The following is a 138,300-nucleotide window of genomic DNA, read 5'->3' on the forward strand; positions in this document are numbered from 1 at the left end:
GGCAGCTGGGCCCCTGCCTTGGGGATGTGGGGGGACGGGAGGCTGTCTTCAGTCGTCCCCCTCCCGAGTTGTCCCCCCCAAGCAGAAGGAACGAATGGGAGGCCGTGACTTTGAGCGCTCACTGGAGTCAGAGCTGGCTGGGGTCAGCCAGAGTCCAGTCCCTTCCATCAGATGATTCCAGCAGAGGGTTCTGCCCCCTGAGCAAGTGGGGGCTCCTCTGACAAGGAGAGCTTGTGGGCAGGCTGTGTCCTGCCATGCTGTGCGTGCTCCCGGCCAGGAGGCTGACTGGCCGAGCCTCGGGCGCCTTGTCTGCACTGGGCGCTTTGTAAAGCCTCTGCCCAACCCTAGGCATCTTTACTGGCATCATTGCATGGTGGCCATGGGTAGTTCTGCCACGGGCCACGGTCCCACCCAGCCCCGCCTGTCAGTGGGGCGCGGGCGGCGCCCATGCGGGGCGGGGACAGGGCTGCCCGGGCACTCACAGGGCCTGCACCCCGTGGCAGGCAATGTGGGAAATTCCCGCGCAGAGCAGCATGCTGCCCCCGCCACTCCACAACCTGCAGCTGGTGAAGGGTGCAGGGGGGATTTCTGGTTCTGATGCTGGCACCCTCCTCACGGGACCCCCCAGGAGAAGGGCCTGTGAGAGGCAGAGTGAAAGACCCCCACCAGGGCCGTGGCCAGAGGCGATGTGATGTAGGGACACCCTGGCTGCCAGTAGAGGTACGGTGAGAGGGGGCTTCCTGGAGGAGGTGGCACCCAAATCAGTGGAGGGCAAGTTGGAGCACATCTCTGCGCAGAGGGGCACAGTGCGACCTTGGATGACCAGGGCAGGCAGAGTCGCGGGCCAGGCTGGCCACTTGACCTCCCAGTTCCTGCCGCTGCTTCTGCGTTGTCTAGTTTCATCTGCCCTGCTTCCCAGCGGGGAGGAGCACTGAGCATTCTCACGTCTGCCCCTTCCTCCCCGGCCCAGCAGTGGCCAGACCGCAGCTTCCTGTCTTTCTTCATTCAGAGGAGGGCAAGGGCGCAGACTCTGACCCCGGGGCCGAGCCGTCTGCCTGGTGTGGGCGGCCAGCCGGGTCTGTTAGCTCCATCCTCAGCCACTGCCTGACCAGACTGCATGGAGGTGGGACCCTTGTGGGTGCAGTGGACACAGCCCCAAGGTCCCTGGGCCCTGGGCCCACCCAGGGATGGGAAAGCACCTTGCCCTCTAGTCAGCCTTGCCCTTGGTCCTTAGTCAGCTTCTTACCAGATGTAGCCCAGCTGCTGGGGCCCCGTGCCTGGGAGCTGCTTAGCCCTGGAGTTAGCGAGGAACCGGGCCGTTTTGTACAAGGAATAATCCAGAAATAGAGGAGACTGCTATGTTGTTCTTTCTGATGGAAGATTTCCTATTTACCAAGAAATGTCTAGGGGCCAGTGCTATGGCTGAGTGGGCAAAGGGGCTCGTGCCAGCATCCCATGTGGGTGCTGGTTCATGTCCCAGTTGATCCACTTCTGATCCGTGCCCTGATAATGTGCCTGGGAAGGCAGGAGAGGACAGGTTGAATTCTGGGGTCCCTACCACCTACACGGAGACCCAGATGGAGCTCCTGGCCCTTGGATACTGTGGCCATTGGCGAGTGAACCAGGTCATGCAAGAACCCCCACCCACACTGTAACTCTGCTTTTCAAACAAATTTTTACATTAAAATTATATAGTTTCCAGGCACTCCTTTCTTTGTGCTGATGTCCACAGAACGTGTGCAATGGGCCAGCATGGCATCACTGCATCCATTCCAGTGCGGGTCCCATGTCCCTGCCGTGGGCTCAGCCACACTGCCTGCCAACACTGCCAAGCCCTGGGTGCCTGGCACGCGGTCCATGTCCTGTCAGTGCCTGGTGAGCAGGCTGGCCCGTCAGTCCCACTCAGCGAGGAAGTGCCATTCCTACTGTTTCACTAGCAGTGGCCAATGGGGACACCTGCCTGCCAGTTAGATTCCCTGGGGTGCTGTGAGCACCATGACACCCGGCTGGCCCAGGAGACGGCGCCTGGTGGCCGGCCCTGGGGAGCTGTCAGAACCTCCGCAGGAGTGTGATCTGTGCCCAGCCGTGTTGGCACCTGCTTCCTCGCAAAGCCTGGTGGCTGCTGAGCGCCAAGGTGGCAGCTGAACCCAGGCCACTTACCAGGCATTGCCTGTACAGAGCAAACGGGCTCATGAAGGGCAGGCCACAGGCCTTTTAAAAAAAAAAATTACATATTTGAAAGGCAGGTGGGAAGGGAGAAAGTGAGGAGAGAGACAGAGAGAGAGAGAGAGAAAGAGAGAGAGACTCTTGCATCCACTGGTTCACTCCCCACACAGCTGTGACAGCTAGAGCAGAGCAAAGGCAGAAACCAGGAGCTGTCCCCAGGTCGCGCACGAGGGAGCAGGCCACGGATTCGGGCCACCCTCTGCAGCTCTCCCAGGGCACTAACAGGGAGCTGGGTCAAAGAGAGGCCAGGACTTGAACTGGAGCCAGTATGGGATACTGACATTGGAGCTTGAAGCTTAATGTGCTAGGCTACAGCTCTGACCCCCAGGCCCCAGATGTGGCTTGTCAGCTGCCCAGATGGTTGTGATGGTCAAACAGTGGTGCCACTTGCAGGACTCTGTCACATGACCAACCTCTCCTGGTGCTGACCTTGTGCCCCACTCCCTGGCCCCTCCCTCCCAGGCATGGGCCACCCCCTCTGGATAGAAGGACAGCTCGGCTCTCCTGCTTCAGGGCAGTGGATGCCCGGAGGACACAGCAGACGTGTCTGCTGCCTGTGGGAGGACACTGTGGGGAGCACGGAACTGGGGCTTTGGGAGGAGAAAGAGGCTGGGCACCCCATCAGCACCCCACCCCTGCACCCCTGCCTCTGCCCTCCAGTCCAGGTTACTCCCCAGTGCCAGTCTGACCCCTTCCTTCACAGCCTGGCAAGCACAGTGCCTGTCTGGGCAGCCGCCTGCACTCCTGCCCGCCGTGCCTGGGAGCCCCTGACACAGGGTGGGCGCCGCCCCTGAGCATGGGCAAAGCGCCCATCATGAGCTCGCATCACGCAGGGATCCTGCCCGCCCTAACGCTCTGTTTTGTGCAGGCAGCTGCAGTGGCCCTGCCAGTGCCTCCCTGTCCCCAGGGCCTGTCCACTCCTCAGCCCCCTTCCTGGGTGTGGCTTCTTGTTGTAGATAAAGGGAACCCAGGCTCATCCAGAAGGAGCTTGGGGCACCAAGGTCACCCTTCATCCCCCGCCCCATCGTGTCACCTGGTGGGCGGCTGCTGCCCTGGGTGCCACATCCATCCTGGAATTCCATGTGGGTCTCCCAGGTGGCAGCAGGCCTCCAGGCCCCTGGCCGTTCTCCACTGTTTCCCAGGTGTGTGAGCAGGGAGCTGGAAGGGAAGGGGAGCAGTTAGGATTCCGTGTGGGGCTTCCGGTATGGGAATGTCCATATTGTAAAGCTGTGGTTTCATCTGCTGTGCCACAACACTGGACCCCCGCCCCCCATGGTGAGGTTTTTAACAGAAACAACCAGACCACTTTCTCTCCCATCTCCTCCACCAAGTCCTCAGTCACATGGTTACCGCATGCTGTGCTACCAGACTCTAACAAATGGGAACTATTCCTGCGAGCTGTGGTCAGTACAGTACATCCCTTCCACCTGCACGAACTCCCCACCGGTCTGCTGCCAGCTGGGTTGAAGCCTGCACACTCAGAGTTAGGTCACAGCACCCGGTCACTGCGTCCACTGTGCTGAACCGTTGATACATCCCACACCCCGCTGCTGGTGGGTCTCAGGACGGGGCATCTCATGCCTGGATCCCAGACGACAGCCACCATGTGCATGTGGTGAGCTGTCCCCGGGCAGCCAGTGTGCCATGTGGTGCCAGGCTCTGCTTGCTGGCCGCCCGGCCAGGGAGCTCTGGGGTTTTGGTTCTTTGAGTCGCTGCTTAGGTAGCTCGAGGTTGAACCCACTGAGCTTCTAGGACGTGAAGCAATCGTAAAGATTCCCATTGGCAGTAACTCTTCCTTTGTAAAACTTGTAAACACTGAACAATGCTGACCACCAAACACCAGTCCATGCAGAAGCTATGGCTTGGGGCTTGTCCTGCAGAATTATATCATGTTACCTGACATGATGATGGATCAGGAGAAGGGTCACATTAAGCAAGCCATTACATTAACTAGCACTCAAAAACCATAACCGGGGGTAAATTCTGAGGGATGTGTGGGCCACATCCTGTGATAATTCTAGCCCCACTGGTTATCTCAAGAGTTGGTGTGGTGATGGACTAAGCTATGTGTGACCAAGGAGCCTGCCATCAATTACAGGTAAAGGAATGTGCATCCTGAATAGGGTGTGGGGTGGGCCGGGCTGCAAAGTTCACCAACTCATACAAGGCCAAATGGAAGGACAGACTGCGCCGGGCACTGGCCTAAACCCAATGGCATGTATGAGAACTGGGTCTGGAGTGGATCAAGTGGAGGAACTTGGGAAACTCCCCTGGCGACTCAGACCTCCCGCTGGTGAACATGTGGTCCAGACCTGGGGGTCGGACAAGCTGGGCAAAGTAGCTCCAACAGCTGGCCAATGTGTCAATTGGTAATGGAACAGGGTAGATCAGGCAGGAGTGAGCAAACCTTAGCCCACAAGCAAAACTAGAGACCAGGACAGAGCACAGGTCATGCCGAGCTAGGCTCTTGCACCTACTGGTCTGCATGAGCCAGGAACGCTAAGCCAGTGTCTAAGGCAGAGGTCAGGACAGGTGAGGGGCTGTGCCAAGCTGAGTCAGAGCAACCACTGGCATGCATGTGATCTATGGCTGGGAACAGGCCCGGTTGGGGAGCTAAGGGGACAGCCCTAGCTGGGTTGAGGTTCCCACCAAGGGGCATGTGACCTGGAATGGGGGCTGTGTTCTAATCTGGAAATGGTTGTAGTCTCCCTAGGCACAAGTGTGGACTGGGATTGGCTGCACCGAACTGGGCCAGACCCCAACACCCTTTGGTGTCCTGGAAGACTGGGATAGATGTGCGATGAACTAGGCAAGGTCGCAAACCCCTACTGAGCCATGTGTGAGCCATATGTGGGTATGGACAAACCATGGCTGCGCTGAAACATCCAACAGCAAGGACCAGTTTGGGTTGAAGGCCAGTCAGGAAAAGCCACAGTTCCTGCTAGGACAGGAGGTGGACTGATTAGGGCTGGCTCATGGACCCACTGGTAAGCGTGAAACCTAGCATTGGGAGAGGTTCTGATGGAGGATCCTGGCAGGTAAGCGCAAGAAACATGATAGGAAACAGCCCAGAACAGGCCATGGAAAGTTACCTACTGGCATACAATTGGCAGGGGTCAGGGGAAGACCAGGCTAAATCTGTCCACGTCATCCACTGGCAAATCCAAACACCAGAACAGTGTGGGTTGAGCCAGGTTTGGTTGCAACAAAGACTAGTCCACAATACGGAATGCCAAGGTGAGGTTGCCTGTACGGGAAGGGACCGCAGTGCCCAACCAGCAAGCGCGAGAACAAGGAAGGGAGGGGGCAGAGCCGGTAGGGGAATAAGGGAGGTTCCTTTGCTGGACAGCTACTCCCACTGGAGAGCGTGGGCTGGGATGGGGGCAGACCAGACTAGGCAGGGCTGCAACACCTGTGGGCCTCATGTGGACTAGATCAGGGAAAAGCCAAGCTGGGCTGATTTTTCCTACTGGTGCAAACAAAATTAGAGTGGGTGAGGGTTGTTTGGGCTTAGCCACAGCATCAGCTGGCAGAAGCTGGCACTGGGGGCCGTTCTGTCAAGTCAAACCATAGATCTGGAGAGTGCATAATCTGGGAGTGTGAGAGGCCTGGGAGGGAAATAGTGGGCTCATCCCTCTTGGGTTACCACTTCCACGGGAGGGCATAAAACTAGGACAGGGGCTGGGGTAGAATGGGGTGTGGGACAGACTGGACTACTGCTACACATACTGGCAAACCAGGGTAGGGGGCAGGCCTGGTGGGGGTTATTGTGGGTCGCTCCGACTAGGCTGCAGCTCTCACTGGTTTATGCAAGGGCCGAGTATGTGCTGGGCAGAACCAGGCTGGACTGCAACACCCATTGGTTCCAGTGGAAGTCGGGGCTGAAAACAGAACCAACCCAGCAATTGCAGCCACCAGCTGATTGGGGCGATGGACTGAGTCGGGCCCTGTACTTGCTAGCACATACAAGAATCTGGTTTGAGAACACCTGAGACAAAGTTTCTTTGAAGATTTCCCCAATCAAAATGCCAGACTCAGAACCCTAACCAAGAAAAGAGAAAAGACAGAACAGGTCAACCAACCATCCCAGCTATATGTTGGCAGCAAAATACGGGGCAAACAGAGACTCTATGATGGACTATGTCAATCAGTGGAATCCTCAAGGACCTCGTCGTGCTTGGAGTGGCAAGATTGGCAGCGATTCATAACTGTTGAAATATCAAAACCACTTGAGCAAGAACCTCAGAGCATACCCTACATCTGGGACCTGGGGAGGGTGGGAAATTGGGTGGGCCTTCTCCATTAATACCCCCCTTTAAACATGAAGGAAACAATTTGGAAAAAATAATAGTCTTGGGCCCGGCGCGGTGGCGCAAGTGGTTAAGTCCTCGCCTTGCACGCCCGGGATCCCATATGGGCGCCGGTTCTAATCCCGGCAGCCCCGCTTCCCTTCCAGCTCCCTGCCTGTGGCCTGGGAAAGCAGTTGAGGACGGCCCAAAGCTTTGGGACCCTGCACCCGCGTGGGAGACCCAGAAGAGGCTCCTGGCTTCGGATCGGCATAGTATCGGCCCGTTGCGGCTCACTTGGGGAGTGAATCATCGGATGGAAGATCTTCCTCTCTGTCTCTCCTCTCTGTATATCCGCCTTTCCAATAAAAAATAATAAAAATAAATCTTTAAAAAAAAATAATAGTCTTACCCACTTTCCTGTAGCCCTTGACCCTTTTTATCCTAATTAACTATGTAGATTGCCTATATATATGTATATATATATAAATACATCACACACACACATTCAGGTACTTATTCGAAAGGCTAGCTCACTCTCCAAGTGGCCGCAGTGACCAGCAGCAGGACAGGCTGAGGCCAAGAGCTTCATGTGGGACTCCCATGTGGGTTCAGGGGCCCCAGCACTTGGGCCGTCCTCTGCTGCTCTCCCAGGCGCATTAGCAGGGAGCTGCATGGGAAGAGGAGCAGCCGGCTCTGGAACTGATGCATCCACGCCACACGGGTGTCAGATAGCGGCTTAACCCCCAACACTGTACTGTCCTGACTTCAGGGGGCACTGCCCCTTTATAAAAACATCACCCTGGGCAGGTGCCATGCCCCACAGCAGCGGCCTCTCTGTTTCACATCTTCCAACCTGCCCCATCCTGCCTCCTAGGAAGCACTCCACAAGGCCACCCTCCCTCAGGTGTCCCTTGGCCAGAATCAAACCCTGGGGAGCAGTGCCAGTCCTGGGCCAATGTAGGACAAGGAGCGGCCCCACCATCCCTTGGGCACCTGCTGGCTGGCAGCAGGACGAGGAATATCCCTTGAGCCATTTCTGGTCCCATGGGCTCTGTCCAGCTCCAGCTCCCACTGCTGACTCCGGGGTGCTCACACCTGTGCTAGTCCGAGAGGGCCAGCTGGGCCACACGGTAGCTGCGTGCTTTGCTGGGGCGACAACTTCGATTTCTTTATGCTGACACTTCCTATTTCCTGTTGTTCTTGTTGTGTTTTAAAAATAGTCGATGCCAAGTGTGTGAGATGGACGGGAGGAGCTTCTCCTGCTCGCTGGCCTGGGCTCTCTGCTGATTCTGGGTGCTGCGTCTGTGGGCGTGGTGGGGGGCTGGGGAGCTGCGCATGGGTCTGGGCATGGCGGGCAGCTGTCTGGGGCAGCTGTGCATGGGTCTGTGGGCGAGGTGGGTGTCTGGGGCAGCTGTGCATGGGTCTGTGGGCGAGGTGGGTGTCTGGGGCAGCTGTGCATGGGTCTGTGGGCGAGGTGGGTGTCTGGGGCAGCTGTGCATGGGTCTGTGGGCGAGGTGGGTGTCTGGGGGAGCTGTGCGTGGGTCTGGGCGTGGCGGGTGTCTGGGGGAGCTGTGCGTGGGTCTGGGCGTGGCGGGTGGCTGGGGGAGCTGTGCGTGGGTCTGTGGGCGGGTGGCTGTCTGGGGGAGCTGTGCGTGGGTCTGTGGGTGAGGTGGCTGTCTGGGGGAGCTGTGTGTGGGTCTGGGCGTGGCGGGTGGCTGTCTGGGGGAGTTGTGTCGATCCCTCACCGTTACACGGTTTGCAGAACCCCCCCCCCCGACACGTGGTCTCCGCACGCCTTCGATGATTCTCGGTTACTCATTCCTAGTACTTTCCATGACAGTTTGTAGTGTCTGGGACCCCCACTGCTCCTCCATCCCCCGTATTATTACTAGTATAGTCCTTCAGTAAGGAAAGTCTAACCTGCTCTTTAGATGTATCATAGCACTGCAGGAACAGACAAAGGCAGAAAAGCCAGTGTCTCACTGTCTGGCCACGCGGGGCGCCCTCCTTTCATCCGGAAGCAGGGCATCTTGCGTCCCGTATTCTGCTCAGCAGTCATGCCAGTGCCACCAAGCCTTTCCTCTCAGCCCCTTTTCAAAAAAGATTTTATTTCACAGCTAAAGTCCTCTTCCATTTCTTTTTTTTAAGATTTATTTTTATAGGTGAATCAGATATACAGAGAGGAAGATCTTCCATTCGCTGATACACTCAGCAATGGCCGGAGCTGAGCTGATCTGAAGCCAGGAGCCTGGAGCCAGGAGCCTCTTCTGGGTCTCCCATGCAGGTACAGGGATCCAAGGCTTTGGGTTGTCCTTGATTCTTTCCCAGGCCACAGGCAGGGAGCTGGATGGAAAATAGAGCAGCCAAGACACGAACCAGTGCCCATATGGGATCCTGACGCCTCCAAGGTGAAAACTTTAGCCACTAGGCTATTGAGCTGGGCTTTAAAGTCCCCTTTTCAATAAAGATTTGTTTGAAGTTGGAGTAACACAGACGGGGGTGGGGGGAGAGAGAGATCTTCCATCTGCTGGTTTACCTCACAAATGGTACATGGCTGAGGCTGGGCCAGGCTGGGTCTCCCTTGTGGGTGCGGGGACCCAAGGACCTGAGCCATCCTCCGCTGCTCTCCCAGTCCGTAAGCAGGGAGCTGGTAGGAAGTGGAGCAGCCGGGACACAGGATGTTGGCAATGCAGGCGGTGCCTTGTGATTCTACAATGCTGGTCCCATCTAAAGCCCCTGACGAGGCTCCACTGATGCACTGGAGCCGCATAAACTTCCCTCTCGAATCCACACACCTGGGGCCGAGCCATCTCAGCATCACTGGACCAGCACTAGCTGCCGTGCAAGCTCTGCTTGTGTCATTTCCTCTTTGTCTGGCCATGGCCATCCCGAGAGCTGGACGGAGCAGCTGGATGGTTAGGGCCGGAGCACCTGCGCCCTGGGCCCCTGGCCGGTGGGCACTCTGTCTACAGGGCTGCGGAGAGCGGGCTCTGCCCCCGACTCCACTCCGGCCACAAGCGTGGGGCACTTGTTGCTATGTTGGCCTGCATTGTCCAAGCAGGTGGTACAGCTTCCCCTAAGGACATCCGGGCAGCCCGAGTCGTCACAGCCCAGAGCTCCTAGGAGGTCCGTGGGCCCGGTTCTCTGGGTCTGTGATGAGGAAAGGGAGGCCTGCCTGGGGAAGTGTCAACGTGGGGCCCTGCACACAGCTGAGGCCTGGCCCGCTGCCCTCTGCCTCGGAGGAGGCGGCCTGCTCTGGCTGGTGCCTCACCGCTCCGCTGCACAGGCGCTGCCAAGCTCTGACACCCCTGCTCGGTCCCCGTGCGGCCAGGGCAAACAGGAAGCTGTGGCTTGGGGCTGAGAGCTTGCCTGTCACACGGCTAGCACAGGGGAGCCACACACCAGCCCTGGGGTCTCCTGCTCGCTTGGGCTTCCCGGGCCACTGATCAGGGCCTGCCCTCAGGCAGTGGGAAGCCCAGTGCGCCCCATCTCAGTGCCATACAGGTGGCCTGGTCACTCAGCAGCAGCAGCTGTGGAGGCCGAGGCAGCCCCAGGGGGCGAGAGGCAGCCGGGACCCAGCACACAGCAGCCAGGGCCAAGGCGGCCTCACCGGCTCCACCTGGGGATGTGGGACCCTCCTCACCCCCTTGGACTCCCTTGGAATCCCGGCTCCGGCTTCCCGGGTGGCCTGCAGGCAAGTGTCTGACGTCACTGCAGTCGGCATTTCCGGCAATCGGCTGTGAGGCCTACGACAGTCCCTCTGCTTTCTCCAGCTTGTCTTAGGGCAGGGACCTCAGCTGGGAGGCAGGGCTGGGTCCACTCCAGACGGCCGGCCAAGCTTCCAGGACGAGCCCCGGTCCCCCAGGCTGCAGGGCAGGCCCTGCGGCACCCGCCTCTTCCCCGCCGCTTACGTACTCCACCTCTAACTCGACGCAGCCAGCTTTGGGTCTCGCAGGCCTGGCACAGGAGGGCTTCCTGGAGACGGTGGCTTTTGCTCCTCCTCCCCGCAGGAAACGGCTAGGGCTAACAACCTTTGCGACCCGGAGCCCCGGCGAATGCGTGACGTCGCCGGGCACTTGGGGACCCCGCCCATTCCTTCCTCTGCTCTCCAGGAGGGGGGCCAGCGCGCTGGACCCCGCGCCGCGCACGAAGCCCGCCCGCCCGGCCGCTTCGGAAATGACGCCCACCCGCGCCCCGCCCCGGCTCCGCCCCGCGAGCGCCGGCCCCCGCCCCCGGGGCCGAACCCGCCACTTCCAGGTGCCTGCCGGCCGGGCCGAGGGCAGCGGCGCGGCGGGCGCGGCGGGCGCGGGCGGGCGCCGGCAGGTGGCACGGCTCGGGCGCCGGGTCGGGGTCGGGCGACCCGAGGCTCCCGAGCGCGCGGCGCCCAGCGTGCTGCGGGGTCGCCATGGCGGAGGCCGCGCCGCAGCACCTGTCGCTGCCCTCGGGGCTGCTGGAGCTGTGCGCGCTGCTGGGCGCCCCCCGGGAAGGCCTCCGCGGCCTGGAGCAGGTGAGGGGCCGGCTGGGAAACGGTCCCCGGGCGCTGCCTGGGCGGGGGCGTCCCGGTGGGGGCCGGGGGCCGGCGGGGCAGACGCGGGCGGTCCGCGCCCTGGGGCTCCCCGGAGGGCCTCCTGCGCGCGCCCGGGGTCCCGGCCTGCTGGGTCGGGGCGGCGCGCTCCGGGTCTAGGCAGGTCTCCTCGGCCCGACGGGGGCCGAGGCCAGCAGCTGTTTCCCCAAACGTCGTCCCAAGGGGCTTCTTCCTATGGTCCCCGGGCGCCTTTCAGCGGGCAACGCTTCTGGGTTTGAGCCTAGCGATGCCAAAAGCGCTGGGGTCCCAGGGGCCTTACTGTGCGCTCCCTGCGGCCGTTCTGGTGCTGGGACCGAGGTGCGAGCAAGCGCCGTCACCGGAACCCGTCGACCAGAGCTAGGCGATGAGCGGTAGTGGATCGCGTTTCGTGGCGTGCAGGTTTGCTGTCGCCCAGCCGCTGGGCTCGGGGCTGGCGCGGGGTGAAGTTCGGAGTTCCTGGGCTTCCCCCCGCCTCCGGGCGTGTGGCCGGGAACCCGCGTTGTTTGTGTGCCTTCAGTCCCCACCTCCACTCGCAGCCGGCGTGACAAGTTCATCCGCGGGGCTCGGGGACAGTAGCAGCCTTGTGTGGGTCTCATGTCTGTTGACCTTGGGTGGGGTTCGTGTCCGTTGAGTTTCCCCTCCTTCCCCCGGGGTGGTCTGGCCAGGTCCTTTCCTCTCTTTACAACTGACGGCATTGGAGACAAGCCAGTGCGTGGAAATCACCACCAACCGTTCCAAGTCGCTAAAATTAGCCCGGTGGATGTGTGCCCGGGCTGGCTAGCTGGGCTTTGGCGCGAAGCCGGCGCTGACGCCAGTCGGACAAGCAGCACCCGGTTTGCCTGCCACCTCTCTGTCTCACACCCTCTGCCAGCCCGTCCTGGGCGGCCGCTTCCATCTCCAGGATTCCCGGCCTGGGTTTGCTGGCCGCCTCCCTCTGCCCGGTGCTGAGGCCGCGCAGGAAATGCTCTGGTTGGGTTGTGGTCCTCCTGCTGCCGAGCTCGGCGCTGCCCCGGCCATTACAACACTGCCTGAGCAGCGGCTGGCAGAGTGGCAGAGGCGTCTGGGGCTGGTGAATCAGTTGAGTGTGGCTGGTGGTGCTTTCTGGAGCCGGTGGGTGCCTGCTGCCTGCTCTGCTCTGATTGGGGGGTTGGCAGAAGCAGAGCCGTCAAGGATTAGGGGATCAGGGGTGCAGGGCTGCTCAGAGGGAGGTGCCTCCATTACCAGCAATGACTTTGGTCTCCTGACTTTGGGGTGTTGGGGTGAGCCCAACAGTGGGGTGACACCGAGATCTTCCATCTGCTGGTCCTCACAACGGGAGCTGGACTGGTGTGAAGCCAGAGGCCAGGAGCTTCCTCTGGGTCTTCCGTGTGGGTGCAGGGGCCCAAGCACTTGGGCCTGCTTTCCCAGGCACATTAGCAGAAACTGGATGGGAAGTGGAAGAGCAGCTGGGACTTGAACCAGTGACCTGGATGGGATGCTGGCATTGCAGGCGGGAGCTTTACCTACTACACCACAGCGCCAGCCTCCTGTAAGCCGTCTTTGAGAGTCAACACTGAGGTTGCAGCCAGCCAAACAGGATCTTCTTTACGGGGTTTTGTGTTTGGAATGGCCAAGGCTGTTTGCAGTGTCCTCAATGTGCTGCTTGAACCATTCCCCCCTTCGTTCAGGCAAGCCTCCTGGGGGGATTTGAGAGGGAAAAGCCCTGGCAGCAGGCAAGAACTACAGTGCCACACTGCCGTCCTGCCATAGCCCGTGCTCTATTTTTAAAGATTTATTTGTCCAAAGCCGGGAGTGTCTTCTTGGTCTCCCAACCACGTGCAGGGTCCTGAGGCTTTCAGCCATCCCCTGCTGCTTTCCCAGGCCACAAGCAGGGAGCTGGAAGCAAAGTGGAGTTGCTGGGACATGAACCAGTGTCCATATGGGATGCCAGCACTTGCAACGGGAGGATTAGCCAGCTGAGTTATCATGCTAGGGTCAGGGCCTCTGTTTCATTTCTTAGGTGGGCTTGACATTGGCTTTGTTGAGAATGTCCACCAAAAAGGCCATGCTATGGAGTACCTGGGGAGGGTCCGTTGTGATTGGGAGTTGTGGGGACCCAGCCTGGGCCTGCACTGTGGCCTGGTGGGAAGTGCTGGAGGCCTGGTTGCTGGGGCGGGTGACGCATACTGTGCATCTGTGGGTTTTGGTGGAGAGCATCCGGGCTTTCAGATTCCAGGGCAGTACCACACCGCACAACTTCCTGGACAGTGTCAGTCCATGTCCCCTGGGGGCTCTGGCCACTCCCGGCTGCTGAGTGTGTGCAGGACGGTTTGGGTGGTTGAGGAGTCAGTTTCATGTTTTAAGAACTTAGATTCTGGGCTTGTTGTGATTGCTTAATGGCTAAACCCTTCCCTTGCAAGCTCTGGGCTCCTGTAGGGCTGCCAGCTGCTCCACTTCCCATCTAGCTCCCTGCCTGTGGCCTGGGAAAGCAGTTGAGGATGGCTGAAAGCCTTGGGACCCTGCACCCGTGTAAGAGACCAGGCAGAGGCTCCTGGCTCCTGGTTCAGGATCAGCTCAGTTCTGGCTGTTGTGGCCACTTGGGGAGTGAACCGGTGAATTGGAGGTATTTGTCTCGTTTTCTTTCTAAATCTGCCTTCCCAATAGAAATGAAAAGCACTTAAATTCTACCGGTGACAGGTGCCTAGTGGCCCAAAACAAAACAGAAGCATCTTCTCTGGTTTATTTCCTCAGCGTTGCCAGTCAGAGTGAAGGTGTAAGATTCCGGGGGAAACAAACGGACAGACCTCTGGCTCCTGGGACCTGTGCTGGGTGGAGATTTTACGTTCAAGTTAACTCTTGGGGAAAACACGAGTGATGGTTGTTGGGTGGAGGTTAATAAGTCAGCGTTTAGGAGAGGCATGCAGGAGCTGACTCAGTCACTGGCCCAGGATGGCCGCCGTAGTGTCCATGTTGGCAGAGCCCGGGGCTGCGCCTCATGGAGGTGACCCCCCAGGGCGCCCCTCTCTGGGAACTTCTGCTCCTTAAGGAACGGTTGTTGCGAGCAGGTGTACCCCAGCTGGTGTTGGCCACTTCCTGCTGGGAGACTTTCAGAAGGGGAGCGTGCACGGGTTCCTGGAGGGACACAGAGTCGGCCCCGCCCTCCAGGTCTGGAGGTTCATAGGGGCTGCCAGTTACATGTGCTGGAAGTAGGCTGTTGCCCACATGTCAAAGGGTGTGACCCTTGAGTCATGGGACCGTGGGAGGGCCTGCCCTTCCTACCGTTTCCTCTTTTATTTCTATTGAAACGAGTCTGCATCGATCGGTCTGGGCAACAGGGGTTTCCAAGCTAAAGCCCAGGTGTCGCGGGACTACAGGAAGGCAGGGATGACCGAGCCTGCCTCTGGCCACTCATGGACTCGCTAGGGTCACAGGGATCCCAGCACTGCCTGTGCCATCCCTGCCGGGACCCCCCATCCCTTCTCTGCTGTGTCAGGGAGGGGGCCTGGCAGGTGTAGGCAGGCAGAGGCCCACCCGGCGGGCTTGTGGCTCTGTGGGGTGTGGGTGTCTCCTCCAGGCTCAGTCCTGCTCACAGAGCTTTCTTCATGGTGCTGCTTGTTACTGAGGTGTTTCAGGGCTAGCACTTGCACTTCCTTTTTTTTTTTTTTAATCTTTTTTTATTTATTTGAAAGGCATAATTAGAGAGAGAGAGAGAGTGAGCAAGCTTCCATCTGCTTGTTCATGCTCCAAATAGCCAGGGCTGAACCAGGCTGAAGCCAGGAGCCAGGCTTTTCCCAGGTCTCCCACATAGGTGCAGGGGACCAAGGACTTGGGCCGTCCTCTGCTGCTTTGCAGGGAGCTGGGTCGGAAGTGGAGCAGCTGGGACTTGAACCAGCGTCCACAGGGGCTGCTGGCTGAACCTGCTATACCCTAGCGCCAGCCCCCAATGCTTCCTAATTGCTTAGGTCTCCTTCTTCTTGGTGGCAGTGCCATCCTTGCTGGGGAAGTTCCCTCAGGGACACTCGGCCATCCCTCCTGCCCAGCTGCACACCATCTTCTGGACTGCAAGTCCTAGAGAGCCTGCTTTGGTTTTCCCTGCCCACCTCTCTCCCTCGGGCACTTGTCAGCCTGGATGGGCCAGGCGTGCTCAGCCCAGTCCCACGGCATCACAGACTCAAGCGGGGACGGGGTGGACATCGGTGGCCCCTTGTGGTGACATTCGTCTTCCTCTCTTTCAGGCTGCCCAGAGAAAGGGTGTCACAAGGCAGTCTCCCCTCAGCCCCGAGGTCCTGTCCGTCTTTGTGCCGCCCTTCGTCAGCAAGGAGGAGAGCACCACGGCAACGGGTGCCAGCTGTGCCAGCCTGGGCAGAGGCAGGAGGCGCTCCTTCAGGAAGCGGCGCGAGAAGCCCCGGGCAGAGCCTGGCAGAGGCCCCGTGGTTGAGCCCGGAGCTCCCACCGAGCCCGAGGACGTGAGCATCCCCGGGGGCGTGGACCTGCTCGCCCTGCCCCAGCTCTGCTTCCCAGGTGCGTCCGTCCGTGCACGTGGGGCTCAGCTGGCCCACCCTGGGCCCTCCAGGTCCGCCTGGCTCCGTGGTCCTTAGCTCGATGCCTCAGAGAGGGAGCGGGTGGAGAGATGCTGGCGAGAGCAGGGCTCTGGGCGGGGAGCTGGGACGCAGAGATGGCCTGGACGCCCCATGGCCGCTGCTGACCACAGGCTGTGGGCTTGTTCCTTCCTGAGGAGTTGGCGAGGCCGGCAGGGAGCCTTCGGGGACCTGGTGCAGATGGAGTAAGCTGCTACCTTGTGTCCCCCGCAGGGGGTCTGTGCGTGGCCACGGAGCCGCAGGAGGACGCAGTGCACTTCCTGGTGCTGACCGACGTGGGCGGGAATCGGAGCTACGGTGTGGTCGCCCAGTACTACCGGCCGCTGCACGTGCGTGCCTCCGCCTCTCTGTGCTTTAGCTGTGGGGTAGCGCATGCGTCCACTCGGGTCCAGGCGAGAAGGGACCGTACCTGCTCATGGAGGTGCAGTCACCGCGAGCGTGGGAGAGCACGCACAACCCATCCCAAGCACCACTGGTGGCTGTTCCAATTGCTGTGGGTCCCTGCCTTGCCTCCCGGTGGCTGGGTGGGCTTGGCAGTTCCTGGCCTTCTCCCCCCACGCCCCCGCATGCCACTGGCTGTCATGTCTGTGTAGCTACTTCAGCCCTCGCTGTCGCCATGGCGTGTGTTGGTGACCCCAGCCCCTACCTGGTACCAGCTGGGCTCCTGAGCCCTTGCTGTGTGTTATGGGTTAAATCCTCCCGCAGCGAGCTAGTGGGGGAACCACTGGTGTGGTTCTGGGAGCCGCAGCCAGAATTAGACCTCCCGTGAATGGCCGTAAAGCAGGCATGGGGTGGAGGTGGGGGGTGCTCAGGCTGGGGCCACTAGGCATCTGGGCTTCTTTCTGCACCTTATTCCTGTGAGAACCCCCACCCAAGTAGACCCATTGCATGCCCCCCAAGCCTCTCCCAACAACCCAGCCCCTGAGCCGTTGGAGCCCCACAGCCCAAGCTGGGTGTGAGCCCTGGGGCGGGCCGTGCCTCTGGAACCTGTTGCTGTGTCTGGGCCCGGCCCACTGCTCCCTTGGGGCCTCGTGGTTTCCTTGGTTCCCAGAGGCCCTGGTCTGTCTCGGGTCCCGTGGGTTCTGACTGTGGCCACTTCTCACCCCAGTGGCCGGCTCCTGTCACCTTTGCAGGCACTGCTGGAGGCCGTGTGTGTGTGTGTGTGTGTGTGTGTGTGTGTGCATGTCCAGTGTGATCGTGTGTGCATGCATGTGGCTTCTGCAGCCCCAGGTCTCCCCAGCGCACGCCCGTGTGGGGGCTGGGGCAGGAGCTGACTGCTACCCCGCTTTCCTTCCAGGACGAGTACTGCTTCTATAACGGCAAGGCGCATTGGGAGCCATCGGGGCCAACCGGGGGCGCCAGCTGCTTCGTGCCTTTTGCCGTATGTGTGGTATCCAGGTTTCCCTATTACAACGCCTTCAAGGACTGCCTGTCCTGGTGAGCTGCGGTGGCCAGAGCGGGGCTGGCAGTATTAGGCTTCTGGGAAAATCCAGATCTTCTAGAGATGGGCATGTGGGGCGGGTGGAGCCAGAATGGCAAGGAAGGTGAATGGGGGCTGCCTGTGTTTGCTCAGTGAGACAGAGCACTCACTAGACGCCTGCGGAGGCTGGCTTGGGGCAGCCTGAAGCCACCCTTTACCGTCCCAGCTCTTCCTGGGCGTGTCGGCAGGAGACAGTGGCAGGGGCTGCAGCCGGAAACCCTGCCCAGACCTCCGATAGGGACCCTGCCCGTGCCTCGGCCCAAGGCTGACTGCCCCCTTCCGGGGAATTAGTGGGAGTGAGTGTTTGCATTCAGCAGTGAGGCACCAACATTCTCCCTTGGAATATCTGGGTTCAAGTCCCAGCTCTGCTTCTGAGTTTGGCTTTCTGTGGTGTGTACCCTGAGGGGCCGTGGTGCTCCTGGCACTTGGTGCCTGCCCCAGGCTGTGGCGCCCTGGTCCCAGCCCCGGCTGGCATTTTGGGAGTGAGCCAGCGGGTGAGAGCTCCCTGTCTTGGTCTGTCTCTGCCTTTGGAATGGAAAAGAAAAAAATAAATAATTTATATAGACAGAAAACCAAGAAGCTGCTGGGCCTTCTAGTGAATTGTAATGACATTTAAAGAATGACCATTTTGGGGTGGAATCTGCAATCATGTCACTGCTGGTACTGAGTACAAAGAATCCTGGACAAAGCCAGAAAGTGTCATAGAGCGAGTCCTGGAATCCGAGGATGCCCTGTGGCGTGGGAGGCTGCACCCCTGGGCGTGCGTGGCCCGAGCCATTTCCTGCTGTATCTCATAAAGTTACGGCCCTGGCACCTGTCCTTGGTTTTGGACAACTGGGAGTGGGGTGGTACACCGAGATGGTCCTGGAGACCAAGCTGTGGTTGGGCATGGCCGCAGGGACCGACCTGTGTGTTCCCCGCCCGATGGCCAGGTGACCCATGGAGGCCTGAAGTTAACACTGGCAATGAACGTGACTCAAGTCCTGGCACTTCAGTGCGTTGCTTTCTGGAAGGGGGCCGGTGGGGGGCCCAGCGCAGGTGTGGGCTGCGTTCAGCTGCTAAGCTCTCACTTGTACTTGGTGAGGCGTCCCCAGGTTCAGGTACCCGGATATGTTCCCAGAAGCCAGGATGAAAGAAAGGCAAGGTAGGGCGCCTCCTTGGTTCTGGTTGCTAATCTGGCTTCAAGGGAGGCGGCTCTGGTCTGCACCTCCAGGGGCCACTGCAGGGGGCCGTCCTCTCCTGCCCCCGCCTCGTCAGGTTTGGTCAGCTGTGGGCCTGGTGTGGTGCGGCTCATGACAGGTGCCCTCCAGGTGGACAGCAGTGCGTCAGTGTGGACAGAGGCGGCTGTTAGGGGCTTCGCACCTGCTCTCCCGTTTTCCCATGTGACCGGAACTAGAAAACATGGCTCAGGAGGAGCACCTGTAAGATTCCAAACAAGGGCGACATCTGCATCAACATGAAAGAGCCCCGCCTGGATCCAGTGTCAGATGCCTGCAGTGCAGGGCCGGGCTGGGCCAGAGCTGGCGGTGGGTGCAGCTGCCCCGTCTGGGTGTTGGAGCTGGGATCTACCTTAGTTACCGTGTCAAGTGCCTGTTGCCCATCTTGGCATCCCTCCCTCTGGTTGCTCACTCATAGGTGGCTTCTTTCTTCTACCTGCGGTGGTTCACAGCTGGGCTCATTCGCAGTCACGCCCTCAGCCCGGGGTCAGCGCAGGGCCTGGCACTTCGTCCCCCACGGAGTTCATAGGGTTAGGTGTTGGTAGTGCTGTGATGCTGCTTACGACACACATATCACATATATCAGAATTCCTGGTTCAAGTCTTGCCTCCTCTGCTTCCAATCCAGTGTCCTGCCCAGTGGGCAGTGTGGCTCAGGTGGCTGGTCCCTGGGGGCCATGGGGAGAGTTCCTTGCTCCTAGGCACTTGGAGGATGGACCAGCAGGTGGGTGGTCTCGCTCTCTGCCATGTATATGCCTAGATGAAGTTGGTGGCTTGCCGGACAGGCTTGTTTCAGGTCATTTGGCGGGCTGCCCGCTCCTCTGAGCAGTCCTTGGCGTGTTGTTGATGTCCTGTGATGAAGGTTGAGATGTGGGCATGGCTGGATTAGCCCCAGGTGGTATAGGTGCCCCCTCCTGCCACTATCTTGCTGCTGCGAGCTTGTGGGAGCCGTGGGGGACCCCAGTGAGAGCGGGAATGCTCGGGGCAGCCATGGGGTCCCCGTCAGGAGTCGGAATGCTTGGGGCAGCTGTGGGACTTCCCACGGTCATGGTACGGACTCCGCTTTCTGCTTCCAGCTTGCTGGCGCACCTGAAACTCTGTAAGGACTTCGAGGTGGACAACCACATCAAGGACTTCGCCGCGAGGCTGTCCCTGATCCCTGGCCCCCCTCCGGGGCCGCTGCACCTGGTGAGTGTGTCTGATTGATGTAGCATGCACGGAAGCCCTTTGGTTACTCTTTTTAAAAGTTATTTGAGAGGCAGAGAGAGGATCTTCGTCCACTGGTTCCCGCTCCAGATGGCTGCAAAGCCAGGTTTGACCCGGTGCCTGTATGGGACGCTGGCATTGCAGGGAGGAGGCTTGGCCTCCTGGGTCCCACGCACTTGAGCGTCGGCCGAGTGGAGTTAAGAGGCCCCTGCAGCCCCAGCGCCTTCTTAGCTATGCAGAGAATTCACAGCGATGCCACTCCTCGTCTCGAGCACCATGTGCTTGCCTGGGAGTGATTTCTCGCCCGCCGTGTGTACTGTTGGTGACCCCGGCCGGCGCCAGCGTGTCCTTTAACGGGCAGTTCCCAGCCTGCCTCTGGTTCGAGGGGCGTGCGCCGTTGGCTGCCTCGAGGTTTCGGGGTTGAGAAAGCTCTCAGGGGTTGGGTAACTCCTGACATGGCCGAGTGAGGCCTCTGGGCTCAACATCTCTGCATTCATGCTGCCATGCACGAGGCACTTCCTTTTTTTTTTTCTAATAGGCACCCAGTAAACATTTTGAAGTGTTTATAAACTGTCAAGTCAGTTTTACTTTGCTTGTCTTTTCTGGAAGGTTATACAGATGAATCTGAATCCTTCATATTAAAACAATTTACCTGTGCATTTAGAGCCAGAGATTAATATAGATGACCTGGTATGGTGGCTTAATTGGCTAATCCTCTGCCTTCAAGCATCGGGATCCTGTATGGGCACTGGTTCTAATCCTGGCAGCCCCACTTCCTATCCAGTCCCTGCCTGTGGCCTGGGAAAGCAGTCAAGGAGGGCCCGAAGTTTTGGGACCCTGCACTTGCATGGGGGACCTGGAAGAGGCTTCTGGCTTCGGATTGGCCCAACTCCAGCCATTGTGGTCACTTGGGGAGGGAATCATCGGACGGAAGATCTTCCTCTCTGTCCCTCCTCCTCTCTGTATATCTTCTTTTCCAATAAAAATAAATAAATCTTTAAAAAAAAAATGAGGCCACTTCCAGAAGTTAACAGCAAAGTGCAGCCAAGTGCTAAGCTCGTCCTGGTGCACCAGGCTTTCCCAACCCAGGCATAAGAGGGTTCTCCACGGAGAGTCCCAGCTCTGTGCCCACAGATGAGCTGCTGTGTCGGCTGTTTCCACGGGACGAGGGTCTGGGTTGTTGTTGGCTGGGTGAGCTGTGCAGAAGGGAGCTGTTGGACTACCCATGAGCGGTGATGTGCTGGGCGAAGGGCCCTGGCCCGTTCCGCGCGAGGCCTGGGGTGTGGGAGCCCGCCCTGTGCCACTGGTGACCCCTGCCCTCCGCAGGTGCTGCACGCAAAGCCGCTGCAGGTCGTGTTTCCTGCGCGTGCCGACCCTGACAGCCCCGTCATTGACCTCGACCTCCACCTGCCCTTGTTGTGCTTCCGGCCGGAGAAGGTCCTGCAGGTGGGTTTGTCCCTGGGAGGTGAGGAAATGAGCATTGGCCCGTGGCCCTGAGCCGTCCGTGCTCACTGCGGGAGGGACACACGGAGAGCTCTTACGGGAGATTCGTTCACCTGCACCCAGCTGTCCTTGTGGCAGGCAGTGACACAGAGGGAGGGCAAGTCAGAGAGAAGTCTTCCGTTGTGGATTCATTCCCCACATGGCTGCAATGGCTGGGGCTGGGCCTGACCTGGGACTCTCCCCTGCATCTCCCAGGCACGTGGGCCACCTTCCACAGCGTTCCCAAAGTGCCTGAGCGGGGAGCTGGATGGGAAGCAGAGCGACCTGACTCAAGCTGGCGCTTGCATATGGGGCGGCCCCGCCTGCGGGCCGGGGTGCCGTGTGGGGACCCCTGGCAGAGGGAGTGCCCACGGCCTCCGGCCTCTCTCGCAGATCCTCACGGGCATCCTGACGGAGCAGCGGATAGTGTTCTTCTCGTCCGACTGGGCGCTGCTGACGCTGCTGGCCGAGTGCTTCATGGTCTACCTGCACCCGCTGCAGTGGCAGCACACCTTCGTGCCCATCCTGTCGGGCCAGATGCTGGACTTCATCATGGCGCCCACCTCCTTCCTCATGGGCTGTCACCTTGACCACTTCGAGGAAGTCAGCAAGGTGAGGGGGCCGAGCAGAGGTGTGGGGCCTGGGCTGCGCGGGCGCCGTGCGCTCGGTGGAAAGCTGTCCCCCCGGCGGATCTGTGCAGGAGCGCCCCGCTCCCCCACACCTGCGCCATATCCCGCAGTCACCTCTGGGTGCCGCACATGTGCAGACACACACACGTTGACACACATACACACACTGTGTACTGTCCTCTGGGCGCTGACACACACCCCGTTGTTCTCACCCCCCACCACAGACCACAGGATGTGTCCGAGGCCAAGGCCGGTGCTGCCTGCCAGCCCACCTCGGTTCTGAGCAGCGCCAAGTGTCTGTCGCTGACTTTCCAAGGGCAGGCCCCGGAGCAGGTGGGCTCGGCCTCCTCTGCTGCCCGCCTGCCTGCTCGGCCTGGCACCAGGGCCTTCCCTGTGGGCATGGTGGGGGCCAGGGCTTGGGGTGCAGGGAGTGTGGCTCCTGGGGCAAGGCTGGGCTGCGCAGCCCCAAAGTGATCACCACATTTCTTGCTGTCTCTGATTCGGTTCCCTTGGAAATGCGCATCCATACGGGCTGCAAGTCAGGCGACACTCCCATGAGTTCCTGCAGTTCTGCGAGCACGGGCAGCTACACCCACCCTGGCCCCTGGGGTCTGGAATGTCTCCATGCACCTGAGTGTCACCCGGGAAGCCTGATCTGCAACCAAACACCAAGTCTGCTTCCTGTCTGGCTGTGTGCTTGCTCTGAACACCTTCCTGTATGGGGAGGAAGGGACCATCTGGCCACGGCTGCAGGAGGCCCTGGGTTGGAATCCCTTGATGGGGCCCTGCCAAGGCAGCGGCCAGTGGGACTCGAGACCCCAGCAGTATCCTTCAGGCTGATGTGTAGGTCCTTGATTGTATATGGCCTGTGAATGTCATGAACATGCAGATGGACCTTGCAGAAGTGGGGTCCTTAGCCCGGGCTCAGCTGGGGGCAGCCAGCCTGTTCACAAAGGGTGCAGCTGGCACTGGGCAGGAAGGTCATGTGGTGGCTGTGTCCCGCAGGTGTCTGCAGGCTGGGTGCTGGCAGGCCTTCAAGGCCTGTGTGTCCATATCAGGGGCCCTGAGTGGGAGGACGGGAGGCAGGGGCAGATGGCCCCCGGACCTTGTCCGGCCGGCTGTGTCTGGGGCTCTGGCATGTTCCTGGTGTGTGGCGTTTGGTTGCAGATCAGGCTTCCCGGGTGACCCTCAGGTGCATGGCAGACATTCCAGGGGCGTGTGGTCACCTTGTCTGACCTTCTGCCCAAGTGCAGGCCCCTGGGCTGGGCATGGGCTGTGGGGTTCTGGAATGTTCCCCCGGGACTTTGTGAAGTGGCACTTGGGGTGTTTGTGCCAAGGTGGGTAAAAATTTAACAGCCGTTCTGGAGTCTGATGCCCACAGGAAGGCTGGCGGGCGACCCAGGGAGATCTCCGTGCTGTGGGCCTTGCTGCCCGGCCACTAGAGGGAGTGGAGTCCCAGACTCACAGTGACCGATCCTCATGGCAGTATCCGGAGCAGAGCCAGCCAGGCAAGGGAGACAGGGCCATTCCAGCAGGTCCTCAGAGCAGCCTAGTCCTGAAAAGGAGAGGTGACCACCAGGGGCTGGGGTGGAGGGTGTGGGCCTGAGTCTGGTGCTGTGCAGCCTCTTGTGGGAGGTGAGAAGGTTCTGGAGATGATGGTGAACGTGGCCACACAATACTGCCTAGTGCTTGGGGACACTGCCCTGTGCCTGGTGACACTGCCCTGTGCCTGGTGACACTGCCCTGTGCCTGGTGACACTGCCCTGTGCCTGGGGACAGTGTCCCATGCCTGGTGACACTGCCCAATGCTTGGTGACACTGCCCAGTGCATGAGGACACTGCCCAATGCCTGGTGACACTGCCCAGTGCCTGGTGACACTGCCCAGTGCATGAGGACACTGCCCAATGCCTGGTGACACTGCCCAGTGCATGAGGACACTGCCCAGTGCTTGGTGACACTGCCCAATGCCTGGTGACACTGCCCAGTGCCTGGTAACACTGCCCAGTGCATGAGGACACTGCCCCGTGCCTGGTAACACTGCCCAGTGCTTGGTGACACTGCCCAGTGCCTGGTGACACTGCCCCGTGGCTGGTAACACTGCCCATGCTGGGAACAGGACCCTGTGCCTGGTGACAGCACCTGGAGCTTAGTGCTGGGGGACAAGGCTCAGTCAGTTGTAACGTGTTCCATTTGTGATCAAGAAAACCCCCACTTTGGCGTATGTACCCCGACTCTTGAGGCGCACTGACTTGTGGAGACAGCAGGAATGCACGACTTGTGTGAAGGGCTGATTCTCTGGGGAGCTGCTGCTGTGGGGGTGGCCCGGATCCAGTGGCTGCTTTCCGCAGTGTCCCAGGCCTGCAGGGCCTCACGCTGCTCTTCGCATTTGCCTCCTAGGAAGCCGACGGCCTGCTCCTCGTCAACATCGACCAGGGCAGCGTCACCTACTCAGGGTCCCCCGGCCAGGGCACGGCTCTTCCCGATGTTCCGCTGCTCGCGGCCCAGGCCTTCATCCAGAGGTAACGGGGCGGGCGTGTCTGCGTCACCCACACCTTCTCCCTGGCTGCTGAGTCCTCCTCCGGGTCTGAGGTGACTCAGAGGTGTTTTGTGTGTTTCTGGGCTGCAAGTTACCTGGCAGCGTGCAGCTGACAGTGCTTTGTCACTGTCCTTTGCTGTCCATGGCCGCGGGTCCCTCCCATGCCCCGGTCGGTCATTCACGGGGTGTGTGCCCGACACCTGCTATAGGCCTGCAGCACGCAGGGGTCTCTGCTGGTGGCAGAGCAGGGGTGGGACTTGGCCCGCAGGGCCCCCAGTGGCTGAGACGTGCCACCCCGAGCATGATGCCACCTGCTTCTTGTCTGCCTCTCCTGGATTTGCTCTCATCCTTTCCACTGGCAGTCACTGCCCACGTCAGGTGCCCACAGGGCTTCAGTGGCACGCATTTGAGCGTGGGGCCCGACCAGGACCCGCCTTCCATTAGCTGTCTTGGGCGGCTGGCAGGACACTGGGGCGAGGCGTGGGTGGCCTCCTTGGGGTGACCTGCTGAGCAGGGTGCCAGGGGTGATCCTGAACTTGGCCCTCATGTGATTTAGCACTCGTTGGACTACCAGGGGTGAGGGAGCTGACAGCTGGGCCGTGCAGATTCCTGGTTCCTGGCTTTGCCTGTGGTGATCACCAGGCTTCCCCTTCCCATGATTTCTGCAAAAGCAGAGCTCAAGATACCCTAATCTGAAACATGAAAGGCTGAGAAATCTAGAATGCCACACCTGACCGCAGGTGCTGGGTGAAGTCAAAATGCAAGTGCGCCACCTGCAGGCACACAAGAAAAGTGTGTGGAACATCCCTGCAGTGCTGTCCCTGTGGCTGTGGGTCCTGCGCCCCAGACGCATTACAGCCACGTAGGTACTCCTGGCTCCCCATCACCTCCCGCTTTTTTTTCTTAAAGATTTTGTTTATTTTTATTGGATAGTCAGATATACAGAGAGAAGGAGATATATATAGAGAAAGATCTTCATCTGCTGGTTGACCGGTGCTGAGCCGATCTGAAGTGAGGAACCAGGAGCTTTTTCTGGGTCTCCCTCACGGGTGCAGGGTCCCAAGGCTTTGGGCCGTCCTCCACTGTTTTCCCAGGTCACAAGCAGGGAGCTGGATGGGAAGTGGGTCTGCCGGGATTAGAACCAGTGCCCATATGGGATCCCAGTTTGGGCAAGGCAAGGACTTTAGCCACTTTTTTATGTAAAGATTTATTTATTGTTACTTGAAAGGCAAAGTTACAGAGAAGGAGCAAAGAGGGAGCATGCATTGGTTCACTCCCCGTTTGGTCACAGAGGAGCTGAGCTGAAGCCAGGATCTCCCAGGTCTTCCACGTGCGTACAGAGGCCCAAGGTCTTGGTCCATCCTCTGCTGCTTTTTAAAGCCACTCTCAGAGAGCTGGATGGACAGTAGAGCAGTCGGGATGCGAACTGCGGCCCATACGAGATGCCGGCCCCATAGGCAGAGGCATAGCTTGTATGCCGTGGCACCAGCCTGCTCCTTCCTTGTAAAAACAAAGCTGAAAGGCCCCGGAGTGAGACCGTGTCCAGGGCTGGCCAAGTGACTACTCCCTGGGTCACTGTGGTGGTATGGAGACACGTGGGGACCAGAGCCGTTTCCCTGTGGCATGGGCACTCTGGGCCACCCTGTTCCTCCTGGGAGTGACAGCTGCTTCTCCCGAGCTTGGAGCACCACGGTGGCGGAGGGGTGGATCCTGTGTGCCCGGGGGGCTGGCTGCACAAGGCTCAGCCTGCAACCCAAGCTGTAGAGCAGCTCTCAGGACCCCAGCTCGGCAAGGGACTGGCTGAGAAGGGGGCTGCCTTGCTGTGGTACCCAGGCTCCGAGCTGTTCTCTCTGCTGTACCACCTGTCACTTTAATGGGCAGTGTGCATCTGCTGCTGGTCCACTGCCACAGCCCCACACTCAGGGCTCAGCGAGTACTGGGACAGGGTGTGGTGTGAGCTGGCAGCATGGTCCTTCAGCTTTGTCACCGCATTTCTACCCTGCGTCTTTGCTCTGGGTTCTGCCCATGCCAGGCCAGTCTGGTGCAACCCAGCCCAATCTGGTCGGCTGTTCCCCTGAGCCTGGCCAGTCAGGGCTCGGGCCGCTACCATTCAGCTGCATTTGTGGCAAGCCAGGGTCCCCCGTTGCCCACACGGGCCTGGGCTGGAGCACGTGGGATGCACAAAGCAAGTGCACGCCTTCCTGCACTCAGCCGTGCGCCTCTTGGTTTCCTGTCCCGACTTGGAGGCTCTCTCCTGCCCCATCGTGGCTCTAGCTGGTGGTTCTGTCTCCTGCTGTTCTCTGCTGGGCTCAGGGCAGTGGTGCCCGGTGTACAGTGGGTGCTCGAGGTGCTCGGGGAGGGACGTTATGTGCGTGTCCTGGCTATGCGTGTCGTGGTGTGCTCAGAGGTCACAGCCTGGGTCACGCCGGGAGGCTGGTGGTGTGACTGATGGCAATTCAGTTCTGCCAGAGGCAGCTATGGGTCCTGGCCCTGAGGGAGACCCTTCCCGCTGCTCGCCTGGCTGTCCCAGCAGCTTCGAGACGGAACACCTGCGGTGTCTAGTGCCTGATTCCACGGCCCTCCGACTCTGTGGTGAGAAGCTGGGTGGGTCAGGAGGCAGCCTGCTGTCAGTACCCGGCCATCGTGGAGGGAGCGCACGCTGCCCAGGGCTGGCAGCAGGCATGAACGATCCTAGGGTTATGCCTGAGGTAGCCCCCCACCGACTTCTAGCCAAGGTACCATGGGCGTGTGCTTTTGTGTGGTGACAGCAAGCCCACCCTGTCTGCTTCCTTGCAGGGTGCAGGGCCTCCAGCTGCATCATGAGCTGCACCTGGCTCACCTGGCCTCCCCCACAGACCTGAACGCCGGCCGTGCGTGCAGAAGGAGCTGGCAGCAGGCGCTCAACTGCCAGATCCAGCACATCGCCTTGCAGTTGCTCGTGGCCATCTTCAGGTACCTTCTGGAATGTTCTGGCACCTGTGGGGAAGGTGCTCAGTCACATAGTGCCGGCGGGGCCCTGCAGCTCAGGCTGGCGGGCTGAGCTGACGGATGGTCCCAGCCCGCGGGCTCGCTGGGGGTGGTCACTCCGGAGCCTGTGCACGCCTCCTGGGGGACCACGACCTTGTCTGTGCTGGCCTGTGCCGGGGCGGGGGGCAACGCACGCCCTCCAGCCCCGCTGGCCTCAGCCCTGTCTGTGCTTCTCTTGCAGCTGTCCGTTTCTGCTTCTGCTTCTTTCTGCCCGGCCTGCTAGCTGAGAAAGGTGCCCGGTGCCAGCCTCCTGGGAGGGGGTGGCACAGCCGACCTGCCAGCGTGGTGTGGTTCTCAGATTTCATTGCTTTCTTTTGATGTGTTTATTTATTTAAAGCCGATGTTTTCTTAGAACAGAAACAGTGTGGCCCTGGTCCCCTCATCTCTTCTGTAAGCAGAACGATGGGTGTGATCCCGAATAGCTCGTCTTCCTGGTCTTTTCTATTTTTAAGCTTTATTTATTTGACAGGCAGAGCTGGGCAGGCATGAGAGGGAGAGCCGGAGAGCTGCCCTGCGCTGATTCACTCCCCAAGGGGCTCGGGGACAGGCTGAAGCAGGAAAGCAGGCGGTGCTGCAGGGGCCAGCATCCGGGCCATGTTCTGCTGCTTTCCCACGCCATTAACAGGAGCTGGGTCAGAGTGGGGCAGCTGGGACCTGAATCAGTGCCTGTATGGGGCAGGGGACAGCTTAGCATGCCATGCCACACAGTGGGCTCTTTCCTTTTGTTCTTTAAAGAGATCTTTCATGAGCAATGGATTTTTAAAAAAGACTTATTATTATTATATTTGAAAGGCAGAGAGAAAGGGAGAGACATCGTCCAGCCACCACTGCCCAAATGGCCACAGCAGCTAGCGCTGGGTCAGACCGCAGCCAGGCCCCGGGATCTGCCACGCGGGTGCAGGGACCCAGCCCTCGAGCCATGCGCTGCTGCTTTCCCAGGCCATTAGCAGGGAATTGGATTGGAAGTGGAGCATCTGGGACTTGAACAGACACCCACATGGGATGCCAGCGCTGCAGGCGGAGGCACAGCACACTATGCCACAGTGCTGGCCCCAGGCTGGATTTTTGAAAATGGTTGGGGAGTTGAGATAGCAGCGGAAAGTATGGTTCCCGGGGGAAGCACGTTACTTCTGAGACGAAGCAGTGCAGGGCCCTGGGCCTAGCCCGTAGCGAGGCAGCCGCGTGCCCTGCCAGGCTGTGGGTTCTCTCCGGGGGACGACCACTGGCTGAGCCCCTCGGCCCTCAGACCATCTTCCTCCTCACTAGGGAAGTGAAGAATCACCTCAACTATGAACACAGGGTGTTCAACAGCGAAGAGTTCCTCAAAACCCGAGCGCCCGGAGACCAGCACTTCTATAAGCAGGTGGGCGTGGTGGGCACGTGCCGCACACCCACAGTCCTCACGGGGTTGCCCCAGCACCTGTCTGGCCTGCAGCGTCCCAGGGCCCTGCTATTCCTCATTTGCTTGCTGGCAGGGTGCTGTGGCTGGGGCGGTGCTGTGGCTGGGGCAGTGCTGTGGCTGGCAGGATGCTGTGGTGGACAGGGTGCTGTGGCTGGGGCGGTTCTGTGGCTGACAGGGTGTTGTGGTTGGGGCGGTGTCGTGGCTGGGGCAATGCTGTGTCTGGCAGGGTGCTGTGGCTGGGGTGGTTCTGCGGCTGACAGGGTGCTGTGGCTGGGGCAGTGCTGTGTCTGGCAGGGTGCTGTGGCTGGGGTGGTTCTGCGGCTGACAGGGTGCTGTGGCTGGGGTGGTTCTGTGGCTGACAGGGTGCTGTGGCTGGGGTGGACCTTGCAGCTTTCCCGTGCACCTGTTGCTGAGCCCTCGCTTTGTTTCAGGTTTGGCTTTCAGGTTTGTTCTGGCCTGCCGGGTCCCCTGGCCTGTTGAGTGTTGGCTTTTGCATTCTCCAGTGATTCCAGGGCAGCCTTGGACAGGCATCTGCTGGGTGTCCCCCGGCCTCTGGAGGTGGCTCGCTGGGTCTGGCTTCCGGCCAGGATGCTCCACCTGCGGCACGTGGATGCCCCACCGTGTGTGAGCTGAGATCGGCTCCTGGCTTCCCCAGGCCCTCCGCCCCATCTTGGCAGTTTCATGCCCGTATGGGCCCTCGGGGCTTAGCAAGGTGTTTGGGGGCTGTCTGTCAGCCTGCTCCTGCCCCTGGCTGCTCCACTTCTCATCCAGGCTGTCTGTTGGTGTATCCTGTGTTCCTGCGCCCGCAGGGACGTGCCGGGCTCCTGGATTCGGCTTGGCTCAGCTCTGGCTGATTGGGGTGTGGACCAGCAGATCTCTCTTTTCACATAAATAAGTAAATCCTGGAAGTGCTGCTGAGAATGGCAGGGCCATCTTAGGGGACGGAGGACTCTGGGCAAGCGTTGTGCAGGAGGAGCTCGTCTGGAGGGGCTTTAAAGGCCTGGTGTGCCCCCTCTGTCTGCCCCCGCAGGTCCTGGACACCTACATGTTCCATTCCTTCCTGAAGGCCCGGCTCAGCAGGAAGATGGATGCCTTCACGCAGCTGGACCTCAGCACCCAGTCGGAGGAGGACAGGTGCTCGGCCTGCAGGGTGGCGAGCGCTGGGAGGAGGCAGGTCCCTGGGCGGCACCCCAGCCACGCTTGACCATGCACATCCATGCCCCGCCCTTCCCCACGGCTCAGACACCACTGCCCTCCCCCCCCACCGTCTCCGTGACCTCTCGGCCTCTCCTGCCCAGGATTAACGGGATGCTGGCGAGTCCCAGGAGGCCGACGGTGGAGAAGATGGCCTCGCGCAGGGTGTCGCCCCTGCAGGCCGCCCACAGGCGCATGGTGGTCAGCATGCCCAACCTCCAGGACATCACACTCCCCGAGCTGCCGCCCAGGAACTCCTCACTGCGCATTGTGGATAGTGCCTCTGCCAGCTGCAGGAGTGGCGTGGGCAGTGGGGCGGGGGCAGGTGCGTGACTGTCCACGGAGGGAGAGGAAGCTTGGGCGTGGGCAGTGGGGCGGGGGCAGGTGCGTGACTGTCCACGGAGGGAGAGGAAGCTTGGGGGTGGGCACACCGCGTTTCCCACACAGGGCCTGTGCTTGGCAAGCTTGTCTGCTGAATTTGTATTGTTGGAGAGGCATAGAGCAGAGAGAGGAAGAGAGAGGGAGAGAAGCTCTCCCAGCAGCTGGCTCACTTCCCAGGTGGCTGCCAGAGGCTGGGAGCGGGGGGCAGCTACCCGGGCTAGGCTGGGGCCCTGGCCTGCTGCCTCCTCCTCTCAGGGCACACGACCAGGACTGGAGCCCAGGTGCTGTGGCATGGGATGTGGGTGGGCATTCTGAGTGGTGGCTTAGTTGCCATGCCCATGCCTACTCTTCATTTCATTGGTGTAATTTTGTTGAATTATTTAAAACATTTGTTTTTTGTTTTTGTTTTAAATTTCTTTGTTTGAACATCAGAGTTACAGAGAGAACATGAGAGAGTGAGCTTGGATGACTGGTGGCAGGGCTGAGCCCAGCTGGAGCCAGGTGTCTCTGGGGCTGTCACACAGGTGCAGGGGCCCAGCACCTGGACCGTCCTCTGCTGCCTTCCTGGGCCGTTAGCGGGGAGCTGGACGTGGAGTAGGCAGGGCTAGAAAAGCACTGCCCACCTGGGATGCTGGTGCCACAGGTGGGCCATGGTGCCTTCCTGGGCCATGATGTGGGTCCCACAGGGTGGTCTCCAGTCTATTTCCCATCGCGACTGGTGCTCGCAGCTGTGCAGTTCTGGTGTCATGTGTGTGTCCCGAGTGGGATTGTGGCAGACACACAGGGCTCCCCGGCCCTGGGTCTCCATCTTTGCAAAGTGGGCACGGTGGCATGCCCAGTTGCCCAGAATTGTGAAAGTAAAGGGAACGCCTTAACGCTGCCCGGCACGCGTGCCCTGGCTCAACTTATTAGCTGAATCCTGTGAGAAACCTCAGAAACAAATGCGTCCACCTGTGTTGAATTTTTTTTTAAATGTATTATTTCTGTTTTATTTACAAGACAGAGATTTACAGAAAGAAGGGGAGAGAGGGAGAAGAGAGGGAGTGTTTGCATCTGTTGGTCCAACAGGCAGAGATGGGGTGATGCAGAGCCAGGAGCCGGGAGATTCTTCCTGGCCCCGAGGACTGGGACTCTCCCCCCAGGCAGGGAGCTGGATCGGAAATGAGGCAGCCGGGACACGAAGCAGAACCTATATGGGCTGCTGTTGCTGCAGGTGGAGGCTTAGCACCCTGCACCATGGCACAGGCCCTGCGGGTTCCCTTGGAGTGCTAACCCTGCCCGTGTTGGCCATTTAGCTCTCAGCGTGATGCCCAAGCCGACGTACACGTTCAAGATCCCGGAAATCCACTTCCCACTGGTGGGCCAGTGCGTGCAGGCCTATTACGCTGACTTTGTGGCCCTGCTGAGCAAGGCCGTGAGCTTCTTGGCCCCCGAGAACTCGCTGCTCTCGGCCAGGTATTTCTACCTGCGTGGCCTGGTGCATCTGATGCAGGGACAGCTGCTGAGTGCGCTGCTGGACTTTCAGAACCTGTACAAGACGGACATCCGTATCTTCCCCGCCGAGCTGGTCCGGGGCGTGCTGGAGTCCATGTCGGCCCCGCAGCGCGCCCAGGCTGAGCGCACGCCCGAGCTCAGGAGGCTCATCGGCGAGGTGCTGGCCAAGCCCGGCGACGGGCCCAAGGCCGACGATGCCGTGAAGAACTTCGAGCTGCCCCGCACGCACCTGCAGCTGGACGAGTTCGTGAAGCGGGTCCAGGAGTCTGGCATCGTGAAGGACGCCAGCGTCATCCACCGGCTCTTCGAGGCGCTGACCGTGGGTGAGCGTGCGACAGGGTCATGTGGCAGGACAGGAGGGGACAGCTGCGTAGCAGGTGTTCCCGTGCCCGTGGGACCGTCCCTTTGGCCGGGGCCTTTTCCTGGCCAAGGGCTGCAGGGGGATAGATTTCAGGTCCCACTTGCCGAAGCCTTGGCCAGGCCAGATGAGGTGATTTTGTAGGCTTCATGCGGCTGGGACGGGTGGGGGGGCTAGATGTTGCCCACCCCAGTGGAGCTGTGATGGGGGTCAGTGTTTCAATATCAGTGACCTGCCCGCGGCAGCTGAATGTTATAAAGCAGCAGGGCCCGTCCTGCCACACGATTCCTGCGGTTCGCTGTCTGAGATGGAGGCCTCAGGGTGTCAGGGAATCGCATGGCCGATCCACGCAGGATGCCTGGCCTGTCCCCTGTAGGTACCTGTGAGGACGGGGGCAGAGTCTCTCCCTGAGCTGTAGGCTGCAGAGTGCACCTGTGCCTCTGGGGACAGGCGTGGGCGCCTGTGTGCCCTGCACAGCAGTGTGGGGCCTGGGGCTGGGCCCTGGGTATTCGCGGTTCTGCATCATGGATTCCACGGTCTCTGGCGAGGGTCGCTGGGCAGGGACTCTTCCCTGACCCGACACAGTGTGACAGTGTCAGGCCAAGCGGTTCCCAAAGTTCATGAGAAAGTGGGGTCCAGAGGTGACGCAGGGGCCAGCTCCGTGGCACGGCAAGCTAAGCTGCTGCTTGCAGTGTGAATCCCGTTTCACAGAGCTGCTTTAACTCCTGGCTGTTCTGATTCCAACTTGGTTTCCTTGTGATTCGAGCACTTGAGTCCCTGCCACCCACGTGGGAGACCCAGTGGATTCCTGGCTGCTGGCTTCAGCCTGGCCCAGATGTGCCTGCTGCATCTGGGGACTGAGCCAGAGTAGATCTCTCTCTCTGCCTTTAAAGTAAACAAATACATGAAGCTGTGAACACTCAGAAAGTGGAAGGAGGTGCACCTGCTCCGTGCAGGCACCACCCTTCCTCCTGGCAGGGGCTCGAGTATGCCTGGCTCTGGTGGCCACAGGGGTCCCTGGCCCGTGGGCTTGGCAGTCCCAGGTGGGCAGAGCCAAACTGCTGAGGAGTCACAGGGTAGGTGGGACAGTGCGCGGGGCGGACAAGAAGGCCATCGCAGGTGTGTATGTGGCCTCAGCTGCCCCTCGGGACACTTGGGTCCGTCCCTTCTGTGCAGCCTTCCCAGGAGGCTAAGCCCGGCCCCGTGGTTCAGCAGTGAGGTTGCAACACTGCGACTGGCAGGCCCAGAGGTGCCTGCTGTCAGCCAGCCAGTGCCCGCCCCAGTGCACCTCTGGCATAAGGGAGCCCCGCCTCTCTGCAGCTGCATGCTTGAGGGGCAGGGCCATGTGCTTGGGAGGGACGGAGGATGATCCCCCGGTGTAGGGCCGGGGCTGGGCCATCCCCCAGGGAGAGGCTGTCCAGGGGCTGCAGTGAGCTGACGCTGATGGGAACCCCCCGTGGCTCTGGTGTGATGTCTTCTTTCATTGCGGGCTGTGGTCTTGAGTCCGGGAACGGGTAGGCCTGAAGTCGTGGAAAGCAGCGTCAAGACGCGTTAGCCGCAGGGCCTTGGCCAGGGCTGAATGTGGCCATCTTTCTTTTCAAGATTTGTTTTCATTTGAAAGGCAGAGTTACACAACAGGAGGAGAGCGCTAGCAAGACAGAGGTCTTCCGTCTGCTGCTGGTTCACTGCCCAAGTGACCGTAATGGCTGGAGCTGGGCCAATCCAAAGCCAGGAGCCAGGAGCTTCTTCTCGGCCTCCCGTGTGGGTACTTGTGCCATCTTCTGCCACTTTTCCAGGCCGTAAGCTGCAAACTGGTTGGGAAGAAGAACAGCCTGGATTTGAACTGGCACCCAATTGGGATGCTGGCTTCAGAGGCAGAGGATTAGTGTGCTGTGCCATTGTGCTGGCCCCTGAATGTCACTAAATTAAGATTAATCTATGTGCTTGTACGAACGCACCTGAAGTTTGATTCAGAAGCTTAGTTCCCACCTTGTCATACGTTGTTGTAAGAACTGTCAAGGCTGCTGGGTGTGCTGTGAGCACAGCTGGCAGGCATTGGGGCTGTGCTGTCCTAGGACTGGCACCGATGCGGAGTCCTGCCTGCAGCCGAGCCAAGCTAGGGCATGGTGGGCTGGAGGTGTGTAGGCGGATGGGAGCAGTGGACATTTCTGTTGGGAACTGGAGGCAGCTCAGGCTGGCATTGTGTCTGCGGGGCAGCCGTGTGGGCGTCAGGTGTGCACAGGGAGGCTGTGCGTGGTGTCTACCCTGGCCCGCTGGGACCCTGCAGTGGTTACCATGCATGCTGCTTCCTGCCTGAGGGGGCGCCCTTGGTCTTGCTGTCCCTCTGCAGTGGGGGCTGGCTGGTGTCCACAGTCCGGGTCCCAGAGCTCTCAGCTCCTCCTGTTCCAGGTCAGTGCCCGCAGGCTGTCAGGCAAAGCCATTCTTTTGGCTCTAGGTGGCCAGGCAACATTGCCATGAGCCTGGTGCCTGGGGGCTGTGTCTGCAGAGTGGCTCCTGGCTCTGCCCCAGCACTTTGCCCCCTGCTCTCCTGTCTCCTCCCTCGTTGCCCTGTCTCAGAACTTCCTGAGCCCAAAGCTTGTGGTGTCTGTGTCAGCTCCCAAGTGGGCAGCTGCACCGAGGGAGGGTCTCCAGCCACCTCTGCCGTTGCACGTGACCACCCTCACAGTCCACCTGGTTGTGCCCCACTCTGCCCCATCCTCATTCTTTGATGGCTCTTGCCTATCCAGACGTAGGGAGAACTCTTACCATTGTGCCTTTTTTTTTCTGTTTGGATCTTTCGTCTTTGAAACATAAGTCTGTATTTAATAGCCACTGTGACATATTGGTCACAAGGAAAGAGCTCAGAGCAGCGCCTCCTGCTGGTGGCTCTTACAGCCTGGTGCAGTGCCCCCTGTTGGCAGCTCTCACAGCTTAGTGCAGCGCCCCCTGCTGGCGGCTCTCACAGCTTGGAGCAGCGCCCCCTGGTGACAGCTCTCATAGCCTGGTGCAGCGCCCCCTGCTGGCGGCTCTCACAGCTTGGAGCAGCGCCCCCTGGTGACAGCTCTCATAGCCTGGTGCAGCACCCCCTGCTGGCAGCTGTCAAGCTTGCAGCAGTGCCCCCTGCTGGTGGCTCTCACAGCCTGGTGCAGCGCCCCCTGGTGATGGCTCTCACAGCTTAGCACAGTGCCCCTGGTGGCAGCTTTCATAGTGTCCTGGTGCTGACACATAGGCCAGGGATGGGGACTGACTCACCATGTGGAGTGAAGGACTCATCATGTGGCGTGAAGGGCAGGGCACTGCCTTCCAAACTCAGCATGCCCTTGGTTGTCCTCATGTTGACCCCTGGTGACAGCAGAGGTGTGTCTGCACCGCCTGCTATCTGAGATCCTAGATTCTCACCAGGCAGAGGGTAAGGATTTGGGTTCCCTTCTGCCTGGCCCTGGCCCTGCTTCCAGGGAGTTTTCCTTGCTGTGTGCCTCCATTTCCTGATGGATGGCACCTACCTTGTGAGGTGCCCGTGCAGGGTTAGGAACATACTGAACACAGGGAATGCTCACAGACGCCACCCCTGGGGGTTCACCCAGCTGCTGGGGAAAAGCACAGGGGCTTGGGGCTTGAGGAGTGTGTGCAGAGCTGTCAGATAACTTATTGTGGCTGCAATGGAAGTGGAGAGCCAGTGGGCAGGTGGCCAGGCAGGGAATGGGTGACAGGTGAGTCCCTCCAGGCAGGGCAGGGCTTAGTTGAGTGGGAGTTGAGGGCTGAGCCCCCTGCCCAGAGCAGGGGCAGGGCAGGTACATCCACTGCCGACAGCATCAGCCTCACTCTGACACCAGAGCCTGGGACAATCAGGCAGCTGGGAAGGTAGCTGCCTCCACTGTGTTGGTTTAGGTTGCAAACAATCAGCAAATTCCTTGTTCATGTCAACTGAGTGGTTGTCTTGAGCAAAGACAAGTGGGCTGGTTTTAAGAAGGATGGGCTTGGGGGCAAATAGGGGCACCAACTGGGGTTTTCAGGTTAGCTTCATGCTGGGATCGGATCCCCTCATGGCCCCAAGCTTCAGCAGTGACAAAGAACTTTGGTGCTGTGGGACGAGTATGCTCGTCCCCACTTCTGAGAGCTTCTGGGAATGACCTGGTGTAGCCAGGACCATGCCGGGAACGTGGGTGCAGGCAGGGCGCCTGCACAGGGGAGGTGGCCGTGGGTCTCTCATCCAAGAGCCTGGGAGGCAGCGCCACCTGCTGGTGTGGTCGGGTGGTGCCCACATTCTCCACGGCTGTAAGCAGTCCCTCTCCTGCCCTGTGCCATCAAGGACACCAGAAACAAATCGACCCCGACACGTTCAGGGACTTCTACAACTGCTGGAAGGAGACGGAGGCCGAGGCGCAGGAGGTGAGCCTGCCTGCTGTGGTCATGCAGCACCTGGACAAGAGTGAGTGCGTCTACAAGCTGTCGAGTGCCGTCAAGACCAGCCGTGGTGTGGGCAAGATTGCCATGACGCAGAAGCGCCTGTTCCTGCTGACAGAGGGCCGGCCAGGCTACGTGGAGATCTCCACCTTCAGGGACATAGAGGTGAACTGTCCCTTGCCCCACAGCACCTCAGGGGTCTCAGCGCTGAGACTGGAGGGTGCCCACCTCGTGGCGTGGGTGAGGGCTCAGAGGGTGAAGTAGGGCACAAGCTCACACTGCCCCTGTTCATCCACAGCCGATCTTCCTCTTCCTCCTCTTCCTCATTCTTCAAGATTTATTTCTGTAAGAGGCAGATTTTATAAAGAGATCTTCCATCTACTGGTTCACTCTCCAAATGGCTGCATTGGCCACAGCTGAGCTGAACTGAAGCCAGGAGCTTCTTCCGGGTCTCCCACGGAGGTGCAGAGTCCCAAGGCTTTGGGTTGTCCTCCACTGCTCTCCTAGGCCCCAGGCAGGGAGCTGGATGGGAAGCAGAGCAGCCAGGACACGAACTGACACCCATGTGGGATGGCAGGGCCACAGCGCAGAGGATCCACTTGCAGCACCAGCCCCTGTGCCAGCCTCTGTGCCAGCCCTGATAGTGTTTGAATAATCACAGAACGTTTCTCTTGCCCCCTGAGCACATGTGCTTTGGGATCGCAAGTCCTCACATGCCATCCTGTGCTGCTCTGGCGGCTGTGTGTCCCGGGGCTAGGGAGGGACCCACAGGGGTGCTGGTTTGAGTCCCGGCTGCTCCGCTCTCAGTCTAGCTCCCTGCTGCTGGCCCTGGCATGGCAGCTTGGACCCGTGTCCCGTGTGGGAGACCCTGCAGAACCTCCTGGTTCCTGATTTGGCCTGACCATTGTGCCCATCTGTGGAGAAAACCAGCAGGTGGAAGAGCTCGTTGTCTCGCTCGGTAACTGGCTTTCAAATGAATCAGTACATAGATGATAACAGGTGAGCCCACAGCGGTGGCCTTGGCCAGCATCAGGTCAGTTTTTCCTCCCAATTCTTTTTCTTTTTACAAAGAGACTTATTGATGTATAAGGCAGTGTGACACAGTGAGAATGAGGGAGGAATACTTCCATCCGGGGGTTCACTCCGCACGTGTTCATGTGGGCAGGGCTGGGCTGGGCTGAAGCTCTGGCCTTGGAGCTCTGCCTGGGGCTGCCGCCTGGGGCGCAGGGGCTAGGCACCTGGCGTTGGGTGCTGGATGAGAAACGGGGTAGCTGGGATGCAAGCTGGCGCCCCTCCAGCACTGCCGGCCGGCCTCCCAGGCGGCTGCGTCCCCGGCCGCCCCTCCAGCACTGCCGGCTGGCGTTTATTCTCCTGCGCTGTTTGCCAGGTTTCCTTCTAGAACTGTAGCACCAGCGACACCCAGCCCGTGCCCGGCACCGTGGGCACCTCGGCTCAGGGCAGCCTTGAGCTGCGGCTGCCCCTCTCGGGCGCTGGCGGGAGCTCGCAGGCGTCGGCTCTCGGGCGCTGGGAGGCTGTGCGCTCACCGCCGTCTCCCTCTGCCTCGTGACGCGCTCACCGCCGTCTCCCTCTGCCTCGTGGCGCAGGACGTGCGCAGCACCACTGTGATGTTCCTGCTTCTGAAGATCCCGACGCTGAAGATCAAGACGCTGTCCAGGAAGGAGGTCTTCGAGGCGAACCTCAAGACAGAGTGTGACCTGTGGCACCTGCTGGTGAAGGAGATGTGGGCAGGGAAAAGGCTGGCAGACGCACACAAGGTGGGCGCTGCGGGCGGGGCTGCGCGTCCTGCCCCTTTCAGCAGAGGCGGGCGCGTGCTGACCCCGGGGGCCCTGTCCCTTCCCTTGTAGGACCCTCAGTACATCCAGCAAGCGCTGACCAATGTCCTGCTGATGGATGCTGTGGTGGGCACGCTGCAGTCCCCAGGGGCCATTTATGCCGCCTCCAAGCTGGCATACTTTGACAAGATGAAGAATGAAGGTACGGCTTGGAGTGGGCGAGGGGGCCGACCCACAGTGCTGCCAGGGGTACACACGCTAAGTGACTTTGTGTCACTGTGGGTCTCTAATGTGACTGTGGGTGTCACGTGGTCTCAGTGCAGGGACATCTGTGGAGTCAGAGCCAATGGCAGATGCAAGCCCTGATTTTTGATCCTGCGCTACCAGCTTGTGACTGGACCCCAGCCTTGTTGTCTTCCCTCCTCCAGCCTGGTGGCATGCTCTGGAGCCCTGCCTGTCCTGGCCCATGGGAGCTAGTGGGCATGGGAGCTGTGGGTGGCTGCTGCCTTGCCCTGCAGAGGGTTGGCCATGACCCTCAGCTGCACTCAAGGTAGCGGAGGATAAGTCAGTGGAAAGGACGTCCTGACAGGGTTGGGTAAGGTCAGGGCAGCTGGCTAAGCCCTGGGTGCCAGCGTCCTTCCCTGCCCCATATGGACAGTGTCCCGGGTGGACTGTCCAGGCTCCTTCTGGGTGGTGGCCACCAGGTGGCAGCAGTGGGCTCCTGGGACGAAAGTGACTTTCCTGTCAGTGCAGCTTCATCTCCTTGGTTTCCACTTTTCAGTCATCTCCTGAAACTAATTGATTATGTAAAAAATGTGGAGGCCACAGAGGGCTATGTATCGGTGTCCGCACGACAGGCCACCAGTGGCGCTATACCTATTGCATAGTGGGAAATACATAGTTCGTCTCAGTACCACAGGTTGGAGTGGAGATGTGTTACTTAATGTGTGTGTGTGTGTGCGCGTCCCTGTGTGTGCATCCCTGTGTGTGCATCCCTGTGTGTGTGCATCCCTGTGTGTGTGTGTGTGTGCATCCCTGTGTGTGCATCCCTGTGTGTGCATCCCTGTGTGTGTGCATCCCTGTGTGTGCATCCCTGTGTGCATCCCGTGTGTGCATCCCTGTGTGTGCATCCCTGTTGTGTGCATCGCACCTGTGTGTGCATCCCTGTGTGTGCATCCCTGTTGTCCTGTGTGCATCCCTGTGTGTGTGCATCCCTGTGGTGTGCATCCCTGTGTGTGCCCCTGTTGCATCCCTGTGTGCATCCCTGTTGTGCATCCCTGTGTGTGTGTGCATCCCTGTGTTGTGTGCATCCCTGTGTGTGGTGCATCCCTGTGTCATCCTGTGTGTGTGCATCCCCGTGTGTGTGTATCCCTGTGTGTGTGCATCCCTGTGTGTGCATCCCTGTGTGTGTGCATCCCTGTGTGTGTGCATCCCTGTGTGTGCATCCCCGTGTGTGTGCATCCCTGTGTGTGCATCCCTGTATGTGTGCATCCCTGTGTGTGTGTGTGTGCATCCCTGTATGTGTGCATCCCTGTGTGTGTGCATCCCTGTGTGTGTGCATCCCTGTGTGTGTGCATCCCTGTGTGTGCATCCCTGTGTGTGTGCATCCCTGTGTGTGCATCCCTGTATGTGTGCATCCCTGTGTGTGTGTGTGTGCATCCCTGTATGTGTGCATCCCTGTGTGTGTGCATCCCTGTGTGTGCATCCCTGTGTGTGTGCATCCCTGTGTGTGCATCCCTGTGTGTGTGTGCATCCCTGTGTGTGTGCATCCCTGTGTGTGCATCCCTGTGTGTGTGTGTGTGTGTGCATCCCTGTGTGTGTGTGCATCCCTGTGTGTGTGCATCCCTGTGTGTGTGCATCCCTGTGTGTGTGCATCCCTGTGTGTGTGTGCATCCCTGTGTGTGTGCATCCCTGTGTGTGTGCATCCCTGTGTGTGTGTGTGCATCCCTGTGTGTGTGTGTGCATCCCTGTGTGTGTGTGTGTGCATCCCTGTGTGTGTGTGTGTGCATTCCTGTGTGTGTGCATCCCTGTGTGTGTGCATCCCTGTGTGTGTGTGTGTGTGTGCATCCCTGTGTGTGTGCATCCCTGTGTGTGTGCATTCCTGTGTGTGTGCATCCCTGTGTGTGCATCCCCGTGTGTGTGTGCATCCCTGTGTGTGTGTGTGCATCCCTGTGTGTGTGCATTCCTGTGTGTGTGCATCCCCGTGTGTGCATCCTCGTGTGTGTGTGCATCGGTGTGTGTGTGCATCGGTGTGTGTGTGCATCGGTGTGTGTGTGCATCCCTGTGTGTGTGCATCCCTGTGTGTGTGCATCCCTGTGTGTGTGCATCCCTGTGTGTGTGCATCCCTGTGTGTGTGTGCATCCCTGTGTGTGTGTGCATCCCCGTGTGTGTGCATCCCTGTGTGTGTGCATCCCTGTGTGTGTGCATTCCTGTGTGTGTGCATCCCTGTGTGTGTGCATCCCTGTGTGTGTGCATCCCTGTGTGTGTGCATTCCTGTGTGTGTGCATCCCTGTGTGTGTGCATCCCTGTGTATGTGCATCCCTGTGTGTGTGCATCCCTGTGTGTGTGTGTGTGCATCCCCGTGTGTGTGTGCATCCCTGTGTGTGTGCATCCCTGTGTGTGTGCATCCCTGTGTGTGTGCATCCCTGTGTGTGTGCATCCCTGTGTGTGTGCATCCCTGTGTGTGTGCATCCCTGTGTGTGCATCCCTGTGTGTGTGCATCCCTGTGTGTGTGTGCATCCCTGTGTGTGTGCATCCCTGTGTGTGTGCATCCCTGTGTGTGTGTGCATCCCTGTGTGTGCATCCCTGTGTGTGTGCATCCCTGTGTGTGTGTGCATCCCTGTGTGTGCATCCCTGTGTGTGCATCCCTGTGTGTGTGCATCCCTGTGTGTGTGCATCCCTGTGTGTGTGCATCCCTGTGTGTGTGCATCCCCGTGTGTGTGTGCATCCCTGTGTGTGTGCATTCCTGTGTGTGTGCATCCCTGTGTGTGTGCATCCCTGTGTGTGTGCATCCCTGTGTGTGCATCCCTGTGTGTGCATCCCTGTGTGTGTGCATCCCCGTGTGTGTGCATCCCTGTGTGTGTGCATCCCTGTGTGTGTGCATCCCTGTGTGTGTGCATTCCTGTGTGTGTGCATCCCTGTTTGTGCATCCCCGTGTGTGTGTGCATCCCTGTGTGTGTGCATTCCTGTGTGTGTGCATCCCTGTGTGTGTGCATCCCTGTGTGTGTGCATCCCTGTGTGTGTGCATCCCCGTGTGTGTGTGCATCCCTGTGTGTGTGCATCCCTGTGTGTGTGTGCATCCCTGTGTGTGTGTGCATCCCTGTGTGTGTGCATCCCTGTGTGTGTGCATTCCTGTGTGTGTGCATCCCTGTTTGTGCATCCCCGTGTGTGTGTGCATCCCTGTGTGTTTGCATCCCTGTGTGTGTGTGCATCGGTGTGTGTTTGCATCCCTGTGTGTGTGCATTCCTGTGTGTGTGCATCCCTGTGTGTGCATCCTCGTGTGTGTGTGCATCGGTGTGTGTTTGCATCCCTGTGTGTGTGCATCCCCGTGTGTGTGTGCATCGGTGTGTGTTTGCATCCCTGTGTGTGTGCATCGGTGTGTGTGTGCATCCCCGTGTGTGTGTGCATCGGTGTGTGTGTGCATCCCTGTGTGTGTGCATCCCCGTGTGTGTGCATCCCCGTGTGTGTGCATCCCCGTGTGTGTGTGCATCCCTGTGTGTGTGTGCATCCCCGTGTGTGTGCATCCCCGTGTGTGTGCATCCTCGTGTGTGTGCATCCCCGTGTGTGTGTGTGTGCATCCCTGTGTGTGTGCATCCCCGTGTGTGTGTATCCCCATGTCTTTGTGCATCCCTGTCTGTGTACATGCATGCATTTCTGCTTGTATTTCTGTGTGTGTGTGCATGTGTGCATGCCTGTGCATTCATCTGTGACTGCATCTTGTTCACTACTTGGTGGAGACCTGACTCCTGTAGCAGACCGTTTCAGAGTTGCCACCTACCACTGATTACCACGTACGTGGGGTGGTAAGACCCCCGGCCTGTGGAAGACCCAAGGACAGCCTCATCACCCCAGGAGCACACATGGACCTCAGAGTACCCACCTGCCTACCCTGCCCTGCACCACTGACCCACTCTGTCTGGGACTGGCACATTCCAGGCATGTCACAACAGGTGCTGTGCTGTGCGTCCCGCCGTGGCATGGTCCCACCATGTTGGGCCTTGCCGTGGCCCAGCAGCAGAGCCTTGCTGGGTGTGGTCCAATTTGCTCATCTGCCAGTTTGAAGACTGCCTCCTAGCTTGCTGCTGTGTGCACACGTTCCTGGTTGGACGTCCGTTTTCTGGCCTCTTGGTGTGCACAGGCTGCTGGTCCCCGAGTGGGCAAAGCCCCACTCTTGCTCATCCATCTCACTGGACTTGTGAGCCGTGGGACAGTGACATAGGGGGTGGCCGGCATGCTGCAGGATGGCCTGTGAGGCTGAGGTGGCCGAGGCCTGGGTGGCGTGCCCCAGGGACCAGATGGTGCAGTTGGGGATCTGTCTGGAAATGCTTTGTCCCGGCACCTTGGCCACTTCCCCCAAGAGGCAGAGGTATGCGAGGTCCCTGAGTGGCAGCCGTGTCCTCAGGGTGCTCTTTGCTTTGCAGTGCCCATGGCAGTCCCCAAGACCACCGCGGAGACACTGAAACACAAGATCAACCCCTCGGCAGGCGAGACCTCCCCCCACGCCGTGGATGTGCTGCTGTACACGCCAGGTCAGCCGGTGCCCAGGAGCCACGCTCAGGCCACCTGCCGCGATCCCCAGGCGTGTTAGCGGGGAGCTGGCTCCCAAGGGCAGCTCGTGCTGGGCAGCCATAGGAGGCGGCCAGGGCACTGCCCAGTGGGGACACAGGCTGAGCCCGGTGGGGCCACCGGGTCTCCCTGTGGTCGGTAGACAGCTGCAGGGCGGGCAGCCCCCGGGGTATGTGAAGTGGGTACTGATGACCCCGTGGCTGCCTCTGCTGGCTCCTGGTGCAGCAGCGGCCCCAGCAGGGCAGCATGGGCCGTGCTCGCCCCCTCCCTCCCTGTACCCTGTCCCCAGCAGGGCAGCATGGGCCGTGCTCGCCCCCTCCCTCCCTGTCCCCTGTCCCCAGCAGGGCAGCATGGGCCGTGCTCGCCCCCTCCCTCCCTGTCCCCTGTCCCCAGCAGGGCAGCATGGGCCGTGCTCGCTCCAGTGTCCGGCAGGTCACTGTGGCCAGGTCTCCTACACGCTTCCCAGGGTCGCTTTCCCTCTGCAGGACACCTTGACCCAGCCGAGAAGGTGGAGGACGCCCACCCCAAGCTGTGGTGTGCCCTGAACGAGGGCCAGGTGATCGTGTTTGACGCCTCCTCGTGGACCATCCACCAACACTGCTTCCGAGTGGGCTCTGCCAAGCTGGTGAGCGGCAGAGTGGGGGTGGAGGGGAGCGAGTGAGGAGCCAGCCAGCCCCCGCTTTATCCCTGGATGGCCAGGGCTCCCACCCCAGGGACTTCAGAAATGGAGCAGCTAGGACTCGAGCCAGCTCCCTGATAAGCAATGCCAGAATGGAGTCTTAACATGCTGCCCCAGGAAGGCTCTCCTACCCTTGGGGTGGTTTTTCTGTTATTTGGTTTGGAGCATTTCAAAGATGTTGTCATAACAGGCCACTGTCTAGTGTGGGCACGGTGAAGCCCAGGGCTGCCTGTGGCCCAGTGTCCACCGCCCCGGCCAGGCTGAGCTGCTAGTGGGGCCCCATGCCAGCCCAGAGAGCAGAGGTGCCACCTGCCAGTCTCGGGCAATTCCACAGCTGCAGGAAGGCAGGCTGGACGGCGCCTCCAGGAAATGCTGCCTCCTGGTGGAGACCCCCGGGCACCTGTTCCTGTCGCACACGTTCTGTGTGAAGACAGGAGACGCCACGAGGCAGAGTGGTGTTCCCTGGAGCCCCAGGTTCAAGTCCCGACCCTGCTTGCTGTGAACGCACAGCTGGGAAAGCAGTGGTGCCGGCCTGGAGGGAGCTCCTGGCTCCTGGCTGCAGAGTGACCAGCAGGTGGCAGCCATCTCTCTGCCTTTCAGATAATGTGGAGAAAGGGGAAAAAAGCAAAGGCACGGGTGGGTGTGGGGGGTGCGGCTCTGGGGGTGCCGGGGGGCTGTCACTTCTCTGTGGTGGGGGTGCGGCTCTGGGGGTGAAGGGGGGGCTGTCCTCGCCTCTCTGTGGTGGGGGGTGAGGCTCTGGGGATTAGAAACTAAAAATAGGGACCAGCCTGTGATGCAGTGAGTTAAACATCAGCCGAGTCACGTCCCAACTGCTCTCCTTTTTAAAAACTTATTTGAGAGGCAGAGTACACACGCCACACACAGACGCACGCCGAGAGAGAGATCTCCTGTCCGCTGGGTTGCTCTTCAGATGGCTGCCATGGCTGGGGCTTGTCCAGCACAAAACCAGACCCCAAGAGCTTCTCCCAGCTCCCCACATGGGGCATGTGCTGCGTTCCCGGGCCACAAGCGGGGAGCTGGGTGGGAAGTGGAGTGGCTGGGTCTTGAACCAGCGCCTGTGTGGAATGCTGGCATTACAGGCAGCAGCTTTACCTGTTACACCACAACACCGGGCCGCTCCACTTCTGATCCAGCTCCGGGCTGACACACCTGGGCAGCCAACCAAGGGTCCCACGTGGGACCCCAGATGGAGTTTCTGACTTGAGGCTTCCCAGTGGTCCAGCCGTTCGGGAGGGGGTCAGCCTGTGGCTGCAGGCTGCTCTCTCGCCATCATGCTGTCTTTCCAAAATAAACAGATGCTTCTGGAAGTTAGCCACTGACTGTCCTGCTAAGCCAGCAGCTGTCGCTGCAGGTGCCTCCTGGCCTGGGCAGATCCAGCCGCTGCTGAGGCTTACTGCTGATCACTTCCCCTCAGATACAGTGCCGTCTTGGGGCACACACAGACATGCGTGGCAAGAGACACTGAATGCGTGTTCCCCACAGTGCGTGTTCCCAGCTGAGCCTGTTCAAGGCCTTGTCATGTTGGCTTCTGCCACACTCAGCATGGTGGCCCAGGCCTGGTGCCCAAGTGCTGTCCAGGGCCAGGGAGAGGAAGTGTGCACTATAGACCTGCCCGGTGCAGAGCTGCCGCTGCATGCCCGGCTGGGAGTTGGGGTGCAGTGCCGCTGCGTGCCCGGCTGGGAGTTGGGGTGCAGTGCCTATCTGCTCAGTGACCCTTCAGCCAGGAAATCCGTCTGGAGCCCCGCCGGAACGCCCCGGCCACGCACATCTCACGCCCCGCCTTGTCCTTGCCAGAACTGCATGGTGATGGCAGAGCAGAGCCAGGTGTGGATCGGCTCGGATGATGCCGTCATTTACATCATCAACGGGCACAGCATGTCCTGCAACAAGCAGCTCACGGACCACCGCGCTGGGGTCACGGCCCTCGTCACGCCCGAGGGCAAGGAAGCACCCAGGTGCGAGGCGTGCGGGGAGTGGGGAGCAGGGCAGGCGGCCTGGTGCTGGCTGGGCTGCGTGGCACCGGCTTTTCCTGCTGGGGAGGACAGGGGGCCTCATTCATTTCCTGTCCTGGTGACATCAGAGGGCAGTGTTTGTGTTGGCATTGGCTTGGCCCTGCACCTGATGTCACTGGACGACAAGTTGTCCCGAGCGGCACACCATTGCTGGCCCGGTCCGCATGAGGCAGCCTGCAGTGTGCTAACGGGAGGGAGCAGACCCCGTCCCGACGTGCCCGCTTGGCGTCCCTGATGACAGGGCCACCGGGGCTGGCGCTAATGTGCGTGTCTGCCCCACAGTGGGGTCTTCTCCTGCAGCAGGGACGGGATGGTCCTGGCCTGGGACGTGAGCACGCTGCGGGTGACCAGCCGCTTCCAGCTGCCGTGTGGCGGCCTCACATCCATGCGACTGCACGGCGGCCGTCTGTGGTGCTGTAAGTCCTGGGCGCCCCCGTCCCCCTCTCTGGGGGAACCCTGCCGGCTGTGCTGTCCTTGCCAGAGCCGCTCCCAGCTCCGCAGGCAGCCTGCGTGCTCTCCTGGTGTGATTGCCTGTGCCAGCTGGCACGCACGATGGCTGTGGACACGCCCTCGGCATGGAAGTGCATTTTACACACACTGCGGTGTGCAGCATCTCCCTGGCGGCTGGGACCCCCGGCAGGACCCCTTGGGGTGACTCCGTTCCTGGGTGGGCTTCCGGAGTGCTTGGGGGACACCCTCTGCGCCCAGCATCCAAGGCCGTCCCTCCCCTGTCCCCGCGAGCGGCTCAAGGAGGCGTCTGATGCGTGGGGCAGTGCGACGCCTGTGTGTGGTGGCGGTGCGGGCGGCCATGCTGTGCTGTCGGGCTCCTCATGCAGGCCCCGTGTCCTGCAGGCACGGCTGGCAGCATCATGGTGATGACGACAAGCGGCTTCCTGCAGCAGGAGCTGAGGATTGGTGAGAACTTTCAGGAGATGAACACTTCCTTCCTGGACTTTGAGCTGCTCCCCGAGGTACCCCGCGGGGCGTGAGCGGGCATGTGGGCGTGCTGGCGCCTCAGCCACCTGCAGCGTGCCCTCCTTTCAGCAGGAGCAGCTGTGGGTCGCCTGCACGGGGTACAGCGAGGTTTACATCTGGAGCCTCAAGGACCTGGCCCGGCCGCCCGAGAGAATCCCGCTGCAGGACTGCTCCGAGGTCAGCTGCATGATCCGGGTGAAGAGGCAGGTAAGCTGACGGCTGCGTGCCCTGCCTTGCCCGTGCTGGCTCCCCTGCCGTCCTCCCCCTCGAGGCCACGGTCATCATGGCATCTGCACCGGGCTTTCCCCGGGAAGCTGACGGCTGTGTGCCCTGCCTTGCCCGTGCTGGCTCCCCTGCCGTCCTCCCCCTCGAGGCCACGGTCATCATGGCATCTGCACCGGGCTTTCCCCGGGAAGCTGACGGCTGTGTGCCCTGCCTTGCCCGTGCTGGCTCCCCTGCCGTCCTCCCCCTCGAGGCCACGGTCATCATGGCATCTGTGCACCGGGCTTTCCCCGGGAAGCTGACGGCTGTGTGCCCTGCCTTGCCCGTGCTGGCTCCCCTGCCGTCCTCCCCCTCAAGGCCATGGTCATCATGGCATCTGTGCACCGGGCTTTCCCCGGGAAGCTGACGGCTGTGTGCCCTGCCTTGCCCGTGCTGGCTCCCCTGCCGTCCTCCCCCTCAAGGCCATGGTCATCATGGCATCTGTGCACCGGGCTTTCCCCGGGAAGCTGCGTGTGTCTTGTGCTGGAGGCTGGAGGCACTGGCGGGGCTGGCTCCGCTCGGGGGCTTGGCGGGAGGCTGTCCCTGCTCCTTCGCTCCGGGGCTTGCCCCTGTGTCGCTCTGAGCAGCGTCTGTCTCTCTGTGTTGCCTCTGTTTCTGAGGTTCTGGGAGAAACCTGCATCTGGGGGACACTCCACATCCAGTGGCTGTAGGTCTGTCCCCTGCGAAACACCCACTCCAGGCCAGGGCCTCCCAGGGCTCAGGTGCTGCCAGGACGACCAGCTCCTGTGGACAGATGGGGTGGGTGTGGCCTGTCCTGGCAGGGGCCCTGGTACACCCAGCGCTCGGAGGCTGGTTCCCTGTGGAGCTCGAAGGGAAAGCCCCCGGCTCAAGCAGGCAGGAGCCCTGGCTGGGGACCTCCCTGACTCCCGCTGTGCTACCTCTGCCAGGTGTGGGTGGGCGGCAGAGGCCTGTCACAAGGGAAGACCAAGGGCAAGATCTACGTGCTGGATGGTGAGAAGAGGACGGTGGAGAAGGAGCTGGTGGCCCACGCAGATGCCGTGAGGACCTTGTGCTCGGCCGAGGACAGGTACGTGCTGAGCGGCTCGGGCCCCGAGGAGGGCAAGATCGCCATCTGGACGGTGGACTAGGCGTCAGCATGACGACGTGTGCACAGACCGGCGCCAGGCGAGCGCCCTGCGCGTCCAGCACCTTGACCAAACACCCACCTGTGCTGTGTAGAAGGTTCTGGAATCCACTACCAGAGGACAAGTACAGGGGCCAGCAGCTGGGCTGCCCAGGACTTCTAGGTCTCCGTCTTGGCCTTTCTTCTGCTCGTCTAAGAAACACTCCTCGTCATTCATTGGCGCTCTCGGGCCCCTGGGCTCGGACCCGGCCCGGAGCAGGTGGGCTGCGGCGGCCTCACGCCCTCTTCCTGGGCCCAGGGAAGGTGTTGGATGATGGCCACTTCCTGGTCTTGAAGGTGTGTCTGTGTCTGGACTGTGACCAGGGCCAGTGACCGCGGCCTGCGTGGGGAGGGACCGTGCTCTGTGTGGACGGGGCTGTGCCGGCCCGGGCAAGCACTGTCCACTTTCTTGGTTTAGTTTTTGGTGAGTGTGAATGGGTATTTGCCACGATCAGCCTGGGCTGGCGAGCCTGTGTGCCGGGCTACCCGCTGGGCGCTCACGGGTGTGGGTGGACTCTGCCTGTGCACGCTGCGAGTGTGTGTGTGTGTGTTGCTTCCTTATTTAACTGAAAGAACTATCCACTAAAATAACTAAATATTTGCCACTGCCCCCCACAACTCCCTGAACCTTTTTTTATTAAACTGAAAATTCCAGTCCTGAATGTGTTTCAAACATGATTTTGGCTGGGACTGTGGGGCAGTGTGTGTGGCCAGCACGTGTGGCCTGCCCTGGATCACAGCTTCAGGGCTGGGGCCCCCTGCCACGGCCCTGCTCGCAGCGACGCTCTGGGCAGCAGGGTCCTCAGCCGGGGCTGGGCTCCAGAGCAGTGTGGCCCCACCAGGGGAATGTGGGGGCTGGCCCCGGCCAGGCCTGCGTGCCGGACGAGCCCGTCACAAGCCAGGGCCTTCCCTGCACCAGGCTCCCTGGGCATCCTGGGAGTGTCCTTCAGGAGGGAGGAGGTTGCTTCTGTGTTAGCAGCACACGCGAGCTCAAGCCCACAGTTGCCACAGAACCGCGTGCGGGAGGGTAGCCTCTGCGTGTGATGACGACGCCAGCTGCTGTTGCACACTCTACCCAGGGGACGAGGTCTTCAGAGAGCCCAGAGCCACCGTGCACCTGCGTCCGTGCACCTGCGTCCGTGCACCTGCGTCCGTGCACCTACGTCCGTGCACCTGCGTCCGTGCACCTGCGTCCGTGCACCTGTCCGCTTTTCTTCCCTCTCGTTTGTGGTCAGAGCTTCCAGATCCTCCTTCACGAGACAGCAGCCGAGCCAGAGCAGGAGAGCCACGCTTCTGGGGGGATGGTTCTTTACAGCCAGGTTGAGGCAGGCGTGCGCTGGGCAGGCGTGCGCTGGGCAGGCGAGTGCGCTGGGCAGGCGTGCGCTGGGCAGGCGAGCGAGTGCTGGGCAGGCGTGCGTGCGCTGGGCAGGCGTGTGCTGGGCAGGCCAGCGAGCGCTGGGCAGGTGTGCGTGCGCTGGGCAGGCGAGCGCTGGGCAGGCGAGCGAGCGCTGGGCAGGCGAGCGCTGGGCAGGCGAGCGCTGGGCAGGTGTGCGTGCGCTGGGCAGGCGAGCGCTGGGCAGGCGAGCATGTTGAGCCCACAGCTCCTCTGCTTTGGCGGGACCATGTTGTTGATCTGTTGCGGGGAGCGCTGGCACAACCTGGATCTCGGCAAAGGGGCAGTGATGCCCTCCCTTCTGCTGTAGGCAACGTGTCATCCAGAAGAGAACGTGAGCAGACCAGGCCCGGAACCCATCTCTGCTCACGTGATTGTGGACCTGCTGCTGCGTCCCACAATGAAGAGCTTGCACTGGGGGCGCCGACGGTGCCAGGTGACACTCCAGAGCTCCCGAGGACTCCTCAAGCCGGGATGCTCACAGCTGCCTGGTACTGCTGTGTCCACGTGCTCTTGGAAGACACTCGGAGGGCAGCCCGCGGGCTGGAGTGGAGATGAGCGCGTCCACTGCCGGGCTGGGCCTAGGCGAAGGGGCGCAGGAGGGGTGCACTCGCCTCCCCGCAGCCGTCCATGGAGAAGCCTCGATGGCGAGTGCCCGCGTGTGAGGCACCAGAGCTGCGACAGGGTGTGGCGGCATGGTGGCTGCATCGGACGTGCTAGTCGGGGGACTGGCAGCCCGACGACAGACTGAACTGGTAGTTACATGAGAGTTTTATACTTTCAAGCGGCCGCCTCAGTAACAGACTAAGGATACAGGACGATGCGCTGACGTGCGGGATGACTGTAAATGGGCTAAATAACCAACGAAAAGGCACAGGCCAAGTGGGGTCTGCCAAAACATTCATCAAAAAAAGCCTATTTGGAGAAACTTCATGGATTTCAGATAGTTTTGGACCAAAATATGTTTAATTGCACTTTTCCAAAAACCGCTGACGTGTTTGTATGTCAGATACACCTTACATATGAAAGCGCAAAGGGATGGGAAGGACAAGGCGGGCAAGCACATCAACACCACCGATGAATAGTCCAGCTGTAAACACAGCGGAGATGGGAAACATGGCCAACTGCTAGGGATGCAGGTGCACCTGGCGGGGGCGGGGCTGTCAGCTCGCAGCTTTAACCTTTAACTCCCTGACGGACGCCTGGAAAAAGCAAGTGGAAAATTGGTGAGGCTACGCAGGACACCACTCGGCCCTCCACGCCCAGCAACGGCAGAACGTGGTTCCTGCCAGGTGCCCGTGGGGTGCTCACCACAGTGGGCCCTCTGCAGGGCCACAGGACGCCTGTACGTGACCGCCAACATTCCCATCCCCCCCAATCAACATAAAAACCACCAGGTTTAAGTGACTCACGAGTCCGGGAGGACAGACAGTGGTGTGGGAAGTGAGGACATTCCTGAGGGTGCCAAAACCTGGGGGTGCAGCTGCGGCAGAGTCACCCCTATAGCGCCGAGTGTCTGTCAGAAGGCTTAGTGGGACAATTGGCTGGGGGCTGGCACCGTGGGCAGCAGGCTGAGCCGCTGTTGCAACCAGGGCCTTTCCCACTGGCTGCTCTGGTTCTCAGCCAGGTGCCTGGACGGCCATGTGGGAAGTCCCCGAGGCAGGCCCAGGCTCCTGCCTTCAGCCTGGCCGTCGGGGGTGGGGGACCCGTGAGTGAAAGGATTCTACCTCTTTGTCATTCTCCCTTTCAAATAAAGTCATCTTCAAATCAGTCTTTCCCTTGTAAGGGACAGGGCAGGAATTGATGGGGAGAGGGACTGCGGACCCGACAGACCAGAGGGTGGTTCCGTGAGGGGTCCAGGCAGCACGGGTGCATTGGGAGCCAAAGGGAGCCCACGGAGTGAAGCCAGGTTTCAGAAAGAACTCTGAGACCAGTACGGGCAGGAATGGGGGCCTCCCAACAGAAACTTGCCCCAGAAGCTTCCAGAACCAGGTGGTTCCCAAGCACACAGGGACTGTCAGACAGGGAGTGTGTTCCAGCCGACCTGGAGGGCCCAGGGGGAGCCTGTCACACCTGACAGAGATAAACGGGCCTGTGAATTCTCACCACGAATGCTCGCAATGCGGGTCAAGTTCCTATGCCAAATGCCAGCACACGTCACGAGCAACGGGCTGGAGGAATTGAACATAGCAAAGTGAGCAGTGGGTGGCTCGCAGGTCGGAGTGCTGGGGCCAGGCTCTCTGCATCCCACAGACGGCACTCCGGAGGCCTCCGACGGTGACTCGGCCACTTGGCCGCTCCGTGGAGACTGGGCCATGCTTCAAGCACCGGCTTTGCCCTGACCCAGTTATGGCTGTGGGCATCTGGGGAGTGAACCGACAGGTGGTAAGCAGAGAGGGACACTGACCCACCCCAGTCTCAGTGAAGCCAGAAATCCCGGAAATAAGCACAGGACAGTAATTGGGTAACCTTGGGGACAGTAAGCGCCTTGTTTTTTCCAAGAAATAGGAAGGCTGCAATATCACGCCGCGCATGGGGCCGCAGTTGCTACTGTGACCCCGGGGACCTGTTTGTTTCTTGAGATGAACCAGTGTCAGACTTCGTCACAGCAGGTGGGTAATTTAGAAACCAAAAAACAAAAACAGATAGAAACCAGCAGGGCGGATACTGCACTACGCCTTAAGTCGCATAAAGAGGCCAGGACCGTGGTCAGCTGGGGTGAAGGTGGGCCAGAGGGATGAGGGGAGGTGGTGCCCAGTCTGCAGACAGAGGAGGCTGTGATTACAGCTGAGCTGCCCACTGCTGCTCACGGAATGGCTGAGGACGGTGGCAGGGGGCGAGGCCGCCGGGGTGAGGACAGTGGGCAGGGAGTGGGGCCTCCAGCCCATAGCTGCCTCTCAGCACGGGGAGAAAGCCTTCCCAGGAATACATATGGCCCAGGGTTGGCCACAGCTGGGCATGTACGGGCCCAGGTGAGCCTTCACTCCGTGCCCAGCCCCAGCAGCCAACCCGAAGGCCACACCAATTTTGCAGCCCCTCAATTTTGCTGGAGAAAACTTACCTACAATCCGATGTTTGCAATGCCACATGGATCTGACGGGTTGGCTGGGCACGTGAGCTGCAGAATTCAACACAGTCTCCGTTTCCAAGGTTGGGTGGTCCTGGGCGCTTGTGCTGTTGATGACTCTGCTGTGCCATGGGCTTCACGTGGGGACCCCAGTGAACACCCTGTATACCTCCTGCTCCCTCCACTCGGCCATCTCGCCCCTGGCCCAAATACGGTGAACTCAGCTAGGTGATCCTGGGGCCCCGCTGTGACCCCACAAAGATGGGCATAGTGGCTCCAGCTCCCAGGCACCCTGAGTCATCAAGGCCAAGGGTACGTGAGGGCAGCCAGTGGCTGGGCCTGATATCCTTGGCTAGTGCAGCGAGGGGGAGTACTAGCCCTAGGCCCTCGCCAGGCTCCAGGGAACAGCCCAGGGGTGGGGGGGACAGATATGCCACCTGCTTTGTCTTTGGAGCAGCAGATGTGGGTACAGTGGCCACTGAGCTTGCAGCATGGGAACTGATCCTTGAAGCCACCAGGGCTGGGGCAGGGGGTGGGAGAGTTCTCCTGGGGTGACACTGCTTTGTTCCAAGTCCTTCTAGCTGTGAGTTGCAAGGCCACATGTGCCACCCAGCTGACATTGTCAGAACCACGAGAGCTGCTCCAGCATCTTGAACTCACAAGGTGCCAAGGAGGTCGTCTGGGCCAACTCCCAGGAGACGCCGGGGCTGCCCTGAGAAGATGCCCAGCTTGCCTGTGGGTACCGAGCAAGGGACAGCAGCTGCGGGGTGGGTGGGGGTGTCTCCTGTGCTAACTGCTGGAAGCAGTGTGGTGACCCTGTGCTGCCAGCGTAGACCCGAGCTGGGACACCCTGTCCAGTCAGACTTGTTCCGTGTCGGTGACAGCACCGGGGTCATCTCAGATCACTGGGCCCCATGAGGGCAACCCAGGTGGGCAGCTGTGGTTCCCTTCCAATTGGGGGTTGCCCTGCCTTCCCACTGCTCCAGCTCATGGATGGCAAGGTGGGAAAAGCAGCAGGATGGATGCCTGCCATGGCCCCACCAACCGCCAACCTTGCAGCCGGGAGGGACCCATCAGCAGCGAGCCTGGATGTGTCGTCACCTGGGCGGAGACACCCCCATGTGGGCACTGCCCTGGATGAGCGGGCACCAACTGCTGCCAGGTGCCACCATGGACATGAGGGACACCATGCAAAGGCATTCCTTCCGACACAGGAAGTTCAAGTACTTTATTGAAAAACAGCTCAGTGTCATCTCGAAATATAGATCTCTGCCAGTATACATCTCAGCTTTTGAACCACCCGACAGCATGATTCCCGTGCGTTTGAAAGAACTTTATTTAAAAACATCAACTTGAGGCAGCAAGTGTCAAGTGTCCGACGCAGTCCGTGTCCGCGCCGCGGGCAGGCAGCCGGCCCTGCTCGTCCACGCCGCGGCCGCATACACTGAGGTAGCCGTGCCCACCGGGAGCCCCGTGCCCAGGGGTCCCCGCGCGGCGGGGGGAGGCAGTCCAAGGGCAATAGCAGGGGAAGTAGCCCCAGAAAGAGACGTGCTGGCATAAGCAGGTGCCAGACAGCTTTGAGTCCCGGCCTGTGGCCACCTCCAGCTTTGGTGTGGGCCGCCCTGGGCTTGAAAGCTGTCCGACTTGAAGGGTGAGGGGGCGGCTGCTCGCCCCTCGGAGGAGCCCTGGGGGGAGCTCAGGCACCACTGCCAGGCGAGCTAGAGGACGGAAATCGTCCGTCGTCGTCGTGGCCGCCTCCACGGCTCCAGACATTTGCATGGGCTGGGGCTGACGATGTCAACAACTTCTTGTTTGACTCGAGTTTGGGGAATGCAAAATCTGACTGTTTTGTTCTGAACTGCTTGTGGGCCTAAGTTGCAAATGTTTGACAATCTGGGGGGAAAAAAAACATGCAGAATAACACCTGTGGAATGAAAGAGTGGAAATTAAAGCATCTTTCTCAAAAAAGGACTGGAAATGATTTCTTTCGATTGTGGACAAAGTCATGAAGTGTGGCGGTGTTGCCTGGTGGTTCGAACCTAGTCTACACCTACCAAACCCCTGTGGTGTTGGGCAGGGGGCCCGGCGGGCACTGCCCGAGGCACAGTGGCTGCATCTGCCAGCAGCCACTCTCTGCCCGCAAGCCGCCCGAGCGTGGAATGTGTGAGAAGGCGTGTGTGGCTCAGACTGCTGACTCAGTCTCCACGGGGCCCTGCAGGCCCTCCTTCCGTGACAGCTTCAGCACCGTGGGCCTCTCGGGGTCCCCCCTGTTAGTCCCGCCCTCGCCAGCCGGCGTAGGTGACAGGCCCTTCTGTTCCTCCTTGGCCTCCTCTGACACCTCGGGGTAGATCACCAGGAACGTGGCTGTGAGGAAGCCCAAGAAAGAGCCCACGGAGGCCACCATGGGGATGACACGCACGGTACCCACAGCGTCGACCACGCCCCCAAGGGCAGATGCCACCAGGATCTGCGAGATGTAAACCTGGCAGGAGAGGATGGCGCAGTCGATGCCGAATCCACGCTTCGAGTTGCCAGGGCTGTGGTGAACGTACTGCAAGGAAGGAGGCACACAGGTGAGGCTGAGCCAACGAGCGGGGGCCCATGTGTGAGGGCAGAGTCAGAGGGGAACCACGCCAACTCCTTCCCACCCCTAAGTGGGCAAAGCACAGGGAGGGAGGAGGCTCCAGGGGCCTGCAGCCTGTGCCCCATTGGCCCAATGGGCAAATGGAACCTAGACAGAAAGGGAGCAGGAAGGGGGAGCAGCAGGTTCCAAGCCGAGCCATGCACGCACGAGGCGGCTCTGTGAGGCCCCAGGAAGATGGACACGCGCTGCTGCACCATGATCCTGTCACGCTGAGGCACAGAGGGCTTGGTGCCGAGGCAGACCTCTCTCCTGGGGTGTCTACTGCCCCAACCCAAGACTGGAAGCGATGTCCACATGGAGTGTGGGGAGGAGCGCCCTGTGCACATCAGCCAGTGAGGAAAAGCATCACCCAGCCGTGTCCTTGGGGCTGGGCTGGACAGCCCATATCTGCAGGAGTTTGATGGACAGACCTCCTATGTCCATGGGAGGTACAATGAGCAGCACCTACGCCCATGAGAGCCACGACGGACAGGCGGTCAGGACCCACGTCCGTAGGGGCCTGACTTGGGGCAAGTAGCAGCTCTGATGGCCTTGAGTACACAGAGCAGTGCCAAGGACAGGCTGGGTCCCGAGTGACACCCCCACCCTCCACCCTGACAGGTCCACCCTGCACTGACCCGCCCCCCATGCCACCCCAGCCTCCCGCAGGACACACCTCCTTGATGTCGTGGTAGTGGCCCAGCAGAGCGTAGGGGCAGTAGGAGATGCTCATGGAGACGATGCCCATGGTGCTGATGCAGACCATGGCGACGTGGACGTCAGGGAAGATGGCCATGACGGCTGTGCCCACGGAGAAGCCCAGTGTGCCCAGGACGTAGATGACCCTGATACTCAGGTCATAACTGTCCAGGTACTTCTGTAGCAGGGCTGCAGAGACACGGCCATGAGTGCACACACACACACACACACACACCCCCAGAGCTGCAGGGACACGGCCATGAGTGTGCACACACACACCCAGAGCTGCAGGGACACGGCTGTGAGCACACACACACATACCCAGAGACACACACACACACACACACCCAGAGCTGCAAGGACACAGCCATGAGTGTGTGTACACACACATCCAGAGCTGCAGGGACATGGCCGTGAGCGCGCGCACACACACACCCAGAGCTGCAGAGACACGGCCGTGAGTGTGCACACACACACACACACACACACACACACACACACCCAGAGCTGCAGGGACACGGCCGTGAGCATGCACACACACACACACACACACACCCAGAGCTGCAGAGACATGGCTGTGAGTGTGCACATACATACACCCAGAGCTGCAGGGACACGGCCATGAGTGTGCACACACACACCCAGAGCTGCAGGGACACGGCCGTGAGCATACACACACATACCCAGAGCTGCAGGGACACGGCCGTGAGCACACACACACATACCCAGAGCTGCAGGGACACGGCCGTGAGCATACACACACATACCCAGAGCTGCAGGGACACGGCCATGAGTGTGCACACACACATACCCAGAGCTGCAGGGACACGGCTGTGAGTGTGCACACACATACACCCAGAGCTGCAGGGACACGGCCGTGAACAGCAAGACCCCCAGGCAGGCAGCCAGCACACACCACCCACACCCCACACCCTTCCCCCAGAGCTGCAGGGACATAGCTGTGGGCAGGGCCCCCAGCTTTGCCCTCCCCAGGCAGCCAGCACAGGCGCACACACAGTGGGACCAGCCAGCATGTACCACCACACACACACACACTCACCCAGAGCTGCAAGGATATGACTGTGAGGAGGCCCCCAAGCAGCCAGCCAGCCAGCACGCACCACCACATACAGATGCAGGGACATGGGTCGTGAGCAGGAGAGCTCCCTGCTCTGCCCTCCCCAGGCAGCTAGCTGCACACACCACCACACATTCACACACAGCCGGGGCCAGCCAACACACACACAGGGCTGTAACATCTCACACACCCAGCCCTGGACTTTCCAGCAGCTTCTGGGGCCTTCCCGACAGGAACTACCCAGGCCTGCTCCGTGGTGCTGACCATTGACCGCACCCCAGGACAGCTGGGGCAGTCCTTCCTCCCGGCACCTCTACTCCTGCCCAGCCCTCCTGTCTTGGGGGGGTCACAGGACACCTCCTTTAGGAAGCACTTGTGTCCTCACAGGGGTATGGGGCATTGTGACGTAGCTGGTTATGCTGCCAAGTAGGAGGCACACGGTCACATCAGAGTGCAGCCCAAGCTCCAGCTGCTCCACTTGCCACTTTGCTCCTTGCCATGGAGGATGCCCAAAGTGCTGGGCCCCTGCACCCACATGGGAGCCCTTGGCTCCCGCCTCCATGGCCTGGAGGTGCTGGGGTCCATGTGATGGATGTGGAAGACAGGAAGGTGTGTAGAGTACTGTTCCACTGCATGGCAGGGCCCGGCCGATGTCTCTGCAGCCACCTGAATGCAGCTCCACCTCCCTTTGCATGGACACCGGACAACCCCGCTGAGATTTCTATAGTTTATTTAGGCATTGTCTGCCTCTGTGGAGTTAATGTTTACTACCAGTGTGAGCTTGGAAGTTGATGTTGCTGATACTGTTTTAGCCAAAGGGCCTTTTATTCTTGCTGTCTCTGTGCCCCCCCCCCACACACACCACCCTACCCGCGTTGACCATATGCTAATCAAGGGTGTTCTGTCCCCAGGTGTAGTGGGAATCTATTCTTTCCCTCTTTCCTTGATCTTTACGTCCGTTCTTCCGTGATGCACTTCCTCCCTGAACTGATTCAAGATTCAGTTGTAGAATGAGGATTGAGTTGTAGAATGTGTTACTGATTGGTATGCACCATCTATTGAGAACTTCCTGACCACAGGGTAGGATGGATAACATCCTGCTTCAAGGTGAAACAAACTGCAGAGTCATCTTTAGAAACACCCGCTTGACCATGACGTAAAAAGTCTGAGCCAGAGTTTGACTGGTTCTGTATAAATAAAGCGGACAGCTTTCCTGCATTGTCCACAATGATCATGGAACCCTAGAGGTCCGTCCCTCTTTCTCTCTTTGCGCCTCATCCACGCACCCTTCGTGAGTTTCGGACTCGGCTGGAGCTGGACTCCGGCACTGAGGGTATTGGAGAAATGAATCAATGAATGGCAAACCTCTCCCTTCCTCTCTGTCACTCGGCCTTTCCAGCCAGTCTTTCACAGTGGAGACAGTTACATCACGCTGTTCCTGGGAGGGAGCTGTCATTCCAACCCACCCTCCAAGACAATGATGCCTGCCGGGCCCTGGCTCCTGCGTTCTGAACACACAAGATGGGGGGCTGGCTTCCCACGGTCCCTCCACTGCCCCTGCCCGGGAATGCGGCCGCAGGGACCACGGCTCACCTGAGCAGATGGCACCGGTGGCAGCGTAGATGACCAGGCCCCAGCAGCCCATCTTCACACCGGCGTTGTAGTTGTGCCAGGCTGTCGAGTTGGACGGCTCCTGCTCCAGAGAGGCGGGGTTAGTGGAAGGCCACTGCCCATTTCAGCCTTAGACCCGTCCTGTGCATGCTAAGGCCACTTCCCTCCTGACCCCATGAGCCAGGGCCCATGCCAGGGACACAGCTCGCATACTCGTTCAGGCATCACCTTCTGGACTCATGTAGGACAAGGCAATGGACAGCTCGCCGCCCTCAGACCCCATAGGCAGACACGGCACTACAGGCGTGTACACACTGGCACCGCCTGCCTGCAGACCCCAGTATCCTCAAGGTTCCCCGGGCCAGGTGTGGCAGGAGACACCAAGGCTGCCCTGTTCTCAGGGACTGTCCCAGAGCAGAGCGGTGGGGCCCCAGGCTGGCTCACCTTGGGGTTCCCTTTGAAGATGACGTGGCCCATGAAGTCGGTGTAGAACACAGCCTCGGCAATGACGGAGAACCAGGTGAGCAGGTGGCAGAGGCAGAGGCGCGTCAGCTCTTTGGGCATCTTGAGCATGGAGAGCCAGAGCAGGCGCACGGTGGTCTCGCCCTCGCCCTCCTCGCTCTCCGTGTCCCCGCTGGAGGTGGTGGCCCCACTCTGGTGCCGGTGGCGCTGGCGCTGCCGCTTCTGCAAGTCATACAGGTCGCTCATGCTGCGCGACGGCTTGATGAGGACCACAGCGTTGGCCCGCCGGTGCCGGTAGCGGTGGGAGCCGATCTTGCCATAGTAGGAGAAGGTGCTGGAAGCTTGCCGCCGGAACACGTGTCGCCGTCGCCTCATGGAGCCCGGACCCGCTGGGGGCTTCCGGCCAAGGGCATCCACCGGTGGGGAGCTGCTCCCATTGGGGACTTTGGCATCATGCGCGTGGTGGTCGAGTAGGGTGTCGTCCTCCCTGGCGCCTTCCCGGAGCCGCGGGCACAGGCGAGGCAGCCTGGTCCTGGAGAGCTCCTGGCTGGTGCTGCGGGGTGTGCTGGGGTAGGAGGCATCGTGGAAGATGGACGGCTCGATGTCATGCAGGAAGAGCAGCTCGGGCTCCAGGTCCAGTGCCGCGTCTGGCACATGCAGCACGGAGTCGCTCTGGCTGCGCACCATGTCCACGGCCAGGTAGTCCAGTGGCAGCTCGTGTTCTGACTGCACCTCGTCCGGGAACAGGGGGCCGTGCTGCTCGCCAGGGGGGGCGCTGGCCTCGTCGGTGGCGCTGCGGTCCTGCTGAGGGTTGTACTGTTCCTCCTTGATGCTGAACAGATGCAGGCCCACCGACACCGTGAAGACGATGGCCGCGAAGAAGAAGAGCACCTGGTTCTGCGTGCGGAACCAGTCGCCCAGCACGGTCTGCGTCCAGTCCAGCCCGCCCAGCACATAGCCAATGGCACCACCCAGGCCTGAATGAGAAGAGGGACTGCTGTAACAAGTTAGGATGCAGCGAATGAACTGGGACCGGGGCACTGCCCTGGCTGTGCCACTGCCTACTACCTGCTGAACCCCAGCCCCAAGGCCCCACAGGCAGCCCCGTCCATTCCCCAGCCAGGCCCCGCCCCGCCCCCAGCCAGGCCCCGCCCCGTCCACCCCCAGCCAGGCCCCGCCCTGTCCACCCCCAGCCAGGCCCCGCCCCGTCCACCCCCCAGCCAGGCCCTGCCCTGCCGCCCAGGTCGGTCCATGTGGGTTTTACCGGCCGAGAAGGCATGGATGTTGAGGGCCATGTCTTGCTCCTCGCTGTCCACCACGTCCAGCAGGTAGGCGCGGATCGGGCCCTCGGTTGCATCAGCACTGAAGTCCAGGACCACCACCCCCAGCACAGTGAGGACAATGCCGATGGGTTGCCGGCTTGGGATGTCACCAAGGGCCAGTCCTGGACAAGCACACAGGTGGGCACTCAAGGCCACAGCTTAGCATCCTCACAGTGGTCGCAGGGCATGCTGGGCAGCTCCTCTCACGCCTGCAGCCCTAAACCCTGAGAGCTTCCTCTCCTTCCAGACTTCCCAGACCTGAGGGGGGCTGTCCCCAGGGAATAGGAGTGTCCGCTTTCTCTCTTTACCAAGAGCCAACCCCAAGCAGGCTGTTGGCCTGGGAGGCCCCTGCAGCTACCACCGGCCTGCTGTGTAGCTGGGCCACAGGGCATGTAGTGAGAGGGGACCCAGTCCTTTTGAATGTACTGCGGGTGCTGACTGCATCCCACCCCAGCGGGCTGCCTGCACCTGGACCAGAGGTGTTGGGGTAGAGCCAGACTGCCTGCCCCAGGTTGGGGGTCAGGAGCTGCCAAGTCACTGCATCTGGGGCACACAGGGGCAGGACTGCCCTCATGGCAGCTACCTCATGACCTCTGTGCCTGGCCTTGCTCAGGGAGGTCACATGGGGTGTTCACTAAACGGGGGACCAATCTCCTCCCCCTGCCAGGGTGTCCAGCCCAGAAGCACTTCCCGCCCTTGGGGCTTTAGCAGACAGTGGTGACCCACTTGGTCGCCGAGACAGGACAAGATGCAGAGGGGATGTTTGCAAGAACACACACAGGGGTCACGGACAGACGCTCCCGGGGGAGTGGCGCTGCCTCTGCCGGCCCCGCTCACCTATGGCCGAGCCGTTGAGAAAGAGTGCCACGCCGAAGAGCACGCCCACACACAGCGCCAGGATGAAGGGGCGCCTGCGGCCCCAGCTCAGTGTGCAGCGGTCGCTCGCAGAACCGATGAGTGGGGTGAAGATGAGACCAAGGATGGGGCTCAGGAACCAGGTAAGGCTGTAGTACTGCTCTGGGAGGCCTGCGGGGACACGGGGCGGGGACAGGCGTGAACACACACGGGGCGGGGACAGGCGTGCACACACACGGGGCGGGGACAGGCGTGCACACACACGGGGCGGGGACAGGCGTGAACACACGCGGCGGGGACAGGCATGAACACACGGGGCGGGGACAGGCGTGCACACACGTGGGGCAGGGACAGGCGTGAACACACACGGGGCGGGGACAGGCGTGCACACACGCGGGGCAGGGACAGGCGTGCACACACGCGGGGCAAGGACAGGCATGAACACACGCGGGGCGGGGACAGGTGTGCACACACACGGGACGGGGACAGACGTGCACACACAGGGCGGGGACAGGCGTGAACACACGCGGCGGGGACAGGCGTGCACACACACGGGACGGGGACAGGCATGCACACACACGGGCCTGGGACTCAGGTGAACACACAACACGGGGTGGGGACATGGGACAGCACGCACATGGGGTAGGAGGACACACATCAGCATGCATGCAGGCACATGTGGTCATACACCCGGAACACACAGCAGCTCTGTGCCTGAGTCCAGACACAAAAAGCACATACGTTAACACAAATTAACACACAATTATACAGTGCACGCAGGGACGTGTGATGGTCATACACAGGCACGCTCACGTGGAGACACACACCCCCTCTGCCTCCCCAAGAGAGGGAGGCCTGCACAGACTTCCTGTCGCAGTGGTGGGTGATGGGCGTGAAGTCAAACAAAGCCCACAGCTAGGAAGGGCTTCCGTGGGCAGGCATCCCGGAGGGCCTTGACCCAGCCTTACACAGCACGTGTCAGAGGGGCAGCAGTCTGGGTACCGCAGCTGGGGTGCCAAGCCCAGGCGTTGGACCAGGGGCGGCCACAGCTGCCTACACTAAGCATGTGGCCCGCTAACCCGAACCCAGTCGCCCAGCAGATGGAAGGGCCAACAAACCACTGGGGCACAGGCCAGCCACGGCATGCCCATCATTGGGCAGAGGACAGTCTGCTATAGCAGCTTAAGCCACCACTCGCTAGAGTCTGGTCCCTTATCAGCCAGCTCCTGTTGAGCCTCCTGGGGGCCTTGCCCCCTACATGGGAGAATTGGCAGGAGCCATAGGCGCCTGACTCAGCCCTGTGGTTAGGGCCGTTGGGGAAGGGAGTCAGCAGATGAAGTGTGTGCTTGCTCGCTCACTGTGTGTTTATCGTCAGAAGTTGGGGTGCCATTGGGAGGGGCCCGTGGCTGGGGGCAGGAGGGTTCTTGCAGGAATGTCTTGCAGCAGGCTCGAGTCCTGGCCTACCCTGTCCACCACTTCAACAGAATGACCACACTGCCCCACCCCTGGCCTGGGGGAGTGGAAGGCGGGCTGAGCCAGTTAGAAAAATACACCTGCGTGGGAGGAGAAACACTTCAAGAGGGAGGGAGTACTTTACCCAGGGCCCGTCAACCTGCCTGTGGAAACACGGGCACGCCTGCTGCTGGATTCAGTAGAACCGAGCGGCGGGTCAGGAAGCCACAAGCATAAGGGGGAAAAAGCGGCCACCCAGCTCTGCCCACCCCATGGGCCACGACACAGCAGGTGTTCACCAGGCCCAGTGGGCCTGCTGAGTGCGGCATGTCCACAGCTGCGCTGCCTCCTGGCTGCCGGGGCCCCTAGGCTGTTCCCTTTCCTAGGATGCTGAGCACTGCTCAGGCAGTCAGAGACCCAACCCTGACCCCTGGCCCACCATCCTCTAACTCACCCACGGCTGAGTGGCTCTGGCTGGCCTCCACCACCCGGCAGGCCCTCGGCGGTCCCACCCATGCTGCCATAATCTGACAAATGCCCCGTGCAGATGCACACCAACATGGGGCCTGGTCCCAGGACAGCCAGACTCCAGACATGCCATCTCATAAGGGATGAACCCTGCAGGTGGGCAAGTGTCCCAGGGACCCACAGTGTGGAAGAGCTGACAGGGTGGGAGCCAGTGAGGCAGGACGCTGTTAAGACAGGAGTGGGCAGGGCAGGCCCACGAATCAGGCTGTTAACTCTGTTCAGGGACTGCCTGCATGGTGGAACCAGGGGCCACACCCTTACACACGTGCCCGGCCTCCCGGGCTTGGCTCAGGCTCAGGGAGCACACGCTTCCCGGCACCGCACAGGTGGGTGTGAGCAGAGGTGGTGGACAGGGGTGGGGCAGCGAGACAGCCAGGCAGCGCCGCCAGGGCCCAGCTGTCAGCTCCTCGGCCTTGGGAGTGTGACAGGTGCTGCTGGCCTGGGCTCCTCCACAATCATGACTCTTCCCCCAGCATACAACTCTACTGCCTGCCCATGTGGCCTGACACCAGCATCCTGCCTCACAGGGCCTGGGTTCAAGTCCCACCTGTGCTCCCAATCCAACTTTGCCAGAAGGCAGCAGCAACAATAATCCAAGAGCTCGGGTCTGTGACCCACGCGGGAGAGTGGCCAGGTTCAGGTGCCCTGGCTGCTGGGGCCTTGGGGAAGGGATGCAGGGTATCCCTTCCTTTCAAAGAAACATAAATGAACCAACTCAAAAGAGGACCTCAGGATGTGGCTTGAGTGCAACCAAGGCTGGTTTCCTCGCGGGCCACGAGGGGAGGTGGACCCTGGCAGGTCATGGGGCCAGAAGCCAGGGCCGCCTGCCCACAGCACAGGTCTGTTTGCATGGAGCTGTTGGAGCTGCTCAGCCACCCACAGCTACTGCTGCTGGTGGCTGCCCCGACACCACATGTACCGGCCTGGGTCACGGCCTGTCTGCCTCACGTACCTGAAGCCCCATGCTGAGGACACACCCCGACCAGACCCTGCCTGCTCCATCCCTGGCAGTACATCAGGGCCAAGGCAACCTTCCCTTCTCAACAGGCCAACTTTCTGCAACTGTGACCAAAGGAGGGGAGGGGTGGGGCTGGCTAGTGGGACAGTGCTTAGGCCGGGGCCTGCCGGATGCCGGCACTGGCATTAGAGTGCTGACGGTTCTGCTCCCGTAGGACCAGGTCTCTGTCCGCAGCCCACTGGCACGTGCTGCCATGACAGTGGTGGGGGCATCTTCCTCATACCTCTCTCACAAACCTCACAGCTGCCCTTGGGGGTGTCTCTAGGGCCAGCTGCCTGCCAGCCCACCTAGTCAGCTGCTTAGGGGGCAGACACCATTGGCCCAGCGCCAGCTCAGCAGGCACCAAGGCTGGCCAGTGGAGCCTGCTGCCTAGCCCTACCTGGCCCTGCCCCGCAGCTCACAGGACCTGGATCTTCCTCCGTATCAGCATCTCTTAGCCTCCACTGGGATTCCTCTAAACCCCCGCCCAATCCAGGACCTAGCGTGGTCTCCTCAAGGCACATGGTTGCCACGGATGCAGGTACCTGCAGGTCTGAGGACCCAGGGCAGTGGGGCATGGAGGAACCTGCTAGGCCGTGGAGGTGTCTTTCCAGGGCTGGGCCCGCCAGGAAGGTGACCTTACCACTCTGCTCAGCTACTCCAAGAAGCATATGGGGCAGGGGCGGGGTGAGGGGAGGGCTGTGGTGTAGTGGGTAAACCTTGCCTGAGACACCAGCTGCCCATATCAGTACCAGTTCATGTCTGGCTGCTCCACTTCCCATCCAACTCCCTGCTTGTGACCTGGGTGGACAGGGGAGGATGGCCCAAAGGTTAGGAACCCTGCACCTGTGCGGGAGAGCCATAAATTCCTGATTCTAGCCTGGCTCAGCTCCAGCTGTTGTGGCCATCTGAGGAGTGAACCAACAGATGGGAGATTTCTCTCTGCTTCTCTAACACTGCCATTCAAGGAAGTAAGAAGTATGTATTTGAGAAAGTCACACAAGGTCACTAGTCAAGATGCCACATGATGCGGGTGCCGGGCTCAGTGCCCCACCCTCCATGGCTTTCAAACACCTGCTCACGCAGCCCGCCTGCCCTGCACCATGTGGCTCTCAACCCCATACTCCACATGGGGCCAGCCCATCTCTCGGGAGGTTGCCCATCAGGCAAGGTCCTGCTCTCATTCCATGCGGCCTGGGTGAGGGGGCCCAATGCTGAGGGCACATCCCAACAGTCCCACTGGCCCCAGCAGGGCACCTGGGAGAAGTAGGGTGCCCAGGACGAGACAGCTAGCCCTGAACACAAAGCTCAGGCCCGACACCTGCTGAAGAGCTAGAATCCCACTGTGGAGGGAGGCAGGCGGGAGCAGGTGGCTCGGCCCAGGGGACACTCCTGGGAAAGCCAGTACAGAGTGGATGCTGCCCAGAGCTGCCTTGCCTCATCCACCCCAAGACTGTCCTGCTGTGCCAAGACCCAAGCCACCTGCGCCCAGTGGGCCTGCAGGGGGGCCGGCTGCTGGCAACAGGTCGCTCCCTGCCACGAGTCGGAGGGGGGTGGCTGCTGGGACGCCTGGGCTAGGGACGTTCCCAGCAAGGCCTGGAACAAACACAACACCGGTCTCCGGCAAATCATTTTTGTTTTTTTTCCAGGCAAGAGTTGGACAACAATGGTGGGACCAGGAAGGCTGGCTGTGCACAGGAAACCCTGACTGTGTCACGGTGTGTCCGTGGCTGTGTGAGGTCACAGGCGACGCTTGGGTCACGTGGGCAGTTCCTATTCACACTGCGGGGCTGATGGATGGGAGGGGAAGGCAGGGGTGCCAGGCAGCAGCGGGAGTGCGGACTGGGAGCGATTCACACGGGGTCGGAGCCGGGGACCGGGGCCCACATTCTTTCTTTCCGCAGACAAAGCCTTCCGCGCCAAGATTACGCCTGCCTGGGCTCCTGGAAAAATCCGCGATAACAAAATACGTGAGAACTGGTGCCCGTGGGAAACAGCGGCCATCCTCGGGTGACCCGAGCCTCAGCCTGCCCAGGGCCACGGCCGTGGAAAGACTCCAGGGACTGGCTAGGCTGTGAGGCAGTCTATGTGGGGTGCAGGGAGAACCCTGGAAAGAACATTCCAGAATCACAGGGGCTGTGGGGAGGTGGTAGTGGGCCAGCTCAGGTGCTTGTCCCGGCTCCACCTGAAGCCATGGGACCCCACCAGCCCTTCACCCTCCGGGCAGAGGCTGGGGGAGAGCCAAGAGCAGTCCTGGGCCCGGGAAACAGCCACATGGTGCCTCTGGAGTGAGCCAGCCAGGACAGCCTCTCTGAGGTGCTGTTGGTTCTGCTCCAGGCATTGGTGAGAGGACCATGTTGGCCATGCTTGCATGTCCCTGTGGGAGGCTGGCCATAATGTGTGTGGCCATGGTCTTGACGCTGACAGAGCCCTCCACCCCTCTGGGAGGCTTCTCCTGCTGGTAAAGTAACACTGCTACCTCGTGGTCCTAGGGTGGAGCAAAGGGTCCAGCCACCCCACCTATCTGGGCATCCCCATGGCCTCCCTGGATGCACATGGCTGACCTCAGCTGGCCACTGCCCCTCACAAAGCCCATGGAGCCCCAAAACCCGGTTCCAGGAGTCTCCACTTTCCCCACTGGCTCTGTGCCCCAGGTACAAACCTAGCTGTCACCTTGGAATTCCAGAAGCTTCTAGTCCTCACACACCACCCTCCCACTGGCCCCTCTTACCTGGTGACACAGCATTTCTTACCCCTTAAAAGAGCTGCAATGGGGGCCCACGGTGGCGCAGTAGGTTAAACCGCCCCCTGTAATGCCCACATCCCTCAACCACTCCACACTGCTGACAGCCCCAGGCTAGGGGGTGGCAGACCAGGCTGGAGCTCCAGCCTCCTGGCTTTGACCTGGTCCAGTAACATTGCTCTGGACATTCTTGGGTGGCAGTGGGATTTTCTCACTTCCCAGGTGTAGGTGGCCATGTTCCTGTCACTCTGTGTTTCAAATAAGGAGAGTAAGCCCCATCTGCTTTTTAGAGATGAACTGTTCCATGTTCTGTGTGAGGGCACCTGCCCGCAGCCAGCAGGGCCCTCCAGACCCCAGCCCTCTGCCCCGTCTCAGTTGGGGGACCCCTGAGGTTCAGCTAGTTTCCTCTCCTGCCTGATGCACCTGTCTCCTGCCTGAGTGTGGATAGTGAGGCCTGGCCCACTGCCAAGCTGCAGAATGTTCTAAACAGCCGAGTGACACGGGCTGGACCAGCACTGCCCATGCAAGCCCTGCCCTGCATAGCAGCCCCCAGGCCGGAAATGTGTCGGGCCCCTCCCATACACACCTGCCCTGTGCAGCCCGGGCCCAGAATCCCCAAGAGTGGGAAGGGGACTCCGCTGCCCAATCCCCCGTGTTGGAAAGCTCTTGGCATGACTTCATGGTCTGGGCACGTGGATCGCCTACAAACGCCAGTGAGCTGTGTCGCCAGCACCAACTCCAACAGGACCTGGGTGCCCCCCAGCCCACCCCCGTGTCTTGAGGCTCCCGTGGAGGAGCTGCCCGCAAAGGCTCACGCTGGCAACTTCCACACCAATGTCACCATGTTCTGGAAGGAAGACCTGGCAGCATCTTCCAGCCCAAAGTGCACAGGCTGGTGTCATGTGACACAGGGCAAGGGGGATGCTTCCGGCCCCTGCCCCATTCTATCCTCTGTGACATGGGGAAATGTCGCTCCCAGCGATAGCTCCGGGTGAGTCACCAGCTACCCAGGGACCTGCCAGGCACATGAAGGTGGAAGAGCAGGGCAGGCCAGGAAGATGACAGCCCAGACCCTGGCCCTGATTGGGACAGGAGCTTGGGATGATGCTGGCACCAGGGAGTTGCTCTGAGATGCAGGAGTAGGGTAGTAGCAGGCAGGCAGGGCAGCAAGGCTCTCAGAGCAGGAATGGTGTGATGAGAAAGACGCAGCTCTGTATGCAGTGGGCACCAAGGACGCACAGGCCCCGGGCGAGGACCCTTGCCTCCCGGGGTTCCCAGCACATGGGGTTGGGTCTGGCTCTGCTCAGGCCTGGGGGATCCAGGTCCTCTCGGTGGGATCAGGGCCTCAGCATCTCTATGACAGTGGCTCCAGGGTCTGTGCCCCAGCACACCCACAAGATAGGTGCAGAGTCCAAAAGAAAAGGCAAAGTTACAGACGGAGGGAGAGAGAGATTATACCCCATGTACTGGCCTCGTCCCCAAATGGCTGCAAAAGGATCAGGGCTGGGCCAGGCCGAAACATGGAACTTCACCCACGTCTCCCACGCAGGTGTCGGCACCAAAGCACTTCTTCAGCTGTTTCCCCAGGTACATCAGCAGGGAGCTGGATCCGAAGTGGAGTACTGGGACTTGAACCAGTGCCTATATGGGACGGCGGCTTAAGCCCCTGTACCCAATTCCTGGCTGAATTTGAAGTTTGATGGTGCTGGTGCTGTGCCATGGTGGGTAACCTGCCGCTGGTGAGGCCAGCATCCCATGTGGATGTCAATTAGTGCCCTGGCTACTTCCAGACCAGCTCCCTGCTAACGGCCTGGGAAAGCAGTGGAGGATGGCCCAAGGCCTTGGGCCCCTGGATTTGGTCTGGCACAGCCCCGGCCCCGTGGTCATTTGGGTGTGAGCCAGCAGATGGAAGGGGTCTCTAATTCTTAACTTCCAAATAAATAAAATTTTACAAAGAAATAATATCCGTGGTGCCTTCTCACACCCCCAGACACACCTCACGTCTTCCTGAGGCATTTCCTGCCGAATTCCTCGGGGCAGGCACAGCTGCACTAGCTGCCGCTGGGAGGGCTGCCTCTAGCCCCATCTACACAGTTTCCAGGCCAGTTCCCACTAATGTGCCCGCGTGTGGGGGCAGAAACCAAGGGCCCGAGCCTCCTCAAGCTGACCTACCGGCTCCCTGCTTAGGCAGCTCCCAGGACGGAGGAATCCCAAGCTTTTGTGATTTGAATCAGGGACAGGCATGGAAGGAAGCTGCCACCCTCATATACTGTTACTGACATCTCTGACTCCAGTTAGTAAGTGGCGGTAAGAACTGCCCCTTCCGCTGCTCCCCAAATATCCAGGTGAGGGAAGGGCTAGGCACGCGGCCCGTGACAGGTGCGCTTGGGCGAGAGGTGCTCAGCCTGCAGCCAACCCCACCACTTGTCACCAGGACCATCTTGGGGAGCCTGGCTCCAGCCCGTGAGCAGCTGCCCCCTGAGGCACAGGGCACCATGTAGGCTCTCAGGATGCACAGGCAGAGTGGAGTCAGCTCCCCGCTCCCACCTCATCGCCCTCCAGCCCAAGCCATGTCCCTGGGCTCTCTGAGAAGACCCGGACACTGCCATGGCCAGACAGGATCAGGCAGCTTTGGCAGTGGTGCACACATGGAGACCAGGGCTGAGCCCTCCATGCCAGGCTCGCCACCACATACAGGGTCCAGGCTGGCAGTGGTTAGGGTCTGCCCAGCTGCCCCTGGGCTGTCACCAGGGATGAGTGATCAAGGGCCATGCTCACGTGGCCCCCGAAGCCTGCAATGGAGAAAGTGCTGCAGGGTTCAGGGAGGGGACAGAGAGAAGTAGCTGTTGCCCACACCTGCTACCTGGCTAATGACACACGGTGGAAGTGTGGGTGAGGAGTCCCACACCAGCTGTATGCGCTGAAGAGACAGGTAGGACCAGGTGGCCGCACCACAGCTCAGGAGCCCTCAGAATTGCCCCTTGTGGTCACCTCGGCACGGGATCCTCTCCAGCCACACTGCACAGAATCTGTGGGCCTGCAGGTGGCTCATCTTGTGCCTGGGGCCGAGTCAGGTGGGCACAGGATGAAGGGGAGGGGGCAGACACCGAGTACTGGGGGCTGCAGCTCACACTTGCTGTTTCAGTACAATGATCTGAAACACGAGGAAGCCAGGCCTGCCACGCTGACACCTGCCACCACACACGTCATCACTCGGGAACTTCTCAAGACGCCCAGTCCATGTCACTGTCTCCCAGGCCCTGGCTGGGGTGAGCCTCCCACGAGGACCCTGGAGGGTGTGCATGCCTGCTCGCTTGTCTTCCACTGGACATATGGGGCCCCTGGAGCCTCGGCCAGGAGGGAGCATGACGTAGCTGGAGTCCTCCAGGGCTGTCCAAGCTTCTCCCAGCAAGCCCCTCACTATGCAGAGGGCTCCTGGGACCACAGGCACACAGGAATCCTACACACCATCACCTCCATGCGGCGGCCTCGCCCGCCCTCCTCACTGGCTCCTAGTTGGTGCACTCGGGGGGACCTTTAACATTTTCCTCCCACGGTGTTTTCTAGAAGGACAGGCAACACCTGGGTTCCCCGGGACGCCCGCTTGCACCAGCAGGCCCGGCATGAGCGCAGGCCACGGTCAGCATGCTGCTCCCTCAAGGCACCCAGGCTCATTCCTGGACAAGCAACACCACTCAGCCCCTCCCCGACTCCACGGCGAGCAGGCAGGCCACGCCGCCACAACAAAACATACTTTTTTTTTCTCCTTTCATGAGCTTTTCCTTCTCCCGAGTTTACTTCCTGAACCAGAGGAAACAATCAACAGGAGGGGGAGGCCAGGCTTCTTCCCAAGGGAACAAGATTACGCGGGAACAAACATCCGAGCAGGGGAGCCCGGGGGGCCTTGGCACGTCCAGCTCAGCTCCCCACACCTGCTCCGCCCCAGCTGGGGCCTGGGACCTGGGACTGAGGAGCCTGAGGTGGTCGCGGCTGGCATGGGGCTGGCCTGATTCCCACACTCAGCAGCTTGCCTTCAAGGTGGGTCTTCCACACCCTTGGGCAGCCAAACCCAACCAGGACTGGGGTGCTTCTTAGACCCGCCTTGAACCTGGGACCTACGCATTCTCTCACTCAGACTTTTCCCCCTATTTACTCAAGAGTTGGACAGAGAGGCAGCCCATCTCCTGGCTCACTCCTCAAATGCCCTCATCAGCCAGGGCTGGGCAAGGTTCCAGAGCCAGCAGCCCGGAATCTGCAGGGTTTTTCTCCCCACCATCCCTAGGTGGGCAGAGGACCACATCCACTCCTCCCGAGTGCTAGCCAGTGGGAAGCTGGGGGTGGGGAGGTTCGGACGTGCAACTTCAAGGTTGTGTCCAACGCTCACCCTGGGACCACACACGCTTCGTGAGGTGTCCTCCGGGAGTGGCATCACTCTGTCCACCCAATGGAGTGGGTCAAAGTGGAGCAGGTGACACAGGGGACAACCCGGAAGGCGGGAGAGGGAGGCAGCACAGAGCCATTCCTGTCTGTGAGGACAGGAAACAGTGGGAAGAGAGGCAGGCTGACGAGCACAGGATGGAAGAGAACCTGTCTGCCCTACCAGGACTTCTGAATTTGACTTGAACAAAGTGGCACTTATGCTTTAAAAACAAACAGCGGCGTGGCCTAGTGGCTAAAGTCCTTGGCTTGAGCGCGCCGAGATCCCATATGGGCGCTGGTTCTAATCCCGGCAGCTCCACTTCCCATCCAGCTCCCTGCTTGTAGCCTGGGAAAGGAAAGCAGTGGAGGACAGCCCAAAGCCTTGGGACTCTGCACCTGTGTGGGAGACCTAGAAGAAGTTCTTGGCTCCTGGCTTCGGATCGGCACAGCACCAGCTATTGCACTCACTTGAGGAGTGAATCATCAAAAAAGAGAAGATCTTCCTCTCTGTCTCTGCTCCTCTCTGTATATCTGACTTTCCAATAAAAATTAAAAACAAAATAAATCTTAAAAGAAAAAAAAAAACAGTTTCCCACACAGCTGAGGGCCCAGGAGCTGCCTGTCACCCAGCTCGCCTGGGACAGGCTTCTGGCAGGTGGCTACTATGCCCACTACTGCCCTATCGGGGGGCAGCTTGTGGATGCGGGTGCATAGTCCACCACCAACACTGAGAACATGGCACTGCTGCACAGTGGCCGGGGTCAGACACTGGTGGAGCAGGGAACTCGAGGGCCCCTGGCTTGTCACTTCTCGAGCCTCACAGGGCAGTGGCCAGGTTGTGCCTGCACGTGCACCTCAGCCAAGTCTGGCTTCCTTGCCTGTCAAGCAGGTCAGTGATGGAGGAGACTTCTGCAAGCATCTCCACCTACAAGCCTGCACTGGGCAGCCACATGCCAGGTGTGCCCCTGTCCTGCACGGACAGCTAACGTGGGCCTTGGGGGACAGGTTGCCCAGTCCCAGGTGGGCAGTGTAGTGGACACAGAATTCCCTGCCTGAGCTAAGCAGGAACAGCTGAGGCCTGGGTGTTCAGCTCCCAGCCGTGTCAAACCGCAAAGATGACGGCCAAATGGCAAACACTAAGCCGCCAATCCATAGCAGACCCTTACCCGCGAGAGGAGGGCAGGGCCTGGCTACAGGCAGGAGCTAGCACAAGACGCATGTGCCATGGGAGCACTTGTTTTACAGTAAGGAAGGGTGTGGTGGCCCTGACAAGAAGGGGGTATGGCTGGCGCTCCAGCCATGCAACTGTTTCCCAGCTTCTGGCCTGGGCGCTGACTGGGAGGTTCTGATATCTGCACTGCTGGCTCAGCCTGGCTCAGGTGGCTCACCACACCTGACTTCTGTGTACCTGGAAGCCTCAGCCCGTTGCCAGCCCCCCTCCAGGGCACCTGGAGCCCCAACTGGTTCCATATCCATCATCCCCATGTGTGTGTTTATGTGGGGCTCGTGTGTGTAAGGGGACATGCCTTTCTCATTAGGCTGGTATGGGAGCCCGCTGCAAGGAAAGGGAGTGGAGCCAGGTCCTCCAGTGGGCAGTGGGACAGCCGGAGGTGGCAGACTGCAGCAGTGTCTGGGAACTCGAGTTTAGCTCCAGCGTGACTCTGCCCTGCCCACGGATGACACCCATGCAGGAAAACCCAGGCGCACTGTCAGCCACATGCCAGTACAGTGCCACAGTCAGTGCCACAGAAAACACTCTGGCGTGAGCAGACACTACTGACCACTTTAAGGAAGTGTGTGCAAACGCTGGGAAAACCAGGGCAGCTGCCCGGCCGCCATGCTCCCACAGGATTAACCTCACAGTCCCAGACACCATCTACGACCCGCCACACCAAACTGCCCCACTGCCCAGGGTGGCCTGGTCACTCGCCATGCATCCTGCCCAGTTCCCCAGGGGTCCAGATGAGGCAGGTGGCCCCAGAGCAACCCAAGACCTGACATGGTTCTGCCTGGAGCCATGAGGGCTGTAACACCCACTGTCAGGGCCTCTTCCTGAGCCCTAGCAGCAGCCCCACCCGTCTGTTCTGCCCGATGGTCTCCTGTGTCTGCAACAGGCATTTCTCCCCCACCCCGCCCCCGGCAAGCAATGTGTAGTGCTCAGAGGCTTGCAACACCCAGCCGGGGCTGGCAGGTGCAAGGCAGAGCAGTCTTCATGACTTTATGGCCTGGCCCCTGGCTGCTGGGGTTGCAGTGTTGGCAGGAGGTCCCCAAAGAACAGCAGTTGCCAACACAGCTAAGCCCCTCACAGCCATGGCCCCACACTGCCCACTTCAGCAGCTCCACAGGGGCACTAAGGTTGCTGAGGGTGGAGGGTGAGGGATGGCATGGGGACAGGAAGCTGCCCTACCTCCTGGCACCTCACACGGGGCACAGGAAACCCACATTAACCACTCTAGCGAGTGATGGAAACAGAAGAGAAACCGGGGCTGGACCCCGAGGAAGCCCGACAGCAGGAAGCTTGTGGCTCCCCCATCCAGGCCCTCCAGACCCCTTCACTCTCCCAGCCCTAGGCAGCGACAGAGGCAGACCCAACTCTCCAAGCAGTGGTGACTTCCAAGGGACCCCACCAGTTCGGCACCAGAGGCAGAGCTTCTGGGACTCAGCGGGGGGTTCCATGGGCCCTGCCTGGCCTTGGAACTTGGTGGACCAGCCATGCTGCACCCCAGGGACAGTCAGCCACCTCCGGGCTAGGACATGAGCACCTGGGGTACAGGGGACGGGGCGGCCATGTGTGGAGATCTCCAGCTGCTGAGTATCCTCAAGCCACCAAGCACGCCCTCTGGCTAAGGCAGCCTCGCCCGCATGCCCATGTCAGGGTCCCACACGAGGTGGTCTCCCGCCTGCCACCAGGTCCCTCCCGCCACTGTCACACAGCAGGCCTGCACGGAGTTCCCGGATCACGGGAATCAACACACAGGTGGCTGTTCCCAGCCCCCTGCTTTCTGATTAAAATGACAGAACAGAAGCCTCTCCCAGGGTTTGCGACAGCAGGGCTCCAGCTGGTTTACCACTTGCTCTTCTCGGTTCCCTGATGTTGTGAAAGACAAGGGTGCGACACTGGGCACACCAGACTAGACGACATAAGCTCGTGGCTGTGATGGCCCTCAGTGAGGGCCAGCAGGGAGGCCCGCCAGCCGTGCTGTCCGCAGCTGAGAGACGGTCCCTGCACGCACAGCCTGTCTTGGGGCACTGCCTCATGACACCTTGCTCCCCTAGGCCAGCGTTATCGGTCTCATGTCTCAAGTCTCCCACCAAGGAGCTGCCTCCCTGCCGACACCTCCACTGTCCAGCAGCTAGTGTTGGAGGTGGCCAAGAACCGAGTCCTGGTGCCCCATGTCTGACCACCTGGATGCCAAGTGCTTGCCCAAGTCACAGACATGTACAAGGAGCCTCTTGGCATAGTCTCCCCCTGCCCACTGGGCCTAGGAGGAGCCATGCCCCACCAGCTAGGGGTGCCTGCTGGTTTCTGTTCCCATGGCTCTTTCAAAGCGGAGCTGGCAGGTCAGATCACTGTCCCCCATCCCAGTCAGCACTCTACAACCTTTTCAGGAATGGTTAGTGAAGACAAAAGACGAGGTAGTGTCAGGCATGAATCAGGTGACACAAGATGTGCCCTGGTGCCATCGATGGCCACCAGCCCCGATGGAAGGACCCGCCTCTGCATGCTGCACACTACACATCTGTGGTGCTCCCGGCCCGTGGGCACCAGGTGGGGCCTGGTAGATCTTTAAGGGAGGAGAAACCTGGGATGGCACAGCAAGACATGGTCCTAAGCCACAGCTATGGGGGATTCAATTACCTTGCCTTGTGCGTGCAGAATTCTAGAACAAGCTGGGGCTTGGACATGGTGGGCCCGTAGGCCAACTAGACAGCACACAGGGCTAGGGAGCTGGAACACATCCTGACAAAGCTCCAGGGGGCTTCCCACCCTGGGCCTGATCCTGACACCATGGATGGTCACTCAAGCAGCAGAGCTGAGGCCAAGGAGAGGCTCCAGAGCAGCCTGGATGGGCCCGGTGCTGCAGCCTAACGGCTAAAGTCCTCACCTTGCACACCTGGGGATCCCATTTGGGCACTGGTTCTAATCCTGGCAGCTCCACTTCCCATCCAGCTCCCTGTTTGTGGCCTGGGAAAGCAGTGGAGGATGGCCCAAAGCCTTGGGACCCTGCACCAGCGAGGGAGACCTGGAAGAGGTTCCAGACTCCTGGGTTTGGACCAGTGTGGCTCCGGTCATTGTGGCTACTGGGGGAGTGAACCAATGGATGTAAGATCTTCCTCTCTGTATACATGACTTTCCAATAAAAAATAATAAATAATCTTAAAAAAAAAAAAAAAAAAAGAAAATGGCCAGCGTGGACGTCAGGCAGAGAATTCAAGGGTCATACACAGGGGACATGCAGACTCGCCCAGAGGGAGGCGGTCAGTGGTCACCAACTGTCATGGCATGGGCTGTTCCTTTCACCCACAACAGTCCCAAAGGCTCAACCAACACTTGTCTGCCAAACCCACACTTGCATGCCAGTATCGAAGGCTCCGCACCCCAGAGAGAACGGGCTGGCGTTACGGTACAGCAAGTGGCCGCTGCTTGCAGCACCTGCATCCCATAGGATGCTGCTTCAAGCCCAGGCCACAGGGCTTCCCGGCCAGCTCCCTACCGATGTGCCTGGCAATGCGATGAAGCTGGCCTGAGCTGCCTGGGCCCCTGCCACCCATGGAATAGACTCCGGTGGAGCTCCTGCAGTCACGGCATACGGGGAAGAGAAGCAGCAGGTGTAAGATGAGTCTTCGTCCCCACTACCACTCTGCCTTTCAAATCAATACTTCAAACACAGTAACAGCCAACAGACAGGAGCACCTGCCCCAGCAGGCGGAGCAAGAGCGACCCGTGTCAAGGGCTTCCCGGAACACTTGCACACAGTGCTGGGCGCAACACTTACCAATCTGCAGCAGGATGGGTGTGACCAGCGCGGTCTCCATGGCGTAGCAGAACTCCCTGCCAAACATGACGGCCCCGTGCATCACCCACAGGCGTATGGGGATGCGGTCTATGGAGCCCTCGCTGAGGGTCTCGTCGCGGGGCTCGGCCTCTGGGCGCCCTGCCTTATGCAGCTCCGGCACGGACACGGGCAGCTCCTGAACTTGCATAGACTCGGAGTCGGCATTCTGCGGAGCCATTCTCATCACCCCCGAAAAATAGATATGTGTGTATATATATATCTCGATATATATTTACTCTACCTACATAAATAACACTAACATATATCTTCAATGATAAATTACGACGTCTTCTCTCTCCGCTTCGGGCGTTCCTCAGGCAGGTGACACCAGTGCTGCTCTCGGTTCGGCCAGCGATCTCAGGCTTGCCGTCGCTTGAGGCGTGCAGTGGAGCGCGAGGGCTTCTGGCTGGACTTTGGACATATGGCTGGCTGGCTTACTGCAAGTTAGAGTTAAAAATCCATAATGGCCATTCAGTTAATACCAGTTTCATCATCATTACGGAAGAGGTGCTGAAGGCGCTCTTCTTGCTGCAGTGTGGTGGGGAGGCGACAGACACAGCAGGTGCACGGACGATCCCCATCGAGCGACTGGAGGATCTGCAAGAGAGAAGGATGACCGACCATGCTCAGGGAGCCGGCCACAGCCCTGGCCACGGGGGCACAGTGGAGTGTGGTGACTGGGAGGAGAGGACTAGAGAAGACCACAGCAAGCCTGGTCCTTCGCCCAGGCACAGGATCACCCGTGGGTGCTGTGGTACATGAATGTTCCAGCATGGGTGGAGGGCTGCAGGAGAAGACAGTGGGTGAGGCAAGGGGTGCACAAGAGCCCGCCCGAGACTGTCACCTCCATCCTGCTGGGGGGCAGGGCTGGGCTGCGGGCTCCTTGCCCAGCTCTCCCTGCGCTGCTTCTGGCTGAGGCTAGAGGGTGATCCGTGTGAACACCCTCAGTGCTACGTGCCAGGGCTTCTGGTTGCCTGTTGATGCCTCTCCCATTTCCTACAGCCCCGGTGGAGCAGCCTTCCAGAGGCACAAGCTCCATCCCACCCCCCAGACCCAGTGTGGGAGCGTGGGTGTGACACTGCAGCCAGCACACCCACGGGGCAGCGGGGATGGCTAAAACAACAAAGCTCCCCCTCTGACTCAGGAGTTGTGGGGAACAGGGAGTGAGTCCCCACCTCTGCCTTAGGCGGGCTTGCTCCCAGCTGTGGTGGGTACCTGGAGGATTGAACCTATGAATGGGAGAGAGGGATGTGTGTGTGTGAATCCCTGGACTACTGGACAAAGGAGCAGCCTGCAGGGACCATTTCCCAGCTGGGAGAAAATGAGTCACTCTCCTTTCTGGCTCCAACATGGGACTGGACGCTCAGGGACCCGCCCCAGGGCAGATGCATGAGGATGATGGAGCTGCAGCCGCAGGTGCCCGATAAATCCCATCTCACCTGGAAACATCCAGGGCTCTATTTGTGGCCTCATGGCCCTCGCTACGTCAGTCCTAGACATGAGTAAGCTCTGCCCTGAGTCACTGCACTACCAGCTACGGATCAGACCACGCAGCCAGAACACACCTGAGTCCTCCTCATGACAAAGGTGGTGCTCCAAGCATGCCTCTGTTGTCACAGTGGGAGGCGGACAGGGAGGGAGAGGACACTCAACGGCAGGCACTGTGGTGGCCACTACCCTGGCACCAACAGCCCCCAGGGCTCAGAAACTGCACTCCCAGCTCCCCATCAACAGGGAAAGGCTTCCCTTGAAAAGGTTACCACACACTGAGCCAATCCAGCTACTCTATGCTTCCAATCCGACTTCCTGCTAATGTGTTTGGGAGGTGGCATGTGATGGCCCAAATATGTGGGTCCCTGCTACCTGCTGTGGGAGACCAGGATGGAGTCCTGGGCTCCTGGCTTTGGTCTGGCCCAGCCCTGGTGGCCTGGGCCATCTGGGGAGTGAAGCAGCAGATAGAAGAAACCCTTGCAGCGCCCACAACACCTGCCCTTCAAATAACTAACTAAATGTTTAAATCCTGTGGGCCGCTTTCCGCTGCCTCTTCTCCATTCTGTCTGGTCACTCCATCCATGCTCACGGCAGGAGCAGGCCCACGGTCATAGCCTGATGACCTCGGAACAGGGTGGTGCCAACAGGTCTTCAGAGTAGCCGTGGAGTATGGGCCTCAGTGGTGATGGCACGGTGGGGGAGTTACTGGCAGCCACTTGACCACTACTCTGCTCCCAATCCACTTCGCCAACCTCCCCCAGGGCACAGCTGGAGAGTGCCTGGCCAGGTCCCAGCCATGGGAAGGTGACCAGTGAGGCTACAAGCTCTTCTCCAATGCCCACGGCTGCATCCCAGCCCACGGCTAGTGCCGGGGGGCGCTGCTCTGAAATGCCAGCTCTTCCTGCCCCAAGGTGCCTCCCGGAAAGCAGCTGTCTAGTCCACAGAGCCCTGGGTCGAGCTATGCCCACAGGTCACGGTCAGGGTGAATGACAGGACAGCTCGGGCAAAGGAGCCTCGGGAGTCCATCGATGCAGGACAGTCTGCAGGTGAGATGCCCGCAGGGCCCAGGTGTGACCAAGAACATGGCCTGGGACTGTGGGCGCTGGGCAGCCCCGCCCCGCACTCTGCACTGTCCAGGCTCCGCAGGGACGGAGCGGTGACCCTCGCAGCTGGGCACCCGCTGCTGGTTGCCTGTGTTCCTCACACTCTCCCCAGGGCTCACAGGGAGACCCCACTTTCCCACAGCCCTCGGCGCCCTGCCTCTCTGCCTCTCCTCTCCCACAGCTCAAGTCACCCACGACTTTTTGGAGGAGCTTCTCAAGGCTCCCCGGGGCCCTTGAGAACAGGGCGGCTCTGCCACAGCAGCAGAAGTCCTGCAATCCCACCTCTCCTGGTGCGGCTCCCTGAAGGCGCCCGCAGCTTCCAGGCCTGCCTCACTTACTACCCCTCTCCTGCTTTGTGGCCAGCTCCCCTGCAGGAGCCGGGAGGGGTTTACTGAGAGCACAAGGATTTGGACGGACGGATGGCCGGCCACCTGGCACATGCTGAGGGGCTGCGTGCAGGGGAGGGCTGCCTCCGCCCTGCCGGCTGGGCCTGACAGCAGAGCCGACAAGATGGGCAGGAGGCGGTGTGGGTTTACCTGTTACTCAGGAAGTCTGGGCATGAACACAGCTCCCCTTCCTCTAGCAGCACAGATGCGGCCAGCAGATCCTACGCAGGCAATGCCACTGTCATCTATAGCGACGAGAATGACAGAGTGTTAGCGTCCTGCACGCGGGGAAGCAGTGGCCAGCAGGCAGGCCCATGGATCCACCCACAACGACGGCCTTCTAGACCAGAGGATGGCGTGGGCTGACACGGCACCCCTGGAGACACACTCTGCCTCAGCGCCTACGGCTGGCTGCACCTGCCATGGCTACCGTCACGTGAGGTCAGCTCACACGGGTGTCAGAGGAACAAAACGCACACGTGTCAGGTGGAACTGCTGCAGCGGGGAGGGAGAGGCGGCGGTGGCCTGTCCTGAGAGGAGAGCTGGGGGGGGGGGGCGGGGCAGCCAGCAACCTTGTCCCCTCCCCCACCGCCGAGTGCCTCCCTTCACGGCCATGGCTAAGTGGGGGTTCCCAGGACCCAGAAACAAGGGGCTTGGTGCTTCCACATGGGTCTTTACAAAGTTGGCTGGTTGGGCAGGCCCTGGAAGGCCCAGCCAGCTTCACCTGCTCCCCACAGCCATGTGGCGGCTCCTTGGACCCATGTGCAGCACTTGTGCCAACTTTGCCTCCCCAGTGCTCTGTCCTAGGCAGAAGCGCAGTCACTTGGCTCACTTGCCCTGCTCCCCAGATTTTCCTGGTCACCCCTGAGTCCAAGTGCAAGTACTCAGAGCATGTGAGCTGCTGAACTGCTCGGGGCAAGCGCAGTCCAGGCCCCGTGACATCCCTCAGGGGCCTCCCGGGGGCTGGAAGCTTCGCATGCTCCTCCAGTCCACTCACAACTTCCCCACATCACAGGCGCTGTCCAGCTTCCGTCCCGACTGGCTCGTCTGGACACACGAGAGGTGGCTCTTACAGCTGCGCAGGCACCACCGTGGTCCTGCTCAGTCCAAACCAACTCGGCTCCGGCCTGTTCCTGGGGACTGGCCAGGCTGCCCCTCCCCAGCACCAGGACGCTCCCTACATGTCCTCCCAACATGGGCCCTTCCCAGGAGCTGTGGGAAGAAAAGGGAGGAACGGGCAGGCCAGCAGGCACCAGATACTTCAGCATTTTCAGAAGGAACCCTTGGCCCCACGGGGCGGCTCACTGCCCAGCGATGTCCGTGAGGCCATCTGCCCAGGTGCAGGGCTTAACGTGCCCTTGTCCTTCACCCAGGAGATTACCCCCTCCACCATACCCCCAAGCTGCTCTGAAGGCAGAGAAGCTAAGAGTTAGCTGCGAGCCTTCTAGAATCTTCTATCCCAGGACCTGTGCTCTAAGTCCAGCTTCTCAGCACAGCAGCAGGGCTCGGCGGGGAAGCTGTGTGCGACCTACTCCAGGGACAGCATCCGCACGAGCAAGGCGGGGCTGCCGCAATGAACGCGTGACTTCCCACCGCATGCTGCCCTTAGGGGCAAGGCCTGCCTGTGAACCCTGTCTCACCCAAAGGCTTGCTGGGTAGATCTGGGTTCAAGTCATGGGTTACTGAGCAAGGAGCATTACCAGAATGCACACACTTCCTGCCCTGACAGCACGGGCTCACACCACCCTGAGAGACCCCTGCCCCTCCCAGGGGTGGCCTGCCCTCCAGATCCCACAATGGCCACAGCCGCCATCTTCGACTGGTGGGCGATAAAAGGGAGGCAGGCTGGGCACAGCTGACCTCCAGCGGCCCAGCTCCACGGCAAACTCGTGTGCTCACAACCTGAGAGATGGGGTGTGGACGAGGGGCGTGCCCGCCCAGCAGGGCCACAGAGACCAAGACTTTGCCAATCACTGCTTCTCAGATGTGTCCTAAGCATACCAGTGGGCTGAAAGGCCACAGGTGGACCCTGCCCTGCCCAGCCTGGGACTGCCCGCCTTGGCTTTCTTCCACGACGACCCTGGCTCGGGATCACAGCCATCTAGTTCAGCTTCTACCACATGGGGGTCCCCATCTTGGCCAGCCTACTCTCTCAGCTGCCCAGTGCACAGGGTGAAAGGGGTGGGATGGGGGTCAGCCTTAGGTCAGGGACCACAGGGAGGCCAGAGAAACGAGCCAGCACTTCATCAACATGGTTGGCTTCCAAGGCTGGAGTGTTCACAAAGCCAAGACCGAAGCGGCTGGTCTGGACGCGCCCAGGAGGGATTGCGAGCTCCTGGTGGTTCTGCTCCCGAGAGGCAAGAAGAGAATCCCACAAGTCTCCCACCTTACGTTGACAAAGGTCAGCAGAATGAATGGGGCGCAAGCCGCAGATAGAAACTCCCTGCACAACCACTGCAGCCCCACATACACAAACAACTCCCAGGACTGACAGGGAGACGGGCATACCGCACGCCGGTCCACTGGCAGTGCCTGGCTGGGGTCCTGGCTCCTCCCCACTAACATGCGTCCTGCCAGGTGGCAAATCTGTCCAGCTGAGTCCATGCTGCCAGCCGCAGCTACTGTGGACATTCAGGGAGCGGGCCAGAGCAGACCTCTCTCTGTTGTTGTGTTGTGGTACAGCATGTTGAGTGCCCCTCAATGCCAGTATCCAACATGGGGGCCAGTTCCCGTTCCAGTTGTTCCACTTTTTTTTTCTTTAAAGATTTACTTTTTTTTTTTTGGAAAGTCAGACATACAGAGAGGAGGAGAGACAGAGAGGAAGGTCTGTGTCCGCTGATTCACTCCCCAAGTGGCTGCAACGGCCAGAACTGTGCTGACCCGAAGCCAGGAGCCCTGAGCCTCCTCCGGGTCTCCCAAGCAGATGTAGAGTCCCAAGACTTTGGGCTATCCCTGACTGCTTTCCCAGGCCACAAGGAGGGAACTGGAGGGAAAGCAGGATCGATCTCACTTTTGATCCAGCACCTTGCTAACGCTCCTGAGAAAGCAGCTGAGGACGACTCAAGTGTTCGGGCTCTGCCACCATGCACGGGGTACCTGGATGGAAGTCGAGGCTCCTGGCTTTGACCTGGCCCAGTCCCACCCATGCAGCTATCTGGGGTGGGACTAGCAGATGGAAGATACTCTCTAACTCTGCCTTTCAAATACATTTTAACAAACACTAAAAAACAAAAGCGTGATTTAAAACATTTCAATTTAAAACCAAGAGTTACTCAACAAGCACTTTGCAAAAGATAAACAGACAACAAAGATGAGCAGGCTAGCCCATTAGAAGCTGCTCAAAAATCACGTCACCAGAGGGTCACACGCAAAACAACGAATGACAACACACGTTCCGAAGCAAGGCCCTGAGTGCAGGACGCTGAGCACCACAGATGCTTGCGGGGACGAGGAGAGGCAGGGACAGGCACTCAGCATGAGGAAGCACACTGTGAAGACATGCTGGCCACCTCCTCTGAGACGCGGCCGAGCTCGGCACGGGATCCAGCGCCGGAGCCAGCAGGAACCAGGGCCCCATGCAGCAAAGCACAGCTTCACCCCAGACGGCCTGCCTGTGAGCAGGTCGCCTGCAGGACCCCCAGGCCACAGAGCAAGCAATGGCCAGAACGCAGACCCACGCTGCCGGCGTGGGGGGTGTCACCAGCAGTGAGAACCCTGGGAAAGATCCCAGAGAAGCCCATGGCGTCACACTTCTCTCATGCGCTCCAGGGAACACAGCAGTACCCGGGACACAGGGTCGCACTGGCGCGAGGGGCCAGCTCTGGGCTGCTCCCAGAGGGAACGTGTGCTCCTGTTTAGGAAGGCAAGGTTGTGTCCCTGTCCTTGACCCCACACCACGGCAGGAGCTGTGCCATACTTGCTGCCATACACCTGCCCCCGTGTCACCTGGTCACTTGCAGAAACTGGGGTGCTTCCCTGAATCAAACACCACGCGTCCAGCTCACAACACGTGGGTTTAAGAGGCACGAGCTTAACTGGAGCTTAAACTGGGTGTGCTGGTGTGGGGTCCCTAAAACATGGGCACGTCAGGCCAGATGGGGGAGCAGCTCTGGAACCCCGAGTTGGACTCCACCAAGCCTTGCATGTCATCAAGCCGCTGGACCTGACGGCTGCCCGAGCTGCTCCCCAGACACAGCTCATCTCCCCAGCAGGAGAACGGCAACAGGTGCGTGTGCAGTCACTGGCTCACTCGCTGATGCTGCAGCACACTGCAGGCCTGTGTGCACACACACACACTCACACTTGTACGTGTGCACACACCTACAATCCACAGGAGACAGGGACAGACAAGACCACCAGTGTCTCTTTGGAGTCCTTCAGCCTTAAAGACTACACAGAACCAGGGAAATGCCTTCCCAGCTACCTCTAGGACAATCATGACCGTGCACGCCGCTGACAGGGCTGTGACAGTCCCCCAAACACACAGAGGCCACCGAGGCAGATGAAGTGAGCGTGGGGCCCGTCCGTCCGTCCCTGGCCAGCTGCTGAGAGCCTCAGGATCCGGTCAAGGACAGCCACCAGAGAAGCCCTTAGGACACAAAAGGCGTCTGCACTGGCTCCTGCTCAGATCTCCAGGCCCTTCCACCGGCCCCCACCCAGCCACCGGGCCCTCGGTAGCTGCCCCACCTCCTCTGACCCACAGCTGCGGATTAAAGGCCCAAACGCCATGGTTACGCAGAGAAGTCTGGTGACGGGTCACGGGACGGCAAGCATCCGATTGCGTAGCATTCTGTTTTCTGAAGTTAGGACTTTAGCATTTGCAACAAAACACCTGAAATAGCTGCCCAACATCCAGAGGGCCTAGACGCAATTCCCTGTCAACACGCTCTAACCCCGAGCTGAGGCCACCCGTGCCCCCTTCTCCCAGGGGAAAGCCTGGGAACTACTTGGCTTCCTCACCATGGTCCCAGAGACCCCCTTTTGCAGTCAGCTGAGCAAAGGCAAGCAACGTGCATCTCCCTCCCCTTATTTCTAAGGGTTCCTCACATTGCCCTCATGAGTTGCAGGAAGTGTCCGCTGCCATAGAAACAGCAGCAAGCTCCTCAACAAGCTGGCCTGCCCCCCACTGCCCACGCTAGGAGTGTGGCTGCATCAATTTTGAGTGCACAACTGAGGCTGGAGGGTCTGGGGTCTCTACCTACAGGTGTCATGGTAGACGAAAAGGGGCCGTGTCCAATGTCACACCCGACAACTCCGTGCCATTAAATCACAAGAACAGAAATTCATCCCAGTACACTCTCACATGTGGCAGGGAAGCCGCTGCTGGAGCTGGGATGACCGCAGCCTGCAGGCCCATTCCGTGTGCGGCAGCACAGCCACTGGTACACACAGGCAGTCAGGCACAATGGCACGGCCTGGCTCCTGGGCCACTGTGGCCACAGCCCCAGCCATCCCCACGGCAACGTCACACTGACCATGTGCTGAGACTGGGGCCTGAGCTCTGAGACCGAGGTATGACAACAAAGCAAGCCAGAATCGCATCTTCCTCCTTGAACCGCACCAAGACCCGGGCTCACCGGGGCCCCCGCTTTCTCTCTTTTAGGCAGCACTGAACGGCTTCTCCCTCCACACACAGCAGCTTCACAGCCTTGGGGCGGTTATGGATGGGGGAGCAGGGGAACCAAGGGCGGCTCGGCACAGGTGGGAATGGGATAATCCTAAACACAAAATTTCCCTCTGCTGGGGCTGGGTTTACTCTCAGGGCCATGCTCGCCCATCCTCTCCTGGGCCGGAGGTCAAGGTGAGTCACCTACACTGTTGGCCACAGTGGTGAGCACTGGGCCATGTGCCACCATGTCCACGGAGGGTGTCTGACGGGCTCAACTCAGGAGCTGCCATCACCTCCAGCCCCTAGCCCCTGCTGCCTAAACGGACTGAGGAGCGAGGCCCGGGGCAGCCACTTCCCCTTGCCCCCAGGCAGTGCCCACGTAGCAGGTGTATGCATCAGGCGGACACTAACACTGTGCCTCCCTAAATCTGACAGCCCCCTTGTCCTAGAGCGGTGCTACCCTGAAGGCGTGGAATGAGCTGTGACCAGCGCTGAAGCCACGTGACCTCTGATCACCTCCCTTCCAGAACACAAAGCCACAGGACTCCTCCCTTACAGCACTAAAGTCGAAGACCATCATCCCCAGGAGGCACACGAAGCCCTTCGCCAAACCAGCCTGTGCGCTTCCACTGGCAACAAGTCCAGTACGCAGACAGGCGTGTGTCAGAAGTTTAAGCAGGCGTTTGGACTGGCGCAGTAGCCTAGTGACTAAAGTCCTTACCTTGCATGCACTGGAATCCCATATGGGCGCAGGTTCTAATCCCAGCTGCTCCACTTCCCTTCCAACTTCCTGCCTATGACCTGGGAAAGCAGTGGACAATGGTCCAAAGCCTTGGGATCCTGTGCCTGTGTGGGAGACTTAAAGGAAGTTCCTGGCTCCTGACTTCAGATTGGCTCAGCTCCAGCTGTTGTGGATGCTTGGGGAGTGAACCAGTGGACAGAAGATCTTTCTCTCTGTATCTCCTCCTCTCTATATATCTGACTTTCTAATAAATAAGTCTGGAAAAAAAAAAAACAGGGATAGATGAGTAGAAATGGTTCGTTATGTGTGACCAGAATTCTCTAAGACCCAAGCTGTGCCTGGAACTGCCAGCGGAACAGCTACCCTCAAAGGCGGGTTTCCTGACCTCCCGCTGCAAGTCTCAGAGATGAGCTCAAATGCCACAGAGACGCTGGCGGTCCCACGCAGTTGATCCAGACCCTCAGCGGGCGACCAAGAAACTCTGCAAAAGCAGCAGGCCCCTGCCCCACGCTGTCAGCACTAGGTGTAGCCCTTCTCCTGGGTGCCTGGCCTGGCACTTCACCCAGCTGCTGCCTGCACACCACAGGGCCTCCTGTCATGCCCGCAGTGGCATCTGTGCTGTGCCCCACGGCCGCACAATGGCACTCATCAGATTCTCATGTGATGTACTGCCCCTGTGGCTAGCTGGGGCTCAGCATGGGACCAGGCAGCCCTGAGGGAGGGCTGCGAATAGGCCACTGCAGTTACGCAGTGCTCCCCCCTTGTCTGGGTGATCGTCAGTGTCCTGCCCACCGTCCAGGCCAAACATCTCACTTGGGTTTCTCAGCAGAAGGCACCAGGGGCGTCGGGTGACTGGGGTTTGTGTAGGGGGTGGGGGCAGAGGTAGGGCAGCGAGAGGCAGCGCAGGGGTCTCTCCAGTGTGACCAACACGAGGGGCAACACAGCATGTCATACTGGCCCAGTGCAGACCCACATGCTGAGATACGTGTGGACACCCAGGGGTGGGGGGTGGCCAGCTGTGAGACGCATGTGGACACCTGGAGGGGGGAGACTCTTCTGTCTAGATGCCAAAATCAAGTCAGACCAGGAGTCCAGGCTGAGCCCACACAGAGTGCCACCTTGAGGCCCTCTGACCTTTGTCCTTGTTAAGAACCCAGGACTGAGCCTTGGGTCCTTAGAACTTAGACCTGGGCTGATATGACTCACAGACTAATCCTCCAAGTACCAGCATCCCACATGGGCACAAGTTCATGTCCCAGCTGCTCCACTTGCCATCCTTCTGCTTACGGCCTGGGAGAGCAGAGGAGGATGGCCCAAGTCCTTGGACCTTGCACCTGCAAGGGAATTCCTGGCTTGATTGGCACAGTGGCCACTTGGGGAGTGAACAAGCAATGGAAGATCTTTCTCTCTGTCCTCCTCTCCATAAATCTGCCTTTCCAATAAAAAGGAATAAATCCTAAAAATAAAAACAACCTGAAACCCAAGACAAGATGTGCCACACATACGAGGGAATTGACTGTCCCGTGATCTCAAGTCCCTCCTAGATTCCTGCTTTTGCAGCACAGGACTTCCCACCCCTCACACTGATGGCTCCAGCATGCTGCAGGGAGCAGGCAGTGAGGCCTCGTGAATGGCAGGTGGGCTTCCCCTGTAGACCCCCAGGTGTGGGGTGGGGGCAGGAGGACTCAACCCTGCAGCTCAGAGCTGCCGACCACACCCAGAGGGGGCAGGGGAAGAGAGGAAGTGCCGGGCAGCAGGAAAACCGAGTCAGCTGAGCAAAGAGGAAGTAGCTGGCCTCCACCAGGGCCTTAGCAGGGCAGACACATTCCTCCACTCCACCAGGCCCAGAACTGAGGTGCCAGAGCCCCCGCATCAGCAGGCAGCCCCTCTCCATCCCTCAAGGCCAGGCGGCCAAGCCCACCTGGGCCCCCGCTCTGGGCTCAGTCCGTCTCTGGAGGGTTCAGCTCCACACCAGCCCCAGGAAGCAAAGTGGAGCACAGGGGCCACCTGCACCCTGGCTAAACCAGGTCATTTCCTTGGAAAGCCAAGCACAGGCATCAGGTTGGGGCGGGCTCCGGAGGAGACCCACGAGGTAGCTCAGGAACATGCTGTGGCTGCTATGCCCCCATCGGGGTTGGAAGCCCTGGGGGATGCAGCTCACCCACTCCTTCCCATCCTGGCAGGCCCCCAAGGGTCCTTTCCCAGGAGTCAGGGGCTCCTGCACCCCACCCTGACACCTACCCATGACACAGTGAGCAACACACACAAACTACACGGGTCAAAAACAGCCTGAAAAATCCTGTCCGCTAGCGGAGACGGGCAGCCATACACAAGGCTGCAAGTTCAAACACAATCCGCCCATTGTCAGTGGGGCCTCAGTTTATCAGCTCAACAACGGCTCCCTTTCAGAGATTAATGAAGTACTTGCACTCCAGCATTTTTAAGATACTTTGCAGGATAAATATTAGCTTGGGACTTGCCTCCACGAGAAGTGAAAGTTGCCAAAGAAGCAGTTTTAGAAGGAGAAAAATGGTGTCAGCTGAGATAGCAGGGTGGGGGTCTGGGCTTCAGACCAGCTGCCCCTGCCCACGGAGGCCTGGGGTCATCAGGCACTCAGGGTGGGCCCATCTCCTGAGGGTCAGCTCAGAGGCAAACAGGGCCAGCAGAAATGGAGTCAAATCAAAGGAAAAGACCTGAGATTCGGGCTGGGATGCAGGACAGCCACCCCTTGATTGTGGCCTGACTTGTACACACGGCGGAGGTGTGGGGTCCCATAGGGGAGGCCATGACCCCCACTGGCAGCTGGATATTATTTATCCTGCCTGTTGGGGCCTCCTGATGTCCAGTCAATCGGGGCCACTACACCTGCAATATTTCCACGGCCCATGCTCACCTGACTCCCAGTTCTTCAGGCTGGGCTTCATCTGTGTGGAATCCTCGCTGGTCCAATGTATCTGTGGGCCCAGAAGCCAACCTGAGTGCCCTGGGGCACAGCTAGGCCCAGGCAGCACCACGCTTCCCAGCGGACAGCAGTTTAGGTGCCCCCTCACCGAGCTGCAGCCACAGGGTCCCACCAGAGCTTGGGACGAACCCACAGCCACCCGCCGTCAGGCTCAGGGATGTGGAGCCAAGGGCCACCTCTGTTGGCCACAGAGCTGCATTCCACACCACCACTGGCCCTCTTCTGCACGGACGGCGGTTCAGCCTGGAACGTGGGAGTAACTTCTGGCAGAGTGCCTCAGAGGACGTGCCCGATAAGGCCACCGCTGGTGCCATGAGGACCTGCATGCACCCAGGTCTGGCCTGCACAACATCCAGGCAACACGGGTGTCTTTGTGCTCCGTGGACACCTGCCTAGGCCTTCCCCAAGCACTCAGACTCCAGCCCTGCTCACACAGACCCTTTGGGTGGGCAGCAAGCAGCAGCCAAAGTCAGCTGGGAAGGGCCCGGGGCCTGGTGTGAGGGGGGGCCAAAGTGCCCCAGCTGAAGGGGCATCCATCACGTGACAACTAAGCAGGAGGACTTCCGGGACCAAGCCAAATCCTGCATGCACAGTCAAGCCCTCAACAGAAGCACCTGATTCTGTCCCCCAGATGCTGGCCTTCAGGGCTACATCATCTATGTGAGGGGTAGACCATCCCACTGGTCCACTCCCTAGATGGCTGCAATGGAGAGAGCTGGGCCAGCCCCAAGCCCGAATCCCAGAGCTTCTTCCAAGTCTCCCACCTGGGTGCAGTGAGCAAAGCACTTGGGCTACCCTTCATTGCGTTCCCAGACACATTAACAGGGAGCTGAGTGGGAAGTGCGGGAGCTGAGATTAGAGCCTGCACCCAGATATGGGATGTTAGGGGAAGTTAACTCGGAAAGATTGGTTGCTGTAATATGCCAGGGCCTCCAAACCACAGGAGTGGTGGGGGGCATCAGCCAATGTCCTGCTGAGGCCCTGGGGGAGGGGCTGCAATTCCTCGGTCTAATCCTGAGGCTTCCATGGAGGCCGAGAAGCCAGCACACTGAGCGTGCATCCTCCTGATGGGCTCTCTCCACGGCCTGCCACCTTCACAGGTGCACACGGGCAGCCCTGGGGAATCGGGCAGACTGTGATGACGCACAGGAAGAAGCCATGATCCCAGCTGCCTGGCCACCACCTCCTGCTGCTGCGGCCTCCATGGTCCAATGGAGGCCCCGCAGACCCACAGGGATGCTGTCTGTGCCCTGACAGGGCTTAGGGGCAGGTCCAGGGTGCTTGTGGCCATCCCTGGGCACCTGCTGCCCCCAGGCTCCCTGGCAGTGAATCTTCAGTGACTGCACCCTCCCAGCCCTGCCTGGTCTAGAGGCCGCTCAGTTCCCCTCTCCTCCCCTTAGATCTGCAGTCTCCGTGCCCTGGATGGCTGCGTCCCTGTGGCTCTTGGCCTCCACCCTGCACTGCATTCTTACCATCCCTTCCCATGTCTCCACAGTCCAGCTCCCTAAGTCAGCCACACGGCTCCGGGTGTAGCGCTTTCTGGTCTGCTGCCCTCCTCCTGAGCCTGCCAGATGGCCACCCACCTACAGGCTTGTTTCCCCTGTCCACCAGCAGTGACCACTGAGGCATCTTGGCTGCTCTACAAACTCCAGGACCCACTTGCATGGCAGGGCGCTCCCAGGGAGCCCAGGATGCACAGAAGGCTCCCATGGGGCTGTGGTGAGTGGGTCTCAGCCTGTGGGAATGACCATGTCAGTGTCCCTTACGGCTGCTGGTGGCCTGGCCTTCTCACACACCAGAAGTGCTCAAACCACTGGCCATAGCGAGTAGGGCAACCCGGCATTTATGAGGGCACTCAGGTGCCCAGGCAGGTGTGTGCCTCACACGGGCCTGAACGCCTCCTGGATTCCCACACTGCGCAGGGCTGCAGGAGAGCCACTGGGAGCTGGCACCCACAAAAACTTCCTTTCTTGCCTTATTTGCTGCTTGGAACAGGAAGCTGTCCCCTCCCCAAGCAGGACATGAGTGCCAACCCTCCGCGGGCCTTCTACAGGACACAGGGACCCTGACACAGAGGTCGCCGCAGCCAATTACTCAGCCCGTGGACACTGTTGCTTCCCTGGCCAGGGCAGGAGCTCCTGGGGCCTGCCCCAGCTCCTGTGCTGCTGCCACTCCCCAGGGTATGTCCCACACCCACCAGGTGGGCAGAGCTGCTTCCCCTGTACCACACTCACAGCAAGGCCAGCCAATGCCAGCCCAGGTGGGCAGAGCTGCTTCCCCTGTACCACAGACTCATAGCAAGATCAGCCAATGCTAGCTCAAGCTGACAATGGGCACTGCCTGCCATGCCTCAAGCACCTTCCTGGGGTCCCCTCGAGTTCCTCTCCCAGTGGCCTAGTTGTGTCCCACGCTGACCTCTCAGCCATGCAGGTACCAGCTTGGCTGCTCCCAGTGGGCTGTCCCATTCTCCCCAGAGGCCCTACAGTCTCAGTGCTAAGGTGGGCAGCTTCCTCCTGGCCACCCTCCCTAAACGCCTCATGAGCACAGACAGACACAAAGTCAGACTGGACACTGACCCTCTCAGGAATCCTGACTTTGCCTCCCCTTACCTGGGGTCCCCAGAAGAAGACAGGGCTTGTGCCCCCAGCCTCTCACCTTCCCAGCTGGACCCTGGGGATGGAGAGAGGCGCAGGCAGTGGGCGCTGACCACACATTTTGAAGAGATGCCCTGCCACACACATTCGTGCCCCCTGCGAGTCCAGGGTTTGCACTGCAGCTGCCAGGAGGGACAGTGCAGCTCTACCCGGAAATGCAAATGCCCTAACTGGGAAAACCTGCTGGGCCGCAGGACCCTCACTTCCTCAGACTACAGTCTCGGGTGGCAGGGCTGAGCACGGCCCCACAGCTGATGGCTTCTGAACACAGCAGGCCACATACATGTCCACAGACACATCGGGGAACGTGCAGGTTAGGCTGCCACCTGGGACATGTGCTGTGTCATACTGGGATCCAGCTCCTGCCACCCAGCCTCCTGGCTTCAGGCTGGCCTAACCTGGCTGCTGTGGCCATTTAGGGAGCGAACCAGAAGATGGAAGGTCTTTCAAATAAATGCAAACTTAAGTGTAAAACAGTGTCCTAGGGGCAACGGCCTCACGTGGCTTAGGCCCCCACATGTCTGGACCGCACAAGAGCCCAGGCGGGGACAGAGGGGTTGACCCAGTCACGAGGTTTGCACAGCCCTGCCTCGAGGCACTGGGGAACCCCAGATTTAGGAAGCGAGACTGCGGGAGCTGCTCTCCAGGCGCCAGCCCTGGCTCTCACCAGTACCCACCCTTCCCACGGAGCACAGGAGCCAGCAGTGGCTGCTCTGCACCGATCCACCGTCCACCGTGCCTCCCAATTAGCCTAATGGCCCACAGCCCACCTGGGGCTGTCTCTACCCCGCCCTCCTGAGTGTTTCCGTCATCGGATACGGGTACCAACACCGAAGACAGGCCCAGAGCCGGAACCTGAGACCTCGGGCAGGGTAGCGACCTTCTGCAGGCCCTGGGGTGTGAACAGGGCTTCCCCACTTCCTTGCAGGCCTCTCAGCTCCTAGTTGCGTACACACACACACACCTGCACCATGCAGGACAAGGCCTGCAGGAAGCCCATAACACAAAGCTATAAACTCAGCACCCCTCCCCTCCCCTCCCAAAACCCAATTTAATAGGCAGAAGCCACGCGCCGGCGCACACAGCCTGTGACTCAGCACCCTGAGGGTCTGAGAGGGCGGGCACCAGGTGCAGGCACCCAGGGAGGAGACAGCAGCCTGCATAGGACGCTGGGGGTCCTGCTGGTGAGCTGGCACATGGACCACGGCCCAGGAGTCTCCCGACAGGAGCCAAGCTTCACCCACCTCCATTCACCACACCACCCTCTCCTAGGGCCAAGGGCGCAGCACGCTCCCTGCTGGGACAAGTGCCTGGCAAACTGCTGGCAACTTCTGACAAATCCCAGGAAAGGGGGATGACTAGCACAAAGACTCCAAGGTGTGCCCCCAAAGAAGTTGCTCCAGCTCCTCACAGCCAGCTCCTCCGACGGGACCACCCCTGACCCTTCCCACAGGCTGCCTGTCTGCCGCAGGCCGGAACGAGGCCCACGGGTAGGTGGTCCCACCCTTCCAGGCCATCCACCCCTGCCTGCTGGCCTCTCCAGCCAAGGCCTGCCCTGGGTGGGCCACGCAGGGCCTGTTTCTTACTGCTCCAGGCAGCCATAGCTTCCCACAGTTGGGAAGGCTTGGCTGAGCCTCCTAAAGCCAAGACGGCAGCCAGCACCAACAAGCAGCAGCCAGCGCCTCCCGAGGACCTGGGAGTCCTTGGACTCCAGTGTCCCAGGCCTTCTATGGGTACTACGTGCTGTCCCGCCCCAGGCTCCTTGTAGCTGATGCTGGGCCTTGTAACAGGGCAACATGAGCTCCTGTCACACACGCCATTCTACAGGCAGGAAAACTCCAACCGTGTACACAGACTTGGGCCTCTGGCAGGGGACACACACAGGGAAACGGTGAGCTGAGCCGGCTCGAGCCAGCACCTGCCCCTTCCCCATCCCGGAACAGAGGACGTGGACCACACACACAACCCCTAAGCCACAAAGCACATGTTGGCCAACATGACTGGATTGCGGGTGGTGGGAGAACAGGGTTGAGTGTGGGATGGGAAGCCAGAAGCAGCAGAGTCAGCAGCGAGCCCGGGGTCACGCAGCACTTCAACAGAGCCTGACACACATGGACAGGTGCAAGGAACTCAGAGACCACAGACGAGGAGAGGCACATGGCTCTGAAGACACTCCAGGTTGTGGCCAGCCTCCATACAGGCGCCAGACTTGCCAGCAGTGACTAGCTGGCCATGAGGACCCAGCCTGCGGTGCCCTGGGGACGCCCTTCCTACAAATTGCCCGGGCAGCCACTGCAGGCAGGCCTGCTTCCCCACACCCAGGCCTGTGTGACAGGCCACAGCACTGCCCGTTTCCCTCAGCTGTAGCCTGCAGCCCAAACTGGACGCCATCCGGGTACTGGGGGAGGCTGCCCCAGCTCCTCACTGCCGTGACAACAGGGCCCTGCGAGAATCCTCAGGCCAGTAAGGACGGGCCTAGCCAGGGACTCAGTGGACGCCTGGCAGGCAGAGTGACCCAGCAAGAGAGTGCAAGGCTGTGAGGGCAGCTCTTGGGGATGGCAGGGGTGAGACGGAGAGGGCGGGCAACACTCCTCCCTGCGTAATGATGGCCACTTAGAGGGAGCCTCGAGCGTGTCCCCCCAGACTGCAGCCAGGAGAGCAGCTGACAGGGCTCTCCCTACTAAGACGCATGTTCTTGTTCACACCCCAAGAATGCCGAGTGGGTCCAGCCGAGGGACCTGAGCGCAAGGGGCATCCTCAGCTCCGTGGGGTCAGAGCCAGTGTGGCCTCCTGCTCGGGCCCTGAAACAGAAAGCAGGAAGGTGCACTACGGGGACTGCAGCGCTGACAAGCCATGCAGCCACACGGGGGTATGGGTCAGGACGCCACGGGAAACCCGTGTTTTCTCTGCGGCAAAGCCCTCCCTGTGGATGAGGGCTGGCCTGTCTTGGGAATCTCAGGGCAAGGAGCGGCCACCAGAGCAGGGCGGGCGGAGGGCTGGCCCAGGCAGGGTCCTCTCCAAGGACTGCAGAACCAAAGAACGACCCCCCGAGAGAAGCATGGCCCGGGGCCCGGCCTCCCACGGCGGCGGCTGTGTGCAGGGTCAGGGTCAGCACTGACCCGGGGCCCTGCCAAGTCTTTCCTCTGACACATTTTTCGGCGTGACATTGCTCAACGCTCTGGACAACCTTGACTCTGCTAATTTTAGTTCCCTGGCACTTGCCCACAGGGCAATCTCGAGAGGCCTCGGGTAAGGCCTGCCCCGCTGGCGGCCTCCTGCTTTCAGCCCGTGCAGGTGAGTGCAGGGCCTCGGGAGGCAGACCCAGATGGGAGAATCAGAAACGGCCGGGGGCTCCTCCTGGGTGGGTGAATGAACATTAGACCCAGATGCCGCTACACACCACACCTGCAAGCCTGAGACAGGGTGCAAAGGACCCCTCGACCTTGGGGCACCCAAGACCACCACGAGCCAGAGAAACATGGTGAGAGGGCTTCCTGCACAGCCGTGGCTCACGGGCATGGGGAAGTCTCTCCTTTCCTGCTGCCTTGAGAACTTGCCTGAGCAATTCAGGGTCAGGTCAAGAAAACAGAATGGAATACCTCCTAGTGATGGGGGACAGACTCAGCACACACCTGGGGGTGGGTTAGAGGTGGCTGGCACCACCTCTGCACAGAGCCGACACAGACCACGCACAAGCCCTGCCCTCCCTGCGGGTCCAGGAGAGCGAGCCAGGCGGGCAGCAGGTCGGGTAAGTGGTGTTTTCTTGGCTCAATGGGGTGGTAATAAGCTTGTTTTGAACCTCCCGTGTGTGGCATTAGCTCATACGTTTTGAGAAGTAACCCAGGACAGACCCAGCCGAGCAGACAGGGCTAGAGAAGGGAAAAAAAAACACACACACACACACACAAAGAGTCAGCAAAACACTGGTTTCACATTTCATAACCAAAACACAAGCCACAGCCAGATAAAACGCTAACCTAACGCGCACGTTACTGTCAGCGAGGGCCCGGCCTCACTGCCTTCCCTGGGTTCAGAAAGCTACCCTGCCCCCTCCGCTGGGGGAGGGGCCCCAGGAGCCCGGTGAGCACGCTGGCCGCTGGCCGTGGACACCAGACCCAGCCTCTGCCCCGAGGCCGCCTCAAGGCCAAGGCTCCCCAGTTCCCCCCCTCCCCAGCATCCTGCAGGCCTGGGGTGGACGCTCCTGCTGCTGCCAGGCCCCACCCGGCCCTGCCCCGCGGCTCTTCCACTGCCTCCCCTCAGTCCGTATGCTGACCGCCCCGGATCTGCTGGCACACTGACATCATGCCATGACACGTGTGCACACACACAAGTTCCAGCAGTAAGTCATGTAGAACCAACACCCAGTTATGGAGGACCGGCCTCAATGCTCTCGGTAGCCGTACTATCAGAGCGGGAGTGAAACCATCAGGCCACATTATGGTAGCACACGCACTGACATGCCACCAAGCACAACGCTCCCCCACATGTGGCATCAGACGTGGGCACACAGCACGGCACAATGAGCTCTGAGAGACTGCCTCCCCCTGGCCCAGTGGGTTAAGGCAGACCCCTATCTTTCAAATAAAAGAACTTTAAAAACAATTTTTGTTGGGCCCGGCACAGCAGCCTAGCAGCTAAAGTCCTTGTCTTGAAAGCATCAGGGTCCCATACAGGCACCGGTTCTAATACCAGCTGCTCCACTTCCCATCCGGCTCCCTGCTTGTGGCCTGGGGAAGCAGACAAGGACAGCCCAAAGCCCTGTGCCCACGTGGGAAACCTGGAAGAGGCTCCTGGCTCCTGGCTTTGGATGGCTTAGCTCCAGCCATTGCGGCTGCCTGGGGAGTGAATCAACAGGTAGACGATCTTCCTGTCTCTCCTCTTCTCTGTATATCTGACTTTGCAATAAAAATAAATAAATCTTTAAAAAAATTGTTTTTAACAAGGCTGTGGCTTCCAAACAGAACCAAAGTCAAAATCCCTGAGAGTTCATGCTCCTCCTAGCTTCCCATGCCAGGCACCCTCGCCGCGCACTGCCTGGCCCTCGATGTGGGGCACTGGCCTGGGCGAGCCAGACTCTGAGATAAGCCCACACCCTGTCCAGCCTGGTGGACCAGGGGCAGTGCTGCCCAGGCCCAGGTGAGGAGAGCTGGGCAGCATGGGGGACGCCGAGGCATGGCAGCTCCCGAGTCACCTTCTGCTGAGCCAGGTCCACCCTCATGTCAGTGCCACGCCTGGCCTCAGGGACTCTCGAGGGTTTGTGCAGCCTTAACTCTGCAGGGCAAGGGGCCACAGATGGGCCCGGCTCCCCCTTGACTCTCCCCACTGAGGCAGGCTCCGACAAGTGGCCCAGTGACCTTGTCACTCAGCAACATGGGCACCCATGCCCACAGGGTAAGTGGTGGGGGCTGCAAGCTGCTGGAATTGTCAGCACTCTTGAGGCTCACCTCCCAAGTCTGGCCTCGACGGGACCCCCGACAGAAGCTCCAGCTCCAGGTCCCCACGACCCCCTGGGCCTGCCACACAGAGGATACCACAGCTGCCTCTCCCCTACCACGGGGAACCCCAAAGTGTGCGACTCTTGCCCACACTATCAGCCAGGCAGAGCCCTAGGCCGTCCTCGGACCCACAAACTGATTCAGAACCCTATCTGCCGGGGCCTAGCACAAACCGGCGCTGCCCGTGGGCCCTTATCACGCCCAGCGCCCGCCACGGAGCACCATGGACGCCGATAACCCCCGGGGCCGGGTCACGGGGCGGGGAGTGGACACGACCACAGAGCTGGCTCCCTGCTCACGACGCTCTGCATGACGGTGGATGGCCACTGCCTGGGCCGCTTGTTCAAGGTTCTCAGCGCTACAGATGACCGCACCCTGCCACTCTCACGTCCACGGGAGGGGGCTACCCCGGGCTCACACCGGTCACGAGGGGAGCTCCATCTCAGGGCAGGGGGCACCCACATCCGCGCCAGGTCCCATTTCCGCTCCCGCCTCCTGCCAGCCGCCAGCTCAGGCATGGGGATGCAGGGACTGGGTGGTGAACTGCCAGAGTCTTAGCCCGGCCCAGGCCGGCCCAGTCCCAGCAGCGGAGGGCGGGCATCTGGGAAGGGTCCCAGTGCTGGGGACTTCTTTCTGGCAGCCTCTTACTCTCAAATAAATAAACAAAAGCTCAAAATCAGTAAACTGTTGAAGGAGAAAACGCAGTTCCAAGGAGCTGCGGATGCATAGCAGAGCCGCACCAGCTTCCCGACCTTCGCGCAAGTCGGAAAGCTTTAGGGACAGCCCGTGGAACTCCGGCACCCACCGATCCCAGGCTCAGGAGCTCTCCTTGGCACCCCGGGCCTGAGGGCAGCGCAACGGAACACACTAGGAAGGCCTGACGATGGCAAGCGCCAACAACGGACACTGAGCAGAGTGTCCAGCTGGCCAGGGTAGGACATGCTGCCTGTGACGTCAGCAGCCCATTGGAGCACTCATTCGTATCCCATCCAGCTCCCTGCGACAGCACCCAGGGAAGGCAAGTGAGGGTGGCCCAGTGTTTGGGCCCCTGCACCCACATGTGAGACGTGGGTGGAGTTCTGGGTTCCTGGCTTCAACCTGGTCACTGGGGCCACTGGAGACGTGAACCTGCTATTTGCCCCTCTCCCAAATAAACAAGAAAATCTCTAAAATAAATAAACAATGGGACTCACAGGAGGTAGCCCAGCTATAGCCAAGGCTGTAGGAGAGCTGGAAGCCGCTGGACCTTGGGGATGGCACGGCGTGGGGCCCGTCCACACACAACACCATGCAGGCAGGGACGCAGGCATCGGCACTTTCTGCCTCTCTCTAGAGACTTAAGATGCCGTGTGGCCCTCAGGTCCCCACACAAGCTGAGGCTATGGTTACCAAGTTGTCCCCAAACCAGGGCCAGTCAGCACTGCGGGAGACACCTGCAGAGCCCCTCCACACACCCCTGCACCAGGCCCTGCCCAGCAGAAGTGGCCATGCAGGGCTTGGGTGAAGCACCTCCAAACCAGTGTTTAGCACGTATGGTTTTCAGACAGGGTTGGCGAAAAGCACTCAGGGCCACCCGCCCCAGAGTCGGAGCCCAGGCCAGGATGCCACGGACCTGTCCTCCCCAGCCCCCTCTCTCCAGGCTGCCGTTCTGCAGCACCAACCTCGGGACCTGAGGCCGAGCGCCAGGCGAGCATGGAAGGCAGGGTGCCCAGTCACCAACTGCTGTCCTGTGGGGTGCACATCGTGGTGGTGGGCCAACCCAGGGCACGCCTCCTCCCTGACTCCCTGGCGGTGGCACAAGGGAGGTGGAGGTCTGCAACTGACCCTTGACCAAAGCCTTGGGAGCTGGGCAAGCCCCACCCCAGCTCCTGGGCCTCTCCTGGTCAGCAAGCCAGCAGCCCAGGGAACGTAACAGAGGCCCAATCATCTGCTTAAGTTGATATTAATTACCAAATTCCAATTGACCTTTAGGCTAAAAATAGCCATTGTTGACACTTTTATGCGCCCTCCTCCAGGGTCTAGGACACGCCCACCTTTCCCTCTGCCCCCATCTCTGGCCCTGCAGGGAACACAGAGGCCGGGTCTACTGATGGGGAAGGGAGGGACCTGGGACACCAGCCCTTCCTGTTACTCCTGTAACATTTCAGACACAGCTTTCCGGACCAATTAAAGTTTAACTCAAGGCCCAAGTGCTCAGGCTTACACTTTAACCCAACCCAGTCAAAACACAAGGGGGCCGGGGACTTCCCCAGAGGTGGATGTCTCCTGGCTCTTCTCACGCCCCAGCTGGCCCTGCCACACGTGTGGACGGGGACGCAGACCACGCAGGAGCAGGCCTTGGGCACGACACAGGCATCCACATGTGCCTCAGGGGTGGGGGACATCCCACGGGGTCACCCTGTGCACACCTGGGACTGCCTTCACTCTCCCTCCCTGACCTGCAAGAGATGGGCTGAGGCTTGCTCCTGGACCGCTCTGGAAGGCTCTGGCAGCGCAGGGGTGGCAGGGCACTTTAAATGGAGCCTGTCCAGTTGTGTGAGAGGACACACCCAGTTCCAGTGCATCTGGGGGTGACTTACGCACCTCTAAGACACAGGCACGCTTTAGCGATGGATGCTGCACCAACGCCAATGAGAGGAAGTTCGGCCGCACTTGAGTTAACACTGCCTAGATCACCAAGTCTTAACTGCGAATCACATCAGACAAAGCCTTGAGGGGAAGCAGGGTGCACAGAGCACTGAGAAGGCGTGGGTTCCACAGTCAGGTGGTCTCACCGCCCCTGGGTGCGGCATCGGCTGGTTGCTGTTTCTTTCCACACACTAACTGAATCCTTTACCGCTACAGAAAATTAGTATGAAAAAGCATAGATGTTACCTTGGGAAAACATGCTTTCAGATTTATTCTACAGAACAGGCAAGCAAAAAAAAAAAAAAAAGGCTGAGGGTCCCCACACTAAACCATACGACATTCCTATCTAAGCCAGCACTGTGGGGACAGGGCTGCCTTCTGCCAACCCTCAGCCAACACGCCCTCTCATGCCCAACACCTTCACACACACACACACACACGTATCTTATTTCCTTCTCCGAGACACAGCTACAGCAAGCAGTGTGCACTGGTGGACTCCACGCCAGGCGAGCCCCAGTCCTCGGGTGGGTCTAACACAGCAGGCTGGAGCCCCAGCTCTTGATTTCCTGTTGCCCCGGGTCTGCACTAGCGGCAAGCAGAAGCCAGGAGCCAGAAGCTGGACTCAAACCCAGATACTCCAGTACAGGGCTGCTGGGCCACACCACATGCTGACCCCTAATGCATTCTTGAGAAACAATTTCATTCCCAGCACCACCCGCCAAGAAAAAAAAAAGGAAAGGGGAAAAAATATCCTCTTCCTATGACAAACCAAAAATCATACTTGTCCGCGTAAATACCTTTCCTTAAAGTGATGACTACATATTGGCAGCAGGCTTGTTATTGTTTTCTAGCCTTACAGTCTGCACATGACCACTTACAATTGTGCAACCTGGCTTGTACACATGAACGCAGCGGGCAACCAGCGGGCTCCACCCCTCGCGCTCATCCACCTATAGCCGCATGCTTTTCCCTGGAGACTTTCCTCTCTGTGACACAGGAAAAGTCCGTTTGCTGACGGACCCATGTGGGCTCCAGGCCTCCTGAGGGAGCTGACAGCAGCTGACCGACGGACGCCGGGGGACCTGACGTGCCTGGGTGGGGGCTCGGGGTGGTCAGCAAAACCCTTCAACACTCAGACCCAGGTCTGAACTCGGCCTCCCTGGCTTGAGGCCAAGTACAGGTGGAAGCCGAGGTGGACAAGGAGAGGGAGGAAGTGGGTCGAGGCCCTCAGATCTCTCACACCCCAGGCAGCATGGTGTAGAACCGCTTTTTCACCCGACACCCCAGAACTACACTAAAGAGCTTAGGGCTTCCCTCTCCAACACGAGGGGTCCAGAGACCCAGCAATGTGCTTAACTAACAAGTGAACCCTACACCCCTAAGGTGAGTGCAGCGCCAGCCCGGCCACCACGAGCACACGGCCACCTGGCAACCCGAATTTACAGAGAAAACTCTCGAAAGGCTACAGAAACAGCAGCCAGTGGGCAGCTACTGCCCTGTGCAGTCGGTGGCTGTCTTCATCTTAAAACGCCTCCTCTCTCTCAGGCACCTGCCGAGGCAGCAGCTTCATGAACTACTTCCTGGCTGGCTGGCTTCTCTATCAGCCAGGCCCGCATGGCAAGGGGCAGTGACCACTGGGTAGCCAAGCGCAGCCCAGCCCCAGCCCTCCCAGGAGAGGTTCCTTGGAGACACCCAGCTTCTCCAAGATCTAGCATCTGATACCAAAAAAGAAAAAAAAAAAAAAAAGCCACTGGAAGCACATTTTGAAAGTTGCACGCTTAAAAAGATCCTTGTTCATTGATATTTGGTGGGGTAATTAAGCTAATCTAAACAAGGGGACCTTGTCTAGCCAGTGAGTGGGGGAGGAGCCACAGCCCTGGCTGGGCTGCAAACCAGACTCCTGTACCCCCCAGGGGCTCTGACCACGCCTATCACCCACTGGGGGGCTCTGTACCCAACCCCTCGCCCTCAGTGCTTCCCGGCCTGGGGTCTCCCCCTGCCACAACCACGGGGTCACCACAAAGGTTCCAGAGACAAACCTGAAGAACCACAGCAGGCGAGCCCGCAGCCATGCCCGCGCCCATCCTTGGCAGAAAGCGGGCTTCCAGCACATTCCAGCTCCACAAATTACAGACATGGCCGTGCCAGGGGTGTTCGTGAGGAGGGCATGGGCAGTGTGGACTGTCTGCCACCTACCGCGGTGGGCCTTCAAGCAGTCAGTCGCAAGCCTTCCCCCTCCCCGCTTCCCAACACACACTCACCATCCTGGGCCTGGGAAGAGGCATTGCACAGAAAGGTGTGGCAGTCGGCCCTCAGTGCTGTCCGTCCACGCCCTGCCCACCTCCCCTAGCAACAGGGATCCAAACCAGCTGGGCGCCAAATGACCTGGCCCTGCCCGGGCTGCTCTCGCTGGCCCAGCAGCCACTGCCGCAGCCGCCCCTCCCCCACGGCCCCGGCCCGCCAATAAGCAAAGTTGGAGAGGCACAGTGCAGACCACGATCCGCTTCTGCGATGCGGCAAGGGCCAAAGCTGCGGCACACAGGGTTCCCGCACAGGAAGTGGAGAGCCCCCCCTGGGCCCTGGGCGCCAGCCAGGTGCCAGCGCCGCCGCCGCCACCACCAAGGTCACCTGGCCCACAGGAACGAACCCAGGCGCTTCAAACACTCCAATCCCTGCCTCTACAGCCCCAGCAGGCACAAGATCTATCTTGCAGGAGACTGATGTCCCAGATTCTGGGTTTGACCCAGGGCCCCCAGGCACTTGCCCCAGGGCCCCCCACCCCTCCATCACAGCAACCTCTCCGCAGCATTGGGTCCAACTGCACACTCCTTCACTCCCAGGCTGCAGACCCAGGAGGGCAGGGGGAGTATTTGCACTTGTCGGGGCGGTGTGCGGGGGTGCTCTGGGCTCTCACAGTCACCCACTTACCCAAGCCTACCCAGATTGCCACTGCACCCTACCTGGAGCATAAGGCCAGGCCAGTCGGCGACCAGCGCCCTCCAAGGCATCTACTCCCACCCCAGCCAGCTCACCAACCAGCCTCCCTGGGGCCCCAGTCCCAGGGCTGCGGGACCAGGGAGGCCCCGGCCAGGAACCTACAGCCACACTCCATCCGCAGCCTCCCCGGCAGAGACACACCGAAGCCCGCTCCTGCCTGCCCCCTCCTTCTGGACACCTCAGGCCCTCCTGGGGGCTGTCCCGTCTGAACGCAGCTCCGCACAGGACTCAGGCCCGAGGGGCAGAACCCACCCCCTTGCAGAAGAACGGGTTAATCGGAGAGGCGCGCGTGCACTGGAGGGCGGCGTTAGGGAGTGGGGGCTCCTCCGCAGCCCGGGCTCTGCAGCAGGGGCAAGGTGGGCCTCAGGAGACAGGGCTCTGCAGAGCCCCAGCAGGGAGGCCCGGGCGCTAAGGCAGGCCCCGAGGTGTGCGGCCGGGGCGCCCGCGGACGCGGGAAGTGTGCAGGGTCGGGGCGGTCCAGGCTCCAGTCCGCCAAGTTAGAGCCGGGGGGCCGGGACGGCCTGCGGCTGCTCCCCTGCAGGGGCGGCGCGCCGGGGGCCGAGTCCGGAGCCGGTGCGCGGCCCGCGGAGCTGCGGGCTGGGGCCGGGCGGGGGCAGGTGCAGCCCCGGGCACCGGAGGGCGGCCGGCGCGCGGGTGGGGGCGGGGAGCAGCAGGTGCCCGGGCCGGCACAGCCCAGGTGCGGGGTCCGCGGGGCGGCGGCGGGGCCGGGCGCGGCCGCTCACCTGTCTCCTCGGGCCGGGGCTCCGGCGAGGGGGAGCCGTGGGGCGGCCGGGGCCGGGGCCGGGGGCGCGGGGGGCGCGGGCGGCGCGGCGTGGGGAGGGGCGGGGGCGGCGGCGGGCTGCTCCCTCGGCCGGCCGGCCGGGCGCGCCGTCAGTCAGTCAGTCAGCGACGCGGGCGCGGACAGAGCGCGGCGAGGCTGCGGCCGGCGCGCGGGGACAACGCCGCTTTATCGGGTCGGAAACAGCCGCTCGTCGCCGCTTCCGCTGACGCAGCGCCGGCCCCTGCGCCTCATGACTATGCAGCAGCCGCCGCGGCCGCGGGGCGGAGCCGGAGGCGGGGCCCGCCCCGCGCCCTCCCATTGGCTGCCGCCGCCCGGCCCCGCCCGCGGAGCCCCGCCCCCGCGCCGGCCCCGCCCCCGCGCCCTGCGGTCCCCCGGCCCGGTGGGGGGCGCCCCCACTCCGCCCCGGGGCCCCCAGGAAGGCGTCCCCCGCGCGCCCCCGGCCCTTCCGTCTCCCCGCCGACGGAGGGGTGGGCGAGCTGCGCCCCAGCGCCCCGAGCCGCGGCGAGGCCAGGTGGCTCTGCCCCAGGTGCTGCAGCCCCCTCCCCAGCCGCGGGCACTGTCCCGCCTCCCCCTGCTTCCCAGCCGGGCACTGCCCCAGCCCGCGGCCAGCTCCTGCAGCCGACCCGGAGGCCGGGGGAGAGGGCTGCGAGGCATGGACTGCCGCAGCTCCCAGGACCTTGCTGCCCCGCCCCGCGTCCCGCAGAGACCCCCCAGGAGCCTGAGTACGGAGCAGCAGGGGGAGCTGTGGGTTGCACGGCCTCCTCCCTGGAATCCGACAGTAGCAAGTGTTGGCACGGCAGCGGAGCCACTGGAACTCCAGGGCTAGAAGCGGTGCAGGCGCCTTGGGGCCGCCCCTCAAGTCCTTGGTGCCCACAGCTCCAGCCCAGGACGCATCCGCTAACGCCTCTCCATCCCCAACGCCGCTGTTCATGGCAGCCCGTTGTAGGGTGACTCTACCTGGAAATTGCAACTACCGGTGCAGGTGACCCCCACAGGGTGACAGGAATGTGTGTGTGTGTGTGTGTGTGTGTGTGTGTGTGTGTGTGTGTGTGTGTGTGTGTGTGTGTGTGTGTGTGTGTGTGTGTGTGTGTGTGTAGGGAAGGCAGGGCAGGGCACCCGGAAGGGAGGAGTGTCGGGACCAGGTGGGGGCTGCTTGCACCCCATCCATACTCCATGGGGTTTTCTCAGTGTGTGTGCAACCCCTCAGGAGAGGCTGGTCGGACAGAGCCCACCCACACCTCACCCGTGCCTTAACCTGGCTGGAAATGGCCCCGTGGTTGTGAGGCCACAGCTGCATGCTGACGGCATGGCACTAGGGCGTCTGCTGTGTCCCTGCTGACTGCAGGGCCCCTGGGGTGGGTGTGGGGGCTGTGGCCACTGCACAGCCTCCTGCTGGCTCTTGGGAAAGCACGGAGTAGTCGGAAGTGTGGATGGTTTCCACCCTATCATGAAAACACCACGCTGGTAGGGACCTTCCATCTTACCTTGTGGCCAGAGGACTTGGCAGTTGAGCTTAATTGCTCGCTAATTGCCAGTGCTGCTTGGCTCATTCGTTTGCATTCATTTGCTAGCATGTGCCCCCGAGTGCCTCGCTGGACTCAGAGGTCGGGCTGGGAACATGATCCAGGCCCCTCTCCTTACTGATCCCACCATGGGCCGGCCGTTTCGACCCAGTGAGGGGTGGCTCTCCCATACATCAGGCTTCTTGTGAGCAATGTTTAGGAGATCCTGAGAGAGCGAGGATTGAATTCCGTAAGCCAGAGTTACTCACAGAGATCAGACGGAGCGGGGCCACAGCAAACGCATCTGCACGGTGCCGTGTTCCCCGTGCTGTGTGTGCTGCGTCTCCGCACAGCCCAGCTGCTCAGGGCCTCTCCCCAGCTGCCACTCACACAGAAGGGGGCGAAAGACTTGTGTGGTCTGTGGTCCTGCTTCTCCCCGATGCAGCCCCTTCGGGAGTGGTGAGCCCCGCATCTTGGGAGGAACAAGCCTGGCTCAGAGAAGCCCTCTTGTCCAGAACCAGAAGATGTAGACGATGGCCTGGCTACAACCCAGGGCAAAACTGGGCCCTCAGCTGCTGTGGGCAGTGCCCTGCGCCTGGCTGAGCAGTGTTGCCCCATCTTAAGGGCTCCCACAGACAGGGCAGCGAATCTGTGTCCTTCCTTTGTAAGCGTGTCCACCACCTGGGTGCCTGGGAGGAGCCAGCATGCTGGTACGTTTAGGTCTGCTCTCCAGCTCACATGTGGGCATTTCAGAGCAAGGCTGCATCCCTCTCCACCATGGTCCTCGGGTGGGCACACATTCCCCTCAGTCAGGTGTCACCTGCAGATGGACAGCTGGGACACAAGAGGTGTCCTGCACCTGCTGGAAGGTGGCAGAGCCAGGAGTTTCACCTGGGCTCCATCTGGTCGGGTGTCAGTTGCCTAGGTTTATAGATGAGTGAACGACGCCCACCAAGGTACTTCTTTGCCCTTGCTCTGCATCCTTCCCTCCCTGCCCTCTGCACACTTCATATCCAACACCCCTTTTGCTCACAGAGGCGCTGAGGTCTGGGGGGAAGACCTGGAGCTGCAGGACGGGGGAAGGGTGCAAGGTGGAGCCAGCCTGCCCCGTACCTCTCATGTCTCCCTGGCTGGCTAACCGTCCACTTCTGGAACTTGGGGCCTGCCATGTTCTCTTTCAGGAGCGTCTCTACCACGACCCTGCCAAGGCAATGTCTGATAAGCAATGACTTTTAGCATCCAGGGTTCTGGACAGGAAGGAGGTGATCGCATGCTGGCCTGGCACCAAGAAATTCACCCATCCCTTTTATTTATTTTTTTAAAAAGATTTATTTTTTATTATTTTTTTATTGGAAAGGCGGATATACAGAGAGGAGAGACAGAGAGGAAGATCTTCCGTCCGATGATTCACTCCCCAAGTGAGCGCAATGGGCCGATACTATGCCAATCCGAAGCCAGGAGCCTCTTCCGGGTCTCCCACGCGGGTGCAGGTTCCCAAAGCTTTGGGCCGTCCTCGACTGCTTTCCCAGGCCACAGGCAGGGAGCTGGAAGGGAAGCAGGGCTGCCGGGATTAGAACCGGCGCCCATATGGGATCCCGGGCGTGCAAGGCGAGGACCTTTAACCACTTGCGCCACCGCGCCGGGCCCCCATCCCTTTTATTTTAAAAAGGCTTTTTTATCTGAACTTCAGAGTTACAGAGAGAGAGGGCGAGAGACAGAGATCTGTGTTTTAGTTCATTCCACAGATGGCTGCTGTGGCCAGTCCTGGGTCAGGCCAAAGCTAGGAGCTTCATCTGGGTCTCCCACTTGGGGTGCAGGGGTCCAAATACTCGGGTCATCTTGCTGTGCTTTCCCAGGCACATCAGCAGGGAGCTGGATCAGAAGTGGGTCAGCTGCCATAAAGGATGCTTGCACAGGTGGCAGCTTCACCCAGTGCACAAGTTATAGAGGGAGAGAGATTTTCAGCCCTTGGTTCACTCTGCAGAAAGCTACAATAGCCAACACAGGGTCATGAAGCCAGGAGCCGGGAGCTTCATCTGGATCTCCAGACGGTTGGATCCACATAGGGATGCTGGAGTTGCATATAGCAGTTTTGCTCACTACCTCACAGGGCCAGTCCCAGCCCCACTTTTTTTTTAAAGGCTTTTATTGGAAAGGCAGATCAGATTTAATGGAGAGAAGGAGAGACAAACAGATCTTCCATCGCTGGTTCACTCCCCATATGGTCACAATGGCTGGAACTGAACTGATCCGAAGCCAGGAGCCAGAAGCTTCTTTCAGATCTCACATGTGGATGCAGGGTCCAAAAAAGGCCACCTCGACTGCTTCCCCAGGCCACAAGCAGTTAGCTGGAAGTGCAGCAGCTGGGACACGGACTGGTACTTATACAGGATCCTGGCTTTTGCAAGATGAGGATTTAGCCACTGAGCCATTGTGCCATCTCCCCCCCTCCTTTAAAAACAAGTACAGAACTGCAATCCATCAGCTAGCTAGCCGATGTACACCTGCTGTTCACCTGCTCTGAACCAACTCCGCTCACTGCTCCCCACTCACCTGGTGCTGCTGTCCGTACTGGCCCTGGTCCTGTGCACCTGATTCTGTGTCTGTGGGGCCAGAGAGTGGAGAGAGGGAGGGACAGAGTCCCTGCTTCATGACCTGGGGGAGGGGAGCAGCCTCCTGGAGTGCAGTTGGTGGGGCCAGGCCCTGTAGGATCCACATGTCTAGCAAGGCCATGCCTTCAACTGCCTCCTCCCCGACAGGAGCGTGCTTGTCAGAGTGTAGCCCCTGGGGTCAAGTTCAGACGCCCAGTGGGACTCTCAGGCCCAGGGCTTCCTGGGATCACACAGCCCCCACCCGGGTTACGTAGCTCCCTGAGCACCTACAGTCGCGGAGGCACTGAGGCACAGAAAGGGGAGGGGGTGTGAGCGTGTTTGGCACCAGCTATGCCTTTCTCCCCTGTCTTATGCTGTATGGTTAAATACATGCATAAAGAAGCAATGAACTGGTACCTGCTTGGTCTTGGTGCCTTGGATTAAGTTCTCTCCTAAAAAATGAGGGTGGGAGTAGGTCTTGGCGATGCATGACGGACTGTGCACACGTGTGTATATGTTGGGAAGGGGGTAATTGGGGACTAGAAGGGTGAGCCCATTGGGCTTGTGCTGCCTGAGCTGGGTGATTACGGACAGTGTGCACAAGGCACACGGAGCAGCCTGGGAATTCCTGAAGACTGCCTTTCTGCTTGTCCCCACTTGGCGTCTGCGACCGGAACACCTGGGTGTCCTGCTGGGGTTGCAAGGCCCACGGGAGAGCTTTGTAGCCACTGTGGTCCTGGTGTCCTGGGGAGCCGCTGGAGGGTCCACCGAGCCTGAAAGTAGGTGCACACAAATCCCCAATCTGCTTGGCATGTGTGGTCATTTCCAAGCCTGGCAGAAAGGGGGCGCTGGGGCCCAGTAGGACAACTAGGTGTGCGCCAGGGCCCAGATGCCGGCACTCCTGAACCCGCACCCCCAGGAAGGCAGTCTTGCCTCCCACAATCCCCACACCCAGTTTCATGCGCAGCTGTTGCGCAGCTCCTGAGCCAGGCCAGAGCGTCACGTGGCTGCCCAGGCTGTGACTCTGGTCTCCATTGGGACTCAGAGTTTCCACATCTATAAAATGGGTCAGAACGATGCTCCTCTGGCCGAGCCTGGCAGGGGCTCTGACGGTGGCGATGGTGATGGGCAATGACCACGAGGCACCAAACACTAGCGAGGGCCTTGCCCAGTCCAGGCTGTCCCCCTTGCAGGGGGCACTTGCTATCTCTTTCTGCTAAAGAGGAAACGGAGGAATAAGAGAGCAAGCGTCAGGCAGCAGGTGGACTTGAACATGCGTGGTCTGGCTCTGAGGCCTTGAGCTCCCTGCCCCTGCGCCACGGGGCCCCCAGGAGCCAGTCTGAGGGGCAGGCAATGTCCTAGAGCAAACAAGCCTGGAAGAGTGAACTTAGCGACCCTCCTCTGTGGGGCTGCCTGACCCCAAGTGATGTGGGGAGGTCTCTCACACAGTCTGAGGGGAGAGACCTTGCAGTGTCCACGTTTCTAGTCCACTCGCACAGAGGGGCAGACTGGAGTGGCAGGGTCCCTTCAAGTCGCACCTGGCACAGGAACTCACAGCTGAGAACCAGGCGCCCAGGGTGACCTGCACGGAGGCAGGGGGAGAACCAGGTGCCCAGGGTGACCTGCACGGAGGCAGGGGGAGAACCAGGTGCCCAGGGTGACCTGCATGGAGGCAGGGGGAGAACCAGGCACCCAAGGTGACCTGCACGGACGCAGGGGGAGAACCAGGCGCCCAGGGTGACCTGCACGGAGGCAGAGGGAGAACCAGGCGCCCAGGGTGACCTGCATGGACGCAGAGGGAGAACCAGCCGGGTGACCTGCATGGACGCAGGGGGAGAACCAGGCGCCCAGGGTGACCTGCATGGACGCAGGGGGAGAACCAGGCGCCCAGGGTGACCTGCATGGAGGCAAGGAGCCAACCGCCTGTGGCAGGTGACTAGGTGGGGCTCCTGGCACAGGGTTCAGGGTGAAGGCAGGTGACGTGCGGGGCCACCCTGCCTGCTGGTGTCAGCATAGCAGGGCAGCTCCCAGGACGCTCCCTCCTCCCTGAGGGGCCCCGGGTCACCAGCCCCAGCTGCATGTCTGTCTCCGAATCATGGCCCTGCATCCTCGGGGCGGCTCTGCCTCCTGCTGCCCACACCAGTTCTCCTTCCAACTGAGCCCCCTCTCATCCGCAGGTCTTCCTGTCTCACATGGGCCTTCTCCAGGAGGCTCTCACTGACCGCCTGTGTTACCTCTGACACCAGTCCTTAGAGATCACATGTGCCGTCCTGTGGGACGGAGGCAGGGCCAGGAGGCGAGGGGTTCCCTGGGCACCCCCATGGCAGGCGCCCAGGGCTGGCCAACGTAACTTCATTCATGCACTCATGCTTCAGTGGATGGTGTCTGGGCTCCCACTGCGCCATGACTGCCCCCTGTGACCTGAATGGATATGGCAAGTTAGAGGGTGACAGTGGTTGTGGCGAGACTCTCCAGGAAGGGGGCTTTGGGGAGATGTCTGAAGCAGGGGGCAGGTGAGGGTACAGAAAATGAATGACCACAGAAGGCTATAAATGCTATTGAGCGTGGGCAGTGCCCTCAACTGAGTGACAGAGGACTCCAAGGGCACTGAGCTAGAGCAGACACCAGGGGAACAATATTTTAGGAGGTCCTCGAGCAGCTGCTGGACAAGACCTGGGGTCAAAGGCTGTGGGTTACCTGCTGACAGAGGGGAGCTGGTGACCTTAGCTATAGCATGGATGCACCATGAATGAGTTGGGGATGGCCATGAATGCATATAAAAAACTTCCCCGGGCCTCAGCTTTGAAATGTGTGAAATCTGTGAAATGGATGTTATACAGTCATAGCTCTGGGCGGAAGACAAGGCCAGGAGCAACTGCTCACAGGTCCCATCCACACTGGCCACTGCTTGAGGGTCAGAGAAAGCCACAGGAGGTGGGGGTCCATGGCTGTGGTGTGGGCAGGGCGCTCTGGACTGAACTGTGGGCCCACCAGGTGGGCTATGGGCCAGCCAGTAGTTCAAAGCCTGTTGCTGGGGGGCTGACTCAAGTCCAGAGGCAGCAGCTGGCCGGCCGCCCCAGGCCTGTCCTGCTGGAGTCTGCTGGACTTCCTCAGCCCCAGGGAGCTCCCAGGGCTGGGCCGAGCTCCCAGCGTCATCTGCACTGGGACCACGGCAGGCAGTGGGTGGGGGCTGTGCCTGTGCCGCCCTGGGCCAGCTGGGAAGGGTGGAACGGCAGGCTGTGTGTGAGCAGGGAAGGTGGCCCAATCGCCCTCGATCTGCAGTGTGGGAAGCTGCTCTGGGCTCACCTCTGGGCTGGGCTGCGCTGGGGGTGGGTGGGGCTGGAAGCAGGGCTCCTGCACAGGTCGGTAAACAGGGTCAGGCTCAGCAGGGGAACAAACAAGGTGTGGCTGTCTGCAAAAGCAAGCCAGGCCTAAGCCAAGGGACCAGGGGGACAGCATTTAACCAAGGTGGGGGGAGATGTCTGAGTGAGGGACTGGCGTGGCAGCTCAGCACGGTAATCCTCCAGCCCGTGGCATCGGCAGCCCACATGGGCACTGCTGCTCCACTTCCCAACCAGCTCTTTGTTTATGCCCTGGGCAAGCAGTGAAGGATGTCCCAAGTCCTTGGGACCCTGCACCCATGTAGGAGACACACAGAAATCTCCTGGCTCTTGGCTTCAGATGAGCTCAGCTCTGGTAATTACAGCCGTTTAGGGAATGAACCAGCAGGTGGAAGACCTTCTCTGTCTCTCCTCTTTGTAAATCTCCTTTCAAACAAAAATAAATAAATCTTTTTTTAAAATGGGCTCAGAGTGTGGGCAGGGTCAGTGTGTGGGCAGGGTCAGGGCTGGCCTGTAGGATTCACTGTGGGTCACCCTTCAGGCTGGGACTGGGGTCAGGGCTCTGGCCAGGAGTGAGAATAGGACTCAGCCTGGGCTGTGACGCTGCCCACCCTCAGCCGGGCCAGCTGGCAGCTCCATCTACCTTCCTCTCTTTCGGTCAAGGCAGCAAGCATCCCTCCGAGTACCACACATTAAAGGCCTCATCACCTGCTCCCGTATCCCCCCATCCCTCCCGCAGGCCCGTCAGGTCTCCATGGCACCGAGCATCCTAGGAAATGTCAGGGACAGAGTTCCACCTGTGCACCCACCCAGGCTGCTGGGGGAGCTGCCCGAGGTGGCTTCCCGGGTTCAGCTTAGATCCTGGCTGCCAAGGCCAGTCCTTGATCATAGCAGAAGCTGCGCCAACCACACACAAATGGACTGTGGCACTGGGGAACATTTCGCACCAGCCTCAGTTGGACGCAGGATACCTGGTGCTGTCTTTGGGCCCCTGAGGCGGTCCCAGCCAGTTCCCACTAGCTGTTGGCATGATTGCCTGAGAAATCGGTGGGCACTCCTTGGAGACCGCCCACCTGGGGTGGGACAGAGCCCAGAAGACAATGGCAAGGAATCAGAATGTGTGAGGCACACAGGGATGGATGCCTGCAGGGAGGGGGCGGGCAGGTGCGCGGGGGAGGGTGGCGGTCAAGGCAGCAGAGTGTGCTAGTGGAGGGAGTGACCCGGGAGAAAAACGGCCAGCAAGGGGCGTGCAGGGCAGGGCTGGGCCACGCAGGCACAGGGCAGCTGCTTCCCTGCAGTGCACTCAACTGAGGCTGCTCCAGACCCGGCCCCCTTATCTCTAGCTCGGAGCTTCTCCATGGGGGCCTCTTCTAGCCCTCAGCCATCTGTCCAAGAGTTTGTAGGCTCAGGGCTGGAGCTGATCTTGGCCAGCCCTCCTCCTCCAGACTTTGGCTACCACTTGCACAGACTTTCTGGAATCATCTTTTAAACCCAGCAGTCCAGATGCTGCTCCATGCAGAACTCTCCCACAGCCTGCGCTCTCCCTGCTCAGTCCAGAGGCCCCCTGCCCTCCTGGAGGCACCAGCTGGCCTAGCCAGGGCTGCATTGGCTGTAGGGCTGGGGTCAGTGAGGAGAGGGAGAAATAAGGCTGGATTTACAGGGGCTGGGGCTGGGCTCACTGGGGGAGGCTGTGTCGGTCGGCTGGGGAGGTTCAGCTGAGTGGAGGGTTATTGGCCAGGGCTGGGCTCACCGGGGAAAGCTGTGCCAGCCAACTGGGAAGGTTCAGCTGAGTGCAGGGCTGCTGGCTGGGGCTGTACCCCATGGCAGGTCATTCAGTCTCCAGGCTGTTTGAATGGGCCAAGTGCTATCATTATCCCCTTTACTCAGATGGGGACACCGGGCCCTGCCACAGTCCCGCGACATACCCGAAGTTGCCCAACTGACGTGACAGACACGGGGCCAGAGTCCAGGATTTTGGATCCCAAGAGCTATGATCAAGAAAGAACCTGGTGGCCCGTGTGTTGGTAGAGCTGAAGAGCTGCTGCCTTCGGGGTCAGCATCCCATATGGGCACCAGCTCGAGTCCCAAGTGCTCCACTTTTAATCCAGCTTCCTGTTAATGTGCCTGGGAAAGCAGCAAAGGATGACCCAAGTGCTTAGCCCTGTATCCACATGGAAGACCCAAAAGAAGCTCCTGGCTCCTGGCTTCAGACTGGCCCAGCTCCAGCTGTTGCAGCCATTTGGGGAGTGAACTGGGGGATGGAAAGATCTCCCTCTAACTCTTCCTTTCACATAAATAAAATAAATCTTTTTAAGAAGTAGAGTGAGACTGATGTTGTGTAGAGGACCACATGTGGAGAGCCACGACTTCTCCCAGAAGTGACTGAATCATGGCGGGGGCAGCTGGGTCATTCCCCACCTCCTCCACCGAGGGGCTTCACACTGCCCGGGCCCTCATTTCCTACCTGGCTTCTGCACACGGGTGTCTCATGATACATAGGCCCCCTGAGGCCGTGACAGTGCTGTGGCTGGCACTGATGGAGCCGCTGCTGCGTGCCCAGCCCTCCTAGGCCCTGGCTCACCTAACAGCACCTGTGAGGGCCCACACAGACCTCAGCCTCTCTGCCAGCTGCCCCTAGGCTGTCCTCAAGGCCAGGAACAAGGTCACCTGTGCTGCAGGGGGTGCGGCATAGGTTAGGAGGCCCACCCAGTTCTTGCCCAACCTGCTGGATCAGTCTGACACCCCACGCCCCAGGGAACCCTCAGCTACGCCCTCAGCATTTGGGGACTCCAACTTTTCCTCTGACAAGCCCCACGTTCCAGGAGCTTGGGCCTCCTTTCTCTTGGCCTGGGACTCGGCAGAGCATTGCATGGCTCCATAGCTGCAAGCCAGGCAGGGGGCCACACACCTAAGCTGGCAGCCGACTTCCTGGGTCCTGCTCCGGGCATACGGGGCACAGGAGGTGCTTGCTGGCCGCAGGGGGGTGCACGCAGCTCAGGCCACCCGCACTCACCCTGGGTGGTGGGTCAGAGGGTCAAGGTGACAGTCTGAAGTCAACAGCCCCAGTCCCCTCTATTCTGTGAGCTGTGGTGTCACACAGCCTGTGTTCACCTCCCAGGGCTCAGTTGATCCACGTACAGGGTGTGTGAGCACCTCACTGCAGCGCTGAGAAGGGAGACCTGTAGGTGACCACATGAGGCCTTAGGTGGGCACTTGTGGGCACACACCTGCCTGCTTCATGCCCTGGCCCATAGGTGAGCATGCTTGCACACGCGTGCAGCACACACACATCCCTTACTAGGGCGTGCACGTGGAGCAGGTGAGGCCCTCCTTTCTGTTTGCAGAGTGGGGGAAGATGGGGTGAGGCGTGGCCCGGCACTCTCGGGACCCCGGAGTGCTCGGGGCTCAGCTCTGAGCTGGCTCACTCACCATGCCACCGGTGCCTCTGAGCTCATCCCCACCGTGCAGTTGCTGGGCCACAGGAAGTTGGGAATGGATGCAACCACCCCCACAAGTGCACGCTCTAAGTACAGCTGCTCCATCTACCAAGGCCAATGGCACCTTGCTTGCAGGCCCGTGGTGGAAACAGGACCCAAATCTGGTGTTTGGGTACCATTTTGAAAGAGACATCAGCAAGAAATCTTCACAATTGTTTTTTTAAATTTTTTGTTTTCTTTCAAATATTTATTTTACTTATTTGAAAGACAGAAAGGGAGAGAGAGGTCTTCCGTTTCCTGGTTAACTCCCCGGATGGTTGAAATGGCTGGAGATGGGCTGGTGTGAAGCTGCGAGCAGGGAGCTTCCTCCAGCTCTGCCGTGTGTACAGCAGCCCAAGCGCCTGGACTATCCTCCACTGCCTTCCCAGGCCATTACCAGGGAGCTGGGGCTCGGGCTGGCTTTAAAAACTTGAGTTTTAAAGAAGTTTACTTTGGATCTAGTCCGTAGCCTTGGTCCAGATGCTCAAGTTTGACTTTAAATGCCTCAAACCTCTGACAATTGCGCAATAGCTGAAGCTGTCAATCTGAGGCCTTGACCTTGAGGCTCCAGCTGGCCGTCCATGGCGGAGGCAGTAACGCTGTTACAAGCTCTGCTCACCGGGACCGAGCAACCCGACACCCCCAAGAAACTCCGAGATGAAGCCTCGCAAGCATTTCCACAGACCCCATCACACACACCCACGGCATGAGGCCCCTAGTCCCTAAGGGTGACTACAGTCCTGTCTCCTTCTTGTGGTGGGAGTCCAGAGTCGGAGAGGGAGGGGGAGGGGGAAGATGAATTAGGAGACAAGGTCAGGTGTCTTGTTGGAATGAGAAGGGAGAGTCCTGTTGAAAGTGTACAGGATGGGGCCCAGCGCGATAGCATAGTGGCTAAAGTCCTCGCTTAAACGCTCCAGGATTCCATATGGGCGTTGGTTCTAATCCCGGCGGCCCCGCTTCCCATCCAGCTCCCTGCTTGTGGCCTGGGAAAGCAGTCGAGGACGGCCCAAACCTTGGGGTCATTCACCCGTGTGGGAAACCCAGAAGAAGTTCTTTGCTAGTGGCTTCCAATTGGCTCAGCTCTGGCAGTTGCAGCTGGTTGGGGAGTGAACCATCGGATGGAACATCTCCTCTCTGTATATCTGCCTTTCCAATAAAAATAAATACATCTTTAAAAAGAGAAAATGTACAGGATGTTGGAACTGGCATCTTATCTGGACTCCGGTTCTAATCCCAGCTCTCCGTGTCCCATGCAGCTCCCAGTGAATGCACTTGGGTAGGCAAATGAAAGATCGCCAAGTCCTTGGGCCTCTGCACCATGTGGGAGACCAGGATGGAACTTCAGCCATCTGGGGAGGGAGCCAGCAGATGGAAGCTCGCTCTAGGTCTCTCCTCTCTCTAATACTGCCTTTCAAATAAAGACAGATAATTTTTCCTAAAGTGTGCAAGATGCCAGACCCCCTACCTCCTCCCCTCTGCTCCCCCGCCCCCATAGCCTCTCAGGCCTGCCTCTCTATGGACCCATACATGTCTAGCTTTACTCAAAAATAAGCAAAACCAATCCCCAGGGCCCAGCCTCTGGATACTGTGCAGGTGCAGCCTGTCCTGGCCGCGTGTGGAGTCTGGGGTGGAGGCAGCTCACCGCAGCTCGGCCAGGCCTCTGCCAGCAGCATGATGAAGGGCCTGCGCGGAAGGGCCTGGCTCCATCACCCACCCCGGGCTGGCCCTGCCGCTGTGTGATGGGAGTGGGGATGGCACCAACCCTCGGAGGCTGGAGAGGGCGGGGCAAAGGCAGAGGGGCTCCCGCTAGTCTGACTTAGGGCAGGCAGCAAGCCCAGGGACACCTCCACGTGTCCGCTGACAGTGCCCTCACCCCCACCCTGCCTGTGGCTGCTCCCTCCCCGCCCAGCCTCGCTCTCCCGCTCTCCCGGTGTGTAGGATGCGCTGGCTTCCCAGCTGCAGGGCTTGTCTTGGACCTAATGAAGCTGCTCCCACAGAAGGTCCTACAGGGTGTGAGACCCAAACTCTTCACCGCTCCCACCCAACACCAGGCCACAGCACCCCAGTCAGGAGATGCTTCGAGAAGCTTCCTGGCAGAGGAGCTTCATGTGACCTGCTCAAGGTCACGCAGCCCTGGGGGAGGGTGGGAGAGGTCCACCGGCCCCTGGCCAAGGTCAGGCACACTGTCTTGCTCATGCTGTGCCTTCCACCCACGCTGGGCACTTCCTGGGTCTCAGGCCCCCCCCCCCCCGCCGGCCTCCTCCCTCTCCCCCTCCCTCCCAGTTCCAGATCAGGAGCAAAGCCACAGTAGACGGAGGCCCAGGAGGCTCAGGCACATGGCTTCCCGATGGTCAGGACCAGGGACAGGGAGGGCTGTGGGGGCCAGGAGAAGCTGCCAAGCTCTGGGCTAGGCCAGACTGGCACCTGCCCTGCTCTGCCTGTGCCAGCCACAAGCCATCAGGCCCCTCACTGAGCCTGCTGCATCCCCTCTAAGGAGTTGGGTTCTCGCGGGATGGGAAGTGGAACAAGGAAGCAAGAGTAGCAGTGCACAATGCCACCCTGACCCCAAGCACGAGGCACAGTGGGTCTCCGGGGACTCACCTTGTCTAGGCCAGTGGCATCCCAGAGTCCCACGTGCTTTGGGGTGTCAGTTCCTGGATGCAAATCCACTTTCTGTATCAACACTCCCATTTCACAGGTGGGCAAACTGAGCAGATGGTGTAGGGGTCTCACAGCTGGACAGCAGCAGGGTCGCGGAGCCAGGAACTGAGCCCCGGGGTGGGACGGCCAGGCGGGAATACGCTGCCAGGGCTGCTGCCCGGGCTGGGTGAGGCCTGGGGACGAACCATTAACACACCTGGGGTGCCTGCTGCCAAGAAGTCAGGGAGGAGGGAGCGGTGGGGGGAGGAGGACCAGGAGGAGGCTGCTGTCGCAAGCTTGGGTTTTGAAATGTGGCTTGGGAGACCTGATTCAGCCCACGGGGCCAGCGACACTGCAGCCGCCTCTGCACGGGCGCACACCACACCAACACGGAGAGGCTAGAGAGCGCTGGGGACCTCAGAAGGCCCTGGCCATACCTCTGTCTGGGACCTGGGGCCTGTGGGGCTGGGAGAGAGCGCGGGCAAATGGGGTCAGCAAGGTCAGAGGGGCGAGCTGAGTGTGCAGCAGAGGGGCCTGCCTCCACCTCCCCAGGTCAGGGCCAGGCTACGTCCCTGTGCCGGGCAGACTGCGAAAGCAGGACTCCAGAGGACCTCTGGGTGCTGGGCATGGGCCCCAGATGGTGTTGGTGAGGGCTAGGATCCAGGGGGCACCGACCCCATCGCATGCCTCAGTTTGCCCAGCAGCTGACAGCTCCTGTGGGGGTAGGGCTGGGCTTATCTGGAAAGGGCCAGAGAGAGCGTTATCTGCTCATTGCTTTGCAGTGCAGCTGCGGTGCAGCCCTAGACGGCAGGCCGAGCAGCGGGTGTGCGCTCTTGCGCCAGTCAAACCATTAGCAGGCAGTGAGGGTTCAGTGGCATTTGTCCTTGGTCACTGTTCAGCAGCCTCCTCCTTTACGTTTTCTTCATTCACTTAGAAGAAACTGGCTTGAGGGCTGGCCAGGGACAGGTGACCGTCCAGGTGTGGCCTGAGGCTCTGGGTGGACAGAGGGTACCTGGCCTGGGCTCCTGCTCCGGAAGCACCTGTGGAGTGGAGGACGTGGGCTCTTCCGGTGCACACACCTGTGCAGTGAGAGTTTATACATCCTCCCCACAGGCTCTGCCAACAGCCTTCCTGGGGCCAGCGGGCCAGCGGCTGCCTGGTTGATAACCCGGGTTATCGATTGATATTGCAGGTGTGGCGACCCGAGGGAGGCAGGAAGCCCGTGCGCCGGGAGCCAGGAGTCATGGCAGTTCTGGGTTTTTCCTCCTGGCCTGGACACGTGGGAAGGCCCCAAGGGGCCTGTCAGCCTGTAGCCGGCCAGCCGCAGCACTAGCCTGGCTCTGGTGAGCACTGTCTCCGACCCTGCCCTGAGCCGACCTCGGATTGCCCCCCACCCCACTGCAGACTGATGCGGGGCTTCCTGTCCCAGCCCAAGGGTGACCCGGAGCCTGACCCCGGAGGCCCAGGCGGTGAGGCCGGAAGGAAGGCCTTCCCCATGCAGGGCCTCCTGGGGAAGCACTTCACACTCTGCCGGGCGCCCGGCCAGCCCCCGGCAGCTGCAGGGGACCGGTCTGGGAGGGCCCTGGGGGGTCTAAAGTTCTGCAGGACAGCCCCCACAGGATGGCCAGAGCTCTCTGAGTTCCCGGCAGGCTGGGGCCAGCGTCCCTGCACCCGGTCCCTGCTCCGTGCAAGGACCCGGGGCACAGAGAAGGGCTTCTCACCTGTGTGTTACCCACGGGGTGAGGACACCAGGCGGGGAGCTGCTCACAGCAAGCGTCCAGGGACCCTAAAGCAGACTGTGGGGGCTGGGAAAGGGCCTCAGGCCACAGCTGTCTGCTCCCCACAGGCCTTTCCTCTGAGTGAATCTGGCTTCCAGTAGCTAACTCTATCTCCTTCACCCAGGCTCCCTGATCCCCTTCTGTTGGGCTAAGGCCTTCTCTCCCTCTCCATCCCTGCCTTTTCTTCTTGTAATGTTAATCGAGCACCCACTGTGTGCCTGGCACTGCCCTCCTGCAGCCCCAGTCTGGGGCAGGTCTGCAGCAACAAGTGCAAAGTGGTGGCTATCTTCAGCCGGACACTCGAGGCAGCCAGCAGCGGCCTGGGCTCAGGTGGGTGACTGTGGGCCCCAAAGGAAGCCAGGGAGGGTGGGAGGGGACTGCAGGGGCTGGGGCAGCCGTGGGCAGGGATGGAGTAAGTGGAGGGAGCAACCTGTGGCAGGGGGTGGGGCAGGAGTGGCATGTAGGGGTCCAACAGATTCACTTGGTAACTGAGGGGAGCGGAATATGAGGCTGTGGCCGGGGCTGGAGTAGAAGGGAGAGGACAGAAAAGGGGAGCAGGAGGTGTCCTGAGAGGTGGAACCACAAAGACCTCAGTTTGAAATGGATGGATATCTGGGGAGAGTGCTTGCTCCTGCCTGGCATTCTGATTGGCAGGTCTAGGAGGAGGGGCCAGGAGCTGGTGTAGGGGGCAGTGGGCTTCCCTGTGCCTGGGCTGGGCAGCCAGGAGGGCATGCTGCATCCCTTGCAGGTGTTTGCAGGAGCTGGACTGACAGAGTATGGCTGCTTGCATGGGGCCCAGCAGCTGGAGGCGTGTCCCGCCCCAGGCCTTGCTCTCCCCGTGAGGCTGCGGACCCAATCACCCAGCCTGCCACAGCCCCCTGAAGTTAGGGCTCACCTGGGCTGCGGAGGCTTTGTACCCAGCTCCCTCCACTTCCCCGGCCCCCGCAGTTAGGGCTCTGTGATTTTGCCTTCAGCTTCAAAGAGCTCAGACTTCACACCATCTCTGGACCCTGGACCCTAGGAAAGAGCGGGGGCGGTGTTCACAGGAGTGTCAAGATGGATGCAGCGCGGCTGGGGTGTGGGCACAGTGTGCATGCTAGCTGCATGGCAAAGGTGGTGGGGAAGGAGGGTTCCCTGGAATGGCACCCAGCTTGCCTGCCTCGTGGGGCCTCTGGGTCCACACTCAGGCCGAAGAGGGCACGGTGTTGGCCCACCGCCCTGAATGGAAACAATGACTGGAAACGAGGAAGGGCTTCTCTGTGGACGTGGGGGCTGCTGCTCTGGGCCCCACGGCCATGGCCAGGTCAGAACTCAGGTGTCAAGGGCAGAAAGGCCGGACCAAGCACAGAAGAGAAAGGATTGCAGCTTCCCTGGGTGTGTGTACGTTAGCCCAGTGGGGGCGGACAGCGAGAAGGGAGACCTGACCCGACAGCCTGAGATCTCCTGACCTGGAGACCCCCACCCCTCCACCGAGCCGACAGATTACCTGCAGTGGATGCTTGGCCAAGGGGTCCCGTGGTACAGGCCTGGCCCTGAGTCTCCCATTGGCGGGTCTTGTTTACTCAGGAAAGAAACGCTTGCGATGGCCCATGCCAGCTCTTAAGGTCGGCCAGCTCGAGGTAGGGCAGGATAGAGGGTGTGGGTGGGGACAGCAGGTGTCCATGATGCCGCTGAGATGGAGGGTGTCCACAGTTCCGGGGTCAAGCTCTGCCCTGGGCCACCTGTGATGCCTGGACTGAGGCATAGCGCCCTCGGAGCCTCTAAGCAGGTGGCCAGCCTGGGTGGTGAGCACCCCAAGCTGAGGGGTTGGCCTGTGGGTCGCCTGCATGCTAGCAGGGGTCAGGGTGATTGGCTGGCTGCAGCCCTGCCCTCTGAATTGGGCCCTGCCCCTCCAGACTCTTACACTCATGAACTTGCCCCTGGTTGGGACAGCAAGGGCAAGCACCCACTGATCTCCACCTGCACAGTGGAGCCTGGGTCCCCCAAACCTGAGGGTACAGACAGAGAGCAGTGCAGGACCTGCCAAGGCAAAGTGCCACCTGCCTTGTTCTCGGCTTCAGACAGCCTGAGCCAGACCCTGCACTGACTGGCACGTGAATCAGGTCTGTGGTCACCTCTGGGAGGTTTCTCTGGGGACCCCTCCCAACTGGCCACTGGACTCAACTCCAACCATGGGGGAAACCACAGGATCCTGTGGAGCGCACGTGTCAGGACTGGGTCGCCTGGGCTGCTGAGGCCTGTGCAGTGGACTGCATGCCTGGGTGCACACAGGGACATGACAAACGGTTCACTGAGCTTTGCAGTAGACATCTAGCACCATCAAGGACAGAACAAACTGGACAGCTCTCCTGCTCAAGCTTTGGCAGCGAGTATCTGGGCGAGTCGAGACTCTAAAGTGTACGATCAGCCAACGGACCTTGGAAGGATTTCCACATCCTTGGAACAATGAAATCAATAGCATCTCAGAACTATCAAAGCCACTTGAGCAGTGCCCTTGAACATGCTCCACATCGGGGACCCTGGGATGACATTGGGGGGCCCTCCCCCGTTCCTGAGTATTGATGCAGTTGTGTTGCTGGGAACGGCCCTCTCTCCTTCTTTCTCCACTTCCCTTGGATTCAGGAAGAAAAAGGAGATTGGAGGCAGTTGTCTCACCTGCTTTTCCCCATTCCTCGACCCTCCCCACCTTAATCAATGGTCCACATGGGCACGTGTCCTTCTCAACTATGTAAACATCAAAAATAAAATAAAATAAATGGATCATTAGAAAAAAACTGTTACAGTGGGAGACCCCACTCGCTCCCATCATGCACCTGTTGCCATGACGTTCTGCTATTTCTTACAAAGGGCAGTGATAAGACTGCCTTTAACCTCATCCCTGGAGATACCCCATCAGGCCCTGCCTCAGAGTCACGCTCTGTGCCACTGGCGGGCATGGAGGGAGGGCTCAGCTTGGTGGGCACGGAGGGAGGGCTCGGCGTGGCGGGCATGGAGGGAGGGCTCGGCTTGGTGGGCACGGAGGGAGGGCTCGGCGTGGTGGGCACGGAGGGAGGGCTCGGCTTGGTGGGGCTTTCACTGTTGGTGAGGGTTGTTTCGGGACCATTGGTTTCCACCCCGCTGTACTCCCGACTTGCTCCAGGTGAACGTTCTGCCATGGGAATCTCCATGCCCCCACCTTTGGGTTTCTTCTCATGTTCAGAAACGCGCCTGCAGGCATCCCAGCTGGAGCCCTGCCCCCACAGCAAGTCCACAGCAAGCACTCCTAGGAAACTGCCTCCCTGTACTGTGGATCTGTCCTGGCAGCCTTCCACCCAGTGCTGGGGTGGGGGCAGGTCCAGGCAGCTCTCCTCTCCATGCGGGCTCAGCACAGAACACACATGCTCTGATCTCAAGATGGGGAACCCCAAGGACCCCCTGGGATCTGCAGGCCTGGCCTGGGCCAGGCGACTCAGCTGTGGCATCTATGTAGGCAAGATTGGGTGCAGTGTGTGATCTAGCCAGGGCTCAGAGTGTGAGCAGGGTCAGAGTGTGGGCAGGGTCAGGGTCGGAGTGTGAGCAGGGTCAGGGTCAGAGTGTGAGCAGGGTCAGGTCAGAGTGTGAGCAGGGTCAGGTCAGAGTGTGAGCAGGGTCAGAGTGTGGGCAGGGTCAGGGTCGGAGTGTGAGCAGGGTCAGGGTCAGAGTGTGAGCAGGGTCAGGTCAGAGTGTGAGCAGGGTCAGGGTCAGAGTGTGAGCAGGGTCAGGGTCAGAGTGTGGGCAGGGTCAGAGTGTGAGCAGGATCAGGTCAGAGTGTGAGCAGGGTCAGAGTGTGAGCAGGGTCAGGGTCGGAGTGTGAGCAGGGTCAGGGTCGGAGTGTGAGCAGGGTCAGGGTCAGAGTGTGAGCAGGGTCAGGGTCAGAGTGTGGGCAGGGTCAGAGTGTGAGCAGGGTCAGAGTGTGAGCAGGCTCAGAGTGTGAGCAGGGTCAGGTCAGAGTGTGAGCAGGGTCAGAGTGTGAGCAGGCTCAGAGTGTGAGCAGGGTCACACTCAGTAAGCCACCAGGTCAGTACCCTGTGCAGCTGAGCATCCCACTCAAGCACCTACAGGAATGCCTTTGGCCCAGCAGTCGGAGCACCGTCCCACAGGTGTGCCGTGCCTGGGCCTGGCTGTACAGCACCAATCACACTTGGGGTGTTGTCCTCACTCCGTTTCCAGCTGCCGGCTGGCAAGGCTCCCAACACAGCTGATGACACAACTTCCTACTCAGACCTGAGCCATTCTTCTCTGTCAGCCGTTTTGCTGGGGACCTGAGCTGACCCGACCCAGCGTGACCTGCAGCCTAGCCTGGGTCACTCCCATCCCTTGGGGACCGGGGATGGCCAGACACTGGGGCAACCAGGGGCCTGCAGGTGTGCCTGCTGGCCTCTGGGGGGGAAGAAGGAGGGGTATGGCTGGGGGATGGTCTCGTCTGTCCACAGCTGGAGCAGGTCTGCTTGTATCTCTGTTTCTTCTTCAATGGCTGCAGGAGACAGTGCCCGCACTTAGTGAGGGAGAGGCCCTTCTGTGGGGGCCTGGGGCAGATGCAGGGGTGAGGGAAGGAGGCAGCCAGGAGCTGTCTGTGCACTGGAGAAGATGGATGTGAGCCCGGCTGAGCGCCCTCCCACCCTCCCCACCCCAGCAGGGTCGTGGCTATGGATGCTAGGGCAGGATGCTCCAGGAGTTGGGGACACAGATGTCTCCTTGACTTGGAGAGGCTCGGTGTTAGACAAATGCCCCAGACAGATGTTGGCTAAGCTGCGGGAGGATGAGGAGGAGCTTGCCGGCAGATGCCGTGTGAGCAGCACAGCCAGCAGGTGCAAGGACCCAGGGCATGGGTGAGCTGAGCAGGCCTGGGGAGCAGACTGGGAGAGGTGTATCCTAGCCGGAGTCCCCGCCACAGGGCCAAGCCAACACACATGCTCGAGGCCACTGTCTCAGCCTGCAGGGAGGAAGCGGTCTCTGGGTGGGTGCCCAGCCCCCGCCGCGTCCCGTAGCAGAGGGAGCCATGACTCCCATCACCGGTTGCTCCCTCTAGCCTGGCCCAGACCTCCGTCCATGGAGACCTTCCGAAGCAAGGACAATACTGGAGCCTCCTAACCAGGCCTGCCAAGGATCGATGTAGTGCCCTCGTGTGGAACAGGGTCAGCCAGGCCTCTGGGACAGGCCTGGCAGCTGGGTGGGCAGCAGGTACTGGAGTCCCCGCCCACGAACAAGCAGGGCTAGGCATGCTCTCAGGGTGTCAGGGTGTCTGTCAGCCAGCACCCCTCACCTCCCACACAGCCCTGGGGCCGTGGGCACACAGAGCCCATTGCCTCCCTAGGTGGAGTCAAAGAGCCTGGGAGGGGTAGCCTCTGTCAGCACAGGGCATCTCGCCACAGGGTGGGGAGACTGGCACTCCGCACCCTCCCACTGGGGCTGAGGGAGCATGGCATGTCTGCAGAATGAAATGTGAGCCCACACCAACAGCGCAGGGAAGCAGCGTAAGACCTGAGGCAGAGTCTGGCCATGCTATTTTTTACCAAGTCTACTGTCCACTCACCTGGCCAGCTGGAAGCTCCCCTGCGCTCAGCTGGCGGGGGTGACCCCACCTGGTGGATGTGCTCAGCATGGGCACTGCAGTACCCAGCAGGGTAGCAGGCAGAGGCAGGCAGCCTGGAACCCCAGTGCAGGGAGCAGCAGTCCTTCCAGGCAGCTGTTAGAACGCACACCCTGGCAGCTGGCCCTGGGGTCCCTGACTGGAGACCTTGCCCCCAGAGGGAGGGACCGATCCCGAGGCTGGATGCTGCGCAGTGTGGCTGGGGCGGGCGGCCATTGGCAGGGGCCCCGGAGAGCTCATCTGTGAGTCAGCGATGATGGGAACACAAATTTATTTGAGCGGCTGGCACGGCCAAGTCGGGAAGGACAAGGGACATTGGACAAGGCCAGGGTGGAGGAGGGCTGGGGTGGGAGCCAGGGACAGGCCTCTGGGGTTCCTGTTCCACACCCCGGGGGTGCTGCTCCAGGGTGCCCCGTCCCCATGGAGCCACACCCAGGAGCAGAGCAAGACTCTGAGGAGGAAAAGGGGGCAGGGAGGTCTCCATGAGCTGGGAGTGATGAACCCTGCCCAGACCAGGAGAGGCAGTGGCTTCGTGGCCGGCTCGGCAGGGACCAGCCAGGGGCACCGGGAGTGGGGGACCCTTCCCCGAGGAATAACTCCGGTTTGGACCTCGCTCACTGTGTATGTCCGAAGACTGGTCACTGCTCGTCCTGTGTGGCCACGGGCAGGCACACCTGGGGGGTGGGCAGGCACACGGGCCGTGGCCGGCTGGGGATACACAGAGAGTAGGAGGCTAGCAGGTTTAATCCCCACCCCCACCCTGGCCCTGATGCTTGAGGCCTAGCCGGAGGCAATCCTAGCACCCTGAGTCTGTGTGCAGGGCCCTGGGGCTGGGCGGACATGGAGGGTGCTGCTGGCCAGTCCTGGCCCAGCCAGGCCCTTCTGTGACTTTCCCCAGTGTGACTCGGGCTGCCTCCTCCTGGCATGCGGCGATGCCAGGAGCAACACGGGACAGCCTTTCTGCTGAATGCTCAGGGCCACTGCGTGGGGAGTTGTCCTTCCTGGCTCCCACATCGGGACATTTTAAAATAGACCTTTTAAAAAACATTAGGGAGGCGAAACCTACATCCACAGACACTGGCCATTTAAAGGGAGTGACACATTGCCATTCACTGGTATCTTGTTCTAGAACAGTCTTACCGGCCCTAGGAGGAACCCTGGGCCACAGGGCACTTGGCCCCCAGCTCCCATCTCTTTGTGCCCTGTAAGTGGCATCTCACGTCTGTGTCTCTCAGAGGAGACCTCGTCCCAGGGTATACATCTGGGCTGCTCGAAGCTGCTTGGTGATATCCAGGGGGAGCCCCACCTGTGAGAGGGGCTGGTAGGGCTGGGGCGAGAGCAGGTGGGCCTGATAGAGGAGTGGGCTCTCTGGGGCTGGATTGGGCAGTCCCTCTGCAGGAGCCCTTCCTGAACCAGCAAAACCCACCATTCTGAGGCACCTGCTTATGGGTCTGTGGATCTTTGCACACCAGGAAGCTAGGAAGTTGCAACTGAAGGGTGTCCTGCCCACACTCAGGCGGGTGCCACCCATGGAGCCTCTGTGCCCACCTCAGAGAAGTTGGCAGGAGGGAGGCTGGAGCAGGGGGAGGAGGAAGTATTTAGGCCTGGGAAGTGTGGCCAGGCTGGCCAGGGCCACTGGTGTGGGAACGGATAGGCCCCAGGCCTGGAAACAGCCAGATGGACAAAAATAACCTGGCCTCCAAACAGAACGTGGAAAACCCAGTTGGGACCCAAGCTGGCGCTGGCAGGGCACTCCTGAACCACCATCAGTGTCTCGTGTGGGAAGCTGGCTGCCCGAGGTCCTGTCGCCAGCCTCTTCTGCCCTCTCGGAGCCTGGTGCACCTGCCTGCACCTGTCCTAGGGCTCTGGCAGGAGACAGACCCCCGTCTCCCCCTCCTGTGCCACCCTGCTCCCCAGGAGCTTTGCCTAGGTGCACACTCCCACCCAGCCTGGCGAAAGGCGCTTCCCACAGTTGCGGCTGCTGGAGGACCGTTGCACGCCAGGCTCTCACGAGGCTAACTGGCCAATGGGGCAGCATGGGCAGTGCCAGGCGGCCAGGGCCAGGCATTATCATGGCTGTTTCACAGACGCGGGAAGTCAGGTTCTCTGTCTTCAAGGCCATCCGAAAACAAGGCGGGGCAGGGACAGGGTTGGGGGTGCTCTGTTGGCAGGTGGATGGGACAGTTGGGAGTGAGGGCATCCAGGCAGGGGTGGGTAGCCTAGAAATGGCCTCTCACCCAGCCAGGAGCTCTGTGCCTCCCTGTCTCCCTGTCTCTCTGTGCATGGGCAGATGGACCCACGGCAGGGCTACATCTGGCCTCCTGGCTAGTGGCTGGGGACAGGTGCCAGCACTCTATGGCTGGCAATGCCTGTGCCACCTGGGGAGTCCTGCTGTCCTGGCCTGCACATTGGGTCCCACTGCTGGGTTCTATGGCTTGGGACAGGCCTCTGGCCTCTCTGGTCTGCGTTTGTCTACCAGGCCCCCCATGCAGACCCTGGCATGTCCAACTCCCCTCCTGGCAGATGCGGGCACAAGGTCCTGGGTGGTGGACACTGTGTTCCAGGACCCCCGTCTCCCCTTCCTGTACCACCCTGCTTCCCAGGAAGTCCTTCTGGATCACCAACACTGGGGCCAAGCCACCCCCTACACACAGTAGACAGGCTGCTTGGCTGCTGCTCCTGGCTCAGCAGTGCCACCTGGTGGCTCAGGTCCCAGCAGCGGCAGGAGACAGGGCCAAGTCAGAGCCTGGGAGGATAGGACTCCTGCTCCACCTTGTGCCAGAGCGTGCCCCCTCAGCTCCACCCCCATGTGTGCGCCGGTCCCAGGGAAGACCCCAGGACTCAGCAAGAGCGGGGTCTTCGCCTTGTGATGCCCGGGCTGCCTTGTTTTGGGACCTGGCACAGAGCAGGAGGAGAGAATAAACGAACCAGGGCATGGAGCTTCCTAGGGCGGGAGCTCGGCTTACTCACCAAGGACTGAGTGCTGAGTACCGTGGGAAGACACACACAGACACTGCACACAGACTCACAGATTCACATACATGTGCACACAGACTCACACACCAGACCCTTGGCACCTGCTGGTGCACACAGCCCTCTGGAGTCTCCCCAACACCCTAACGGTCTGCCTATTGCTTGCCAGGCGGCACAGCCTCGCTGATGGCCTTCAGGCCGGGTGGTGGCCCCAGGGCAGTCCTTGCTTGGAGACTGGAGGCCAGGCAGGGGATCAGGTGTCGGTGGAGCAGTGATCTGCGGTACACGGCCAGCCTCCCTGGGCTGGGAGCGACTGGGGGCTGCGGGACCCTCGCCTGGGAGCAGAGGGCACAGGGCTTTATGGGACACTTCTCCCTTGAGGGTCCTGGATGGACTCTGCTCCTGAGTGTGCAGGTGCGCTGGGCAGAGGGTGGGATGGGCAGTATGAAGAGTGGACAGGTCAAGGTGGTGCCAGCAGGAGCAGAGGCTGGATAGGCTGCGCTGGGGCCCTGGATGCGGTGGTGATGGCTGGGAGACCCCAGGGGGTGTGCAAGGGACAGGTGGTCTCCTGCCAATGGGAGAGCACGGGAGAAGATGGTGCTGGGGTGCTTGGGGCTGGGGTCAGGAGTGTGTGATGCCTGAAGGGGCCCCTCCTCCAGGCCAGTCTAGCCCCCTCTCCCTGCCACAACCTTTCTGGAGCTCCTGCTGGGCTCCAGGTGGGGAAGGGGGCCTTGACCCCAGGTCTGGCAGGTCTGAGTGGGGCATTCCAGCTGCAGCCTCCATTTTCTCCTCTGTGAATTGGGGTCAGTGGGTGCTGGTGATCAGGGACCCTCCAGGGGTGCTGGGGCAGGCGAGACAGAGCCCTGGGGGAGGTACCCTAAGCTGTAGTCTGGGCAGAAGGAGGGGCAGGGGTTCCGGGGGTGTGGTGTGCAGTTCAGCCTAGCCCCACCTGGGCCCCAGGCGTGGAGGAAGCGGCTCGCGCCCAAGGAGACACTTCCTGCTATTAATGGAGTTTCATCCAAACAAACCCTAGTGTTTATCCGCCTCCTCCGGCCGAGGTGCCAGAGGCGGAGTGAGGGGCCCGCCTGCTCTCCCTGCAGGTGGCCTGGCTTGGGGGTCCTCCTATACCAGGGCTGCCCCCCTGCCCCACACCGAGCACAGAGCCTGGGAGTAGACAGGGCACTTGGCGCCTCCAGGCCAGCCGTGCCCACCAGCCTGGGAGCCCAGATGAGGGGGCATGGAGGCATCAAGTGGCTTTAATGGGGCTTCCCATACAGGAGGCTGTTTACATGGCCCTTGATACCTTCCTCGGCTCAGTCACCAGGACTTTCGGAGAATACAGGAAGGGAACAGGCAGAGGGAACCGGACAGCCTCCCATCCCAGCCCCTGGCTGTGAGGCAGTGGCAGAGGGGCTGGCAGAGGGGGTGGGGGTCTTATAGGGGACCAAGCAGGCAGCCCCTCCCCAGCTCCTGAAAGTGCCCTGCCCAGGACACTCAGTGCGGCAGGTTGGAGGTGGGCATCTTGGAGAGCTGGCGCAGAGGCCTGGGCCAGAGCGGGGGACCAAAGGCCTGGGAAGGAAGGGCCTTCAGCGGATAGGAGCGGGTGGGCAAAGCGGCTCTGGAGGGCGTGACCTGAGCAGAACTTCACCGCCCCCCCCCAAGATTCTATAGGGGCTGCACCTGTGTACCTGTCCAGGGGCCCACTCCCAGGAAGGAGAGCTTGTGTTGGAGTCCCTGGGGGGCAGGGGCGTCTCCCTGTCCCTGTCCCATTGCTCGGCTCGCAGGGCTGTGCCTGTCTGTGGCCAAGATCAGGGATGCGGGTAGGGGGCGGGGTACAGAGACTTACCCCAGGCGGGAGTCCTGGCTCTGCCATCACCCTCCTGCTGGCTGTGCCTCCCAGGCACCCCTGGGAAGTCCCCTGCCCACGCATTCCATCCCCACACTTTGTCCGGGGGTCAGAGGCGCTGGCTCGATGGGGTATTGGTCAGCCTAGGGTGTCCCCGGGGGTCACACCATGATGTCAACAAGCCTGCCACACCCTGGGTTTCAGCATCTCATCCATGCCTCTCTGTGGGACCCTGAATGCTGAGTGGTGGTGGTGGTGGGTGGAGTGGCAGGAGTCTCACATCTCTGTCTGTGTCTAGCCTGTGCCACAAGGGGCCCAGGGCCCTCCCGGCCCAGCCTGTGCCACAAGGGGCCCAGAGCCCGCCCGGCCAAGCCTGCACCCAGTCACAGCCCGGCCCAGAGCCCGCCCGGCCCAACCTGCGCCCAGCCACAAGGGGCCCAGAACCCGCCCGGTCCAGCCTGCGCCCAGCCACAAGGGGCCCAGAGCCCGCCCGGCCCAGCCTGCACCCAGTCACAGGGGGCCCAGATCCCGCCCGGCCCAGCCTGCACCCAGCCACAGGGGGCCCATCAGAGGTGATGGCCAGGGGCCTGGTGGCTGCCTCTGTCCCCACACAGGAGCTCTGGCAGTGGGAGGCAATCCAGGAGGCCAGCTTAGTGGAGGGAATCAGCGGTGGGCAGGGTCTCCTGGGACTATCTTTGCCATGGGGCTGTGGGCAGTGTCCTTGCCAGAAAGGACAAAGCCCCGCTGTGCATGGATGTGGGGATGGGTTTTTTCCCTGATGCTGCCACTGCGTGCCTGTGGTACCTGCCGGCCCCCAAAGGCAGCCAAGGAACAGCAGCGTCTCCCACCAGCTGTTGCAGTCTCAAGCGTCTGTCCAGGTCCCAGTGTACCTGCCCTGGGGTGGGCACCAAGCCGTCTGGCTGTGCTGTCCACCAGGCCGCAGGTGCTAGGGGGAGGGGTCTTGCAGAGTCGAGCCCCGCCTCTCCACATGGGCAACGTGCGTGTCCACCAACGCGGCTCCTCCTCCAGGAGTCTGGGGGCAGCGTGGACAGCTCCCCGTGCTGGTTCCTGCAGCCCCTATAGAATTTTTGTCCCTTTCTCTGTGGACAAAATGACCCAGGCGAGGCCCCCTTCCACTGCACCGCATCTGGGATCCGTGGTAGGTATTACTAGTCAGTCAGCCACAGTGCACTGCCCTGGGCAGCTATCGCCAGTCGAGCACCAAGAGCCCTGGCAGGTGCTGAGCCCCTGCTGACTATGGCTGAGGTCCGTTAGCCGGTGCCGGCGGCGGGAGCGCACGGGGGCCGGCGCTGAGCACGCGCTGGTGGCCTGAGCACTTGGGGCTGTTGTACAAGCTGACCACGTCGCCACTGCCCGGCTCGCCCTCGGCGCCGGGCTGGCGGAAAAGGCCGCGCACGGCGGCCTGGAAGCCGCTGGTGACGAAGCAGTAGACGATGGGGTCCAGGCAGCTGTTGAGGCTGCTGAGTGTCACGGCCACGTGGTAGACCACGAGGCTGGTGCTGTGTGGCACGCCGGGCCATAGTGCCACGGTGACCTGGCGGGCGTGGAAGGGCGTGAAGCAGACGAGGAAGATGACCAACACGGTGAGCAGCAGCTGCATGGCCCGCACGCGGCGCTGGCGGCCCTGGCGCGGCAGGCCGGGCCGCGAGAGCGCGCACACGATGCGGCCGGTGAAGACGCTGAGGATCCCCAGCGGCAGCAGGAACTCGAGCACGGTGAGCGCGAAGATGCGGCAGCACGGCCGGCCGCCTGCCGCCACGCCCAGCACGGACAGCGTCACGACGCCCGCCGCCAGCCACACGCCGGCGCACACGGCCCTGGCGCAGGCCGGCTGGCGCCAGCGGCGAGCGCCCTCGGGCTGCACGATGGCCAGGTAGCGGTCCACGCAGATGCATGTGAGGAAGAGGATGGAGCAGTGCATGTTGAGGAAGTAGCCCAGCACGTGCGGGAAGCTGCAGCGCAGGCAGCCTGGGGCGCCGTAGAAGATGGCGTAGCGCGTGGGCAGCGACAGGCCCACCAACAGGTCGGTCACCACCAGGTTGACGGTGTAGGTGACGGATGGCGTCCGCGCCCTGGTGCGACAGCTGAAGACGTACAGAGCCAGTCCGTTGAGCACCAGCCCCGCCAGGAAGATGGCACCGTGCACCACCATCAGTGCCAGCCACAGCCCGGGGAAGTCTGCGTGCAGCTCCTTGTCCAACAGGGCGAACAGATGGAACAGGGGCACCTCGGGCGCGCTGCCGTTGGCCCACGTTGCTGTCGTGGCATTGGGGGCTGCTGCCGAGGGCCCCGTGGGAGACGCAGGGGGCATGATGGCCCGTGGCTGGAGCGCCCTGGGGCCTGGAAGCAAGGAGAGAGGGTTGGGGGGGGTACGACACTCCACAGCTCCAGGCCGCCTGTGCCAGATGCCCATCTGCCTGCCCGCAGGCCCTGGCACCTGCTTGGGTGGGCATGGGACCAGGCCCGCCCAGAGGAGGAAGGGGTGCAGGAGTAGCCTGGGATGGGGAAAAGGTTCCACGGTTCTGACACCTGGTTCCCATGCCATGGTGCGTCCTCAGCTGAGTCACTGCACCTCTTGGGGACCTGTCCTGGAGCTCGTCCCATCCCGTCCCATCCTGTCCCATCCCGTCCCACCGCTGGGAGGACTAACAGCGACCACTACTGTGCAGGGCCTGGAGACCCAACACATCTTCCTTGGCTGACAAAGGGTGTTCCGACCCAGATCATGCCTGGCCCTCCGGGCTGCCCATCTCCACTCGCCCAGGCCAGCCCTGAACCAGGGTCCTAGGTGAAGGTCCTCACGGGGGGGGGGGGGGAGCTGTCTTGGGAGGAAGAGGTGGGGTGTGTGGAGGCAGCCTTCGCGCTGTGGTCTTGCACACACCCGCTGGAGCCAGCAGCCAGCCGCCTGGAGCCAGGTCCCACACACAGGCCGGGTGTGAGTCAAATAAACCCGGTGCTGGGGCAGGGGCAGGCAGGCAGGCAGGGGCCGTCTCCCCCGTCCCCCCCTCCGTGTTTATGTGCCTGCTGACGGCTGTTTAACTGGGCCCTGATTTATCCCTTTGTTTATAAACGAAGGGTTAACAGGCCCACTCCCGCCCCCCCCCCAGCCGGCTGACCCTCCAAATAAGGACATTTCTGGTTTTTTTAGGAGAAAGGAAAAGGCTTTCGGAGAGGCGGGAGTAGGGGCACTCTGGGGGCGTGGTGGCCCCCTCCTGAATCCTGTAACCCCCCGGGGTCCTTCCAGGGGCCCCGCCCACTGATCGGCAGCTTGGCCCCTGGTGGCCACTGCATTCCTGGACCCTGGGTCCTGCTTTCTGGAGTCCCAGGACCGAAGCCCAGCCTGGCCAGGGGTATGTGAGTTAAGGAGCAGGTGTGCAGGGCAGGGACCACCTCTTTCCTTGGGCTGTGTGAGTTCAGGGTCTGCCAGAGGCCACCCCATGAGGCCCCTGCCACCAGCCCCTTCTGGCCTGGGCGTCTGCTGCCCTGGTGGCTGCTGGGAGGTGTCCAGCATGCCGGCTTGTGCCGGGAGCCCTGCCACCCCTGCCCCAGGCAGGCCCAGGTCTTGGGCCTCACTCAGGATTCCTTGGGAGCTCTGTCCCACAGCTCCCTGACAGGAGGACCCATGGGTGGGTCTGCTGGATGGAGCACTGAGTCCCTCTCCAGCCCTGTGGGCTTCCAGGGACAGGCAGTCTGCGGCAACAAAGACAGGGTCACCAGTGGGTCCCCCTCTCCCACCCACTGAGTTTGGGCTGGGGCTGGCCACAGGACGGCGTGCCAAGGACTGTGGTAGAGTCCCTGCCACACGCCTGTCAATGTTCCCAGCTGTCTGCCGGGCCCAGTGTCACCATCGGAGACAAACTATAAACATGATGAAACGCTTCCTCTGGGAGTGGCTCCCGGGGGACGCCGCCTGCCCAGCCAAGTCCCAGGGCCGGCAGCACAGCGCACCGTGAAGGGGTCCTCACGGGGCAGCGGTTTTGGGCCTCCAGCATCAGGATGGGCACACAGGATAACCAGACTGCCTGGAGGCCACCCAGGCCAGGGTAGAGGGGCTGGCAAAGCACAGACAGAGGGCTTTTTCTGCTGCAGGAGTCTGGCCCTGATCTGGGGTCACATGCAGGCATACTGAACCTGCATCCTAGCTGTGTGCTGAACCCTGACCTCACCAACACAAGTCAGTCTGATCCTGAGGACAGACTGAGCCTAGATCCCTGCCACACCCTGACCCCTGACCTGGCCCTCGGGTGGTAGGGGAGGGGGTGGTCTGGATGGGAGAGCACAGCCCCAGAGATCCAGGTCAAAGTCCCCCTCTGCCACTTCCTTCCCTTGGCCTGGCCAGTGAGCCTTGTGGTCCTCATTAGCATCCAGGGGCACGTGGGCCCCCACAGCTGGGTGGAGAGGCCCTGTCCCCAGGTCCAGTTTTCCCTGGCCAGGCCTGGGTCTGCTGGAGACTGTCCTCTCCCTGCCTCTCCCTGGCAGGTGCCCCACATCTGAGCTGGTTGGCGGCTGATGTGTCCTGGCAGCACCCAGCATGGTGCCGGTTCTCAGGGCCGGGGAGCTGTACCAGGGTCAACAGTGGCACATTCCCCACTGACCTGGGCCGGCCCCACCTGCCCAGTCTCAGGTGCTTCCAGTGGGGGCATAGAGCTGCCCTCCAGGGCTCCGTGTCAGTGGAGGAGCCAGCAGGGGCCCCTCCTGCATCCTGGCACTGGCCCCCTGCTCACCCTCCCTGCCCACAGTCCTGACACCTGAGCCAGGCTTACCTCACCTCCTGGAAGCCCATCTAGTTATGTGCTGTTTTTCTGGGACCCCGATCGCCACCCTTGGGTGATGGCAGCCCAGTGCCCAGGGCAGTTATGTCAAGCTCAGAGCCTCTGTTCTGGATCTTGTGTGACTTTGGGAAGCTGCGGAGTGGCTGCAGGGGAGTCCCCACCCCCACCTCCAGACATGCCCAGCAGCAGTGTGGCCAGCCTGCCTGCCCACAGGTGAGGAGAGGCCTGGGCCTTCCCGGGCACTTAGCACAGGACTTGTCAGAGCCTTTGCAAAGCCCAGTACCCTAAGGTTCTCCTGGGTAGTGGGAGAACAGGCACCTCCTACAGCCCATGCCATCCAGGAGTGCCTCTCAGCTGCCCAGCACCTAGCACGTCCCTGGTGTGGGGCCGGGTGCCAAGACTGTGAGAGCCGCTTAGCCTTGCCTTGGGGTCCCGAGCGTGTGGCAGGAGCCGGGCACCATGCACCACATGGCACTCGGCAGCGCTGGGATTAAGTCTGGGTCTGCAGGTGCCCAGGTTGGGGCTGACTTGGGGTGGGGAGCAGGTGGCCCAGTTGTGCCCATGGGACGCCAAGGCCACACCCTTACGGGGTGGCACCCCCAGCTCTCTGAGGCCAAGCTGACTGTCTACGGAATGAGCAGGGCATTCACCCCGTGTGGTGTGGCTCAATGCCATAGCTGTGCCTCCTGGACCTGGCCTGACTGAGCCTCTGCTTGACCCACAGGGAGGCTGGGCTCTTACAGCATCACCCAGCAGAGGGTCAGACATGCCACCAGGTGTCCAGCAAGTTCAGGTGGCCCTGGTCTGCCCTGACCTCCTGTGTGGGAGGCGCAGCTCCTGGGTGCTCATTCCCCGTCTCCCTGCAGCCTTGGAGGGCGAGACCTGCAGCAGGCTCTGACCCGGCCCACTCCCCTCCCACCTCTCAGAGTGGGGACATCCCTGCCCAGCCCCTTGACCTTGGCATGTGCTGGTCTCACTGTCCACTGCTCTTCCCCGTGCCCCCGCCGCCCCCTTGCCACAGTAGCACACAGACTGCCCAAGACCCACTGAGGTGTCTCTCCCAGGGCCTCACTGACATTCCTCCAAGAAGCTCTCCCAGATGGACACCGCTGGCCTCAAGTGGGTTTAACAGAGGTGGACAGAGTTAGATCACCATGCGGTGCAGACAGAGCTGGGGTGCGCACCCTGCCCTGTCTCTTCTGGGGTGGGCTGGGTGCAGAGCAGGCCCTCCAGCCTGTTTGTCCGGCTGCCGCGTGCCCTGCGAGGCCCCAGCACGTACTGGAGGCTTGCGGGCTTGGGGATACAGCACTTGGAGGCCTGACACCTGGACGTGAAGCCCAGTGGCGGGGGTTGGCTAGAGAAGGGGTGATCTGGGGGGAGGGGATGACTAGCAAGCAGCTGGTCAGGCATCAGCAGGTGCTGGGGGTCTGAGGGAGCAGGGCGGGAGGTGAGCAGGCCAGTGGGAGAAGCACCTGTGTGGAGGCTGGCTGGGTTCATCAGTTGGGGAGCTCCTCTGGGGTGCCCCTCAGACACCGGTGCCACCTCCTCAGAGAGGTCCAGGACACCTCCACTGCCCTCCCCATGCCCGATGGCTTTTGAATTCTTTGCCTCCCTGTCGGCTATGCGCTCCCTCTCCCTGGGCCCCCAGGCTGCAGCACAGCGAATTTATGAGCCAGAAAAGAGCCCTCCAGGCTTTGGGAGCCTCAAGTCTCCCATCCCATGGAATGGACGCACACATGCCCACAGGTGGTGCCAGGGACATTCTGCCTGCTCCCAAACAGCCAAGCTCAGAGACGGCAGCAACTCACCCTGGCCACATAGCCCTGGGAGAAGGGAGTGTCCCCGAAGGGCCGGATGCGGAGGGGCGAACAGCAGGGACAGCAGGCAGGTCCGGCCTGGGTCAGCTCCAGTCCTGCCTGAGGCCGCCCAGCTGCTTCGTGTCTACCCAGCCAGGCGCCCTGGCCGCGGGCCAGTTCCCAACCCGCCCGCCCCTCTTGGGACCCTGTTCCCGTTGCTTCTCACAGGGCAGCTGAGCGACGAGGGCCAGGCCCGGGCGATGCCAGTGCCGGGGGCCACGCTGGGCACTGGCCGTCAACTCCAGGAAGGGCTCAGCCTGAGTGTCCTGCTCCAAGTCCTCAGCCTCCAGCCCGGCCCCTGGCCAGGGTCCACCAGCCCAGCGCTGGCAGGCTGGCAGGAACCGAGCCAATGAATGAACAAATGAAGAATGCCCATGGCATGGGTGTGAGTGCCTGGGGAGCCCACCTGGAGCTATGCTGCCTTGGGCACTGCCAACTGGCCCACCCCATCCAGCCTGCCCCTATCTTGCCTGCCCATGGCCCCCTCAGTTTTCTCAACTTTACAATGGGTGACACTGGCTCTGAGTGCCCGCCTGCCCACTCGCTGGGATCTGGGGACGGCCCCTGCGCCCCTCTGCCCTCCCGCCCTCCAGCTACCACCTGTCCAACCGCCTGGGCCGCCGCACGCGAGCAGGCTCCGAGCCTGCGGCCGGGCGGCCGGGCAGCCCGGGCCGCCGGCGCGGGGAACTCACCGCGGCTTCGCCGGCCGGAGCTGAGTGCGCCCGGCTCCGGAGCGCTGGCCCGCCCGCGGCCCCGCGCCTTCTTCGGGCTGACGTCAGGCGGCACTCGCGGCTGCTTTTGGGCACAGGCGCGGGGCGGGGCGGCGCGGGGCGGGCTCTCTCCCCACTCTTCCACTGGCCCAGAGGAGCAGGGGCAGAGCCCTGAGACACAACTCGGGGACCCACACACCCTGCCTCCCAGACCGAGCGGGAAACTGAGGCACGGAGGGGCTACGCCACAGCCATTTAGTCCGAGTGGGCGGGGAGCTCGGGGGGCGCACTGGAGCGTTAGGGGCGTGCGGGGCGGTTTCCCTGCTCCCCGTGGGGCAGGGGCTGGGGGCGCCCTGGGCCTGGGTGTGCCCTGGGCAGGGTTTCAGTAGGAGGCAGCGGAGCTCAGGGTGGGTGCTGCGGGGTCCCCGGACCATGGCTGCTGGCTCTCAGCGCCTGGTGCAGGTCGGTAGGAGGGAATAGGGGGCTGAGTGTGTAGGGGGGCTTCCTGGAGAGGGCAGAGGTTGGTGGCCCAGGAAACTCCTCCCTCTGGCCAGGGAGGAGTCTCTTGCAGGGCCAGTCTCTTGCAAATCTCGCAGGTGAGGAGGGCCCTGGGGCTGACTCTCCTGGGGGCGAGGGGGGGATCCCCTGCCCTCTGGAGGTGGGGGAGGGACTGCTCAGCCTCCACCCCCCCCGGGGGCAGAATGGAGAGGGTGCTGGGTGCTGTGGGGTCCACATCCACTCCGTCCTGCACTCGCAGTCGGGGCAGGCCTGTGCGGTCTGGTTCCCGCTGTTCCGGGGACCATGTGGCTGTGCGAGGAGGGGGTGTCCTTGGAAGGAAGTCACACGGACACCCCATGACTGAAGGCTGGGGGGGAAGGGGGAGAGTTGGGGAGGGTCCTGGTGGGGGGCTGGGTGTGGAGGTGTGGAGGGACCTGGTGGGGAGGCAGGGTGGGGAGGGGTGGGGAGGTGTGGAGGGGCCTGGTGGGGGGGGGCTGGGTAGGGAGGGTTGGGGAGGGGTCTGGCAGTGAGGCTGGGTGGGGAGGGATGAGGAGGGGTGGGGAGGGGTCTGGCGGTGAGGCTGGGTGGGGAGGGGTGTGGAGGGACCAGCCTCCACCCTCTCGGGTGCGCGCCCCCCCACAGCTCACCTTCCCCTCAGTACTCGCAGACCAGGGGGCTGCACAGGGGGTGCTTGCGGGGTCAGGACAGGTGCACCCCTGGGACAGGCCAGGTTGTAGCTGGTGTCCAGGTGGGCGGGGCTCCCTCCCCTCCTGGGACCCACCCTACGGCAGAGCCTTGGGCTGCCTTCCTTTTGGAAGCTTCCAGAATCTGCTTTGCTAGGAGCCAGGGCAGAGGGATTGGGTTTGAGACCTCTGCTGGGTGCAGGCTCCATCTGGGGCAGGTGGGGTCAGGGTGGCAGGGCGGGCCTGGGGTGCCTTCCCTGTCCGCCCCTCCACTTGGGTTAAGGGCTGGCCGTGTCCCCCGCAGGGCCTGGGGACCTGTTTTCTATTTCAGCCCTTCCCAGCCTGAGATGTCCCTGTGGGACTGGAATAGCCCGGCCAGCTTGTGTGTGTGTTCAGCCCACGCCCGGCTGTCCTGGCCGCCTCTGCTGCCCCCTCCCCCCCCCGCCACCTTCCTGCAGGAGCTTATGACACCCCCATCACTGGGGAAGGCCCTGGCTGTGTGTACCTGTGTGTTGGGGGTAGCTTTGCATGGGGCTACCTGGGGCAGGCGGCAGGCATGCTGCAGATCCCAATGCGGGCAGCTCGGGCAGCCCTGACGGCAGGTGCAGCCAGGGTGTGGCCAGACAGGGCTGTGCGCTCTCTGTCCCCCATGCCCCATGCTGACCTCTCCTCTGGAGGCTCTGCCCTGCTGCCTG

At 60.8% G+C, this 138,300-nt stretch overlaps 3 protein-coding genes across 5 annotated transcripts; 1 reads left to right on the top strand and 2 right to left on the bottom strand.

Annotated features, from left to right (window-relative positions):
- Nucleotides 1-10,866: 10,866 nt before the first annotated feature.
- DENND3 (DENN domain containing 3) lies at nucleotides 10,867-48,798 on the top strand. Of its 3 annotated transcripts, none has more exons than XM_040988566.1 (23): nucleotides 10,867-11,022; nucleotides 15,294-15,579; nucleotides 15,870-15,985; nucleotides 16,954-17,093; nucleotides 19,429-19,540; nucleotides 20,885-21,004; nucleotides 21,434-21,652; nucleotides 24,068-24,189; nucleotides 27,003-27,158; nucleotides 28,500-28,596; nucleotides 29,666-29,769; nucleotides 29,934-30,154; nucleotides 31,506-32,027; nucleotides 36,372-36,631; nucleotides 38,071-38,241; nucleotides 38,332-38,461; nucleotides 42,900-43,007; nucleotides 43,530-43,669; nucleotides 45,539-45,699; nucleotides 46,039-46,172; nucleotides 46,609-46,727; nucleotides 46,801-46,938; nucleotides 47,901-48,798. In XM_040988566.1, the coding sequence occupies exons 1-23, from the start codon at nucleotides 10,921-10,923 to the stop codon at nucleotides 48,099-48,101; spliced, it is 3,879 nt and encodes a 1,292-aa protein (XP_040844500.1). In that variant the 5' UTR covers nucleotides 10,867-10,920; the 3' UTR covers nucleotides 48,102-48,798. The 3 variants fall into 3 exon arrangements, with proteins under 3 accessions (XP_040844500.1, XP_040844501.1, XP_040844502.1); XM_040988567.1 differs by having other exon boundaries at nucleotides 46,804-46,938; XM_040988568.1 differs by having other exon boundaries at nucleotides 29,934-30,139.
- Nucleotides 48,799-53,795: 4,997 nt separating this feature from the next.
- SLC45A4 (solute carrier family 45 member 4) lies at nucleotides 53,796-103,306 on the bottom strand. Its single transcript, XM_040988569.1, has 9 exons — nucleotides 103,252-103,306; nucleotides 79,573-79,667; nucleotides 76,383-77,039; nucleotides 61,229-61,417; nucleotides 60,334-60,513; nucleotides 59,052-60,046; nucleotides 58,590-58,689; nucleotides 55,896-56,107; nucleotides 53,796-55,147 (listed from the first exon to the last, which is right to left on the bottom strand). The coding sequence occupies exons 3-9, from the start codon at nucleotides 76,624-76,626 to the stop codon at nucleotides 54,779-54,781; spliced, it is 2,289 nt and encodes a 762-aa protein (XP_040844503.1). The 5' UTR covers nucleotides 76,627-77,039; nucleotides 79,573-79,667; nucleotides 103,252-103,306; the 3' UTR covers nucleotides 53,796-54,778.
- A 27,014-nt stretch (nucleotides 103,307-130,320) lies between these two features.
- Nucleotides 130,321-131,397, bottom strand: GPR20 (G protein-coupled receptor 20). Its single transcript, XM_040988572.1, has one exon. It carries the CDS (start codon nucleotides 131,395-131,397, stop codon nucleotides 130,321-130,323), a length of 1,077 nt encoding a protein of 358 aa, XP_040844506.1.
- Nucleotides 131,398-138,300: the final 6,903 nt, after the last annotated feature.

Source organism: Ochotona curzoniae, unplaced genomic scaffold, assembly GCF_017591425.1.
Source record: "Ochotona curzoniae isolate NIBS_2020 unplaced genomic scaffold, NIBS_Ocur_1.0 contig_4917, whole genome shotgun sequence".
In the NCBI taxonomy this organism is placed as follows: domain Eukaryota; kingdom Metazoa; phylum Chordata; class Mammalia; order Lagomorpha; family Ochotonidae; genus Ochotona; species Ochotona curzoniae.

What these genes read in the sequence shown, in the direction of transcription:
- GPR20 (XM_040988572.1), bottom strand. Translation starts at nt 131,397, where the DNA reads ATGCCCCCTGCGTCTCCCACGGGGCCCTCGGCAGCAGCCCCCAATGCC.
- SLC45A4 (XM_040988569.1), bottom strand. Translation starts at nt 76,626, where the DNA reads ATGAGAATGGCTCCGCAGAATGCCGACTCCGAGTCTATGCAAGTTCAG. An exon ending in TCTTCAAAGGGAACCCCAAG is followed by an intron (nt 58,690 to 59,051) that starts GTGAGCCAGCCT and finishes TCTCTGGAGCAG; the next exon opens with GAGCCGTCCAACTCGACAGC. An exon ending in ACTACCACGACATCAAGGAG is followed by an intron (nt 55,148 to 55,895) that starts GTGTGTCCTGCG and finishes CCTTCCTTGCAG; the next exon opens with TACGTTCACCACAGCCCTGG.
- DENND3 (XM_040988566.1), top strand. Translation starts at nt 10,921, where the DNA reads ATGGCGGAGGCCGCGCCGCAGCACCTGTCGCTGCCCTCGGGGCTGCTG. An exon ending in TTCAAGGACTGCCTGTCCTG is followed by an intron (nt 17,094 to 19,428) that starts GTGAGCTGCGGT and finishes TTCTGCTTCCAG; the next exon opens with CTTGCTGGCGCACCTGAAAC. An exon ending in ACCAGCACTTCTATAAGCAG is followed by an intron (nt 28,597 to 29,665) that starts GTGGGCGTGGTG and finishes CTGCCCCCGCAG; the next exon opens with GTCCTGGACACCTACATGTT.